This window comes from Schistocerca americana, chromosome 7 (assembly GCF_021461395.2).
Source record: "Schistocerca americana isolate TAMUIC-IGC-003095 chromosome 7, iqSchAmer2.1, whole genome shotgun sequence".
Classification (NCBI taxonomy): Eukaryota; Metazoa; Arthropoda; class Insecta; order Orthoptera; family Acrididae; genus Schistocerca; species Schistocerca americana.
Window position 1 is genome coordinate 12,142,009 of NC_060125.1, and position 144,179 is coordinate 12,286,187.

The 144,179-nt window shown below is 39.9% G+C and overlaps 1 pseudogene; it reads right to left on the reverse strand.

Annotated features, from left to right (window-relative positions):
* Positions 1–26,351: 26,351 nt before the first annotated feature.
* On the reverse strand, positions 26,352–90,813 carry LOC124622220 (annotated as a pseudogene).
* Positions 90,814–144,179: the final 53,366 nt, after the last annotated feature.

Genomic DNA, 144,179 nt, shown 5'->3' on the forward strand with positions numbered 1-144,179 from the left:
TATTGCAGAATGAAACAATGTGTTCTGTTGTAACAAGTGACAACAGCACTGATGTCATGACAAACAGACACCAGTTGTTTAGCATATTATCACAAAAGGTCAACCACATCCAGAGGAGGTACAACATTTTCCCAAGAGCATAGTAAAACAACTAAATTAGTGGTAAGTATGGTCAGTTGGTGGTAAGTATCTTTTCTGCAGTCCAAAAAAGAAATTAATTTTGTGGTAAGTATATTCCCCTTGTATCACGGAAAAATTACTTTGGTAGTAAGCATACTTCCCAGTGGCCTTCAAAACAACATTATTTGGTGGCACGTATATTTGCAACTGCTTCTGAAAGGAACAAGTGACATTTAATGACAATTAAAAGCTACATTTCATAACAGACAGAAAGTTCAGCTGGTGCAGCAAACTAACATCAGGTGCCAGGTGCATACAGAGCTCGTATGATGTGTTCTCAGGAATACAGTAAAGAAATACAGTTGATGGGAAGTACACTTCCCACATCCTATGAAATGGTTAAATCAGGAACTTCTCTCAAAATATATCGAGCGAGGTGGCACAGTGGTGAGCTCACTGGACTCACATTCAGGGCAACTAACAGTTAAAGTCCATGCATTACTCTCCTGTGGCAACCTGTTCATCTCAGAGTAGCCCTTTCAACCTGAGACAATGTAGGTCGAATGAATGACGATACAGCTACAGTAGTTTGGTGCGTGTGGTAAACTTAGCAGTTAAGCTTTACCATGTAGTCATTGCTATGCGTTAGGCTCTCCATCCATATTTATACTAGAGAGCCTTTTTCACGTGCGTCGTCTGGTTTGAATTGATTGCTTATTTTTCTTTGATCTGATAAGTGCCGTTCTCTTTGTTATAGGTGTTTCCGTCACTCTAAGCTCAAAACGCATTATCATACTGTGCCGTGCATTGTTTGTCGCATTCTGATTATGCGTGTTTACGGCCTGTCGCCGCTCGCGGGATGGCTTGCTTTTGCGCACGCTACTGCCGCTTACAATTAAAAAAAAAAAAAAAAAAAGAGAGAGGAATCATCTCATCAGTGAAACAATGGCAAGAGACTGCTATTTGTTGTTACTTACACTGCTGGTTTCTTTGATAATGATCAACAAGAACCATATAATAGACTGCATATGATAGATGTTCCAAACGAAAGTTTAGCAAAAAATTTTCTCCGTTTGAAAATTTTTGCAGACGCCTCTTTAGTGCATTACATTCTGCACAGAAATTAGAGCCATCTTAGGTTTAAAAATCTAGTCAGTTGCCGTGCTTCATTTCTGACTATATCACTATTCAGCATAGGAATAATACGAATATAAGCATGACATGATATATATATTCTTCCGCGTTTGCTGTTGTCTCACTCTAGTTTCATAGTTTATTAGGAAGACAGGATTTAAATGAGATAGCAGGAAACATGTAGGAATACATGGCAAAATGTTTACATTCGAATTATTCTTATGGTGAAGAGAATACTGGATGTGATTCACAATTCATAAAAGTTGCTATTAACAACCATCTCTTGTCACAGGTAGGACAAAAATTCAGAACGTAGACTTGGCCATATTGACAAACATCCCAAACAGTCTTCCAGTCGGATTTTCATAGTACATTGAAAGGCTGCAACATTCGGAGATGAAGAATACGGAATTTGTATTTACTTCGTTGGATAAAGTATGGAAATACAGTGGTTGAACCTTGGGGCAGAGAAAAAAGCTCATCTTCCACCCCCACCCCTGTTTTTTTTTAGTTTGTTTACTGACGCATAGGTTTTGGCGCCAGTATTTATCTTTGTGCCTGCAAAGCATGCCTGTGTAGTGCTACATATATTCGACGGCAGAAGTTAGTTGTGGCGGCACCTACCAACATCTTTCAGAACTTCCGCTTACTTTGCACTTGATTCTAAGCCGCAGGCAGTGTTTTGGATTACAAAAACCGGAAAAAAGTGCAGCTTAGATTCAAGTAAACACAATATGTCTTTTGTGAATCTCGGGAAGCATACTTGCCAACCACTTAGTGGTTTTACAAAGCTTTTGGGAATATATATTACCATCTGTAGATGTACCTGGTATCTTGTGATAGTACACTGTACCAGATGCATAAAAATTGCTACAACAAACAGTTTTTGTTTATTGTCAGATCACTACTATCGTCACTTGTGTAGTTGGAAAAAAAAATTGCCTCATTTTCACAGAGGAAAATACCAGCTCACAAAAGGGCTCTAGGAGAAATACACTACCACTACAGTTTTTGTACTAAACCACAAAAATAAAATTACAAAAATAAATAAATAAACAAACTGATCACATGTCCAATATAACATCAAAAAATTTGACGTTGCAAAGGGATTAAAGCGTTAATGCTTAAAGACTGCCCAGGCATTGTTACTTTACAGTAAGAATGCTTGTCAGCATGGAAAGTTACCACACAATTGGCAAACGCTACAGCGACATCAAATGAACATTCCACAGCCTTTGCAGTAACAAAATGTTAAAAATCAGCACTACAGAGATTGCTCAGAGCCAACAACAACTGATGACTGCTAACTTCAAATTATAGCTGACAGGTAATACCTCGGGAACTTACTGTAACTGCACTGTGACTTTTTTTGCAGATAATGGGGAGAGCTGTGTTGACTCACACGGTACACAACCATCTCGACACATTCAGTGGGGTCTCTAGGTGTCCATTATGTACTACAGTACAAACCCCCGAGGAATGTAGTGCACAAAGAATCGTGGTGTACATGGAAACCGGTGGATGGCAAGCGACAATCTTTTTAAGGAGCACTAGTGAGAAAATTTAGAGAAATGGCTGTTGACGCTGACTGCAGAACAATCTACTGCGACTAACAGGCATATAGACAAGTCATTTTGCCCTCACTCTGTTTGTGGTGCAATAGGAAAGGAAATTACTAGTGGTGATACAGGGTGTCCTCCAGCGGAACTTGGATCAGTGGTATTGTATTCCTTTCACAATAAGTGAAGCATTTCTTTGATACCTGATGATCCTTGTAGAAGGGTGCGGAAATGGCCAGGTACCAATGCATGTCTCAAGTGTGAAGACCCACAGATTCAGCACATAGTTGAGTCAGTCTGGTTTTGGTCTGGTGTCACCTATGGATATCAAATTCCTCTAACAACTAGTAAGTATAATTTGAGAGCTGTGCAGTATCAGAACTGAATCCTCCAACCTACTGTCTTGCCAACATAATGTCAAAATTTCAGCAATGGGTCTCTCGACTAATAGTGCACTATGGCATAGGTCCTGTTCTTAGCATGCATTTATTGTAATTTCCTGCTTAATGCAAAGTCCTAAGCAATTGGAAAAAAGCACGGTAATTCCTGTATATAAGAAGAGTAAAAAAATGGACCCACAACATTACAATCCAATATCCTTAACAATGGTTTGCTGCAGAATTCTTGAATGTATTTTCACTTTGATTTCCATGAGACAGAAAAGCTTCTGTTCACAAATCAGCACAGATTTAGAAATCATCGTTCGTGTGAAACTCGACTTGCTCCTTTCTCACAAGATATCCTGCAAATCAGCGATGAAGGGAACAGGCAGATTCCACATTGCTGTTTCCAGAAAGTGTTTGCCACAGTGCGCCACTGCAGACTGTTGATGAAGGTCTGAAATTACAGATTAGGTTTCAAGATATGTGAATGGCTCGAGATGACTTCTTGTGTAGTAGAAGCCAGAATGTCGTCCTTGATGGTGAGTGTTCATCAGAGGCAGGGGTATTGGGGTTATTCTCAGGAGTGCCCCGGGGAGGTATGATAGGATCACTCTCATTCTCTATACAGGATGTTACAAAAAGGTACGGCCAAACTTTCAGGAAACATTCCTCACACACAAATAAAGAAAATACGTTATGTGGACATGTGTCCGGAAATGCTTAATTTCCATGTTAGAGCTCATTTTAGTTTCGTCAGTATGTACTGTACTTCCTCGATTCACCGCCAGTTGGCCCAATTGAAGGAAGGTAATGTTGACTTCGGTGCTTGTGTTGACATGCGACTCATTGCTCTACAGCAACAGCATCAAGCACATCAATACGTAGCATCAACAGGTTAGTGTTTGTCAGGAACGTGGTTTTGCAGTCAGTGCAATGTTTACAAATGCAGAGTTGGCAGATGCCCATTTGATGTATGGATTAGCACTGGGCAATAGCCATGGCGCGGTACGTTTGTATCGAGACAAATTTCCAGAACGAAGGTGTCCCGACAGGAAGACGTTCGAAGAAATTGATCGGCATCTTATGGAGCACGGAACACTCCAGCCTATGACTAAGCAACTGGGAAAGACCTAGAATGACGAGGACACCTGCAATGGACGAGGCAATTCTTCGTGCAGTTGACGATAACCCTAATGTCAGTGTCAGAGAAGTTACTGCTGTACAAGATAACATTGACCACGTCACTGTATGGAGAGTGCTACGGGAGAACCAGTTGTTTCCATACCATGTACAGCGTGTGCAGGCACTATCAGCAGCTGATTGGCCTCCACGGGTACACTTGTGCAAATGGTTCTCCAACATTGTGTCAATCCTCATTTCAGTGCAAATGTTCTCTTTATGGATGAGGTTTCATTCCAACGTGATCAAATTGTAAATTTTCACATTCAACTTGAGTGGGCTGACGAGAATCTGCACGCAATTGTGCAATCACGTCATCGACACATATTTTCTGTGAACGTTTGGGCAGGCATTGTTGGTGATGTCTTGATTGGGCCCCATGTTCTTCCACCTACACTCTATGGAGCATGTTATCATGATTTCATACCTGTGCTGCTAGAACATGTGCCTTTACAAGTACAACACAACATGTGGTTCATGCACGATGGAGCTCCTGCAGATTTCAGTCGAAGTGTTCGTACGCTTCTCAACAACAGATTCAGTGACCGATGGATTGGTAGAGGGCGACCAATAGCATGACCTCCACACACTCCCAACCTCAACCCTCTTGACTTTCATTTATGGGGGCATTTGAATACTCTTGTCTACGCATCCCCGGTACCAAATGTAGAGACTCTTCATGCTCATATTGTGGACGGCTGTGATACAATACGCCATTCTCCAGGGCTGCATCAGCGCATCAGGGATTCCATGCGACAGAGGGTGGATGCATGTATCCTCACTAATGGAAGACATTTTGAACATTTCCTGTAACAAAGTGTTTGAAGTCATGCTGGTACATTCTGTTGCTGTGTGTTTCCATTCCATGATTAATGTGATTTGAAGAAAAGTAATAAAATAAGCTCTAACATGGAAAGTAAGCGTTTTCGGACACATGACCACATAACATATTTTCTTTCTTTGTGTGTGAGGAATGTTTCCTGAAAGTTTGGCTGTACCTTTTTGTAATATTCTGTTTAGACTGGTGGTCCAAAACATTATAACCTGCTTAATAGCTTGTTTGTCCATCTTTGGGACAAAATACATCACTGATTCTGCATATCAGGAATCAGACAGCTTGTTGTTAGGTTTGAGGAGGTATGAAACATTAGATGTCTACACACAGGTCTTGTAATTCACGTAAATAACATATCACTGATTTGCATACGTGGTAATGATGCTTGATAGCGATCCAGATGGGTTCTTTAGGTTTACATCAGGCAAATTTGGCCACCAAGACATCAACATGACGTCACTATAATGCTTTTCAAACCTCTGTAGCATGATTCTGGCTCTGAGACACAGACATTTACACTGCTGAAAGATTACATCGCTGTCGGGGAAGACATCAAGCATGAAGGGACATAGGTGATTCACAGCTGTCAGCATGTCTTCGATTACTACATGCAAGTGCAGGAGAATGTCTCCCAAGCATAATGCTGCTCCCACCAGCCAGCATCCGTGGTGTGCTGCACATTTGGAGCTGCCATTCACCTCAATGATGGTTTTTGTGGAGACACCTACCAACCTAGTGTAGCAAAAATGGGATTCACCCAAAGAGCCAACATTTCCATTGATTGATGGTTTAATCCGAATGGTCCTGTGCCCACTGCAATCACAACTGATGATGTTGTTGGGTAGACATGTGAACATGTAGGAGTGGTCTGCTGCGGAGCTCCGTGTTCCAGAATTTACAATGAACAGTGTGCTATGGAACACTTGTGCGTGCACCAGCATTGTGCTACAAATCACCATCTATCCACATTGCAGCCAGACATGCCTCCAAACCCCAAGTACTGTGAAGAGTCATGTATGTCTAACCATTTAGCACCTAGTGATAGATAGCTCATGAACATTTGACCAGCACTGCCGCTTTTGAGATGTGTGTCACAGGCTCAGCATAATAATAATCTGCCATTTATCAAAATCACTTATCTCAACTGATTTCCCCATTTGCAGCCCATATCTTCCCTAAAGTGAGCCCCCATCTGCGTCTGCTCTATTTACATATTTTTGTTACTGCATCACATGCCCCCAATGCCACCAGGCAGCATCCAACTCGCAGTGGGCAGTGGTCATAATGTTTTGGCTAATAAGTGTACATTAAGGATCTGACAGCCAACGTGGCCAGCACTATGAGGCTGTTTGCTGATGACGCTATTGTGTATGAGCAAATGTCGCCATTGAGTGACTATAGGAGAATATAAGATGACTTGGACAAAATTTGTGATTGGTGAGATGAATGGAAGCTTACTGTAAATATAAAAAAATGTAGGTTAATGCAGATGAGAAGGAAAAAAAAATCCCATGATGTTTGAATACAGCATCAGTAGTATGCTGCTTGACAGTCATGTCAATTAAATACCTAGGCATAATGTTCCAAAGAAGTAAAACATGAAACAAGCAAAATTGGTTGTAGGGAAGGCAAATGGACAAATTGGTTTATTGCAAGAATTTTAGGAAAGTGTAGCTTATCTCTAAAGGACACAACACTAGTGTGACCCATTCTTTAGCATTGCTTGAGTGTTTGGAATCTGCACGACATTGGATTAAAGGAAGACATTGAACCAATTCAGAGATTTGTCACCAGTAAGTTTGACCAGCACATAAGTATTATAGAGATGCTTCATGAACTCAAATAGCAACCCCTGGAGGGAAGATGATATTCTTTTCACAAAACACTATTAAACTATTTAGGTACCTCGCACTTGAAGCTGACTTTAGGTCAATCCTACAGCGACCAATTTACAATTCATGTAAAGGCCACAAAGACAAGAGAAATTAGGGCTTGTACAGAGGTATATAGACTATCATTTTTCCTAGCACTATTTGTCAGTGGAACAGGGCAAGAAATTACTAAGGTGGCTTGTGGGGTATGTACGTAATTTTAATCAGCATGATAGATACATTTTTGTACATGTTTACTTTCAAGGAACTTTGTTGTGCTGTTCTTTTTTAATAAAAACAAATACAAAGCTCGTGTGGGGTATGTACGTAATTTTAATCAGCATGATGGATACATTTTTGTACATGTTTACTTTCAAGGAACTTTGTTGTGCTGTTCTTTTTTAATAAAAACAAATACGAAGCTCGTGCTTATTCACTCCATTCCTGGCTGATGAAAGTATCTATTGTAATTATCATCTTTCTCATGTTCCCAGTACCTCGGAAACTCTCTGTCAATTGCATTTCTTTTTATTTGGCATTTATGGTGTGGACATCTTGGAATTCACGAGCATCTATTCTGTTATCAGAAACATTACATTCTCTTCAGACCATTCTGCTGCTCAAAGATCTTGAGTTGAAGACAAAAGTTCACTGATGAAACACCAGAATTTAGCTCTTTCTCTCCTGCTCTCACCAATGCAGAGATGATGGAGACTTCGTTTGACAGTTCATCGAAGGACTGATAATGGGCAGAACACGAGTGAACACCTGTGAATGCTAACCAAATGCAACAGAATGGTGTCTGCTTGTGCTCAGCTACTGTTCAGAGCCACAGAGAATTCTTGTTCATTTGTGTCCGCTCCAGTGAAAAATGAGTTTCAGACCTGCAGTCCAGTCTTTTAAGTTTAGTAGGCAGATGGATCAGTCATGTTTTGGGCCAGTATGGTATATAGATGTCTGACACATATCATTTCTAATGAGGCTATTTGAGGGCTGTGCAATTTGATGACAGGATCCTCGAAACTACTGACCTGTCATATAGTCGACATTTGGATGATCATTGGTTGTGTTTCAAGATGACAATGCACAAGTACACCATGGGATATGAATGATGGAGGAAATCAAAGTCAAAATGAGGGCAGCTCAGTCTGTATTATTGTAAAATATTAGGAGAGAGAGAGTCACGGACATGATATGCGAGTTGAGATGGTAATCACAAAAAGAAATACTTTTTTGCTGTGGCAAGATCTTTTCACAAAATTCCAGTCTCCAACTTCATCCTCCAAATGCAAAAACATTTTAATTTTCATAGCACTCACCTTCATAGGGAAAAATGATCGTTATAATAAAACACAACAAATCAGAGATCACACAAAGCAATTTAAGTGTTACTTTTCCCCACACATTGTTCAAGAGTAGAACGGTAGAGAAACAGTATGAAAGTGGTTTGATAAATCCTCTGTCAGGCACTGATTTGTGAAATGCAGAGTAGTCATATAGATGCAGACATTTCATATCCCATAAGCACGGTGGTTGTGGTGGTCTAGTGGGTAGCGCACTAGACTCCAATCAGGAGGTCCTGGGCTCGATTCCCCATAAAACATAAAAGTGGGGATTTTTCCTTGTTCCAGTGACTGCAGGATCGCCCCAGGTGACACCAACCTGCTATCAGATGACTCCTGGGGATGTTTCCCAGGGGTAAAAGGAAGCTGGGGTGATAGGCCATAACCCTCTCCCTCCTAGTGCCACGGTGAACAAAGGCTGCACCCTACCTGCTGTCAGGACAACAGCCCAGTCACTGCCTGCCATCATAGACCTTACTTTAACTTTTATGTTGTATGCGTCTGAACAATTACTTTAACACAGAACAAATACAGAAATGAACAAGACCAGAATAATTAACATATTCTGTTGGATTTTCTGTTGCGGCTATATCATAAATTAAACAACAACAGAAAGACATCTTCAATCAATTTTCTAAAATTCATGACATAAAAGTATTGTATAAATCATTAAAACTCTACTGTACTCTATCGAAATTGTAATACTCCTGGGTAGACGCCAACGTTAGCATGCAGCTAGAGCCAGTGTTGACATGATTTTTAGGCTGTTGTCCACATCCAACTAGATGAATAGCAGACTGGTATGCACACCCCACATCAGTTACATGATCCTCAAACATTTTGAAAACATTCTCACGCTTTCACACACGATAATATTAGATACATACAGATACAGGGTACATACCTTTCACCCTGGTGTGGGTTGGAAGGTTGGGGGGGAGGGGGGAGGTGGCATGGAAAGGGCATCTGGCCACAATTTACCACTAATACTGCCAAATCCACATTAACATGCTGAGACTGTGATAGCAGGGGATAAAGACTAAGAAAAAGAAAAAGTAAAATGTATCAAAGTTGTGAAGTAAAAGTTTGTGCCCACTGCCAGAAGAAAATTCACTCCAGATTTAATGTTGCAACAGTGCATATGGAGTACATGAAATGATCACATTTACAGATCAATACTGCAAATGCTTCTCAGCTAGCATGTATCGACCCATGCCAAAACACACACATTAGTATGTGGTGTAGCCCTCACTGGTGACAATGCAGGCACTGACTATAGCATTCAGTCGATAGTACAGATGGCAAAAACTGTCCTGAGATAAATTATGTCACACATGCTCAATCTGTTCAGATAGTTATGTAAGAGTTGTTGGTTGACAAGTTGCACGAGTCACTTCTCATCCCATGTTCCCACATGTGCTCGGTTGGAGACAAACTCGTAGAACATGGTGGCCCGGGAAGTCACTGTTCATCTTTCTGAGAACACTGAGTTTCGTGGGCAGTGTGTGGGTCAACACTGTACTGTTGGAACAGTACATTACCTTCCAGTTGCAAGAATGCAAAAATAACAGGTGTAACATCATTCTGTATGTACCAAGTGCAGAAACACCACAGACGAATGAGAGTTGTAGTTTATCGCACCCCAGACCATAAGGCCTGGGGTGGGGCCACTGTATCTTGGACTAATGCACTCTACAAGAGAGTGCTCACCAGATTTATGTCATTTGCTGATACGACCATCACTTGTCTGCGAGCGGAATCTGCTTTCATCACTTACAACCATGGCGTGCCATGCCATCCTCAAAGAGATCCTCTGATGGCACCACTCGAACCATGCATGTCAGTGCTGAGGCACGATTGGAAGACGGGATAGATGTGTGCACGTCCGTAACGCAACTGGCAATAACTGCTTCGCAACAGTTTGTGTTGACACATCTGGGCCTCACAAGACCTTTTATCTGTGCTGTGGTAGCCGTACGATCTGCAACTGCTGCCCTTTCAGTACAACAATCCTAGTGAGCATCTGTGCTGTGTGGATGTCCAGAACCTCGACTATGTGTGTGAGAATGTTCACGTGACTACTGATACTAGCAATGTTGCATAACTGACGCAGCACATCCAACTTGTGTGGCAATTCCCCCGAAAGGACCATCCTGCCACTCGGAAGCCCACAATTTGACCACTTTTTAAACTCACTCGTTGGCTATAAGAATCACAAGTGTGCCTTCCTGGCATGGTTGCCTGCTTGCTTCACATGTCTGCATCACACTGGCTGTGAGCATTTCCTATTAAAGGGTAGACACATATAGCACTCTGATAGCTATGCCATTACACTATCTGTTGGCGGATGACACTGAAACCATTGCCAGTACATCTACTATTCCCAGGTGACATGTGTTGTCATCAGAACAAAATTGACATTGTGTTTCCAGGTGTACAATATAAGCTGTATCAGCAGAAACATGTGACTAAAAAGATGCTAGCCTTACATTATTCTTGCACATTATCATTATCTTTGATGTTAATATGACAAGAAACATGAAAAACGCAATATTGAAAGTGAAGTTCATGGGAGAGATCTATGAACCGTTCAAAGTAAAGACAGGAGTGAGGCATGAGGATGGCCATCACCCACTCTATTTAACTCAGTTTTGGAGAAAATAATCAGGACATGGGACAAAAGAGACAGATGGGTGAAGACTGAACTGTCGCCCTCCAAGTGCCGTGCCAAACAAAGACTGCACTCTACGTGTAGTCAGATCATGTCACACACCACACCATGACTTTCGAAATATATATGCACATGTAGATAAAATGTCTGGCCTTTGCTGATGATATAGCCATCATAACAAATAACAGAAAAGAAGACAAAAAAGCTCTACAAACTCTTTATCAAATCTCAATCAAAACGGGACTACAAATCTCAAATGAAAAAAACTTGTACATTGACACAATGTAAAGAGACAGACACCCACTGGTAACAAAGTATGGGAAGATATCACATGAAGAAAGTTTCCAGTGCATGGAAGAGATTACACAGAAAATAAGACTGAACTCAACATCCAATGAAAAAAGAATCACAAAACTACATAAGGTATTCAGACTTATATGGAACAATTATAACAAAAGAAGTTTTTCCATCAATGCCAAATTAAGACACTGTAGTACAGTAGTTACCACAGGCCTTGTACACCTCAGAACAACAGCCATGAAGGGAAGAACAAAAATCAAAGAGATGGAAAAACAGAAGGAAAGATCTACAGGCCAGTTCAGAGAGAGGGGATCTGGATAAACATATTGACAAAAGAACTGTACAAATACAAACAGAGGATTAAAAACAGCACCAGGTAAAGAAGGACAAGGTTCTAGAGACACATACAAATTATGCACAAAAACAGACTTACCAAGAATATTTTTTATATAGTTATGACTAATAAAGTGAAAACCAACTGGGTATAGGAAACCATGGAGGACCTCAAGAAACAAAACATCTCCACAGAAGACATCACAGACAGGAAAAAATACAGAGTAAAAAACTGGAAAACAGAAATTTCAGCAGATATTGAAAGAGAAGAAAATGGGGAAGAACGGTACAGAAGAGAGGAAGAGGAATCACAATGAATATATGAGAAGTTTTTGAAAGACAAATGAAATAGACAGAAAAAAAGCCTTGAAAATTGATGGTGCTCTCCTTAAGGGGGTATTAATTAACAATAATTCAATATAATAATAATAATAATAATAATAATAATAACAATAACAATAATAAGAAGAACTAAAAGAAAAATATAGACAAAGACTAACAGAAATACTGAAAACAGAATTGACAGCAAGAAACAAGACAAAAGCTATAAATACTTATGCCATACCAATATTGACCTACTCATTTGGAGTAGTGAAATGGAGTAACACAGACCTAGAAGCACTCAATACACTTACACGATCACAATGCCACAAATATAGAATACATCACATACATTCAGCAACAGAAAGATTCACATTAAGCAGAAAGAAAGCAGGAAGGGGATTTACCGACAGAAAAAAACTACATTATGGACAGGTAGACAATTTAAGAAATTTCTTTCTAGAATGAGCAGAAACTAGCAAAATACACAAAGCAATCACTCATATAAATACATCGGCTACACCACTGCAACTTCATAACCACTTCTACAACCCTTTAGATCACATAACATCAACAGATACGAAGAAAGTAAATTGGAAAAAGAAAACACTTCATGGCAAGCACCCGTATCATCTAACACAGCCACACATCGATCAAGACGCATCCAACACATGGCTAAGAAAAGGCAATATATACAGTGAGACAGAAGGATTCATGATTGCAATACAGGATCAAACAATAAACACCAGGTATTACAGCAAGCATATTATTAAAGATCCCAATACCACAACGGATAAATGCAGACTTTGTAAACAACAAATAGAAACAGTAGATCACATCACAAGCAGATGTACAATACTAGCAAATACAGAATACCCCAGAAGACATGACAATGTCGCAAAAATAATACATCAACAGCTTGCCTTACAACATAAACTTTTAAAACAACATGTTCCTACATACAAGTATACACCACAAAATGTACTGGAGAATGATGAATACAAATTATACTGGAACAGAACCATTATAACAGATAAAACAACGCCACATAACAAACCTGACATCATACTCACCAATAAAAAGAAGAAATTAACACAACTAATCGAAATATCCATACCCAATACAACAAATATACAAAAGAAAATAGGAGAAAAAATTGAAAAATACATCCAACTGGCTGAGGAAGTCAAAGACATGTGGCATCAGGATAAAGTTGACATTATACCAATTATACTATCAACTACAGGAGTCATACCACACAATATCCACCAGTACATCAATGCAATACAGCTACATCCAAACATATATATACAACTACAGAAATCAGTAATTATTGATACATGTTCAATTACCCGAAAGTTCCTAAATGCAATATAACACATACCATACAGTTGAAAGGAAGTGACGCTTTATCAAGGTCCACGTCACTTTCCATTTTTAACCAGACTTAACGTCTGAGGAAGTAAAGAATAACAATAATAATAACGACACTGTCTCTGTCTCAAGAAATTGATCTTCGAAGATCAGCTGAAGTTATCTCCCATGTCTTACTCTGCCTCTGTCCATGTGAATAACAGTAAAATTTAGGCTTATTTGGGAAAACAGCATCAAAGAAATTGTTTATTACAAATGGAACAACAGTATTATAGATTGCACATGACAAAGATTTATTGTCACAAATTGATGTTATCACCACTCTTGATAAATCCTGTTAATACAGTCCAATAAAAAATAACAACACCCGATAAATCTCTGTACACACGCCACATTACCACAAGTGAAAACTACATGGAGTGAAAACAGAGGGAGATACTACGACGCAAAATTGTTTCCATCTTATGACCTTCTTGTTGTTGCTGTGGTAGTCTGAAGATTGGTTTGCTGCAGCTCTCAATACTAATCTATCCTGTGCAAGCCTCATCACCTCCACCTCTACATATCTATTACAACACCCACCCATTTAAACCTGCTAGTTGTCGTGAAGTCTTGATCTATTTCTACAGTTTTTATACCCCTTCCCTTCCAACACACACACACACACACACACACACACACACACACACACACACTAGCCACCAAGGAAGAGCCTACAGCTTTGATTCAACCCCCTCCCCCCCCCCCCCCCCCCGGTCGTACCCTCATACCTCCCTAACTATGCTTTGTTCGATACTCCATCTTCCACAATCGCAACGAATTCCTCCATCCTCCATGAGATATATACATCCTAAGCACCAATCCTGTAAAACTGTTGTCAACCTTTCTGCCACAACTCTTAGCCCTGCAGACGTCTTGGTACTTTCTAAAGGCCTCACCGTTAGCCCAAAACCTAAATTCAAGTGTGCTGGACTTGTAAAGGACCTTCTTTCCTTACCTAATCTCTGCAGCTGAAATTTCTTCAATGTGCGTTACGGAGGTATGAGGGTATGACTGGAAGAGGCGGGGGGGGGGGGGGGGGTTGAATCAAAGCTGTAGGCTCTTCCTTGGTGGCTAGTGTGTGTGTGTTGGAAGGGAAGGGGTATAAAAACTGTTGAAATAGATCAAGACTATGCTCCAGACTGAATGCGGAAAGGCATAATCAGTCTTAAATGATGATGATGATGCATCCCACTAATAACAGCCAACAAAAACCTCACATAGAACCTTGCTTAAAACAGTTCCAGCCTCCCTCCCACCCTGAACCTCCCATTCCAGCCAGTCATCTCTTGGTTATCTTTCAGGAATTCATCACTTCTAACCCGGCCTTACTTTCCTTTCCTAAATCCCCCCTAGTGAGACCAACATCACTCCTATCTAACACACAGCTACCCATATCCTTAAAATCAATCCGTGCCTTATCATCTTTCCTACAGATAAAAGCTTCATCACAGTGTTCATGAATCATAGTGACTATGTGGCTGAGAGTCTTCACCAACTTTCTAACACCTCTGCATACAAACCTTACAACCATGATCACATCCGTGAATTCCAACAAGACTCCAGCAGCTCTCCAAGACCTTAAGTCCATCCCATAACCTGACTCCTGGATCTATCTCCCTCCTCACACCACTCCTTCCTTTTTACCTATTCGCCAACCCAACTACACAGGTCTCTCCACTTGCCCAACTGTGGCTGGGTACAATCCTCCCACTGAACATCACATGCAAACCATTGTCTGTAACCTCCCATCCTACAGTGAAGACAATGCTTACTTCCTTCACCGCCTTTCTGCAGTTCCTGTTTTGCTACCACATGACTCCTTGCTGGTTACTATGGATGCAACATCATTTTACAACATCCCCCATGCCCATGGCCTCACTTTCCAAACATCCTCCTGATACCAAACCCACCACCTCTTTCCAAATCCCCTTCCCCAAACACATCCTGACTCACAATTATTTCACTTTGAAAGACCAAGTCACAGGGTGAAATGCCTAAAGCTCGCACCACAAGTATGAAGTGCTATTGATTTGCGGCTTTGACTGAATGGATTGGTAGACAGGGACTCATTACTGTTACCCAATCAACAGATTGTAAAAATCCTTTCTTGCGCAGATGTACACTTTTTAAATGAAACTGTGCTTACTGACATTAACAAACTAAAAATATGGTAAATCAGAATGTCAGTGGGGTTTGTTGCAGGATTCTAGTACAGGTTGTCAATGAGATACAGTATTTTTAAAAGTTTCCACACCAATACTAGTTTGTGCCACTCAATCTGGGTAGTTGCTAGGTATGATGTTGTTTGCTTACAGTGTGTTTGTGTGTGTGTGTGGGTAGTTGCTAGGTATGATGTTGTTTGCTTACAGTGTGTTTGTGTGTGTGGGTAGTTGCTAGGCAACCTCTTCAACCAGTTATGTGGAAGTCATAGCCTAACTCTTAGCAACATAACAGATGAAACAAGTAGTTGATCCACATGTTACCTCTTGCACAATCGCATGTGGAAATGGCATTAATCGGGCAAGTGTCCTATGCATTCTCCATTGATATAGGTGTATCCCTTTCTATAAAGAGCTGCATGGAATTGATCAAGAGAATTGTGTTAACTTCCATACATGGGAATTAAGACAGGATACTCCAGCTGTATCATGTATCTTGTTTAGCGGTGAAGGAAATTTTAACAATCGTGGCCTGGTAAAGTGCTGAAATAAGCACAATTGGTCTGTTAACAATTGTCTTTGGCTGTGGCAGGTGGAATCTCAGCATCCTTGGAGTGTAAACGTGTGGTGTGAGGCAGTGAACCATCAGCTCATAGGCCCGTTTTTCTTAGAAAGAACACTGAATGCGCACAAGTATCACAGCCTCCTAACAAATCATCTTCCACGGATGCTAGAAGAGATTCCTCTGCAGACTAGGAGCAACTTGTGGTACCAATACGATGGCTGTACAACTCACAGTGCACGAAGTACAACATGGCTTCACAAACTGTTTACAAATCATTAGATTGGATGCAGAGGACCTGTATCTCGGTTGATCCATTCGCCAAATTTCATGCCTGGAGACTTTTTTTCTATGGGGAAAGCTGAAAGACTGTCTACAAGGGCATACCAACTACATCTGATGATATGCAATGATGTATTACTGCAGCCTGTCAGATTGTCCCTGCTGAAATACTGGTATGTGTGCAGCAGTCTTTCCATACCAGAATGGGAGCATATACTGGTGCTGCCAGTGGTCATTTTGAACACAGCCTGTGATGATCAATTGTCTCATTACTGGTCACAATCCACATAACTAGTGTATGGACTTGGACTGTTCTTTGGTGTGTGCTACCGCAGCTAATGTACAAGTGTTGGTGTGGGAACTTTACAGCTAATGTACAAGTGTTGGCGTGGGACCTTTTCAAAATATGATATCTCATGAATGGCTCACACTAGACTCCTGCAACAAACACCGCTGATAGACTAATTTACCCTACTTTTAGTTAATACCGATAGGCATAGTTTCATTTAAAAAAGTTTATGTTTGCACAAAAAATGCACTTTCTAATATCACTACAACCTGTTGGTTGGTTACTAGCATAAGCCCCCAACTACCAATCCATTCTGTGAAAACCACACATCAATAGCACTTTCCATTTCTGCAATGTTTGTGGTGCAGGTTTTAAGTGATTATCCCTGTATAAACAAATCTGTAGTACTGCCATGGGTACTCGCATGGTGCCATCCTATACCAGCTTTTATATTGGCCATCAGGAGAAGTCCTTCCTATCCTGTCAACACCTAAAACCCATTGTCTGATTCAGAGTAATTGAGACATTTTCATGATCTGGACTCATGGTATAGACTGCTTCTTCCATAACCTAAAAACCTACTCCCAAATCATCTTAACCTGATTATTCTCAACTCAATGCGCCATATCACTAGACATCGATATCCATAAATACATGTCAAGTGGACCAACCACCAACAGTACCTCCCTCCACTTTGACAGCCGTCACCCATTCCATGTCAAAAAGGCTCTTCCATGCAGCCTTGTCACACGTGGACTCACTATCCCCAGTGGAAAGCAGGAGTTGTCTAAATATGGCAATAGCACTACCAGAGCCACAGTATCCTATCCGTCTCATTCATAAATAGATCTCCCGTGCCATCTCCTCATTTCACACCTGTAACCCTGCTAACCAGACAATGGTCAGCACTCATCTAATCACCCAGGCCTTGAAAAGCTCAACCACATCCTTCACTGGAGCTTTGGCTATCTCAGATGGGGTATACTGTACTCAAGATACTACCCTATTCCTGCAAAGTAATGTTCCACTGCCCACACAATCTAGAGAACATCCTTGTCCACCCCTAATCCTGTGAGTGACCCAGGTGCAAGACCTGTCCCACAGATCCACCCACCACCTCCTACAGCAGTCCAGTCGCAGGAATCTCCCACCATATAAAAGGCACGATCATGTGCAAAAGCAACCTGTTAAAAATCAGCTATGCTGCAATTACCATACAATTTTCCATGTAGGGATGACAAGTAACCAACTGTTCACTCGCAGTAATGTCCAGCACCAAACTGTGGCAAACCACAGACTTGACATTGCAGTTGCCAAGAGGCTGTACACCACTTCAACAACTGCTTCACTAGACATACCATTTGGATATTCCCTTCCAGTGCAAGTTTCTCTGACCTACGCAGGTGGAAATTGTCTCTCCAGCACATCTAGTGCCATCCACCTGACCTAAACCTCTGCTAATTTGTTTCCCACTGTATCACTTCACCTTTTCCCTTCTCTCTTCTGTACCCACCAATCTTTTCCCATTCAGACAATGTACTGTCTTCTCCAATCACTCTGCCCCCCCCTCCCCCCCCCCCCCAACCCCCCCACCCCACCCCGTGCAGCTACTGCGGGTGTGTACATTTGGGTGTTTGTGTGGTTTCCAAACTAAACCATGTGCATTTTAGATATGTTAGATCCATATACTTTACCTGAAACTAATTCTCTGAGGTACTGAGACTACTGCTTCCTGGCTCTATTTTCAGCTAACACAGAAGTATTGTCTACAAACAAAAGTGTATGGGACAGGATATTTACCAGTGAATCATTCACACGGGACACCAAAAAGACTGTTGTGTGGCATGTAGACAACCCCCGAGATGGTCCACCAAGGCAGTGTGACTGCAGGAGCATACAGCAAAAACTCTACACAAAAGATGGTCCAGCACTTCTCAGAGCTTACAGTCAAAAATTATCAGGCAAGGTGTCCATATTATGCAAATTAACGTAGGATTAACAAGTGACAAATGCAGTTACCAAAGCAAATTAGATGATGAGCATGCCATCAGTATTATAGCTCTATAGGAAATGCATTTAGGTGATAATTCAGAAGCTACATGCAAGATTACGCAATATAAAGCAATATCAATACTCCTCTCAATTGTTAGGTGCTACCACAATAAATGAAAAAAGAAACAGCTCTTGGATTATGCTGGCTTAAGCTGTCAGAAAATTAGTGATGTAGAAGTAATTAGAATAAAACTCAAAGGCCTGGTTATTACATCAGTCCACAAATCACCTAACGGAAAGTGTCTGACACTAGTCTTACACACAGCAACTAGACAGCACGTATATGTTTAAGATTTTAATTCCAAAACACAACCCGGAGATACATAAATAGAGACAAACATAGAGAACCATTGTTCGAATGGATCAACACACAAGAAATTATCTAAGTTTGATGCCAAGGAATTTAAAACGTTTTGGGCAGGCAGATGGAAACTGATACAAAACCTTACCCATCCATCTTTTCCACTGATGAGAACAAATTACCACTGAATCACTCAATAGTGGGTACTGAAACATTTTTCAAGGAGTGTACATTGGCTCACAAAAGTTATCATTGGTGCTGAAATATCAGTTACAAAATACATTGATAAACCCACATGGAAATTTGAAAAAGCTAACTCGATACAATACACCCAGGAAGTGGCGTCGAGTATGCAAGCAGTAGTAAATCGTGCCGTAGAAAATCGTATTACATTTAGTTTAAAGTGCATAGTCTGCCAAAACAGTATTCATAGCGGTATTTGTTTGTGCTCTTTTTCACATATATGGATCCATCTATCGTGTATGAACAACAGAAAAGTGATAAATCCGAATTGTGTATGTGGCTTTGTTAAGTGCAGTGGTCGAAAAAGTGCAGTCAAGATGTATAATGCTGGTACTGAAGAACTCATCTCTGATGTGCTGAAAGAAGAACTTGCAATAGCTAAAAAATATATGAATGACATCGAATCGTTAATTAATTCTTTGAATGTCGATTTTAATCCTTTTGTGAAAAATGTACAAAGTGAAAACTACAACACTCTCAAAGAAACCGTTACTGAAATTCAAAGTGCTCCAATATCTGCTATAGTTACGAAAAACTCGTTTGCGCCCATTGCACAAGAGAAACACCGACAAATGAAATTATTGAGAGAAGACGAGACAAAACCAAAAGTTTATATCTTTGCAGACAGCCATGGATGAGATTTAGCCACTATTCTTACGAATATGCAATCTAAATTTTCCGTTACTGCCACAGTAAAACCCGGGGCTCCTTTCCAGCAAATAATTAAAGATTTAAGCCCTCAACCAAACGATGTTTGTGTAATTATTGCTGGAGCTAACGATGTTTATAAAAATGAGTCGAAAAATGCAATCACAGCATTGCGAAATGCACTGGAAAGAATCTCGCCAAGAAAAACAATCATCGTTAGCATCCCATATAGACATGACCTAATAAACAGTTCATGTGTAAATAATGAAATCAAATTCACAAACAAAATGTTTCAAAAGGTATGCAAAGCATTCAAGGACGTGAAGTTTTTGGACAGTAATTCCGAAGAGAGAAACCATTTTACTCGGCATGGAATGCACAGGAACTGGCTAGGAAAACGTGTACTCGCTAAAGCATTATTAGCAGAAACATTCAAACTATTTGAAAACACCACTCCTCCAATCATTCTAAAAGCACCTGTGTCCATTGAAACTGTACCATTGGAAGAAACACATACAGTGTCGTCAAAATACTCCTTCAAACCTAATGGAACAGCTGAAGGGAAGACTTCATATGCAGCAGCACCTGTATGTGAATCAACACAAACAGGTCCTTTATACAAAAGCAAGACAGCACCAGCAGTTACAACTCAAGTGGGAAACGTTAGTCCACCGCCAACTTGTGAAGCAGCAGCATTTAAGGAGGAAGAACAGTCATCAATAGCAGAAACAGCAACACCAACCCCCACAGGATCAAGTGTATAAGCCGACAGTGTAGAAACCTCACCAACAGGAGATCCACCCTCTATGGCAAAAAGGATCACAGTAGTGACTGCAGCTGCTCCACATAGGATGTGCCTGAGATCAAGAAAGTCCTCAGCTGCAAATGGGGATTTTTTATGGTACTGGGGCAGAAGGGGGAAGGTTCCAATCAGAATGTAAGTAATGTAGTTAATAACAACAAATGTGGGTGTTACCAGCACAACAGCTCCCTCTTCCCTGCAGAAAACTGTTCCTGTAATACTGGTATGTCAAAAGTAATAAAACTCAGTCCTAGCAATGGTAACACCACAACTAATCATGTAATTAAAAATGAGCTCAAAATTTTTCACCAAAATATTCAAAGCCTGCTCTGTAAGTTAGACCAATTTATTGTAAATATTGATGAACCAACAGGCGCAAATTGTGCTCATATTTTCTGTCTGACAGAACACCATATCACTTTTGGCATTGAAATGCTCAATATACCAAATTATGGTTTAGCTACCTCATTTTGTAGAAAGCATATGTGCAAAGGTGGGGCAGTTATTTATGTGAAAAACAGCCTGTCCTTTGATACAATAAATGTAGAGAAATATTGTGTAGAGAAAGACTTTGAGGCATGTGTCACAGAAATAGTAGAAGGTAACAAGAAACTGGTAATCGTAGCAGTATACAGGGCTCCATCTGGTAATTTTAAAGTATTCATGAAACAATTAGATTCTGTGCTATTGTATCTCACAAGAAAAAATAGGGACATTATAGTGACTGGAGATTTTAATATAGATTTCCTAGGAAGCTCATCTTCTAAGACAGAGTTTGCAAACTTAATGCATACCTACAACCTTGTCTCCACTGTCAGTTTTCCCACAAGAACTACTGCCACTTCCAGCACTCTAATAGACAATATCTTTGTAGATATGAGTAAAACTAATCACATCAAAGTTGAAAAAGTCATAAATGGACTCTCTGATCATGATGGGCAAATACTCACAATTGACAACTTTAATACAAATCAGAACAAAGCTAGTGCACAGTGGAAAACCATTAGAAACATGAATGAGGAAAATATCCAAAAATTCAAATTATGCATTCGGGAGACTGACTGGAGGTATGTTTATCTTGCAAATGATGTTAATACAAAATATAATTTATTTACTGATGAATTATCAGATATATTTGAAAATGTCTTTCCAAAAAAGGTCTGTAGACTACAGAACAGGCAATCAAGCAAAAAACCATGGCTGACCAAGGGCATAAAAATATCATGCCAGAGAAAAAGGGAACTGTATATAATATCTAGACAATCCAATAATCCCCTGCAGATGAAATATTATAGGACATACTGCAAAATCTTAACTAAAGTCATTAAAAAATCTAAAAGTATGTGCATGCAATCTAAAATTAACTGTTCAAACAATAAAATCAGAACGATTTGGAATGTAATAAAGAGGGAAACAGGTACTTCACCATCTGACAATGAAAAATCTGCTGTCCTAAAAATTAACGATTTGGAAATAACTGATAGTAAACAGATAGCAGACACATTTAACAACCACTTTCTAAGTGTCACCTCTCAAATAGGTTCAGTGGTGACCTAAGAGAAGCTTTAGATATTCTGAAACTTAACCTCCCACAATGTTTTAATGATATAAATGTAACACCCATAACTGTTAATGAAATAAAAAAAATAATTCACTCATTGAAAAGTAAAGGATCTTCAGGTATAGATAACATCTCTAATAAACTGTTGAAAGCCTGCAGTAATGATGTAAGTGTAGTACTTGCTCACATTTGCAACATGTCTCTTTATGAGGGAGTTGTTCCAGAGAGAATGAAATATGCCACTGTGAGACCTCTTTTCAAGTCTGGCGATGCTACAGATGTAAAAAATTATCGTCCTGTCTCTCTCTTAACAACATTCTCAAAGGTTCTTGAAAAGGCAGTGTATAACAGGATTGTGGCACATCTTGATAAACTTAATATTATTAACCACAGACAGTTTGGTTTTCAAAAAGGGGTTTCCACAGAGTGTGCCATATATTCACTCACAAATGATGTCTTGGAGCCTATTAATAGTAAGAAGTCACCAGTTAGTGTCTTCTGTGATATTTCCAAGGCCTTTGATTGTGTAAACCACAAGATACTCTTGGAGAAGGTCTATCATTACGGAATCAAAGGGCCTATAGGTAACTGGCTAAAATCATATCTTCAAGACAGGAAACAAAAGGTGGTTCTACATGGCTGCAACAAAGGATCTCCTAATCTAGTGGATTCTGAATGGGGCAAAATTCAGCATGGAGTTCCCCAGGGATCTGTCCTTGGACCCTTGCTGTTTTTAATATATGTTAATGATTTACCCCTGTCCATTAGTAAAAATTGTGAATTCACAATGTTTGCTGATGATACAAGCATTGTCGTTGATGGTCAGTCTACTGCTGATATGGAGACTGATGTTAATGATATACTCAGAGAAGTTACAGCTTGGTTTTCAATTAATTCTCTTTCAGTTAATATTAAAAAAACTAATTTTATACAGTTCCACACAAAAATAAAACTCTAGAAAGTATAGTAATTGCTCATGACAACCAGGAACTAGAACAGGTGCAATCCACTAAATTCCTGGGGGTTCACATTGACAGTAGGCTCAACTGGGAACAGCATGTGTCCCTTACTCTAAAAAGGCTTTCATCAGCAACTTTTGCTCTAAGAATAATTACTCATTTTGGGGACATCAACATTTTAAAATCGTCTTACTTTGGGTACTTTCACTCATTAATGAGTTACGGAATAATATTCTGGGGTAATTCACCAGCCTCAAAAAAAATCTTAAATGCTCAGAAGAGAGCAGTCAGAATCATGTGTGGGGTTCCTCCACGAACCTCATGTAGAAAACTTTTTATACAGTTAGGTATTCTGACCACAACATGTCAGTACATATACTCTCTGATGAATGTAGTTAATAAAGACTATGCTCAGTATGAAACAAATTGTTCATACTATAACTACAATACTAGAGGTAAAGATGATCTACATGTTGAACTAAAAAATTTAACACTTGTACAGAAGGGAGTAAAGTATGCGGCTATAAAGACTTTTAATGCATTGCCTAATTATATTAAATGTACAATAGAAAATGAAACGCTGTTCAAAGGTATGTTAAAAAAATACCTGCTCGACCATCCACTGTACTCGTTAGATGAATTCTTTTCCAGAAGTAATGCCCTCCCTTAATAATAGATGTATTTAGTCTCTTAGTTATTAGATGGATGATACAATATTATGTTAATGTTATAGTGTTAATGTTATAGTTATAATGTTATGTTGAGAATTGCTATACTAGTTTAATGACAGCTTGTAATATCTATATCATTGAATTATATTACTATTCTGTAGCACTAATTGTATTTGTACAATTGTATTGACACGTTCCACATCCAGGCGAATCACTCGCATGTACGGATCTATGGAATACGCATATCAAATAAAAAATAAAAACAACCCGCACTGGACACCTCAAAAGGCAGAACATTGGGAATTATTGTAGATGTAGCTAAATGGAATATCTGAAGGGAGGTAACAAAATAATGTGTACTAGGATGGGACAAACCTGCCCAAGTCCTCTACAAAGGATACCAAGGGTCTAAATAATGTTTTGATAACATTTTGTATTCAAAAATATTTGTGTGTATAAATTGTTCATGTTGATGTAAATTTGACAATTTAAGAAATGGTCATGCTTAGGAACAATGTAAGAAATAGGTGTTATGTAAAAGCCAGTGTGCTTTTGTTTGAAACGAAAATAGCTGTGGGGAGTGGAAAAGGTGCGAAAGGCGAATTGGCGTGCTACCTTGAGCAAGTGTGGGAAGTAAGTCACACAGTCTGTAGGCAGCAGTGATTGAGGTAACTCCTTTGTGGAGCAGAAGCTTTGCCTGCAAATTTTCATAAAAATGCCTTGGTTGAAGACTGCAAACAGCTTACAGCATAGCTGCGAGTTGTTGAGCTACTGTATGTAAAACTGAATGAAGCCAAGAAGAGAAATTGAGCCCATACAGCAAGAAACTTGCAGGCCATAGTGTGGGTAGTGTAGCCGTCATAACTGTTCGCCAAACCCAAGCCTATAGCCACCAGATAAGATTTTTTTCTATTTTTACCTTTGTACAGCATGAACCATTAATTTAAACTGTGATTTAATAATCATTCTTGAAATTTACGGAAACTGGCTCACCCTGTCATTTCATCCTAATCATACATCTGTATAGGGTTCCTTCCTGGTGTTTGATTGATCCGAGTGTCCTGTTTTACAGACTTATGAAGTGCCAAGTTAATATAAAGAGGAACCATTTAAATTGCTTTAGTGTAAATAATAAAAATGTTTTCTTAACTATTGCAAAGTGTTATAGTTTGCTTACATAAAATTCAATCAGAGTGAAGTGCCAAGAGGGGACTGATGACCATAGATGTTAAGTCCCATAGTGCTCAGAGCCATTTTGAAGTGCCAAGTTAATATAAAGAGGCACCATTTAAATTGCTTTAGTGTAAATAATAAAAATGTTTTCTTAACTATTGCAAAGTGTTATAGTTTGCTTACATAAAATTCAATCAGAGTGAAGCCAAGTTACTAGAACCTGTTAGATGGCTATACAGAATTAGTTCAAAGAATAATAGCTTTTGAAAGTAAATTCCACCAAGAAAGAGGTTTTCTTTAAGTGAAATGTTCAGTTAAAAAGTGTGTGCTTTAGTGTCTAAGTATTTAAGTTTCTTGATTATGGAAAGTGCTTTTCTAAAGGTTGTTCCCCCCATCCCCGGCTAATTTTTTTTACCTTCCTTGAAGTTATCTACTGGGCTTTTTCTTTTTTTAAATCATAATGTATAAAGATGTAGCCCAAAATTGTTTAAGTGGGGTAATTTATTCGAAGAGCCAAACTAAACAGTAGCAAGAAAGTAGGCAAAATTCACATTTCTGCTTCTCCAATACTTCACTATTTCATTGCCAGGATAGGTTGGTGACCATTAAGTACATGTTTTAAACCACTAAATGAACTTGGAAATGAGTTGTCCTAGCTTCAGTATATTATTATTCATACTGTGTTTCTATCTAGCCACTGGGTAAGATCTTAGGAAAAGAAGTGAATAGTCCAATTTACTTATCCATTAGATGCAACACACGGTAAATCCTGTAAGAAGGATAACTCTATTGATTATCTTTTCCTATAAACAGGACTATCCGTCCACAGTGTATTTTATTTGGAAACTAAACTAAATTTTAGTAAGAGGGTTATACGTGGCAACATAGGGACAGGGTTTCTGTTATTTACATAAAAGCATACTAATATCATAATGGTAGTGTTACAAGGTCCTATTAATGTGTGGTCATCACATTTGTTAAATGTCTCACCACATTCCTATTGAAACTATTTACTCTTCTTGTAAATAACACCTATGACAAATTTATACAAATGTCCACTAAGACTTTGCTCGTCAACTTTCATTTAGGTAACAGCGATCTTTTAGATGTATTTAAATCAGTACTGTTAAGAAATACTGACTAGCTTTATTTTCAAGAATCTCAAGTTTAAGTTATACATACTGTTATCCTCCAATAAGAATCATTGGCCGATTCTTCATCTTTGACAGGTTCAGCATGCCTGCAATGCAAAACATTACCTTTTGTATTAACACATGAAATCCAATTTTTAAATTTAATAAATGCTTATACAAACATAAAGTTTCTTCAAAAAATGTATTTCTGACAACTTCCTGTCACAGATAATTTTCACTGAATGTTTCAACCCAGTTATATTGCTGATGAGAAGCAAATGTTGATCTTTTCCCTCTCTTCCTTCACCATCTCCTGTTTTGTTCACCTTGACATATTTCTACCAAAAAGACTACCCCAATGGATCCACTGCTTATATTTAACACACAGTAAATTCAGTGCAAATATTTCCTTAACACAGGATGTGCATTGACGAGCTTGAATTAATCAGAAAAATATAAACAGATACTAACCATTCCACAGCTCTTACAAAATACTTGCATTAAGTAATCATCAAAGCTACTTTTTGTACAGCAAGAGGACTAACAGTCAAAATGGTGCTACATGCTACAGGCAGTGCAATACAATTTATTTTACTCATTGCTACAGCAATAAATGTACTTATAAAAATATTCAGACTTAGACTATAATCAAATACAGAGAGAGAAAATATTCTAACTAAAGAGATATAGCAGCCATAGGCAGAAACAAATAAAAAAAAGTGATACTAATCTTAGCTTTGAGGACCAAAAGTTTCTTCATCTGGAAAATGTAAAAAGAGAAATGAGACTGTTCAAGAAATAAGGATGAAAATTTAGGATCTTGAGTCATGGAAGATGGATGGTTAAATGAATGAAAAAACTAGACTGGACATGATGAAATTCAGATGCGAAAGAGCAGCAGATGATGTAATTTTAAATGCTGAGAAATAAGATCTCTTCAAGAGGAGCCACCAAAAGGTCAAATAAGTGAAGAACAAGCTGAAAATACCGGTAAATGGGCTAAAATGGTGGCAAATAGATAAACGAAACAGAAAGATAGTGCTGAAGAACAGGCAACCAAACAACAACAACAACAACAACAATAACAATAACAGCACATTGTAGCAATATATAATAGCAGTCCCACAACATCTGGAGGAAGATTTTCCACTAACAGAACAATAAATTCATGAAGCCATCAAATCATTCCAAAACTTCAAAGCAACAAATGAAGACTCCACTACAGCAAAATTATTGAAATAGTCAGAACACACAAATGATCTACAACTGCTGTTTGAGAACATTTGGAAAGCTGAAGAGATTATTGAAAGCATTAATCCACAGCTATGAAAAAAAGGGGACACACAAAATGTCAACAATTGCAGAGATGCCTGACTTCTGCCAGTGGTATACAAAATATTATCAAAAATTCTCTGGACAGAGTTGTAGAAACTTTAGACAAATAACTGGGAGAATCTCAAGGAGCTCTAGAAAGGGAAGACCCTGCACAGAACAGATGTTTATTAGAAAATTGATAATTCTCCACAGACTGTTAATCACCAAACCAATAATAGTATCACGTATTGGTTTCAAGAAAACATTTGATTTGGTAGGCAGAGAAATTATGGGTAAAATCATCAAAGAATTTTGTGTTAAAGCAAACATAATCCTCAAAACACTAGCAAATAGGGTGACTGAAGCTAAATTTATGGGAGAAGTATCTCAACCATTTGAAATAAAAACTGGTGTTAGACAAGGGGACAGTTTATCACCTTTACTGTAACACTACATTCTAGAAAAAATAGAAAGTTATTGGAATTTGGAGAAAAAAAATCACAAAATTGAACCAATAGTTTTAGGACGAAAAACAAATGGAATTAAGGTAAACTGCCTGGCTTCTGCAGATGATTCTGATATACTTTCAAAAAATCTGACAGACAGTTATTAAAAGAAATCTTTTGGAAGAAATAGCAAAGAGAGCTGGTCCCAAAATTTCAGACGAAAAAACAACATTGATGACAATTTCAAACAATGCATCAACATTCTTAGAAAAACAAAAATGTAAAATAGCATTAGTAAGTAAATTTAAATATATTGGACAAACTGTACAACAAAATGGACTAGAAGAATTAACAGTAGATGCAAGAGTCAGCAAACTGGAGAGAGCAAATCGTTTGACAAAGGATATTTACAACAAGAAATGTACAACTAAAAAAAACAAATTTAAACACTATCCCACAGTGGTATGACCAGGATGTTTACATGGATGAGGATGCCTAATGATGAACTATAAGCTGGACAGAACAGAGGTTCCACAAAGGAGCATTATTAGAAAATAATGGTTGCAATACAAGCTACAGATGGCTGGAAAATGAGAAGTAATGAGGAGATATACAAAAATTTTGAGAAAATATCAGAAGTAATGGCTAAAAGAAGATTAATCTTATTTTAGAGACCTCTACTGAATGAGTAGTTCTGGAAGAAGGAATCAATGATAGCATGGATTACAGAAATAAGAAAGAAACAACATCAAACAATCAGAAATAATAGAAAGAAACCTTTTTACAGATAACATACTGAATGTAAAAGGATCATCACCTCTCCAAGATCAAAATTAATTTCATCCCTCTCAATAAGACTGTGAAAACCGGAAATAAATTTCATAAATATGATACTGCGAAGCTCAAAATCAATCAAAACGTAATGGAACAATGCCACCAGTAACTGACAGTTGAATCCCATAAATGGGCAGACATTGCCTCCATGATCCAACAAGCAGCTAATACTACAATCCTGACAGCTAAAAAGAGGAATCATACATGGTGGAATGAGGTTTGTGGTGAGGTGGTGGCCCAAACAGCAAGTGCATGGAAATAGTGGAACTCTACCAGGAGACCTGATGATTTTGATGTATTCCATGAAGTTCAAAAATATGCAGCCAGAACTCTACTGCATGAGAAACAGCAGTTAGAACAGATCGATCAGCGTTTCCAGATAAACAATGTCAGAGATTTCTATCAGACGTTCAAATCGAATTTGAAAGGATACCAAGCCCCTAGTTTTTGTTTTAGAGACGAAAATGGAAAGCTCAGTGTTGTGTACATAGTTCCGCATATTCAGCGCGTACACAAATTTCCCACTAGAGTGCGCCCCGCTAAGCACAACAGCGCAGGCGCAGCACTCGTCCATCTCCCCACTACGAGATGGTGCTGCCATAGAGACGGACCAAATTCTGCTTCCGCCGATCCGCGTATTAATATGTAACGCAGCCAATGAGATTGCTGCTAACATAGAACACTTTCTCCTCGCGCATCACACTCACGCAGTGATACATGAACGTGCGAGGTATTATAACGGGTGTAAAGACCTTCGATCAGTCAGTCTGCATTTGTCTGCACCAGTCTGCATTAGTCTGTACCAGTCTGCATTAGTCTGTACCAGTCTGTACGAGTTCTACAATTGTCTGTGCCAGTCCATAGTCAAGATCCAGTCTGCGCCTAATAAGATTACCATATTCCTGTACATAGCCATGAAGATAAATGTATAGACACTTTTGTCAAGTATCCGAGATATATGTAAGAATAAGATTAACGTACCAATACCAAAGGAACTTCAGATTGTCAATTGTAAATAGCATCCAGAACCAAGTTAAATAATTTTTATATTTGTTATTATTTTAATAAATGTGTGTGAAAATTAATCAAGTTCTATTTAAAGTTGGTCACCATCAATCTGCTACTCTAAGTGTGCAAGTGGCATTTCTATCGTCTGACCTAATGGCAGAAGATAAACATGCCATGATAAGACCACGAGACATATTGCTGACACTCGCTTACTTCGTTAGAGCAACAAGTCAAATAATCTGATGGTGTGTGTACTGAAGGTCTTACAGTACGCACACCACACTCGGCCTGACCAACAAAGAGAACTGCAAGATAATGTCTCGTTACTTTGAAAACCTACTTAATTGTGATGAACCGAAAGAAAGATTCCCTGTATGTGCCCCAATCCACAAACTACCCCTCATCTCCATCTGGTAAAGAGGAGACCAAAGAGATCATCAACAACTTTAAGAATAATAAGGCAGCTGGAGAGGATTCAATAGTGGTGGAACTACTGAAGCTGGCAAATAATGAAACTCTAGATATACTAGTCCAACTTTTTGAGGAGATCTGGAGAGCTGGGATGATACCAACTGAATGGCAGTCAGCTTTAATCCATCGTATACACAAAAAAGGTGATAAATAGAATGTCAATAACTATAAGGGTACCTCATTAGTATCTGTTCCATATAAGATTCTCTCCAAAGTGATACAGAATAGAATAGAAGATCATTGTAACCAACTGGTTGGGGACTATCAAGCTGGTTTCCGAAAGGGCGATTCTTGCGCAGAACAGATCTTTAACCTGAAGAGCATGATCAGGTACAAAAAAAATTGGAAAAATAACTATGTGGTCATATTTGTTGATTTTCAGAAAGTATATGACTCCATCGACTGACAGGCAGTAATGAATATTTTGGAAAAGAAAGCTGATCAAACAAACTCTTACTAACACAGTGTCAAAAATTAAATTTATGGGTGAGGTATCTGAACCTTTTCAATTGTGTCTTGGAAAAGGTCATTCAAGAGTGGAGAAAGTTATTAGCCCAAGGAGAAACAAATGAAGAGTGGTTCAGACTTGGTCCTAAGAACAAAGGGGTGTGCATTGGCTGCTTAGATTTTGCGGCTGACCTAGCCATTTTTGCTAACAACATAGAGTCAGCAGTCAACAAGATAAATAGGCTGTCAGAAATTGCTGAAAAAAGTTAGACTCCAGATCTCTATTCAAAAGACAAAACATATGACGAACATCTGTGATGGACCTGAATGGATGATAACCAACCTGGGAAAAAATTGGATGAGTTAAGAATTTCAGGTATCTTGGTGAAGTCATCCACCTGGAGAATGGATTAAAAGAAGAAGCAATTGTCGGGATGAGGGAGTTAGACCAAGCATACCAACTGACAAAGAATACTTATAACAAAAAGTCTATGAGTATATGGGCCAAGTTCCAACATTATAATACAGTTGTAAAACCTGAGGGCTTATAAGCATCCAAATCTTTGACCACGAATAGACAAGGTAAGCTGAGCGGCTGGAAAAGCGTGAGTGTAGGATATTAAGGAAAATCCTAAGGTAATAGATGGGTCGATGGACAATGGCGAATGAGAGCAAATGAGGACTCGTGCAGCAAGACAGAACCTATCACAGCATCCATTACGAAGAAATGATTGTTATTTTATGGTATCTCATGAAAATGGACGGTGATCGACTAACAAAAAGAATATGGAGTTTCATCCCATCTAAGAAAACGAGGCCGAGATGGTTCAAAAAATGTGAAAAAGATCTTAAGCAGATTGGTATCTCAGAGAGAAATTCCTGAAAGGAACAAATTTAGAAGATTGGTGACCAACTACCAAGGTTTTAACATGGCATCAACATCCGAAAGACAGTGAGGACCATTATCTGAAGAGCATAAAAAGGCACTTCTTGCAGGGGCTCAGAAGATACTGGCAGGAAGTCAAAGCTGGAGCAAGAACAAGACCTGGACACTAGAGTGAAGTCGGTTGTTACCACGCAGTCCGTAGAGACTCACCTCAATAAAAAAAATAAGTAAATAAAAATAAAAGGCTTTCAATGCAGAAGAAATAGGGGATTGAGAACAACACGAATAGAATAAAGGGGGAAAAACATGAGGAGGAGATGGACGAGTACTGGAAAAACAGGAGACGACAAGGGAAGAAGAAGAAGTGAAGTTATTACATGATGAGAGATGGTGATTGGATTTGATTTGATTCAGTTTTCATTACATACACCGAAAAAATGAGATGATTCTCGAGGGTGTGGAACATGTCAGAATGTATAACACAAAACATTTTAATATAATGAATACTACCCTGATCATTTGTCATGAGATTGTCAAAATAGGTGAATACAATACAATAAACTGGAAAAGCTAATATTTACAGAATTAATACGCTGTCAGAATGAAACATTGTTATGCACTATTAATAAATTTATCATACACAAAATACCTAATTTTGACTGTTGCAACCAAGTGCTGTCAAAACTTAAATCTAACATATTTTTACTTAAGCTGGCCTTTCAGTCTCTGTTAGGATATTCATCTATAGAGTAGAAGGCATTGCCTATCAAAAAGTCATTCAAACTCTGTTTAAACTGTGCTTTATCTGAAACCAAGTTTTTAATGGTTGCTGGTAATTTATTGAAAATGTGTGTTCCTGAATATTGGACCCCCTTTTGGACCAACATAAGTGATTTTAGGTCTTTATGTAGATTTTTCTTATTCCTAGTATTGATAATATGTATTGAGCTACTTGTTGGAAATATAGATATATAACTTGCAACAAATTTCATTAAGGAGTAAGTATACTGAGAAGCAATGGTTGGAATTCAAAGTTCCTCGAATAGGTTCTACACGATGTTCTTCAAAGACTGGTCCCAGATACTCCATTGCACCATTCACCGAACCTGATAACCCCGAGCCGTCAGTAACAAAAATTAAGTCTTGCTTAAGAGATTTACAACACTACATGCACTTGTTACCAAAGTCTCATTTACTTTTAGAGCTATCTGTTCCACTTCCTTTTTGGCCCCACTTCTCTCTGTCTTCACTATATCTGAAACAGTTCTTATTTTGTTGCCCGATACAATTATCATTTTCTCTTAATAAAGCTACTTCGATTTCTGGATTACTTGATTCAATATTTTGCAGTATTCTTTGTAATGCATTACAATTCTAATATCAGAAACGTTCCTAGATAGTAGATACAGTCTCCTTTTTGCCCCACATGATATCTTTATTCCTTGTATAATCCATGGTTTATCTTTTGACTTCTGTGTGATCTGAGTTACCTTTAGGGGAAAACAATTTTCAAAAGAGGAGGTAACTTTATTAATAAATGCTTTGCATTTTCCATTTGAGTCAGGTAAACATCTCTCCAGTTCATGTCTTTGAGCAATTTCCTGAATTCCTCAATTTCTGGCTTATTTATTATCCTCCTGTACTCAGATTTAATATTTTTTTATCCTGACAAGTTTCAACATTTAACACAAGATGCTGCACGTCGTGATCAGATAGTCCATTTACTATTGGTTTTGTGATATGATGTTTTTCCCCTAGATTTGTTCATAAAGATATTATCAATAGCAGTCTCAGAGCATTTACATATCCTAGCTGCAAAGTTCACAATAGGAACTAAATTGAATGATAGTGTTAAAAACACCAGCAACCACTATTTCCCCTTCTTTTGTTTTTTACACAAGCTATTCCTTTCGCTTTGTGAAATGAAGCACTGCCTAGTTCCAAAACACAGGACTACTATGACAAGGTGAAATGTTCTCAGAGTGCTACATGTATGATAGTAAATGTAATCAGCACTATAGTTGTTTTCTGAGTAGTTATGCTGTGTGTGTTTCATTCAATCAGATGAAATGGAATAAAATCATCAATTTATTTATTTGGGCTCTTTATCACCAAGATACATTCAATGTTGGTTGAGGTTTATCTTTTGAATTCACTCCAGTGTAGATTGTCAAAATTTTATCAGTTGTCAATGTACTTGTAACACAGTTTCCGAATTTACTGCCATCCAGGATAGTATCGCACTCAAATTATTCTCAGAGACTGAGAGATGGCTGAAACCGAGAGCAGAAAGCTCTGACATATTTAGTGATTAATGGAATATATATCAGAAAGGCAGGTTAGACACTGTAGGAGAGGGAGTGTCCATTGTCTCTATTGAGGTCAAAGCTGATTGTGACAGTGAAGTTATCTGGTTGCGTATAACAAGTCTAGGTGAAATCACGTTAATTAATGGATAATCAGCCACCCAGTTCTGCTATGACAGTTTTGGAGCCATTCACAGAAAGTCTACAGACAGTAGCACATAAATACCTAGATCATGCAATACTAGTTGGAGGTGAATTTAGCCTACTGAGTATAGATGGTAGCCTATGGCTTCATTGCAGGGGGTGCAGTCAATCTTGTGAAGCACTTTTGAATGTGGTTTTCGAAAATTGTCTTGAGCACCTAGTTTGCCATGCCACATGCAATGGAAATATCTTAGACCTTGTAGTTACAAACAGGCCAGATATCATCAATGACTTCAGCATAGAGATGGGGATTAATAATCATGATAACATAATAACAACTAAGGTTACAAAAATTAATAAATCAGTCAAGAAGGCTAGGAAAATGTTCATGCCAGAAAGAGCAGATAAGCAGATGTTAGCATCTTACTTAGACAGAACTGACATCACTTAGTTCCATTAAGATGGACGTAGAGAGATTATGGTCAAAGCTTAAACAGATCGTGAATTGCACTCTCAACAAGTCTGTACCTAGTAAACGAATTAAGGATGCAAAAGAGCCACTGCGGTTTAACAATGAAATTTGGAAAATACTGAGGAAGGAAAAGCTACTGCACTCTTGGTTCAAAAGAGAATGCCAAATGGCAACAAGGAAAGGTTACTACCACTGTCATACCTCAGCAAAAGATCTGGCTGAGAAGCAGGGGAATTTATTGTCCTATGTAAAATCACTAAGTGAGTCAAAGAATTCCATCAAGTCACTTGACCAGTCTGGTGTGGCAGTAGGAGATAAATGTTTTAAATTTTGCATTTAAGAAATCATTCATGCAAGAGAATCATATAAACATACCGTCATTTGACAATAGCACAAAGACACCTAACAACAATCACCACAAGAGGCCAGCACTAGCACAAGTTGTTCACATGATATTCGTTGGACTGTTGCCTGTAAACCCGTCCCATGTCAGTGCTCTTGGAAGAGAGCTGTGGCAGTGACACGGCTCTGTTGTTGTTCCTGTGCAGTGATCTGCAAAGACGCGACGGTACGGGACGGGGGGTTGGGTCGAGATTCAAGCAGTGATTAAATACTTCATAAAGAAAGGTATGAAAGTGAAGGACATTCATGCCGATTTCCAGAAAACACCAGGGGACTCTGCTCCTTTGTCTTCAACTGTTGCCAAGTGGATAAATGAATTTCAATTTGGTCAGGAGAGCTTAGATGATGATCATCCATGAATAGGTCAGCCAAAACGTGTCACTACTCTAGAAATCATTGCAAAAGTCCGCATAATGATCAAGGAGGATCACCAATTTAGAGTGCATGAAATTGCTCACGCTTGCCAGATGTCATCTGAAAGGTATTCACAAGATGGGTGCCGCGACTCTTGACGCTGTGTCAAAAACGCATGAGAATGGACATATCACAACAATGTTTGGCCTGTTTTAGGAGAAACAAACAAGATCTTTTGTGCTGGTTTGTGACCACGAGGAAACTTTGGTTTACTACTATACCCCAGAGACAAAGCAACAATCAAGGCAGTGGAAACATGCTGAATCTCCGCCGCCAAACTCCTTCAGCGGGGAAGGACATGGCGTCAGTGTTCTGGGATGCGCCACCAAATTCCTTCAGCGGGGAAGAGCATGGCATCAGTGTTCTGGGATGAGAAGGGGATTCTGTTTGTACATTATCTCCCCACTGGGCAAACAATTACTGGAGAATACTATGCTAACCTTCTGGACAAATTGCAACAAATGATATGCGAAAAAGGCCAGGTTTAATAAGGAAGAAAGTCGTCTAGCATCAAGCAAATGCACGCTCGCATGCATGTACCATCGCCATGGTAAAATTACACAAACTAAGGTATGAATTGTTGCCACACGTGCCTCTTCCCTAAACTTAAAATTTTTCTTTGTGGATGAAGATTCACTTAAATGAAGAATTGATAGCCTGAGTTGACAACTATTTTATAGGCCTGGAGGAAAATCATTGTCGAGATGGGATCGAGGTATTGGAACACTGTTGGACCAAGTGAATTAATCTACAAGCAGGGTACATTGAAAAACAAAAAAGTTTCAGTGACATAAGTACATTTTTTCTATTCTGTTTCAAGAACTTTTCAAACCACCCTCGTAAGCATCCCCGACGCCTGAAATAATTAAAAACAAATAAGTCGCCAGTTGCAGATGGAATCTCAATTTGGTTTTACAAAGAGTGCTATATGGCACTGGACCCTTACTTAGCTTGTATTTATTGTGAATCTCTCACCCAGCAGAAAGACCTAGCAACTGGGGAAAAAAATACAGAGGCGTCTCCTGTATATACGAAGGGCGAAAGAACAGACCCGCGAAATTACAGACCAATACCCGTAACATCAGTTTGCTGCAGAATTCTTGAACATATTCTGGGTTTGAATCTAATCAGTTTCATAGAAACCAATAAGTTTATGTCCACAAATCAGTACAAAGCATCGCTCATGGGCAACTCAGCATGCCCTTTTGTCATACGACGTCTGTTCAAAAAATTCCAAAACTTTGTCCATAAAATTTTCTATGCTTATCTTTTAATTACTATGGATTGTCTCCTTCGAAATACTCTCCTCCACAATTGATACACTGCTCCCAATATCATTTCCACTTCCAGGAGCAGTCTTGACACACATCTTGCTGGGTCGCATAAAGTGCCGTCTGCGAATTTTCTTTTATCTCATCTACCATAGCAAAACTTCATCCTTTTCAACTTTGGAAATAAAAAGAAGTCTGCAGGGGTCATACTATTCTCGCAAGGAACATCTCATTCTCATTTGTGAGATCCAAAAGTTTTTTTGGTCTTGACTCATGAGCCGTGGAATGAACTTGGCGGCAACACAATGCATTCCAAGATGCTGTGTCATTTCATAACATGATCCAATTGAAATGTTACATTCTTCTACAATCTCTCAGACAGTGTATCTTCGACTGCCACACACAATTTCTTTGACGTTCCTGACACAAGCGTCATCAGGGGACATCTAAGAGCGTCCTGAACAAGGATTATTTTTGACTTTTGTAAAGCCATTTTAAAACGTGTGAATAATACATAACACCAAGTATGGCTTAAGCACTCATCGCTATAGGCTCCCTGCATCATTTGGTGTGTCTGTGTAAAGGTTTTCTTGAGTTTCACGCAAAATTTAATGCAGATGCATTGCTCCTCTAACTTTGCCATCACAAAATTCACAAACCCAGATTCCATATTTCTTGATTTCCGAGAAGCATTTGACATAGTGCCTCACTGCAGACTTTTAACAAAGGTACAAGCACATGGAATAGGTTCCCAGACATGTGAGTGGCTCAAAGACTTCTGAAGTAATAGAACCCACTACATTATCCCGACGGTGAGTGTCCATCAGTGACTAGGGTATCATTAGGATCATTCCAGGGATGTGTGATAGGAGCGCTATTACTCATATTTTCTATGTGCATAACTGATCTGATGGACAAAGTGGACAGTAATCTGTGGTTGTTTGCTGATGATGTTGTGGTGTATGGAAGGTGTCATCGTTGAGTGATTTAGGAGGATAAAAGATGACTTGGGCAAAGTTCCCAGTTGGTGTGATAAATGACAGCTAACCCTAAATGTAGAAAAATATAAGTTACTGCAGATGAGTTGGAAAAACTAATCCATAATGCCAGAATCCAGCATTAGTAGTGTCATGAATGAAGTCACATTGTTTCAATATCTGGACATAACGTTGCAATGTGATATGAAATGGAACAAACTTGTGAGGGTCATGGTAGGGAGGGCGAATAATCATCTTTCGTTTGTTGGGTGGATTTTACTACAGTGTGGCTCAGCTGTGATGGACATCAGATATAGGATGCTAGTGTCTGGGATCCACAAGGGGTCGAATTAAAGCAGACATTGGGGTAATTCAGAGGCAGGATACTAGATTTGTTAACAGTAGGTCGAAACAACAACATACAAGTATTATGGAGATGTTTCTGGAACTCAAATGGGAATCCCTGGAGGGATTTTGAGGAACACTGTGCTGACTGCAGAACAATTCTGATTGCACCAACATACATTATGCGTAAGGACCACGAAGATAAGAGACGACAAATTAGGACTCATAGAGAGGCATATAGACATTCACTTTTTCCTCAATCGATTGGCAGATGGAACGGAAAAGGAACTGACTACAGTTGAAATAAAATTACTTGATAGTTGGCACTTCAAACGCCAATAAGAGTAGTCAGCGTCACACTTGAACTGTCTGCTGTTGCCAAACTCCACCAAAATTGGCCAGTCACTTCCAATTCCTGGTTCAGCATTCTTTCTTGATGTATTTGTATCCCGAATTACGAGCCCGACACTTTTATTATGTATTTCATGACACGCGATAGCTACACCAAAAACAACACACATTAACAATGCTAATGAAAGACACACATTTCATTCATAGCACTAACCAAACACTACCGAATAACTCAGCACAAGGTGTAATTCAGTATCATACATATAGTTATCATATTCACAGAGATCATCTTACATTAGATAAGCTTTTCACTACATTGTGTGAAACTGAAATTTTTAAGGTTGCAGTTCATAGTTGCAACTGGGTCACTACATTCACATATATAAATACTTCATGCAGTGCTGTGGCATAGCACAATGGTTGGCAGATTAATCTAATGTGTAGCATGTCGTAGGTTTGAATCTCATCAATGTAGCAAAATTTTTATTTCTAAATCTAACCAAAAGAGTGTGATTATTATTTTCATTCAATTAATTGGTTTAAATGTATTTTTTTATTTTTAATACTTTGCTGCATCATTTTTCATCATTGTTTTGACTGTTCTATTTGGTCTTATTTTTCTTCCTGTCACTATTTCTTCATTTGGAATCTGCCTCAGTCATCTATAATCCACGAACAAGTGCCCACATGGACTGTTCACTGGTTTCTAACATGGCAGCATGTGCAGCTAGAGTAAGGATAGTTACAGGTAACAAATGAAACGGAGAAATTTTAATTTGCTTTCAGCCCTGAAATTGAGTTTTTGTTGTCTTGAGTTTACCCTTAAGCGTTAGCTTTAATCGCCATGAACAAAGCGATCATGATATTAGTACTGCTGCAGACTGTTGACCACAATTTTCTCAGCTGGGTTAGGACACAAGTTTACAGTCAGGGATACAAAACGGGTCGTCTTCCCCAGTTCAGTCACTGGTCACTTTAAATCAATAGTCGACAGAGTATCCAACATTTCTGACATACCTTGCACCAGCCACTAGAAAAATTGCTCTGTGTTAAACGTTTAACATAATTTGTGAAGTGAGCCGCTTGTTTGTTGTCACCTGTAACCAAACGGTAGCTGGTAGCCAATGTGGCAACATTGTTGCGGCAAGTGATTGATGTCAACTATCAAGTAATTTTATTCAGACTATTGTAGTGAGACAGGGTACCTTCTGCCATGCACCATATGGTGGCTAGTGGAGTATGTATGTAGATGTGGAATCAGTCTTTCCTTCTCATCCCATCTGGAAAGTCTCCCCTGATCTGCAGTTCTGGGTAACTTTCTCAAAATCTACAATTTTTCCTAGACCTATCCTTCACCCCTCTTCCTTCCACTTCAACCCTTCTGCCTGAAGAATGAGCTACTGGCTCTGAAAGCTTGCCTAATTATAATCTTCTTTTATGTGTGTGTTCTGCCGCCACTTAGCAAGTAGATTGTTTATCTATCCAATTCAATTATCATGTAACCAAAAGCTGCATTTAACACACCAAGTCTCTTTTACCAATCACTTTTAATATGTCCTACAGAATGTACTGGCTATCCTGTCCTTTTTTGAGATTACTGTTTTGTTGTACTTTTCTACAGGCATCGTCTTACTTATTAGGAGTCAGTTCCTTCATGTTGTTGTTGTTGTGGTCTTCAGTCCTGAGACTGGTTTGATGCAGCTCTCCATGCTACTCTATCCTGTGCAAGCTTCTTCATCTCCCAGTACCTACTGCAACCTACATCCTTCTGAATCTGCTTAGTGTATTCATCTCTTGGTCTCCCTCTACGATTTTTACCCTCCACGCTGCCCTCCAATGCTAAATTTGTGATCCCTTGATGCCTCAAAACATGTCCTACCAACCGATCTCTTCTTCTAGTCAAGTTGTAGAGCTGCATGTACTCGGGAAAAATTACGGCTGTAGTTTCCCCTTGCTTTCAGCCGTTCGCAGTACCAGCACAGCAAGGCCGTTTTGGTTAATGTTACAAGGCCAGATCAGTCAATCATCCAGACTGTTGCCCCTGCAACTACTGAAAAGGCTGCTGCCCCTCTTCAGGAACCACATGTTTGTCTGGCCTCTCAACAGATACCCCTCCGTTGTGGTTGCACCTACGGTACGGCCATCTGTCTCGCTGAGGCACGCAAGCCTCCCCACCAATGGCAAGGTCCATGGTTCATGGGGGGAGTTCCTTCATAGTCAACAGTTAAGGAATGGGTGGCTGAATTCATATGTAGCATATGTCTCTGTAAGATGACTCATGAACAACTTCCTAGAATTACAATCAAATATGAAAATGCTGAGAAAGAACACAGTGTGATATTGCAAGATCAGTAATTAAAAAGATGTGCAAAACATTTGATGCCGTGGCCATACCAGAAAGTGAGTGGCATGTCTGTTGAAGCCTGACTACAACCTAATGTGAAAAACAATTTGGGACAATCTGACACACAACTGATTCTATGCACCAATCTGTTCCCGTGGATGAAATGAAACAGCAGTTGCACAAAAATAGCCAAGGTGACTTAATCGGAGAGAAAGAGTGGTCATTGTTTTCTAGGATGCAAAAGGGATTTCTATTTTAGATTAGCTTGCAAGACTGAAACAATACCTCACAAATACAATGCAAGTATTCTGACTCAACTGGATGAAAAAATATGGAGCCAAGACCCAGGGGGAAAAAAAAAGTTTATTGTCAGTGAAATGCATATGGTCACAAAGGCACTTTCACAATAGGAAAACTGGGAGTTTCAAGTGTGAAGTCTTCAAATATCTATTCCATTCTCCAATTTTTTCACATTCTGACTTTAGCTTCTTCTTCTTTTCTTTTTGTATGAATGATTCACTTAAGACTACATGCGTCACAGCTCAAAACCGTTTTGTGAGTCAACAACTGGATATGTTTTCACTGGTCTGTCTCTTGTAACTCCGTTGGACATGGAGGTAGCAAATGAGGATGTAGGATGTCCATGACATACTGCTGTGCTGTCAGAGTGACCTGAAGTCATATCCGATGCTGCCCCACACGCCCTCTCCCTATGTCGTTGTCATACTCACTGACAACTGTCATCGCGGGTCTTGCAGAATGTCTCACTGCTGGTCACATGACAGGTGCAGGTGTGAAAGGGTTACTATGTGCTCGGCGTACATTACAGCAATTCTCCCATGGGCTCGTCAGACACGGTAAACCGGAAGCTTGCTGACAAGCACACCACCCTTACATTCCCAAGCAGTCCAACATGGGGCCACTACCACATCTGAATGACTCACAAATCTGCATATTGCATAATTCAATCAGCCTGGCAAATGGAGACACCCAATTAGGCCCCTTCAAATTTTGTTGCGTGCTGATAATGCTGACTCACAGAAGTACAGGGCATCTGTGTCCTTCACAGGGATCACTCAACATCTTACACTCTTCACATCTCTTATAGCTCCTACCATTCTTGGTAACAATCCGAGACACAAACAAAGCTAATGCAATCTGGTGGCCTTTGTATCCATTTCAGAGAGTTGCGACTCTCATAATTTACCACTGGTATGCACACTCGTGAAACTACGTTGCTTCAGGGAGCTTCCCTTTTTTTTCTTCAAGCTGTTTAGTTCTTTGAATCCATTTTTCTTGTAGCTCAGAATAATTATTTTATTGTGTAGCAAACTTACAGACTAGCATTCTGGTCTGAGCTGTCGGAGTTGGCGGTCATGTGTGTGTGAGGTGTGCTTGCTTGTGTGAATGAATGGTGTGTATTTCTATTTCTTTTTCTGATGAAGGTTGTGGCCAAAAGCTTATGTGTAAGTGTCTTAACTGTGCCTGTCTGCATTTTAACGTGCCATCTTTATGGTAATTAGCACTCTATCTTTTCCTACACTGCTGATATTCCAACCTGTAGTTTCCATTGTTTGAACTTACGGTCTACTGTTTTATGTTGCAGTGCACTTCTCCAAGTGTAATACACAAATGTTGCCTTAGGAAAGAGTCACAATAACATCCATGTCTACCGTTTGCTATTTTTTACGAAATAGCACATCACACTCGAAATTTAACTTAGCCAATGAAATAAGTTTGAAGATTTATTGCGTGTAAGAGACACGAGGGCCCACTGTGTGGGAAATGTGGGAAGTTCTGTGCAGAGATGGAGTTATCCACAGACGCAGTAAGTCTTGGGAGCTATACGGGTGTTTAAACATCGACACCTGCTGGGATGAGGGGCCACTTACTCTTGAGGTGGCGCTGTGCCAGCAACGAGCTCGACCCATTGATTAGCACCACAGATGACAATGAGCAACCAGCTGCTTCTCTGTGCAGAGATATAAAATTTATCGATTTTGGACATCTTTTGACAATCTGTCACATGGAGAACAATGTTTACTCTGGCAATTTTAACACTAATCTACTGTTCTGCAACATATTAATGTGAAATGTTGTCTATGATGTTGAAGCGTGTAAGTTAAACTGATATCTGAGAATTTGTTGTTTTTGTGGCACTATCTGGAAAATGACCTCTCTTGCAGCTCCAAGCATAAATGTCAAGTGAAGAAGAATAATTAGCACAGCACACTGGAACCGAGTAGGGATCCGGTTTACTGCTCGGCCACTAAATTAGCATATTGTGAGTACACCAGAATAGACGCTGTACACACTTGCATATACTACATACACAAGTACAAGCATCGATCAAGCTACTGTGAAACTGCACTCTGTGTGACTCATCACTACATCAGAATACTGTAAATGTGGTGATTCCAATTTCTTAAGGTCTCTTCCTGTTTGTTTTCATCAGTAGGATCTTATTTTTCAAGTATGTGGGAATCCAATGAGCTGCCTGTTTGGATACATTCTTTCTGTATGTCCCACAAGTTGGATTCCTTGGAGACACATTGTAACAAGAGCTTTTAGGAATTTGCCTGGAGATTTCACACTGGGTTCTGTGTGATGTATCCCATCCTTTATTCTTGGACCTAAGATTTTTACTACAATTTTACATTCTTCTAATTCAGTTTGCTGTTTTCATGTCTTGTGTTGGACAAAGAGTCTCTCTCATGCATAAAGAAATTCTAATTTGATCACTGTTGTACAATGTTAGATTTTAGAGTTCCAGGAAAAATACTTTTAGTTAACTGAGAGACAGTTTGTACTTTCTGAAGTCTGGATTCTATGGCCTTCTTTTCATTATGATGTTCAGTGGTCTTTTTCACCAAATTATTTAAACTATTTAACACCGAATACTATGTCATTGCCTATATAAGTTCACCCAGTGCCATTTTGGTATCAGCCAAGAATTTTTTCTCCAGGTGAAATTAGTAGTCCAATTTTCCTAGCTTGCTCCCTTAATATTTCAAATTGCTTTAGCATATCAGTGATGTTTTTGTCAATTAGTATTATGTCATCGGTATAGGTTACACAATATAATTCTATCTTTAAGTTTACGTTCTAGTCAGTGTAATAGTGCACCTGCTCTTCTCCATTGTCTTACAATTTTCTTAGGGGCATAGTTGAATAGCAATGTGATATGCCATCCCATTTTCATATTCTTATGTCTGTCTTAAATTACACTGCTTGAAAAAAAGTGAGACACTCAGAAGGTGGGGAGAAAACAAATTGAAACATAGCTAATTTAGAGGGTATGTGATGTTATTTCAGTGATAACAAAACAGAGTCAAATTTACACAGAACTTATCAGTTTGAGCCCACTTATCAATACAGCAATGCACCCTGTCTGGCCTGGACAGTGCGGGAGGATGTCGTATAGCTGCTGTATACCCTCCTGAGAAAGGTGATCCACAACTGTTGTAACTGGACATTGCAATCATGGATACAGGCAGTGGGATGGAGTTGACGTCCATGTTGGTCCCATAATGTTATATCGGGGACAGATATGGGGATTTTGCTGGCCACAGGAGTATATCAACATCACACAGACAATTTAAAGAGACACACACTACATGTGGACAAGCACCGGCCTGTTGAAAAATAGCACCACAATACTATTACACACTGCTGTACCATCAGAGTTCCCACGGCCATTACAAGCCGTGACCTGAAGTCATACCCAATGGCTCCCCACACCATGGGACTCCTTTGTGACCCACCCCCCCCAAAATGTGGAAGAATGGGACCTCTCCCCATCTCCCCGGGTCACTGTCAAACTTCTCCACGATAGTCATTTGGAGCAGTGCAGGACTGGGACTCATCAGTGAACATAATGTGACGCCATTCATTAGCAGTCCATACTTCTTGATCATGGCACCACTTCACATGCAGTCATTTGCTTGGGTGTTAATGGCAGCCTATGCGCAGGACGGCAATTCCATAGTCTGGCTGCTCCTAGCTGTATGACACAGCATGTTGCAAGGAGACTATTACAGTGAACTCCTGTTTATCTGAAATGATCAGGACGGTGGTCAGTTCCGATAACGAAAATTCCAGATAAATCAAAGTCCCCCTGTTTTCACATGTGAACACTCCAAATTGCGTCAATATTGCGAAATACGATCGTAAAACGTGCGTAGGGTATGTAAAACATTACTGATATGGTTGCAAATAACCCTACACTTTTTTACTGAAAAAATTGTGTTGACATGTTAAAAAGGCACCAAACTATGATTGAAAACTCAAAGTTTTTAAATGCTGTATAACAAAGCTCGTTTATTTTGCATTCTTACAGAAAAAATCTCCCTTATTTGGCAGCAGGAAAAAACAGGAGTTTTAATTTTATTACCTACTCTTTTGAATAAAAAATAAACTACTGAACAAAATTATGAAACAAATCTAGAGATTACTCAAAGGAACGAAAAGTCTGTCCAGAGGAACTTTCAAGAAAAGTAAAAAAAAAAAAAAAATTTTTAAGTTATGGACATAGAAGTTCTAGGATGCTTCATTAGAGTTTATTTTTTGGTAACGAAGTCACGAATGTCTTTTTTTCTTTTTTTTTTTTTTGCTTGAGAAACTATTGCTGCAACAATACATCTCCAACGTTGAAATCAAACTATTTCAGGATAAATCGTCTCCTCCTGTTGGCTGATGTACTCCAGGGCAGTTTGGATCACTTCGTAACAGAATGTGTGAGGAATATTTTTCTTTGATTCATCATCAGAAACATAGTCTTCTAACGCTTTATGATCGGTTACAATTTGGACGATTTCATCCTCAGTCACATGAAAAAATGCCATTTTCCATCCACTCTTCAATGTCTTCGAAGTGTGTGTCTTTACAACCAGCTTCTCCAGTAAATTCACCAAAATTATGTCAGCTTGAGTTTCGGTGTTGTCTCCTCCTTCCCACCACTTAGGTTGCCTTACGATCTAAGAGTTTTTTCCAAGACCTAACAAGAGGAACTGGAGGAATTAGATTCCAAGCTTCAGCAATCAATGAATGACACTTAAAACATCAATTTTTTTAAGAGCTTCCACAAAATCATCTGCAGCATCAATCACACCTATTAAGTATTCCAGCATCTTGTGTCTGTAATGTTTTTCCATCACCTCAAGAATACCTTGGTCCATCGGTTGACATAGAGATGTGACATTTTGTGGAAGAAATACAACTTTGATATCCCCATCTTGCAGATCACCTGGGTGAGAAGGAGCATTGTCCACAAGAAGTAGCGCTTTTCAAGGAAGTCCTTTTCCTTCCATGTAATTTACTACAGCTGAAACAAACTCTGCCTGGAACCACTCTCTGAAGATGGCACGGCACTGTTCATACATGCCTTAAGACTGATTCGTGTACCTCAGTGGGAAAGCTGGTTGGTTGGTGTCTAAATGCTCTTGGTGTTTTGGATTTGCCAATTAAAGTAAGACACAGTTTATGATTGCCAGTGGCATTACTGCAAGCGAGGACAGTAAATCTTTCTTTGATTTTTTTGTATCTGGAAGCCATTTCTTCTTCTTTAGAGGCAAGGGTTTTCGTTGGCAGCATTTTGTAATTCAACCCAGTTTCATCACATTTGTAAAGTTGATTGTCAGTATAACCTCCTTTGTCAATGATTGTGTGCAGTTTCTTCTTAAAATCAGCATAGCAGCTTCATCCCCAGATAATGATTTGGCACTGATGGCAATTTCATGGATGCCATGCTGCTTCTTGAAATGATCCTGCCAGCCATTACTTCCGAGGAATTCTTGCTTCTTTCCTTCTATCAGCTCATTAGCTCATTTTGACAAATTAGAGGACCTGAAACTGACACACCTTTGGCTCTTATTTATTCGTGCCACAAAAATAATGCCTCTTCTAACTGAGGATGTGCACCTTTTCTCATTGTTTTTCAAGATTTCACTGCGCTGCCCAATGCTTGGATGGAACAAAAATTTTTCAATTCCTGATCGATTTGTCTTCCGATCAGTAATTGTACTCCTACTCTGCAGCAACTTTTGTGGGTGGCTCACCAGCATCAATTCTCTGCAAAGTGTGATGATCTTTTTCCAACAAGATCACATTCATTTTATGTTACGTGCCCGTAGTCACGTTCAGTGTTCTTTTTACAGACACTCGACTGAGTCCTTTATGGTTTTTGGCCCCTTTTATCTCTGGACACTTTAAGGCACATAGTGGGAGCACAAAACCTCAAATCAGAAACACACAAATGCACAACTTGACAACACTCGAGATGCACTAGACAAACTTTTGATTTTTGAAACCAGGCTGTGGCAGCCATCAAATGAAAGCATTCGATACATCTATGCCATTTCCTCTGTTCTACCCAAGCCCACGTGGCAACACAACAGGGTGTTGTACGTTCACTGTTAAACACTCAGCTTTGATGTACCGACAACAAGTGGAAAGTGTTAGGTGGCGCACTCTAATTGTCAGTTTCGACAGGCCTACGTTGTGCTCCATAGAACAATACTGTATGTACTGTACTTCCAAGGAGTTCCAATAGATGGCAGTGGCATGAAACCATGCAATACGAATAAGAAACGCACTAGAGCTTCAACCAACACACGCACGAATTGACGATACTTGGACTTTTGACACGCACCAGTGCACTGATTAGCAGTAGATTGCCAAAAAACACCAGCAAATGCTTGGCTCCAGGTGCACGCAAATTGAAACTTGTCAAGTGTCAATCTAGCTAGCCAAAAGTGTAGCTGCACGAGAGTTTACTGTACTTGTTCTCAGATGGCAGTCACAGACGTGAACAGGTTACAATGTACTCAGTACACTACACAGTGATGCTCTCTTGTAGTGGTCTCATGTAGTCAACTGGAACATTGATGATGAGTAAGCCCTTACTTTCCAACATCAGGCCACTGTCAGATCCAAATACTCCAAAAATACAGATGTTGCAAGGTTTAACCAGGGGACCAAATGGACATCCACAATGAGGTTTCTTTCAAACTCTCATCAGATAATGCTGTCTCACACCAATATGCAGCACCTTCATATCCTCCAGAGTGATGATTCAACATCTGACGCTATTCACATCCCTTATATACCACACGATGCTTGCTAAACAGCAATAAAAAAAAAGAACACTAATGAATAATGAAGGAAAAGACAGACTGTTACTTACCATAAAGAAGATACCTTAGGCTGCAGATGGGAAGAATTAAAAGACACTTACATAAAGCTTTCAGCCACAGCCTTCATCAGTAAGTAGTAATCTGTCTTTTCCAACATTGTTGATATTCCTACTGGAGTTTCCATTGCTTCAAGGACACTGATGCTTTTCTGTGAGTGTTTGCTTTATGATGTTTTCTGCATTTTAGCTTTTTTTTAAAAAAAGAAAAAAAAAGAAAGAAAGAAAGAAAAAAAAAAAAAAGATTTGTTGCTGGAAAACTTCTGAAGTCCAATAAAGGAGTTACAACAGCCATATATGGTTATCTGGTGGACCTTGCAGAACCAAATTCTAGGGCTGAAATATACTGTTGACCAATGGGCATTAATCAGAATGAATACTAAATAAAAAATTAAATCCAAGTTTACACAAAAAACACAGGTTCTATCACTGTTGCTTTTCATTCTATTTTGCTCTTATGTTTGCTATGACTTGTTAAGCAGAAATTTTCTTTCTATCTACAGAGTTACATTTGCTGTAATGTATCTTACCTCCATGTTGTTTCTTCTTTCTTCTCACTGCTGCCCCAATCATGGCAAGCAAGTCATCCTCACTGCATTTGCTTCGTATTGCATCTCTGAAACAACAGTTAAAACACCCGTTAAACAGTACCAGGCAATTACCACACAGTGAAATGTTGGTACACTAAAACGGAAGAAAAACTTTGCAGAAATCTTCAACAGTAATCTTGTAGTCTGCAGTAGGCAACAGCAGGATAACAAACCCACTGGACAAGAATGGGAAAGTCATGATAGAAGTTACTTTCATTTTTATAAATAAACAGGTATCTTACACAAATGCTCAAGAGTATACATAGGATCTCGGGCTGAAGAGGTGGAGCAGAAACTGACATTAGTTTTGTTGAAGAGGGAGTACTGGAACACAGCACAATTTCTTGCAAAATGAAGCCAAATTTATTGATAAACTCTTAATTAATTGCCAAGCTCACTAATGTGACCATTTTATAACAGGTACTTACTGCTTGGAGTATATGTGACTTTTCAGGCTTGCCTAATAGATCTGTTGCAAAAACACTTTGGGTTTCCCACCAGATAACATTATGCAAGTCCCTCCCTCAATATTTCAGTGACACAACATTTTGGCATCTTCAGGTGGTGGTGATTTCCACCATCACTGCTGCAAGATGCAACTGGCAATTTCCACGTGACAGCTTTGAAATTTATCATGTGGATGACTATGACCATCATATTTAGAATTCAGAGGATTTCATAGAATACCTGAAGATGCTTAAACTAGAACTTTCAGATCTTTTAGTTAGCTCAAATGTTATATCATTACTTACAAAAGTGCCCCTGCAGCCCTCATTAGAGGTTATTAGCAGCAAGTTTGAGAAAGAAATTGTGATGCTGTTTAAACATGTGCATACCTCATCCAATTTCTTATGTAACACCAACTACTTTAATCAAGTGGACAGTGTTCCCATGGGAGATCCTCTATTTCCCTTAGTAAATATCCAACATTCCTCCTTCTGGCAGAATGCTGAAGAGACATTTGTGGTGTGGCCCACATAATACAGACACTACCTATGTCCCTGCAGCATTTGCACTCGCTCCATCTGAATATTCAGTTCACTGTGGAAGTACAAAAAGATAGCAGCTTACCATTCCTGGATGTCACGGTTAGAAGAAAAGCTGACATAGCACTGGGGCTTAGTCTCTACTGCAAACTGATACACGCAGAGTTATATTTGAGGTCCAAAAGTTGCCGTCACCCTGCACAATGTGGTAGTGTCTTACACTCCCTGGCACATAGAGCACACGTGATTTCAGATACCGACAGTCTGCCTGGTGAACTGTAACACCTAAGAACAGTGTTCCAGCAGAATGTTTATTCTTGTAAACAGATTTGCAATGTGTTCTGAGCAAAGCAAGTTCAGTGTAGGGATGTAAATGAAGATACTTAGACAAGCACTGCAAATGGCTTTCTTGCCATATTTCAGTGGCATGTTTTCAAAATTAAAAGAATCGCTAAGAGAAACAGAATCAAGTGTATTTTTCGTCTACCAGCAAAACTAAGGAATTGTTTGTGTTCAGTTAAAGACAATCTTGACCTTAGAAAACACAGATCATATATAAGATCTGATGCCATTATGGGAAACCTTATATAGGGCAGACACCTCACATTGTGCAAGAACACTGTGTTCAACAGCGCTGACAAAAATGCCACCCAGTAAATTAATGGTAGTAGAGCACTGCCTGAATACAGGGCACCACACGTTTCCCAAGAGGACTGAAATTTTATCCTCAGCATCATCACTCTAGGACTGTGTTTTTAAGAATGAGGCATGTATCCATACGGTGGGCAATCTTACCAACAGGAATATGGAATTTTGACTAAGCACTGCCCAGAATCCAGCACTGACTGCCATGAAATTAAAACAGTAGAAACCAGATCCTCCGATGTATGACCTGATGCAGTACCTTGCAGAGAGTTAATTCAGCTCTTAACCACACGAGTGTCCAGAAGTGCAGTCATTGCCCACAACACATAAGCAGAAGGCTACTATGAATGGCATTTACATCCAACTGGGAGTGCCTGTCCACACATTCGTACTCCTGCTTCTAGCCTGACAAATTTCAATTCTGCTGTGCGAATATCACCAGCCACATCTTGCAGCAGTGATGACAGGACCCACCACTACCTGAAGATGACGAACAGTTGTGTTGGTGAAATATTGTGAGGCTTGGACAAAGTTATTCAGTGGCAAATCTGAGAAGATTTGTATACATTATTTTTCTGTGACGCAGGTAATGTGCAGCAAAATGTGATAACTTTCTGCATTTTCCTTTTTGTACATTTCAAAATACCCCAAAAATTGGTGAGAAACACTGAACATATGACATAACCAGATGACACACCCCACAGCATGTGCAGCAGTCGGGGTTGAGTGTAAATGAATTATTGAGCAGTGCAATACATTCATTTGAGCAAACAGAGCAAATTTCGAAAACATTTTGTAAATATGATCTGTTGTAAATGTAGATGTTAAAAATTATTGTCCCTGCTGTAATCAAGCAAAAGCAGTTCTGATTTTGTGTTTATTGCTTCTGTCCCTTCTCTTGTTAGTAAAGAAAACATAGGTCATTTAATGGCGAAGATGCTATTCTGAAGTTTATACTCATCTACTTGTTATGCAATATGGTAGGTTTTCATTGTACTGTACTTTGCAAGAAATCAAGGAAACTGCAAGACTGGTAAATAAAATAATAAACTTCTATATATAAAAATAAAGATGAGGTGACTTACCGAACGAAAGCGCTGGCAGGTCGATAGACACACAAACAAACACAAACATACACACAAAATTCAAGCTTTCGCAACAAACTGTTGCCTCATCAGGAAAGAGGGAAGGAGAGGGGAAGACGAAAGGAAGTGGGTTTTAAGGGAGAGGGTAAGGAGTCATTCCAATCCCGGGAGTGGAAAGACTTACCTTAAGGGGAAAAAAGGACAGGTATACACTCGCACACACGCACATATCCATCCACACATAAAGACACAAGCAGACATATATATATCTGCTTGTGTCTGCATGTGTGGATGGATATGTGCGTGTGTGCGAGTGTATACCTGTCCTTTTTCCCCCTAAGGTAAGTCTTTCCGCTCCCGGGATTGGAATTTTACTATCATTACTTTTTTTTTTTTTTTTTTTTTTTTTTTTTTTTTTTTTTTTTTTTTTTTTTTTTTTACTTGTACCACACATATTCCACACGGTTCATGCTCACTCCTTCAATGATACTGCCCATCCTTCTCTAGTGTGTGAGTTGTCCATGCTTTCCTGCGTGTTTGTTGGTTTAAACACCCTTGTTTCAAAAGAGAGTGACAGCTTAGATACAGTCTTGTCAACATTTTGTATTTTTATTTAGCAATTATTGTTTGAGCCTTATAGGTGAATGTCACAAGATATTGTCAACCACTGCATTCACTAGATGGGAATGGGGTTCATGGGGTTCATTTTTTAAGTTGCTGTTATCTTTTTCATCCTATCTTGGACTAGCTTTTCCATACTCCCACTCTATTTTACGTAGCCAAACAGTTATCTGCCCTTGCAAACTTGCTCCTTTACTACCAAGTCAACTAATACTGGGCAGCATAACAGAAGTTCCAATATCCAGTCTTTCACCACAGTTCACCTACACACACTTTTCACTCACTGATTTTCTTTTTTCAATGTCATAAATATTTTGCTTTCACAGGCTGCTGTGCTTTGAACATAAAATTGTAGGAACATCTGCCTCACATGTCTTTTTTTTTTTTTTTAATTAAAGAATATGTTCCTTGCTTATTCCTATTTGCTTCTGATACATTTCCATTCTCACTTTTATTTTGTTTTGATCCATTTCTTTTTTCTTTGATAGACAAGTCAAACAACAATGGCAATATGTTGCAGCCCCCTGTGTTTCACCCTACTTACTATGAACTTACTTTTCTTAGCTTCCAATTTTATTAGTCATTTGGTTTTTAAGATACTTAAATTAATTGTTTGACCCTGTATTTTTATATCTTATTTTACCTTCGGTTGATAAAGGATTTCTGGTATGCTCACAAAGAGAGAGCTGATTCTTCCCACACCTCACCCCCCTTACCATGTCCTGAAACAAACTTATCGCCAAGTCTTAGTCTAGTCATCAATTTAAAAGTGTCAGTTGTTGGTCCCATTGTCTAATAATTTGTACATTTATACACATGAAGTTCCAATTTTTATTTGGAACATATAGACTCTGATAATCATGAATCACAGTTCAAATGGCTCTGGGCACTATGGGACTTAACATCTGAGCCAAGGCAGGATTCAAACCTGCGACCGTAGCAGTCGCGCAGTTCTGGACTGAAGCACCTAGAACCGCTCGGCAACGGTGGCTGGCGAATCATAGTTACCATCACATGGACAGAAATACTATGTTAACTTTAATACAACACAGGGACATAGCCAAAAATGTCTTTACATAATTTCCAGTTCTGATTACTTTCCTTTAATTTAATCTCACAAATAGGTTAGTGTAACATGATGTTGACAGAGGCAAATTATATATACTCACAAATTATTTAGCTAGAGGTATCTGGTTTGTATGTCTGGGAGGGAGGAGGGTGCAAGCTGAAAACTTCAAGAAAAGATTACTCATTTCATACCTGCTGGATTTAACTGCAGTTTATCTCTTCCATATACCAACCACATACCTAATGTGCATGGCAAACAGTTTGAAAGTATTATTCTATACTCAGCATTTGGAACTATCAGTTCCTTCATGAGAGAGGAAAGAGGGATAAGTTTCTGAAGGTCTGAAAGGTCACTCGGACTCCACAACTAATGTGAGGACAAGAGGAACAAATGTGTCTATAAGAAGTTTTGGAATTTCACCTCCTGAAGGTAAAATACTGATCAGTCTGTCAGTCTTCTAGTAATTTTATGGTTTCCTCGCATGAATTTTCACTTGGACATGATTATTCTATGTTTCATCACTCACCTGAGAGATATCTCTGAATACCCAAAGAGTCACACCTCCAAATTGCCATCAGCTGTTATCTGTAAACGGTTGCACGTGCCACAGAAGTGTTCACTCATTGAGGTAATAAATCCCACACGTCCCTTGAAGCCCGGGACATGGTATGCCTGCAAAAAGAAATTGTAAGAAAATAGCTACTGCTGTTGTGTAAATACTATAAATGTGTTGCTCACCAAGTGGAGGAAGGAGAAAATGTGCATTAAGGGGAGTTTGAACGGCCTATCCTGACAATGTTAAATTTGGTGACTTAACTTCCCCGTATTTCAGGAACAACTGTAGCCATTGACAAGAAACTTTTACAGGACATTAAACTATATGTTCTGAGTCTTACAATAATTGCATTTCAGCCACTGCTTTTGGAAATGCAATTTTTTAATTACACAGTTAAAATTTTGTGTACTTTTTTGTATGTTATTCTAAATAATTTTATTTATGCATAATATTATGTTCTTCTTTTAGTTCAGAAGACTCAGAATACGTATGTTATTACTCCCTGAAAATTTTAATTCGCTACTCGAAGTAGTTTCTGAGATTTAGGGAAAAATGCAAGAGAAAATCTAAATTTTCAAGAAGAGTTTTTAAAGTTTTAATAGACTGTAACCCAATATATGCTTAACATTTTATTTTTAGTCACTCAGAAGCACCCTGCACCATACTGTATATCATCCTCTTGACCTTTTTTAAGTTTTTTCTTGTTTTCTTCTTTCTGGACTCCGTAGTGGCCAACTGTGCTGCATACAGTGCTTTACCATTGCAAACCTTGTCCATCCATTCAAATTCTCTGATGCAGTTTGCTCCAGAATTAATTCCCATATGTTGTAGCACTTTCACGCTACCAATGTTGCCATCATTAAAAGCAATAACAGCATGACTCACCCCCACTTTAGTGTCTTCATTACAAGAAAAACATTTTTTGGTCTACATCTACATCTACATCCATACTCCTCAAGCCACCTGACGGTGTAGGCTACCTTGAGTACCTCTATTAGTTCTCCCTTCTATTCCAGTCTCGTATTGTTCGTGGAAAGAAGGATTGTTGGTATGCCTATGTGTGGGCTCTAATCTCTCTCATTTTATCCTCATCGTCTCTTCGCGAGATATACGTAGGAGGGAGCAATATACTGCTTGACTCCTCGGTGAAGGTATGTTCTCGAAACTTCAACAAAAGCCCGTACAGAGCTACTGAGCGTCTCTCCCGCAGAGTCTTCCACTGGAGTTTATCTAACATCTCCGTAATGCTTTCATGATTACTAAATGATCCTATAACGAAGCATGCTGCTCTCTGTTGGATCTTCTCTATCTCTTCTATCAACCCTATCTGGTACGGATCCCACACTGCTGAGCAGTATTCAAACAGTGGGCGAACAAGTGTACTGTAACCTAATTCCTTTGTTTTCGGATTGCATTTCCTTAGGATTCTTCCAATGAATCTCAGTCTGGCATCTGATTTACCGACGATCAACTTTATATGATCATTCCATTTTAAATCACTCCTAATGCGTACTCCCAGATAATTTATGGAATTAACTGCTTCCAATTGCTGACCTGTTATATTGTAGCTAAATGATATGGGATCTTTCTTTCTATGTATTCGCAGCACATTACTCTTGTCTACATTGAGATTCAATTGCCATTCCCTGCACCATGCATCAATTCGCTGCAGATCATCCTGCATTTCAGTACAATTTACCATTGTTGCAACCTCTTGATATACCACAGTATCATCCGCAAAAAGCCTCAGTGAACTTCCAATTTCATTCACAATGTCATTTATGTATATTGTGAATAGCAACAGTCCTACGACACTCCCCTGCAGTACACCTGAAATTACTCTTACTTCGGAAGACTTCTCTCCATTGAGAATGACATGCTGCATTCTGTTATCTAGCAACTCTTCAATCCAATCACATAATTGGTCTGACAGTCCATATGCTCTTAAATTGTTCATTAAACGATTGTGGGGAACTGTATCGAACGCCTTGCGGAAGTCAAGAAACACAGCATCTACCTGGGAACCCGTGTCTAAGGCCCTCTGAGTCTCGTGGACGAATAGCGCGAGCTGGGTTTCACACGATCGTCTTTTTCGAAACCCATGCTGATTCCTACAGAGTAGATTTCTAGTTTACAGAAAAGTCATAATACTCGAACATAATACATGTTCTAAAATTCTACAACTGATCGACGTTAGAGATATAGGTCTATAGTTCTGCACATATGTTCGACGTCCCTTCTTGAAAACGGGGATGACCTGTGCCCTTTTCCAATTCTTTGGAACGCTACGATCTTGTAGAGACCTAAGGTACACTGCTGCAATAATGGGGGCAAGTTCCTTCGCATACTCTGTGTAATATTGAACTGGTATCCCATCAGGTCCAGCGGCCTTTCCTCTTTTGAGTGATTTTAATTGTTTCTCTATCCCTCTGTCATCTATTTCAATATCTACCATTTTGTCATCTGTGCGACAATCTAGAGAAGGAACTACAGTGCAGTCTTCCTCTGTGAAACAGCTTTGGAAAAAGACATTTAGTATTTCGGCCTTTAGTCCATCATCCTCAATTTCAGTACCTTTTTGGTCACAGAGTGTCTGGACATTTTGTTCTGATTCACCTACCGCTTTGACATAGAAGCAAAATTTCTTAGGATTTTCTGCCAAGTCAGTACATAGAACTTTACTTTCGAATTCATTTAACGCCTCTCGCATGGCCCTCCTCACATTACATTTCGCTTTGCGTAATTTTTGTTTGTCTGCAAGGTGTTGGCTATGTTTATGTTTGCTGTGAAGTTCCCTTTGCTTCCGCAGCAGTTTTCTAACTCGGTTGTTGTACCACGCTGGCTCTTTTCCATCTCTTACGATCTTGCTTGGCACATACTCATCTGACGCATATTGTACGATGGTTTTGAACTTTGTCCACTGATCCTCAACACTATCTGTACTTAAAACAAATCTTTTGTGTTGAGCCGTCAGGTACTCTGAAATCTGATTTTTGTCACTTTTGCTAACCAGAAAAATCTTCGTACCTTTTTTAATATTTCTATTTACGGCTGAAATCATCGATGCAGTAACCGCTTTATGATCACTGATTCCCTGTTCTGCGTTAACTGTTTCAAATAGTTCAGGTCTGTTTGTCACTAGAAGGTCTAATATGTTATCGCCACGAGTCGGTTCTCTGTTTAACTGCTCAAGGTAGTTTTCAGATAAAGCTCTTAAAAAATTTCACTGGATTCTTTGTCCCCGCCACCCGTTATGAAAGTTTGAGTCTCCCAGTCTATATCCGGCAAATTAAAATCTCCACCCAGAACTATAACATGGTGGGCAAATCTACTCGAAATATTTTCCAAATTATCCTTCAGGTGCTCAGCCACAACAGCTGCTGAGCCAGGGGGCCTATAGAGACATCCCATTACCATGTCTGAGCCTGCTTTAACCGTGACCTTCACCCAAATTATTTCACATTTCGGATCTCCGTCAATTTCCTTCGATACTATTGCACTTCTTATTGCTTTAAACATGCCTCCCCCTTCACTGTCCAGCCTGTCTCTGCGGTATACACTCCAATCTGAGTTTAGAATTTCATTACTGTTTACATCTGGTTTCAGCCAACTTTCTGTCCCTAGTACTATGTGGGCATTGTGACCGCTTATTAATGAGAGCAGTTCTGGGACCTTTCTATAGACGCTCCTGCAGTTTACTATTAGCACATTAATATTGTTATTCCCTGTTGCATTTTGTCTACTCCTACCTTGCCGCATCTCAGGAGGTGTCTTGTCGGGCCTAGGGAGGGAATTCTCTAACCTAAAAAACCCACATGTGCACTCCACATATACTCCGCTACCCTTGTAGCCACTTCCTGCATGTAGTGCCTGCGTGACCTATTCAGGGGGACCCTACATTTCTCCACCCGATAGCGGAGGTCGAGAAATTTGCACCCCAGATCTCCGCAGAATCGTCTGAGTCCCTGGTTTAAGCCTTCCACTCGGCTCCCAACCAGAGGATCACTATCGGTTCTGGGAACGATACTACAAATAGCTAGCTCAGATTCCACCCCGCGAGGCTTTCCGCCTTCACCAACTCCGCTAACCGCCTGAACGAACTGAGGATGACCTCTGAACCCAGACGGCAGGAGTCATTGGTGCCGACATGAGCAACAATTTGCAGTCGGGTGCACCCAGTGCTCTCTATCACTGCCGGCGCGGTCTCCTCCACATCTCGGATGAGACCCCCGGCAAGCAGACAGAGTGAACACTGACCTTCTTCCCCGACCTTTCCGCTATTTCCCTAAGCGGCTCCATCACCCACCTAACGTTGGAGCTCCCAATAACTAATAAACCCCTCCCCCCATGTGCCTGCTCGGACCTTGCTGAAGGAGTGGCCACATGTCCACTCACAGGCAGAACGGGCGATGCCACACGGCCAGCCTCCACACTGACCCTCCACCTCGTGCGCCGCGAACGCCGCTGAACCCGCCACTCCCCTTGGGAAGAGGGTGGCACAACCGCGCCCGGTATCCGCAAAGATGTGTCGACAGCAGGGTCAGTGGGTGAAGCATGTAACACCTGGGGTGTACCATGCAACGCACAAGACTCACCACTGCCTGAAGACGGCTAACCGCGGCCATCAACACGTTCAGCTGTTTGCGAACAGTGGCCAGCTCCTCCTGTGTCCGTACACAGCAGTCTCACATCCTATCCATCTTAAGAAATCAATTTACTGTAGAGAGTTAATCAACTTATAACTAGACTGCTAATTCACTAAAGGCGGCTGATAGTTGACTAAACTGTGGTTACTAGACACTTCCTGTAGAAAACAATGAAAATAGCACTACCTGTCTCTGGACTGTATTGAAAACAAACACTAGCACTACTGGCATTATGGCTGACTAAACGGACTTTCTCTGACTGTATTCAAAACAAACACAAAATCTATGGAACACTATTAGTAGCACTCGACAATTAAAGCTTCCTAAAAGCAAAAACACACGGAAGAAGAAGTTACAAGTAAGAAAAATAGAGTTAATACTTAAATCAGCATAGCTCGCTGCACAGCAGACGTGACGCAGACGGCAGTTACGACGACACTGATGCTATAAGATTATTGAACGACTCATTGGGATTTTGAGTCTGACAATGCAGACACTTCTTCAATAATTCAGGATTGCCAGGTCTCTGTAAACAGGTTTTATGATATCCACAACTGCTGCTGGGATATAATGTTTATGGCTGTATGACCTGTTTGAGTACTGGGCATTGCGGTAATTGCACCATGAACCAGATCCAGGAGGGCATGACCAACACATTCCAGTTCTGTGATAAGCTTCTCACCATAAGGCTGAGTGGCTACTACACTGTTATATGCATTTGAGTCTGCACAACCAAAGAACTTAGTGTAACACACTCCCCTTTAGTTTACAGATCGATTATAAATTTCAACAGCTGCACAGGCCTCCGTACGACTAGTTGTCCTTCATAATTTCTGTCACAGATATGCCCTTCTTCATTCCCTGATTTATACTTATAAGAATGTTTGGTTAAAATCTGGAAATCTATTAGCTTTCCAGTATCCACCACTGGTCACTGTAGCAACAGAATTCTTAGAACTTCAGCTGCGCTTCTACCAAGTGCCCCAAAAGCTACTGATATGTCAATCATACCATCGTTTATTTCAGCAGCTTCATTTGCAGCACCCTTAATTGACTCACATGCAGTGGATTTCACAGCAGCTCCAATAAATCCTGCATACTTGTCCATTTTACAAAGTGGGCGTGGCATATACATCACGACACACATTGTTTCTGCTGCAGTGTGTCCTTTGCCAATAGCTCTCAATCCATAAAACCACCTAACATTTATTTCAAAATAATTATCTTTACACTTATCAGAACTCCAAAATGAATGAGTATATTTACAACTGGCAGAACTAATGATAAGTTTCCTGGCTAGTCCATTTGATACCTCAATGTCTTCATGTAAACTAACTGGCCCACCACATACATACAGCACACACATTCACATAACACCCCTGTTACGATGTGTAGATGTATCAGAATATAACCTAACCTACCATTTACATGAGTTTTGTTTTGAGATAACTGTGTTATCACTATGTTTTATTTTAATCTTCGAAGCACTAATGGGTGATTCTCTAGATACTCATGAGTTTGCGAGTATTTCATTGTCTGTAACTTCACACACCACATGCTGAACACAATGTTTCTCTTTATTCAAAAATTTATTACCATGAAACCCACATTTCTTAAAAACACTTCATTTTGGAGTCATACTTTTTGAGAGATTTACCAGTCTATTCGTCACTATTCCTCAGAAAAATGTTAGCACTTCGATATACAAAGCATGTTTATACTATGAAAAGATACGATACTATTTTTGACAGTGCTACCAATACAAACACATAATTTAACCTTTATAACACAGCAATCCACAGCTTTCTACAGGGTGGTCCATTGATAGTGACCGGGCCAAATATCTCACATAATAAGCATCAAATGAAAAAACTACAAAGAACGAAATTCGTCTAGCTTGAAGGGAGAAACCAGATGGCGCTATGGTTGGCCTGGTAGATGGCACTGCCATGGGTCAAACTCATATCAACTGCATTTTTTTAAAATAGGAACCCCCATTTTTTATTACATATTCATGTAGTACGTAAAGAAATATGAATGTTTTAGCTGGACCACTTTTTTCGCTTTGTGATAGATGGGGCTGTAATAGTCAAAAATGGTTCAAATGGCTCTGAGCACTATGGGACTTAACTTCTGAGGTCATCAGTCCCTTAGAACTTAGAACTACTTAAATCTAACTAACCTAAGGACATCACACACATCCATGCCCGAGGCAGGATCGAACCTGCGACCGTAGCGGTCGCGCGTTTCCAGACTGTAGCGCCTAGCACTGCTCTGCCACTCCAGCCAGCTGCTGTAATAGTCACAAACATATAAGTATGTGGTATCACATAACATTCCGCCAGTGCGGACGGTATTTGCTTCGTGATACATTACCTGTGTTAAAATGGACCGTTTACCAATTGCGGAAAAGGTCGATATCGTGTTGATGTATGGCTATTGTGATCAAAATGCCCAAGGGGCGTGTGCTATGTATGCTGCTTGGTATCCTGGACGATATCATTGAAGTGTCCAGACCATTCGCCGGATAGTTACATTATTTAAGGAAACAGGAAGTGTCCAGCCACATGTGAAACATCAACCACGACCTGCAACAAATGATGATGCCCTAGTAGGTGTTTTAGCTGCTGGGGCAGCTAATCCACACATCAGTAGCAGACAAAAAGCGTGAGAATTGGGAATCTCAAAAACGTCGGTGTTTAGAATGCTACATCAACATCGATTGCACCCGTACCATATTTCTATGCACCAGGAATTGCATGGCGATGACTTTAAACGTCATGTACAGTTCTGCCACTGGGCACAAGAGAAATTACAGGACGATGAAAGATTTTTTGCATGCATTCTATTTAGCGATGAGGCATCATTCACCAACAGCGGTAACCTAAACCGCCATAATATGCACTATTGGGCAACGGAAAATCTATGATGGCAGCAACAAGTGGAACAGCAGCGACCTAGGCAGGTTAATGTATGGTGTGGCATTAAGGGAGGAAGGATAATTGGCCCCCATTTTATCGATGGCAATCTAAATGGTGCAATGTATGCTGATTTCCTGCATAATGTTCAACCAATGTTACTACTACATGTTTCACTGCATGACAGAATGGCGATGTACTTCCAACATGATGGATGTCCGGCAAATAGTTTGCGTGCGGTTGAAGCAGTATTGAATAGCATATTTCATGACAGGTGGATTGGTTGTCAAAGCACCATACCATGGCCCGCACGTTCACCGGATCCGACGTCCCCGGATTTCTTTCTGTGGGGAAAGTTGAAGGATATTTGCTATCGTGATCCACCGACAATGCCTGACAACATGCGTCAGTGCATTGTCAATGCATGTGCGAACATTACGGAAGGCGAACTACTCACTGTTGAGAGGAATGTCGTTACACGTATTGCCAAAGGCATTGAGGTTGACAGACATCATTTTGAGCATTTATTGCATTAATGTCGTATTCACAGGTAATCACGCCGTAACAGCATGCGTTCTCAGAAATGATAAGTTCACAAAGGTACATGTATCACATATGGAACAACCAAAATAAAATGTTCAAATGTACCTATGTTCTGTATTTTAATTTAAAAAACCTTCCTGTTACCAACTGTTCGTCTAAAATTATGAGACATATGTTTGTGACTATTACAGCGCCATCTATCACAAAGCGAAAAAAGTGGTCCAACTAAAACATTCACATTTCTTTACGTATTACATGAATATGCAATAAAAAATGGGGTTCCTATTTAAAAAAACACAGTTGATATCAGTTTGAGCTATGGCAGCGCCTTATAGCAGGCCAACCATTGCGCCAGCTGGTTTCCCCCTTCGAGCTAGACAAATTTCGTTCTTTGTAGTTTTTTCGTTTGACACTTATTTCGTGAGATATATGGCCCGGTCACGATCAATGGACTACTCTGTATATAAAAAATTACCGATTTTATTAGGTCTTGAAGTAATGCGTGTAAAAATTTTAACATTTTCAACTAGTGTAGATTATATTTTAGAAAATAAAATATAATACTTCCCACGCAAGTTTATAAGTAATATACATATCATTTTATTTGGAAAATTGCAAATTTTATAATCAGGTAAAAACCCGAAAAAGTGAAAAAGAATGTTTTCCCCTTCTAACTCCCCTTAAAGTTATGGAAATGTGCAAGCTTTCGGAGCCAGTGGCTTCTTCTTCTGGCAGAAACAATAAGGGGACGGAAAAGGGAAGAAAGAAAAGGATTGTCAAGGTTTAGGAAATGGGGAGAGTTGTAGAAAAGCTGCAGAGAAACCCAGGCCAGGACAGACTTACTGAATGGGATGAGAAATATGTAACTAAACCAGTCCATCTCTCATACCACCAGCAGATGTGAAGTATTATTGTGATTGGTAGTAAGTCATAAACATTAAATTATTTTCAATGTATGTTCATATGTAATACTGGACGTACCTTTGAGGTATCATTGGGCCCATTGGGCAGAGGATCAAAATTAGGCCACTGCTTTCTAATTATTTGGACCATTTCACTAAATGAGACCATCTTCCCATCATTCCATTTGTTGCCGCTGAAAGGCATGTACTCGATAAATCTTACATCAACATTTTTCTCTTTTGTTAACTCCACAAAACTGCACACTTCATCTTCATTAAAACCTCGCATTACAACACAATTTATCTGTGGAAGAAAGACACCATTAAAAACTTGGTATCAGATAAAGCATGGTTTAAACAGAGTTTGAAAGACTTTTTGATAGGTAACTCATCCTACTCAATAGATGAATATCTTAACAGTGGCTGTTAGGCCAGCTTAAATAAGAATGTCTGTTAGATTTCAGTTCTGAGAGCACTTTGTCATAACAGTCAAGATTATGTACTTTTTGTTTGATAAATTTATTAATAGTGCATAACAATGTTTCAGTCTGACAGCGTATCAATTCTGAAAATATTAGCTGTTCCAGTTTGTATTGTATTCACCTAGTTTGACAATCTCCTGACAAATGATCAGGGTATTCAAATGTTTTATATTTTTTATGTTATACTTTCTGGCATGTTACTCACCCATGAGAATCATCTCATGTTTTGGGTCTTGGAACAAAAGCTGAATCTAATCTAATCTAACCTACAAAATAATGGTTCTACAAGTCTGTTGTTATATTTGTATACCTCACTGATTCTGTTAAATTAATCTTTTTCTCTCTTTTTAGAGAATGTCTGAATTTATCTTAGCATGCCAAGCTGTTAACCTTCTTAACAATTTATGAAAATTAAACTACATACATCTCCAATCTTTTTCCCCACTCCAACGCACAAATCTTTTGCTGAAAGTGTTATTTTAACAATTACATGAAACTGTGCTGCCATTTGTGAAACAAAGTTGAAAGTGTTCTCAAGATAAAAGGTCTTCAGAAAAGGAGCATTTAGTATCTGTGCAGGTGGTAATACTGACAGCCATCATATAAACAAGCCCAAATGGTAGAACATCCCGCTTTACACATACACGCAATGGCAGAAAAAAGGAAAAGAGCACACCTTTCATTCAAGCATTGAATATATAAACTGATGAGACAAAACACTATGACCTCCTGTTTGATAATGTGTTTGTCCACTGTTGGAACACAATACAGCAGTGATTTTGTGTGGGACAAGTTCAACAAATTTCAGGTATGTTCCCAGCATTATGTGAGGTATGTTCCCAGCATTATGCAGCACTGCATGTCTAAGCACAGGTCATGTAATTCCCATAAATTGGAGATCAGTGGTTTCTGGGTGCAGAACTGGTATCTGATAGCATCGCAGATGTATTCCATCAGATTCAGAAGGGGTGAATTTGATTCTGGCCTCGTGACACTGAAAGTCATATTGTTGAAACATGTCACCTTCATTAGGGACAGGGTGCGGACAGTGCACAATAATGTTCACACAGAACAAAGCTGTTATGGAGCCTTCAGTTACTACCACAGGACCCATAGAAGACCAGGTGAATGTCCTCCATAGCATAATATTGCTCCCACTGGCCTAAGTCTGTAGCAAAGTGCACCTTTCAAGCACCAATTCACTCTGTTGACAGTGTATGTGCACAAAACCGTCAAGTAGGTGTAATGCGAAACTCGAATGATTCAACCAGATGACACATTTCTATTGATTCACTGCCCAATCTCAATGCTCCTGAGCCACAGAAATTGTAATTCAACTGTGTTGTCAACATGGGAACATACAGGGGTTTTCTGCAGCAGAGCCCTATGTTTAACAATGTGCAATGAATGGTGTGCTCTGAAATACTCGTGCTTCCACCAGCACTGTGTCATCAGACATGCCACAGAAATTAACTTCCTCAGCCGAATGTCATCTTTTTCAAAGGAACCATCCCAGCATTTGTCTTAAATCATTTAGGGAAATCAAGGAAAACCCAAATTTTGATGGCCCGATGGGATTCGGGTCCGTTGTCCTCTGGAAGTCAAGTCCACTGTCTGACCACTGTGGTGGCATGACCTAGTCTTAATTAAGCCAGAAAATCCTGGGAAATGCTGACATACTTATTGATTTAAGATATAACAATTTAAAACAATCCTCTCATGAATTTCACTACAATTTTCCGCTCTTTTGAAAAAAAATTTCTTTCGACTGTTTTGATGTTGTTTAGTATGTTTAAATAATGATGGCAGTCTCTATAAAAGGACAGTTTGACTTTTAAGTTTAGTTATACTGTTTTAAACTACATCCTTCATCTATTTGTCCACCCAGAAGTGCTATAGGATATAACTTGAAGACTATGGTGAGGTGGTGGGGGACAGTCATGTGTTGAGAAGGAGGTGCTGCCAGAAATGAAGTGTGTGAGGTGACGTTATTGACACTGCATACAGGGAGAATAAAAATACTCTATTCCATATTCATTTACAATCTACGTCTGGCCCCCATATGGTTTTACTTTTCTCCAATAAGAAAAAAGAAATTGTCAGTAACTGTCTTTATAAGGTCTTAAAAGGAAACAAACAATAGAAATCTAGGCTGGAGTAATGACCATATTATAAAAAAGATACATTGCTATTCACTGTATACAGGAGATGTTAGGTCACAGACAAGCACAACAAAAAGACTACTAAACACGTAAGTTTTCCATCAGAAAGACTTCTTCCAAAGTGGACAAAAAACACACACACACACACACACACACACACACACACACACACACACACACACACCAACCGTTGTTTCTCCCATGATGCACAGTTGCTCCCAGTCTGGCCCTAGCAGCCGGAGACAGTGGTCATGTATGTGTGATCTGCATTTGCGCGCATGTGTGTGCGTGTGCGTGTGTGTGTGTGTGTGTGTGTGTGTGTGTGTGTGTGTGTGTGTGAGGGAAGGGGGGGGGGGGGTTTGCACCAAAAGCTTACGTGTTTAATAATAGGTGGTGTTCCTTTCCCCCCACCCCCCCACCCCCCCACCCCCCTGCCAGCAACACATTTACACTATACAGTGAGTGCCAATCTATCCTTTTCATAATACTGTCATTACCACCTTGCCAAGAGGCATATTGTGGAGTAATCCAAAGGGCTCTACTAATTTGTACAAGAGGAAGGAGAGCACAATCTCAATGTAAGTTTTTAGAAAACTGGTATGTGCATTACTTCTGCAAACCTTTCAGAAAGGATACGGTATGCACTTCATTCAGCAAGATGAGTAATAAACAATATTAGCAATACTGCATCAAACTTGTTCACTTTCATCTTTGGATTAAACATTCGATTTCAGAGAGTACAGAATTTGGCAGAATCAAATTTTGGGGATATGTGGAACTGGGACAATGGCATATTTTTTACCCATTCAACAAACTAAGCACTGCTGATTGCTACTTTTATTGTGTCTGCTGCTGCAATGCATATATGAAACTATAAGTGCAGCATCTATGATGGAATAAAATGTTATACAAATGAAACATACAGGTACAGTGAAATAGAGTAGTATGGCTCATCATTTCGGTCTCACAGATTAGCAGGTGTTGACTTGAAATATAATACTTAAGAAGTTGAATCCAAAGGAGAGGATGTACCGTATTTACTCAAATCTAAGCCGCACTTTTTTTCTGGTTTTTGTAATCCAAAAAACCGCATGCGGCTTGGAATCGAGTGCAAAGCAAGTGGAAGTTCTGAAAAATGTCAGTAGGTGCTGAAACAACTAATTTCTGCCATCGAATATATGTAGCGCTACACAGGCATGCTTCATAGGCACAAAGATAAATACTGGCGGAAAAACCTCTGCGTCAGTAAATAAATTAAAAAAAAAAAGGTGGAAGACAATTTTCATACATTATCCAACGAAGTAAATACAAATTCCGTATTGTTCATCTTCGAATGTAGCAGAACTTCAATGTATTACGAAAATCCGACCGGCAAGACTGTTTGGGATGTTTGTCAATATGGCCAACTCAATGTTCCGAATTTTTTCCTACCTGTGAGAAGAGACGGTTGCTAATAGGAACCTGATGAAATGTGAATCACATGCAGTATTCTCTTCATCATAAGAGTAATACGAATATAAACATTTTGCCACGTATTCTTTCGTGTTTGCTGCTATCTTATTTAAATCCTGTCTGCCTAATAAACTACAAAACTAGAGTGAGACAACAGCAAACGCGGAAGAATATACGTATCGTGTCATGTTTATATTCATATTATTCTTATGCCTAATAGTGATACAGTCAGAAATGAAGCACGGCAACTGACTAGATTTTTATATCCAAGATGACTCTAATTTCTGTGCAGAATTTGATGTACTAAAGAAGCGGCCGCAAAGATTTTCAAATGGAGAAAAATTTTCACCTAACTCTCGTTCAGAACATGTTCTATCATACGCAGTCTATTATTTGGTTCTTGTTGATCATTATCAAAGAAAGCAGCAGTGTAAGGAACAACAAATAGTAGTCTCTTGCCATTGTTTCGCTAATGAGATGATTTCTCTCTCTTCTTTTTTTTTTTTTTTTTTTTTTTTTTTTTTTTTTTTTTTTTTTTTTTAATTGTAGGCAGCGGTAGCGTGTACAAAAGCAAGCCATGCCACGAGTGACGACAGGCCGCAAACACGCACTATCAGAATGCGACAAACAATGCATGACACAGTACAGTAATGCATTTTCAGCTTAGAGTGACATAAACGCCTATAACAAGGAAAACGGCACTTATCAGATCAAAGCAAAATAAGCAATTGATTCAAACCAGATGAAGCACATGAAAAAGGAAGGGTACCAGTATAAATACGGATGGAGCGCCTGACGCATAGCAAAGGCTACCTGGTAAAGCTTAACTGCTAAGCTTACGACTCGAACCAAACTACTGTAGCTGTATCGTCATTCATTCGACCTAAATTGTGTCTCATATTACAACGGACCAACTTTGTTTCGATTTGGAGGTGCGGCCTAAAACTTTTCTCTCCCCTTGAACTTCGAGTCTCAAATTTCAGGTGTGGCTTAGATTCGGGAATTTTTTTTTTTTTCTTTCCTTTATTTCGAGTCTCATTTTTCAGGTTTGAGTGCGGCTTAGATTTGGGTAAATACGGTAGGTGGTATTTCAACTAATTCTGACTATGAAATAAAACAAAGTACAGCAGGGAGCTCTGACGAATCAAAGAGCAGCGATGAAGATTCTGATGAATAGTAAAGTATGAGTTAAGAAATAAGATGCTACTGAGATCATAAATTTTTGTTGTGTTGATGAATCTGTTAACAAACATATTCAAAAATGCACTGAAACATTGGCACATGTAGTGTTGGGAGGTGATAAACTGTCATTACTGTTAGAGGAGCTACGTATTTCTTGCTGTTCTACTCCTAAATGACACTGTATCTGAAGGTATAGAATGAATCTTCACTGGCTAGAGAAATGGGTAACACAATTTTACAAGTCTCTGCTGTCATGTAATCTCTTCAGGGAAATCATGACTGTACTAAGATTCAGTTTGTGGTTGACAAGGTCAGAGTCATTAAGAAATGCAAGGCAGCTACCATGTCAGTCCTAGAAGAGAGAGACGTAGCAAACTGTCAAAGCATGTACAGTCCCGGTCCATATGTTTGTGGTGATGTACTAACCAAGTAATACTGTGTGTCAGGCAGCGCATTACTCAAGAACCATCATGGAAAAAGGTGGAGTGGTAATTTATGTAAAAAACAACATATTTTACAATGCATTAGATTTAAAGAGCCATTGTATAGAGCAACAAATTGAAGTATGTGGTGTTGAGATTACTGTAAATGACTTCACGGCTGTAGTGTTAGCACTGTATAGATCTCCCTCAGGGAATTTGAATGTATTTCTTAAGCACTTAGATTCTTTATTATCCATACTGTACTCAAAGTCCAAGAACTTGATAATTACTGGTGACTTTAATGTTGATTTCCTAAATGAGAGCAATAGTAAAGCTGATTTAGTACATTTAATGGAGTCTTATAATCTGATGACAATAGTAGATTTCCCAACTAGGGTTGCTGTTAACAGTAAAAGTCTGATAGATAATATATTTATAGGTAAGTCTACATGGAATGAGATCATTGTACATCCAATCCTTGGCCTTTCTGATCATGGTGGTCAATTGCTTAGGCTCAATTACATCAGTGTGTGCAACAGTTCCGAGCATTCTTGGAAATCTTTTAGGATAATAAATGAACAGGGCCTTAAAAAATTCAGTGATAGCCTAAAAGAGATAGACTGGAGCCGAGTTGATAGGGAAACAGATGTAAACAAAAAGTACAATTCATTTTTAAATGAATTCATGTCTGTATTTGAGTCCATCTTTCCCAAAAAAAAGTAGTTAGAAATAGTCATATAGGCAATGCCAAGAAGTCTTGGATCACTACAGGGATAACAACATCTTGTAGAACAAAAAGGATGTTATACAGTTCTCTCAGGACTTGTAATGATCCAAAGAAATGACAACACTACAAACTTTACTGTAGCATTCTCAAGAAGGTTATAAATAAATCTAAAAGTATGTGCATAAAATCAGAAATTGAAAGCTCAGAAAATAAAATTAAAACTATAAGGAATGTAATAAAGAGGTAAACTGGCAGGACAACAGGGAACATGTCTCAGGTAGAGATTAAAACAGGGGACAGTATCATAAAGAAACCTGAGTTGGTTGCAGAAATATTTAATAACCACTTTTTGAGAGCAGCAGAGAAGACAAGCTGTAATGGTTCTATGGAAGAATCATTGTCCCTCCTACAGAAAGCTATTAGCAACAGAATCCCACAGTTATCCTTATCTCCATTTACTGTAAGCGAAGTCATAAGAGTAATTAGATCATTAAAAAACAAAAATTCTGCTGGTGTGGACAATATTTCTAGTAAAATACTGAAACACTGTTATAAATTTGTTAGTCCCACCTTATGCAACATATACAATGCATCCCTACAAGATGGGATTGTCCCTGACAGACTTAAGTTGGCTGTAGTGATTCCTCTCTTTAAAAAAGGGGATAAAAGCATTGTTACAAACTATCGCCCAATATCCCTATTAACTACCTTCTCGAAAATTCTAGAAAAACTCATGCACAGGAGGATTGTAGACCATCTCAAATTCCATAGTATCTTAAGCAAAAATCAGTTTGGTTTTCGTGCCGGTCTTTGTACTGAACAGGCAATATTCTCTTTCAGCAACCAAGTTTTGGAAGCCATTAACAAAAAAATGTCTCCAGTGGGTATTTTTTGCGATCTTACGAAAGCCTTTGACTGTGTAAACCACCAAATTCTTTGGAAAAAGGCAGAATACTATGGTTTAGGTGGTACTGTTGGCTTGTGGCTACAATCATATCTACAGGATCAGAAGCAGACTGTAATGCTAAATGGCTCTTCTGGAGAACCTGCCTCGTCTGAATGGGGCATGATAACGTGTGGTGTGCCTCAAGGCTCCGTTTTGGGCCCACTGATTTTCCTCATCTTTATTAATGATCTTCCTCTTTGTTCTGAGACAAACAGCTAATTTACCCTGTTTGCCGATGATACCACAATTCTAATTGACGATTTGACTGATCATGATCTTGAAAAAACTACAACTACTGTTTTTAATGACATCTTAAATTGTTTCTCCTCAAATGGTCTCTCACTCAATGCAGATAAAACTCATTATATGAGGTTCCATACATCACAAAGTAATCCCAATGAAATTGACATAAAATGTAGAGATCAACCAATACAGAAAGTTGAAGAAACAAAATTCCTGGGTGCTTACATAGACAGTAAATGTAATTGGTCAGTTCACATTCTTCATCTATGTAAAAAACTTAGCTCGGCAACATTTTCACTACCGGTAATTTCTTCAGTGGCTGAAGTTGACACTATTAAGGTTGCCTACTTTGGCTACTTCCACTCATTGATGTCATATGCTATCATATTCTGGGGGAACCAACCACTTGCAAAACAAGTTTTCACCATCCAAAAAAAAAGCAATCAGAATAACGTGTGGGGTTAATCAAAGACACTCTTGCAGGCACTTGTTTCGGAAGATAGGTATCCTAACAACTGCCTCACAGTATATTTTTTCCTTGCTGACCTTTGTGTGCAAAAATTATTCCATCTACCAAGACAACAGTAAATTCCATGGTTATAACACCAGAAACAAAAACAATCTACATTTAGAAATGAAACATCTCACTCTGGTACAAAAAGGAGTTTACTACTCCAGCATTAAGCTGTTCAATGCTCTACCACTACATATCAAATGTGTTCATACAGAACTGCCAAAATTTAAACGAGTTCTCAAAGATTACCTGACAGAGAAATCTTATTATACTGTGGATGAATACCTGAAAGAAAATGTATACCATCACTAAACTTATTGCGTCTAGAAGTAGTTCAATTGATTTTATTGTGCATTTGGGAATTAGCTCACTTTTTGTAACAACAGATTGGCTATACATGTATTTACTCTTGTAGGCCTAATATCTGATTTAACTTTGTGCTCTTGCCTTTAACCTTCATTTGAAACTCCTTTTTCTGTCAAATGGTTGTTATGTTATCTAGCTGATATTGTATCTGTTACTTTATTTATAGTATGTCTTACTTAAACTATGTACAATTTGCCATTGAATTGCCCTTGTATAGTTTAAATTGAAACCTGTACAATTTGACACGTTCCATATCCTTGTGATTGACTCACTAACTGGATCTATGGAACAAGAAATAAATAAATAAATAAATAAATACTGAAGTGTGATCCAAGTCGCACAAATATGGCTTTAATAATAACCTCCGAACAATGTGCCTCTAAGGACTCAACAAGACACAGAACACTGATGTGCACATTACAAACTAGAATCACACAGAGAGTCAGTCAGCACTGTTCCACACTAATATATGTGCGAGTCACCAGCAGATGGCACGGCAGGGACCGCACGGCACGCTTGGCTCCCAGAGACGGCCTCCAGCAGCCAGCCTGCAATGATCAGTCGGTGACCAATTTAAAGACGCATGTACGGCAACACCACTCTCGGTGCACTCACACTGACATGTACTAGTAGCACGATACAGCAGTGATGAGTAGTAGTACCCCTCCTGTCTTGTGCGCCATTTATCTGGCTCTACAATTTACTTTCCTAGACCCACACAAATGCCTGATCCTCCTAATTCAATTTGCTCTGCAGACTATTTAAAACTTTTAAAGAAAAAGGAGCCACAATTGCACTTTGTGTGCCAGTTACTTTCCAATACATTGGCACCAGCTGATCTTATTTAAGAATACTCAACTTTCGTAGCCATACTTACAGCACATCCTTTGCTTCCTGGCCTAAATCCAAGTTAACTCCCAGCCCCCCCCCACACACACACCCCTCTCTCCCCCCTCGCAAATCAGCTAGTTGTGTGCTGTTATCTCACGTCACACCCTAGTCTATGAGTGCCCAGCTGTCTGTCACCTGACCCCTCTACCTGCACCCCTAGCTAGCCCACAGATGGCTCCCCACTCTCCCACGAGCCACTAAATGCTTCCCTCCAAACCCCTCCCATCTCTCTCCATCTCTCACATTGCCTCAACCCACCCCATCCTACCCCACTCTAAAGCCCCACCTCACTCCAGAACACTCACCATGGGCCAGTAAAGAGCTGGCAGTTGAGCGACCACAGCATAAGGAGACATGCATGCGCATGTGAGAGAGAGAGTGTGTGTGTGTGTGTGTGTGTGTGTGTGTGTGTGTGTGTGGGCGAGCGCACATGTTTTCCCTACAGCTAGAAAAAGAAAGTGCATTCTGGAAGCTCGCCAAGTAACGTACCTTTTAGTTTGGAAGGTAGAAGACGAGGTACTGGTGGAAGTAAAGCTGTGAGGATGGGTCGTGAGTCGTGCAAGGATAGCTCAGCACTTGCCCACGAAAGGCAAAGGTCCCAAGTTTGACTCTTGGTCCGGCACACAGTTTTAATCTGCCAGGAAGTTTCATATCAGTGCACACTCCACTGCACGGTGAAAATCTCATTCTACATACCTTTTGTTCGTGTGCCTATCGATGAGACAGTGCTTCTGCCTTTTGGTGAGCCATCTCCTTTATTCCTAAATAATTCGTAATTTTCAACAGAAACTTTCTGTACCTTATTGTTGCATCCTACATTACAATATGCAATTTCCACAATATGTGGTCATCTGTGAATATAATGGGGGTAACAACTGTAGGAGACCAAAAACTGACTGCAGTAAGCAAGTTCAAGTTATTGTACGCTGCAGTAGTTACCCAGAGGTGAAGAGGGTCACAGAGGATAAGCTAGCATGGGCAACTCCATGAAACCAATCTTCAGATGGAAGATCACAACAATAAAAACATTTGATTCAGCATACAACAGGCTCCAAACAGCATACACAACCTGTATGCTCAGAAACACAGAAAATCATATTGGTTCCATCAGCAGGAAACTTCAGCCCGTAATTGTTATGGAACACTGCGGCGATTTTGTTCATTAATAAAACCCAAAACTGGGGAGTAATAAGAGAGTATTGTTGTAACTTCTTATCAACCGGGTTACCAAAATACATATTAAGAAGACTGGTAAAGTGTTATTTTGAAGGGGTCACTCCAAAGCCCCACGAAAGTATTTGAGCAATGTATAAAATTAGAGAATCAGTGCACAATATTGAAAGCCTATCTACATTATCTATATCTGCATGACTAGTCTGTAATTCACAATTAATTGCTGGCAGAGGGTTCAGAGAACCACCCTCAACCTATTTATCTACCATTCCACTCCCCTACAGCATTTGAGGAAAACCAAACACTTCAATATTTCCGTACAAGCTCTGATTTCTCTTATTTTATTACAATGATCATTTCTCCCTATGTAAGAGGGCTCTAACAAAATATTTTCACATTCGGAGGAGAAAATTGATGATTGAAATTTTAAGAACCTGCTCCAGCAAAATGCTTTTGCTTTAATGACTGCCACCCCAATTCACATGCGATATCTGTGGCATGCACTTTCCTGTTTCCCAATAATACAAAATGAGCTGCCCTTCTTTGAACTTTTAAATGATGTCCTTTGTCAGTCCTATCTGGTAAGGATCTCACACCATGCAGAATACTCCAAAAGAGGACAGACAAGTATAGTTGTAGATAGTCTCTTTAGTAATCCTAACCTTCTAAATGTTTTACTATTAAATCACAGTCTTTTGTTTGCTTTCCCACCGCGTTATCTATGTGGGCATTCCAATTTAAGTTATTTGTAAATGTAATTCCTAAGTATTCAATAGACTTCACAGCCTTTAGATCTGCGTGAATTATCATGTAACCAAAATTTAGTAGATACCTTCTACTACTCATGCGGATGACAACAATTTTTATTATTTAAGGTCAGTTACCACTTTTTGCATCATATGGATAGGTAGCCTAAATCATTTTGCAGTTCGTTTTGATCATCTGATCACTTTACAAGACAGTAAATGATATGCAAGACTGTAAATGATATCATCATCTAAGAGGACTGCTCAGATTCTCTCTTAAATTGTTAATGTAGATCGGCAACAGCAGGTGGTCTATAACACTTCCTTGAGGAATGTCAGATATCACTTTTGTTTTACTTGACGATTTTCCATCAATTACTATGAACTGTGACCTTTCTGACAGGAAACCACACATCCAGTTGCACAACTGAGACAATACACCATAGGCACACAAGATGATTAGAAAATACTTGTGAGGAACTGTTTCAAAAAGTCTTCTGGAAATCTACAAATATGGAATCAATTTGAGAGCCCCAGTCGACAGCACTTATTACTTTGTGTGACTAAAGAGCTAGCTGTGTTTTAAAAGGTCAATATTTCTGAATCTATCTTGGCTATTTATCAATGAATCATTATCTTTGAGATAATTCATAATATTCAAACACAATATATGTTCCAAAATCCTAATGCAAATCAACATTAGTGATATGAGTCTGTTATTTAGTAGATTACTCCTCTTTTCTTTCTTGAGCATTGGTGTGACCTGAGCAACTTTTCAGTCTCTAGGTATGGATCTTTATCAAATGAGTGGCTATATGTTGTTGTTGTGGTCTTCAGTCCTGAGACTGGTTTGATGCAGCTCTCCATGCTACTCTATCCAGTGCAAGCTTCTTCATGTCCCAGTACCTACTGCAACCTACATCCTTCTGAATCTGCTTAGTGTATTCATCTCTTGGTCTCCCCCTACTATTTTTACCCTCCACGCTGCCCTCCAATACTAAATTGGTGATCCCTTGATACCTCAGAACATGTCCTACCAACCGATCCCTTCTTCTGGTCAAGTTGTGCCACAAACTTCTTTTCTCCCCAATCCTATTCAATACTTCCTCATTAGTTATGTGATCTACCCATCTAATCTTTAGCATTCTTCTGTAGCACCACATTTTGAAAGCTTCTATTCTCTTCTTGTCCAAACTATTTACCATCCATGTTTCACTTCCATACATGGCTACACTCCATACAAATACTTTCAGAAATGACTTCCTGACACTTACATCTATGCTCGATGTTAACAAATTTCTCTTCTTCAGAAACGCTTTCCTTGCCATTGCCAGTCTACATTTTATATCCTCTCTACTTCGACCAACATCAGTTATTTTGCTCCCCAAATAGCAAAACTCCTTTACTACTTTAAGTGTCTCATTTCCTAACCTAATTCCCTCAGCATCACCTTACTTCATTCGACTACATTCCATTACACTCGTTTTGCTTTTGTTGATGTTCATCTTATATCCTCCCTTCAAGACACCATCCATTCCGTTCATCTGCTCTTCCAAGTCCTTTGCTGTCTCTGACAGAATTACAATGTCATCGGCGAACCTCAACATTTTTATTTCTTCTCCATGGATTTTAATACCTACTCCGAATTTTTCTTTTATTTCTTTTACTGCTTGCTCAATATACAGATTGAATATCATCGGGGAGAGGCTATAACCCTGTCTTACTCCCTTCCCAACCACTGCTTCCCTTTCATGTCCCTCGACTCTTATAACTGCCATTTGGTTTCTGTACAAATTGTAAATAGCCTTTCGCTCCCTGTATTTTACCCCTGCCACCTTTAGAATTTGAAAGAGAGTATTCCAGTCAACATTGTTAAAAGATTTCCCTAAGTCTACAAATGCTAGAAACGTAGGTTTGCCTTTCCTTAATCTTTCTTCCAAGATAAGTCGTAAGGTCAGTAATGCCTCACATGTTCCAGTATTTCTACGGAATCCAAACTGATCTTCCCTGAGGTCGGCTTCTACTAGTTTTTCCATTCGTCTGTAAAGAATTCGTGTTAGTATTTTGCAGCTGTGGCTTATTAAACTGATTGTTCGGTAATTTTCACATCTGTCAACACCTGCTTTCTTTGGGATTGGAATTATTATATTCTTCTTGAAGTCTGATGGTATTTCGCCTGTTTCATACATCTTGCTCACCAGATGGTAGAGTTTTGTCTGGACTGGCTCTCCCAAGGCCGTCAGTAGTTCCAATGGAATGTTGTCTACTCCAGGGGCCTTGTTTCGACTCAGGTCTTTCAGTGCTCTGTCAAACTCTTCACGCAGTATTGTATCTCCCATTTCATCTTCATCTACATCCTCTTCCATTTCCATAATATTGTCCTCAAGTGTATCGCCCTTGTATAGACCCTCTATATACTCCTTCCACCTTTCTGCTTTCCCTTCTTTGCTTAGAACTGGGTTTCCATCTGAGCTCTTGATGTTCATGCAAGTGGTTCTCTTATCTCCAAAGGTCTCTCTAATTTTCCTGTAGGCAGTACCTATCTTACCCCTAGTGAGATAAGCCTCTACATCCCTACATTTGTCCTCTAGCCCTCCCTGCTTAGCCATTTTGCACTTCCTGTCGATCTCATTTTTGAGACATTTGTATTCCTTTTTGCCTGCTTCATTTACTGCATTTTTATATTTTCTCCTTTCATCAATTAAATTCAATATTTCTTCTGTTACCCAAGGATTTCTACTAGCCCTCGTCTTTTTACGTACTTGATCCTCTGCTGCCTTCACTACTTCATCCATCAAAGTTACCCATTATTCTTCTACTGCATTTCTTTCCCCCATTCCTGTCAATTGTTCCCTTATGCTCTCCCTGAAACTCTGTACAACCTATGATTCTTTCAGTTTATCCAGGTCCCATCTCCTTAAATTCCCACCTTTTTGCAGTTTCTTCAGTTTTAATCTACAGGTCATAACCAATAGATTGTGGTCAGAGTCCACATCTGCCCCTGGAAATGTCTTACAATTTAAAACCTGGTTCCTAAATCTCTGTCTTACCATTATATAATCTATCTGATACCTTTTAGAATCTCCAGGGCTATATATGATTTCTAATGGAGCTATTGTATCAGCATTCTCTGAAAGAAACATAACTGCTTTATGACACTGAGGAGAGCTACTACTAAGTTACTCACAGTTGCAGTTGTTCTTGATTTGAATACTGCAATAATAACTTTGTTGTCTTTGGTGAAGAAATTTCAGAAATCCGTGTTTAGTAACCCTGCTTTAGTAGCACTGTCATCAGTAATATTACCACAGCTATTGCGCAGTGAAGGTATTGGTTGTGTCTTGCCATTGGTGTACTACACATGCAACCAGAACCTCTTTGGATTTTCTTCCAGATTTCAAAACGAAGTTTCACTATGGGAACTATTAAACACATCTTGCACTGAAACCCACCCTAAGTTTCGAGCTTCAGTAAAACATCGCTAATCTTGGAGATTTTGCATTCTTTTAAATTTTGACATGCTTTTTTTCATTGCTTCTGCAGCTGAGTTTTGACATATTTTGTGCACCACCCTTTTAATTTATTTGGTATCCTTTCAATTTATTTGGTATATATCTCTTAATTGATGTCGATACTATTTCTCTGAATTTAAGCCATGTCTGGTCTACACTTACAAAGTCAGGCTTGAAGGAGTAGAGACTAAGTAGAGACCATCTCCTTGGAAGGCATCAAGTTAATTTTTATATGCTTTCTCATTAAATGCCCTATTGTGTAGGGCTGAAAATTAATAGGGATAAGGTAAACAGAATGTGCAAAGTAAGTGGAAATTACTCGTCTCTTCCCCGATTACAGTGCAATAGAAGATAATACAAGATGTTGACAGATTGCCATATCTCGGTAGCTTTGTATGTAATAATGAGGTCACAGATGCAGAAATCACCAGCAGAACTGGAAAATCAGTCCATATGGCAATTAGGTCTGTAATATGCCAACAAAGCTTTGACTGCACTCCTTTATCGTTTATATGTGTGAGACTTGGAAAATGTCAGTAAAATCAGCACACAGTCTCCATGTTTTTCACCAACAATGCTAGAGATGAATTCTGAAGATGTTAACCCAACCAAGTTACAAACGATGAAGTGCTGAGAATAAGAGGTCTACACAGCCTGCACAAAATTATTGTTGAAAGAAGACTGAGGATTGCAGGTTATGTTCTACGCATGTAAGGTGGAAGAATCCCAAAATCAACACTGTTGTTGAAATCAATGGACAGATACAGATGTACAGGAAGACCTTTTAACACCTGGAACTTTTGCAATGAATCTTCAATCCATGGACACAAACTTGGAGGAAGGTGAGAACTTGGCAGCTGATCAAGTGAACTAGTGGAAACCAGTTCCTTGTATGGTACACAGCAAATCTGAGTAAGTTAGTAAGTAAGTAAGTAAGTAAAGTACAACTGGGGATTTTGCAAAACTGTTGGATGATTGATATTATTGTCTAGATTTGACACTCTTGGACTTCTACCTTTTCCTTGATGTGTATTCTTCAAATCGTGAGTTTTACGAGAAAGCTGATAGATACTTACCAATCAACCTTCCCTGACACGAACTGACATTGTCTCTTTATAAATTCTACTGTGCTAACAATTATCTACTGAGAATCCTCGACTAGGTCTCCGCAGCTCAAATGAGCCAGTTTCTTTTAAATTTCTGTCTTTGGCTATAATTGTCTTCCAAGTATGGTGACACAACATCCTGTCATGAAACTTTTGCCTTTACACTTGTTTACTTTTCTGGACACTGCCTTTTTCTGCACTGTGCACTAAATACACTATGTGAGTAATGTCCAATCTCCAACAACCAATCGTGAACTGTAAACAGCTGTAAACTCTACCAGGGCACATAACAAACAATTAACATTTGTGTTTTAGTGTTCTAAGCTGTGAGGTCATCAGCGGACAAATAATTTAGTACCTATTCCTGGACAGCCAGAGTGGCCGTGTGGTTCTAGGCGCTACAGTCTGGAACCGAATGACCGCTACATTCGCAGGTTCGAATCCTGCCTCGGGCATGGATGTGTGTGATGTCCTTAGGTTAGTTAGGTTTAATTAGTTCTAAGTTCTAGGCGACTGATGACCTCAGAAGTTAAGTCGCATAGTGCTCAGAGCCATTTGAACCTATTCCTGACGTGCTGTTGTTTGGAACAACAACTGACATGATCCAAAATATTACTTTCTTTTATTATAGCTTCACTTTTATTTTGTCTAATGATTACTAATTTCAGTATCAAATTCCATCATAAAGCCACTATATGATCAGAAAGCATAGTGTATCGTTAAAATATTGTTTAATAAACAGATTACCATTATATCATCATTCCTTAAAGTAATGTCCAAAGTGGAAGGACAGATGATTAATTTTGAGTATATACTAAAGTCAGAGTACTGAACCGGATATGAAAGAAGGAAAACCAGAAGGGCAGTGAGATACGGGTGCCTTCTATCACCTTACTTCCTTAATATGTTCATCTAGGAAGTAATAACAACAACAAAGAAAAGATGACCAGAATCAAAAGGTAATTTCTGGAATACGCCATGGAAATGTGATAGGACCATTACATTTACAATGTATATAAATGATCCAGTAGAAAGTGTCAGAGGCTCCTTAATATTGTTCACAGGTACTACACTTGTCCATCAGAAAGTAGCAATAACAGAAGACAGTATCAATTTGCACAATGACCTGCAGAGGATTGGTGAATGATGTAGGCTCTGGCAGTTGACCCTGCACATAAATAAATGTAACATATCACACACACACACACACACACACACACACACACACACACACACAGGAAAAGAAATCCAATACTGTACAACTACACTATTAATGACAAATTGCTGGAAACAGAATCTACCATAAAATATCTAGAAGTAACTATCCAGAGCAACCTTAAAGTGGAATGACCACATAAAACAGCAATAGAAAAGCAGATGCCAGACTAAGATTCACAGGAAGAATCTTAAGTGAATGTAAATTACCCCTGTGTCCTTACCCAGTAAGACTGACAGAAGAGAGAAAGAAGATCCAATGAAATGCGGAGTGTTTTGTCACAGGATCATTTAGTCGCTGTGAGATCATTACAGAGATGCTCAGCAACTCCAGTGGTAGATGCCATAAGAGAGCAGTTGTGCATCACGGAAAGATTTACTACCCAAATTTCGAGAGAGTAGTTTCCGAGAAGAGTCTGACAACATAATAGTTTCTCTCATATACAATTCACGAAATGATCACGAGAAGAAAATTTGAGAAGTTAGAGATAATACAGAAGTGTACTGACAGTCATTCTTCCCAAGCACTGTTCACAAGTGGAACAAGGCAGAGGGGATCAGTTGGTGGCATGAGACGTACCCCCTGCCACACACAGTTAGGTGGTTTTTGGAGCATGATGTCGATATGGAAACTTAATTGCATGCATATACACTGCAGATTGATGACATCACAATAGTAAATCAGAGTAGGAACTAAATAAAATGTTTCAGGCCTTAAATCAAGAAGTGGTAAAACTAAAGCTAAAAATGAATACAAAGAAGACAAAAGTTATGGCTACAGACAAGAAAGGAGGAGGAGGTAGGACTGACACAAGAACAGGCAATGAGCAACTCAAGAAAGGAACTGAAATTCAATATCTCAGTAGCATTTTGCAAGAAAACAATCAATATTTCAAGGCATTCAAGAAAAGAATAGCACAGGTGAAGAGTTCCTTCCAAAATAAGAAGAAGCTGCAACTGAATAAACATATCAGCTTCCACATTAAGAAAATATTTGTAAAGACCTTTGTGTGGAGTGTTCTGACACACAGATGCAAAATCTGTACATTAGAAAAGCCAAAGGAAGCTCGCCTCAGACCTGCTGAAATGTGGTTCTGGAGGAGAAGTACAAGAACTATCTGCATTGACAGAAAAATTAAAGGAAATAGGAGAGAAGAAAGAACCACTGAAAGTTATAGGCCAGGGCAAAGCAAAATACACTGGACACTTAACTGGAGACGATAATCTTTTAAAAAACATTTCTGAAGGCAAGATCGTAGGTAAGAAAACAAGGGGATGACTGAGAACATCCTACTTAAACAATATGATCAATGAATGGGATTTTCTTCACACGTGGAGATGAAGACAACTGCTGAAGAGAGGAAGCTGCGGCTGCAGAGACAAGGTTTAACCTTTTGGAAGAGTAAGGACAAACTAATACAAAATATGAGTCTGCATGGTAGCTACATATGGAATAAATGACAACTTCTTGTGTGCAGTCATCAAGTCACTTACCTCAGTAGGTGTCTTATCTACTAAAAGTAAAGGTCACTGTTGTGCTTTCAATAGATGTGAACTGCACCCTGAAAATGGTATGTCTAGTTTGCAGTTGTACAGAAGCTTTTTATTTTGCAAAATGGTTCAAATGGCTCTAAGCACTATGGGACTTAACATCTGAGGTCATCAGTCCCCCAGACTTAGAACTACTTAAACCTAACTAACCTAAGGACATCCCTGCCTGAGGCAGGATTCGAACCCGCGACCATAGCAGCAGCACGGTTCTGGACTGAAGTGCCTAGAACCGCTCGGCCACAGTGGTCAGCTTTTATTTTGCACAGAAATGTTAGATAATAAGATGAACTGATGCTGGCACTTGCTACTGAAACCAGTAGTACTTAGACACAACAAAAATGTGACTACAGAATTAAGAATAATTTTTCCAAACAATCGAGTATTTTTACCAAAACAACACCACAATAGTGGAAACTTATTTTAAACTAAAGACACAAAAGAAAAAAAGAGAAACTGTAAAGATCTTGAGTCTCATAAGACTCTCTTGGGAGGAAAATATAAGATTTTTAATTGGTAAACTTGCAAGGCATCCTTTTTATGTTGTATAAACTACGAAACTGTTAGCATCGTCAGCTAAAATTTACTTCTTCTGTCTTAATATACCTTCCTTCACTTACAGCTGCAGTGTGGAGACAGCGGTGAGGGTGGGAGCGGGGATGGGGGCGAGGGTGTGGGCATACTGCTTTAAAATGGTGATTCTTGTATTGATATTCTTAACAACAGATTTATATATTTTGTTTATGAAAGTCTGCATGCGATGACAGCTGCACTAGTAATACCTTCACAGGGTCGTATTCAAGTTGCAAGGCTAGATTTATGCCAACCATGACACGCTCCCAGCCTTTCCTCCTCGTGATCTGGTTGTAGCGTTGGGACTGCAGGGTGTCTAAGCTGATGTTCAGACCGTCAAGCCCTGCCCTCTGCAAGGCAACCAGCTGTCTTGTCAACATGAGGCCATCGGTTGTCATTAAGACACTTTCGAGATCTTTTATTTCCTTCAAGGCACCCATGAAACAGCAAATTATTGTAAAGAAACTGAAACAAATAATTTGTAACATTGCTGCTGCATATGAAACAAAACTCCAGTTGATAAATTGAAAATACAAATTCCTCAAAAGTTAACTGTACATTTGCCCTAATACAAAGAGATAAGAAGGGTTAATAAACTGAATTGAAGAATGCAAGTTAAGATGGCAATGAAAAAATAATTAAAGGCATAAGATCACCTACTGCAACAGGGAAATGGGAATCAATATGAACCATTACCCAGCTACTGTCAACTGATTCCATGTCTCCATGCACACTGTATAAACCACTGTGGGTTTGTCCGACAAAGTACATTGTTGTACCACACATTATGGTTTTTCCCCATTCAATGCTCATGTGGAGTGTGGGAAGAATGATTCTTTAAATGGTTCTGTGCATGCTGTAATTAATCTTGCCTTCATGGTCCCTATAGGAGTGATACATATGCGGTTATTGTATAATCCCTAAATACCTCACTTAATACAGGTTCCTGAAATTTCATAAATTAGGTTTTGTCATATATTTGGCGTCTATCTTCACTTGTCTGGCATTTCCAATTTTTAGTAGCTTCTTGATGCTCTCCCATGCATCAAATAAATCTATGATCAATCATGCTACACTATTTTGTATACATTCAATGTCTGCCATTAGCCTTATTTGTTATGGGTCATACTTAAGCAATATTCTAGAATGGGCCACACAAGTATTTTGTAAGCAATGTCCTCTATAGACTGATTGCATTTTCCAGTATCTTACCAATGAATTGAAGTCTGCATTCTGCTTTGCCTACAAGTGAGTCTATGTCACCATTTCATTTCATCCAGATATTTGTATGAGTTGACCAATTAAAACTGTGATTATTTGATAATGTAGTCATACAATACTGTCTTTTTTTTGTTTTGTGATGTGCTCCAATTTACATTTCTGAAAACTTAAACTCAGTTGCCTATCTTTGGACCAAATTGAAATGTTATGATCTGACTCAAATTTGTGCAGATTTTTTTCAGGCAATAATTCATTATAGACAACTCTATCATCCAGGAAAAGTATGAGGTTCCTTATAATATCGTCTTCCAGAACATTAAGGTACAACATAAATGCAATGGTATAAATTACTATAACTGTATAAATAAGTTTATAAGTGTGTAAAATACATTGAACTATTTGTTACAACAAAATATTGTACCGGTATACTCAGCAAGATGTTAAATCAGCAGATAGCTACATTTTATGTTCAACATTTTGTGTACAGCATATATGCTGGAAAGGATTTATACCCAAATTAAATAAATCTGAAGAAATGGTAGTGTGTGTCTGGAAAAAAAATCCGTAAAAACTTATACAGTCCAATTTGCTATTATGTCACTGTTACTGAAATATAATACAAAGTAACTGAATTCGATGAACATTCTCAGAGTGCAATATGCCTCAGAGAGAAATGCACAGTAATGTCAACATTATTTTTTAGGCTATGTTTGTGAAAATGGATGAAAGCAAACCACACATTTTGTTCTCAATCTGCGGAAGCATTATGCACTGTGAAACACTGTACTGCTGTTATACATAAAAGCTGTCTCATTGCCAACATCTTTCCCCTGCTGGCTGTTCTACACTTCTCATAACTAATTCAACACGTTGTAAGATATTTTATGCTGTATGACACCACAGTCCAATCTGGTTAGGATAGCATAAAAATAATATATGAATTTCAGTATTGAAACTGGAAAAGCAGAACAGCTCTCATCACACTGGATATCAAATCGAGGTTGGATTACAGCCATGGGTACATCATTTCATGCTACTCAACTGAATGTCATATGTCAGAGTTCTTCAACTGTAGTGGCTGGCGACTGGTGGCTGGCGGCTGGTGGCATACCCATCTCTTGGCATCCTGTGAACAGATGTTCTCCACAGGTGACAGATTTGAAGAAAATGCTGGATACGGCAACAGTGGAACACTCTCTGTATCGAGGTAGCTCAGTACAGCTCAGGTGATGTGTAGTCTTGCATTATCTTGTTAAAAGATAACATCAAAGAAAGACTTGTAAGGGATAGAACAATTTATCAGCTTCCTGAACATCCTTCCAACAGCGAGGAAAACAAAATAAACAAGAAAGAAGAACAAAAATACAACGCTGCTGACATTCCTAATTTAAACTAGAGGTATGTGATGCTGTAAATATGATTCCCAATTACCAAATTGTGAATACGCCCGATTTAAAAATTTATCACCATAATGTGCAATCCCTGCGTAATAAGATCGATGAAATTAACGTTCTATTAACACATGAACTTAATGATATCTCAGTGTTATGCATTTCTGAGCACTGGCTTAACCCAGAATTAATCCAGAATACTAAAATAAACAAATTTGTCTTGGGTGCTTACTACTGCAGGAAAAACAGCAAACAGTGTGGGGTAGCAATTTACACAAAGGATAATGTAGATTTTATTACACTACCTGACTTAACTAGGGCAAATGTCGAAAAGGATTATGAAATTGCAGCTATAAAAATTACTCAGTTCAACCTGGTTATTGCTACAGTTTACTGATCACCGTCTGGGAATTTTGAACTTTTCTTAAACAAAATGGAGTCATTGCTAAATAAAGTAAATAAAATGGATTGTGAATTTATAATCTGTGGTGACTTCAATATTGACTTCCTCACGAATAGTGGAAATAGGGAGACCATTTTGAACCTTGCAACGTCCTTCAATTTAAAGGCTGAAGTAAAAGCAGCTACCCGAGTATCAGAAACTTGTCAAACAGCTCTTGATCAGTTTCTAGTAAATAAGAGTTTACACAACACCTCACTAAAAATTTTCAATGCAGGTTTTAGTGATCATCTTGCTCAAATATTAAGCATAAAAGTACAAGGCAGTATTATTAACAACATGTCTTTTAGAACAGCATATCGAAGCTATAATCAGCATAATGTGAACTACTTCAACAACTTATTACACAAAGAAAAATGGCTAGGAGTGTACAAAATGAATGATATAAATGAAAAATTCGACACTTTCATTGATACATTAACCCATTTCTTTGAACTTGCATTCCCACTGAAAACATTAACCATACGGGGAAACTCTAGAACAAACAGCTGGATCACAAAGGGAATAAGGGTTTCATGCCAGAAGAGAAGACTACTTCATGAAATATGTAACTCGAAAAATTCCTCACCTGTAGTACGCGCATACTATAAAAAATACTCCAAAATATTAAGAAAAGTAATAAAAGCAGCAAAAATAATGCATAATGATGAAATCATTTATAATTCAGCTAATAAATCAAAGGCTATGTGGAGTGTTATAAAAAAAGAATGTGGAGAATACAGACAACCTTGGAAAAATATAACACTATCACATAAAAATAAAAAAGTAACAAACCCCTTAGAAGTAGCTAACACATTTAACAACTTTTTCACAGGTGTTGCTGAAAATATGTTACAATCAAACTTTAAGAGCATCCAGGCAAATGAATATAAAATAAGTACATGTAGAGGATCAATGTACATCGGTTCTGTTTCACAAGATGAAGTAGCTAAAGCAATAAAAGGAATAAAAAATTCCAAATCGGCAGGTATTGATGGTATACCTGCAACAGTGTTAAAGGAGAGCGCATCAAACCTAACTGAAGTACTCACACATTTATGCGACTGCTCACTTCAGGCAGGCACTTTCCCTGATGTGTTAAAAACATCAAAAGTTATTCCTGTATATAAAAAAGGGGATAAAGACAATGTAAATAACTACAGACCCATCACAATTTCCTCCTGCATCTCTAAAGTACTGGAAAAAGTTATGTATGAGAAACTTATGAAATTTATAAATAAAAACAGCATCCTATGTAATGAACAACATGGATTCAGAAATAAGAGGTCAACGACAACTGCTGTCTATGAGTGCATCAATTTCATCCTAAAACTGATGGACAAAAAACAGGAAACAATAGGAGTCTTTATTGACTTGTCAAAAGCTTTTGACATGGTGGACCATAAAATTCCGCTATCAAAGCTAGAAAGATATGGTATTCGAGGTCTGTCCAACAAGTGGATCAGTTCCTGCCTGACAAATCGTATGCAGGCAGTGTGCGTCAAGCACACAAATATTGAACTAAAAACTGTATCTAATCACTTATCTGACTATAAACAAATAAAATGTGGTGTACCCCAAGGATCTGTATTGGGACCCCTTCTGTTTCTTCTGTACATAAATGATCTAAGCTTAAATATTGATGCACACAAATGAATCATATTTGCAGATGACACCACGATTCTACTAAAAGGAGACGACGATGAACAGTTACAGCAGACAGTAAACACAGTCACAAAACAACTTAGCAGCTGGGCACAGAGTAATCGGCTTGTAATAAACAGTAAGAAAACTGTTGCTCTAAAATTCCACAATGTTCCTAACAAGGACATGTTTATCCCATCAGTCTCTATCAATGACGAACCAGTTGGTAACAGTACTGAAACCAAATTCTTAGGACTTTGGCTGCAGAGTAACATCAGATGGAACAAGCATATTGAATGTCTCAATGCAGAACTGACCAAAACACGTTATCTTCTTTGTTCATTAAAATCATGCTGTAGTGAGAAAACAGTATTGAATGCATATCATGCGTACTTTCATTCTCGTCTTAGATATGGGGTCACCTTCTGGGGAAACTCTAAAATAGCTAATAGCACTTTTAAACTACAAAAAAAGGGCCATTAGAATCTTGTTTGGGTGCAAGCCTAGAGACTCTTGTAAACCCCTGTTTAAGAAATCTGGTATTCTCCCATTACCGTGTGTATACATTATGGAAACCCTTTTGTTCTTTAAATTAAATGTAATAGGCAAGGACCAGAGGCTAAAAAAAACTGTGATATACATGAGCACTTTACCAGACAAAACAGGAACTTACATATGACTCAAATCAGCATAGCACTGTGCCAAAAAGGTACTTTTCACATGGGAGTTAAGCTTTATAACAAACTTCCTGAAAACATAAAAGCTATCACTGAGGTCAATACATTTGGAAAATCTCTAAAGTCATATTTACAGCATCACTGCTTTTATTCCATTGAAGAATATTTAAATTTATGAAATGTGTTATATAAATACTTGTGTGTAAAGTGTATTATTGTAAGCTTAAATATGTATGCTTTGAAATTACTTTCAGCCTGTATATTTATAACTTGACTTGTCCAATGTCTTATGCATAAGCTGCTATGTAGACAACAGGACCAATAAAATACAATCTACAATCACGGAGCCCTTGAAAATAGGGCACAGCGATAGGCCTTAACAAAACACAAATGCAATGACTGCTGTCCAAATTACTGGATATGTGAACCAGAAGTTGTGACATGTATCCAGTTGCACCCCATACCATCACATCACATGCTGGACCCGCATGAGAATGACAGGTACAATCTGGCCAGGTCTGTTGGCATCAGAGCCTCCAAACACAAGTACATCAATTGTGACGATGTTGCAGAACCGAGACTCGTCTGACACGATGACACAGTGCCATTCCTGTGTCTGGCATTGTTGTCAGTTGCACCGCTGTCAGTTCACCTCTCTCTAGAGCTGCATTAAGGGCTTGACAGTCTGTGCTGCTCCAGATGCCATCACATTGTCTGTGTGGATATCTGTCTCACTGTATACAAGCCCACTTCCTGACTAAATGTACACAACTTCACTGCAGGATCACGTACGCATGAGCGAACACTTGTCTGCCCTCTCAGGTGCTAGTTGGGTGGCACTACTGAGGCCCTGCAAGGCATTTAGCATGGCCCTCCTGAACCTACCAATTCTATGTTGGCACAAAATGAGATTCTGAGCAATGCAAGCAGCAATATAGTGAAACAATAAACCAGAGTCTCAGCAGACCATGAGCCTGCCACTGCCAAATCTGGAATGCTGATAAACATTTCTCCTTCTTCCATTATGCTTAACACGGTCATCGTGTAAACAACCAACACTGAAATAGAATTTCTGAATGAGAAACCTGCTCTATAAGCTTTTCTTGCATACAGAATATGCATGGGAGTGCTGAAAAGTAATGCCTCTGAATTTTTTATTCTGTTCTCAATATCGGTCGAGGTATGACACATCACGCATATTACTTGGTCAACTTTCCCACTTCACTGACTTGTGGCACACCTCCCTTCCGCAAACAGATGGTGTCGCAATAGGCAGCCCACTCTGACCAGAGATTGTGAATATGTTTATGGTGCGCTTCGAAGAAGAGGCCCTGATGTCATCCAAATGGAAATCCATCTTCTTCTTCTTCTTCTGTTATGTGGATAACACACTTGTCATCTGGCCTCATGGAAGAGACAAACTTCTTGACTTCTTTGTACATCTGAACTCCACACGCCACAAAATCAAATTCACTATGGAGACCAAAGAAGAGGGAAGACTACCATAGCTGGACATCATAGTCAGGAGAATAATGGACAGCACCCTGTGCCACAGCGTGTATCTGACTCTATAAAACACATAAACTCAGTTCTCCCTATGGCACTGTGAATAATTTCAATAACAAAAAGTGAGATGAATGTTGCAGCTTACAATTAATTTCCACTTTGGCTTTGTATTCAAGATCAGTCTTACCTGAGAGTGCAACATTACATCTTTAGTTAATTTAATTATATGTTCATTAGATTTTGGTTATAAGGCACGTTTTGCTGCCTAATGTTTCATCTCCAAATACTGGAAACAATCCATGGAGGAGAAGGTATTGACGCAGTGCTTAAACCAAACAGAAGACCACAACTGCAGCCATACTCAAGCAAATTGCTATGCAGTAGTTTCAGTGAATTTGATAATGATGTGGCTGCTTTCATAGTGGCCCAGTCATATTGTGGGGTACGGAATGCCAGTGACAGGGCTGGAATTGTAGGTGACAGATGGGTTTTTGGCAAAGCCTTGTATCAATACCTACTTAATTATTGAGCTGAAAAACTGTAAAAAACATTCATGCAGTAAAATCACACAAAAAAATTTCCTATTTCTGCAGGTATTGTGCCTTCTGTTACTTTTTCATTACAAAAACATATTGATTCAAGTTTATAAAGTCACAACTATGTCACTGTGATTTGTGTAACACACATTCTGGAGCATGTTCCAGGAATGTCATGAAACAGACAGCTTAAAATAATTACTCTAGCTCATCTTTCAAGACTTGCATGCCAACAACAACACCATCTATCCAATCTCTTTTTATTTCACTTTCATGAAAAGATTTCTCCACAAAGGATATCATCTGCCATGTAGGTAGTGCAAGAGGAAATTCCACACTAACATTTGGGTAATCAAGTGGATTCTGTGTCTTGTCAGAACCAAGTACAATCAACCCAATTTCATCTTTACCACTGGTAAATATCTGGAAACATATTAAATGGTAAAAATAAGTTTTGTTTATAACAAGTTGTATACCAATAAAACATCACACACAGATAATCTTTATAAAATTATTTAATTGGATAGATAAAAAATCTACTCACCAAGCAGTGGCAGAACACACACATAAAAGACTGTTGTGATAGGCAAGCGTTTGGAGCCAGTGACTCCTTCTTCAGGCTGAAGGGTTGCAGGGGAAGCAAGAAGGATGAAGGAAAAGGACTGAAGAGGTCTAAGAAAAGGGGTAGATTTTGGGAAAGTCACCCAGAACCATGGGTCATGGGTGACTTACCGTACAGGATGAGAAGGAAAGACTAATTGTTGGGGACTACATCGGGCAAGATTCGGAAACCTGAGAGCTTAAAGGTGGAAGACAGGGTAATATGCAAGACAGAGATTACTACTAAAACTGTATATGGTTAATAAGAGTGAGAAGGTAAGTGTATTGTATGCAACAGTTGTGGGAGGGGGCAGTGAAAATAGACGGGAAAGACAATGAAAGATGTAGAAAGCTAAAACGGAGTGAAGCAAAGAGTAATTACAGTGAAGAAAAGCTGAGACAGGAGAAATTAACGTAAATTAAGGCGAGGTGGGTGGTGAGAACCAAGGACACGTTGTAGTGCTAGTTCCCACCTGCGGAGTTCTGAGAAACTGGTGTCTGGTGGAAGAATCCAGGTGGCATGTGTGGTGAAACAAGTGCCGAGGTCACGTATGCCATGTTGTAGAGCATGCTCTGCAACAGGATATTGTGAGTTTCCAGTATATACACTATGCCTATGCCCACTTATCCTAACTGATAATTTGGTGGTAGTCATGCAGATGTAGAAAGCTGAACAGTTTTTACATAATAGCTGGTATATGACATGTGTCGTTTCTATTTTTCGCCTAATCCGAAGTTCTGGGTGACTTTTCCAAAATCTACACCTTTTCCTGGAACTCTCCAGGCCTTTTCCTTTACCCTTCTTCCTTCCCCTTCAACGCTTCTGTCTGGAGGAGCCACTGGCTCCGAAAGCTTGCCAATCACAAATAATTTATTGTTTTTGTTGTTATAGTTACTCTTTATAACCTACTTAAAATACATCACGTACCCTCCTCTCCACAATTCTTCGAACACATAGTTTTGCCTTTTGCAAAAAATCACTGCGTTTCTGTATAACATACTTGGAGTCAAAGTGTCCAACATCTATTACAATTATAAACAGAAGAAAGAAAGTCATTGTATTTATTGGCAGTATTATGCAATCAAATATTTTGAAAGAGTTCCAGTGGTATAAATTTACAAAATCTTACAAATAAATATATACGTTTATTCTTTAAATCAATTCTTAGCAATAACATAATAGTATAAATTGCAGAATCAATATAGCCAATTTTAATGTAATGACTGCAATACAAATACAATATAACAGCGATAAGTTATAACAAATGAGAGAGAGAGAGAGAGAGAGAGAGAGAGAGAGAGAGAGAGAGAGAGAGAGAAAGAGAGGCATTTAGACAATGTTTCATTACAGTGTGAAACTTATTAGAATTAAAATGAAGCCATAGTGAATTATTACATTCCAAAACTAGTAATTATTGTGTTCTTTCACCCCAAAATAATACATTCATTAGGCAATGTATACTTTTAATTTCAGAAATTTTTACAGCTCTGAACTTCACTGCTTCGATGAATTTATTACATGTGTCAATGAATGAGGGTTGATAACACTGATTTAGTCATTCAATTGTTCGTCATGTGATATTCGCAATGTTCTTAATAACTTCTTATGTAAAGTTCTATCATCAAAAAGATAATCTACGTAAGTTTTAAAAGTCGCGAATCTTTAAACAACAACTTGAAAATGGGTATATCAGTATTTTGTATACATTCTAGCATTGCTAGATTTACTTTCAAATTTTAAAGTATATGAGTAGATTGAGCGACTTTCCATCCAGAAAATTTGCTGTTGGCAAGACCACACTACAAAGAAAAATGGTCTTTCCGGAGTCAAATGCTAAAAAATTCATAAATACCAGCATTATAAGTGATACAAACAGGTATTAAGCACCGGGCATAAATATCATTCTGCTTGACGAGAAAAAAAGTAGGTAGATGAAAGAGTAAATTGGGTGCAAGGATTGAACATAAACTAACCCAAATTGCACAAAAAAAAAAACATGAGGGTCACTGCTCAAGAATTGAGAACTGCCCCCCCCCCCCCCCTTTCTTTTACAGGCTTGTTTCACATTTCAGATGAGACCATGTCCCCCATATGTGAAGAAAATAGCCAATATGTAAAGAGAATTACAGATAAAGAGTTTTCTAGAATGAGATTTTCACTCTGCAGCATAGTGTGCACTGATATGAAACTTCCTGGCAGATTAAAACTGTGTGCTTGACCAAGACTCAAACTTGGTGATCGTAGCCCCAGACCTGTGTTGCCGTTTTGGGAGGTAGATCTCATATCTGGAAAGAGGAGATGACAGTTAGGGTACTATGGGTGAGCAGCTGCCATCAATTTTTGATGGTGCAGAACCCAAAATAGTGGAACTGCTCCCTAGTCCAAAGGCACCTGTTACCAGTCTTACCCCACAATAGTGTATCGAATCCAGACGTAATGTCGAAGCTGATAAAAAGTCATATGAGAGATTCCTGTAATCTAGGTGTGACTGCACCAATGCTGCATACAGCCATATCAAAGTAGAGTGGACCACACCGCTGAGGCATAGAAGAGCATTCAGGTGCGACCTACATGTCTGCTTTAGTTGGCAAAGACGGGGAAGCCATGTCAACTAGGCATCAAAGACCAGTCCTAAAAAACACAATGACAGAAATGCATAACGTAGGTAATGGCAGCCAAAAAATGGATGCTATGAGTCAAAGCCCAGGATTGTGCTTGGTGTATTGCTCCCTGCATTCTGCCTCCAGCAATAGCCGTCGCGGACGAACAAAAATGATGGGGACAAAATATGTCATGCAGCTGCCGCCAGATCATTGATAGCCACAACAAGGAGAGTGACACTCAAAACAGAACCTTGTGCAAGCCCCTTCTCCTGCAGGGGGGGGATGCTACAGGAGGCACCAACCTGTACCCAAAAAGTGTGACATGGAAGAAAGTTCTGGATAAAAATCAGGAGTGGGCCATGGAGGCCCCACTCCTTTAAGGTGGCAAGGACGTTATGGCACCATGTGGTATCATAAGATATACACGCAGATCAATGAAAACTGCAACAAGGAACTGATGCTGAGCAAAAGCTGTTCAGATAGCACACTTCAAGTGGATTAAATTATCTTCAGTAGAGCGCCCTTGGCGAAAAGCACCCTGGATCGAAGCCAAAAGATCCGGGGATTCAAGGACACAATACAGCCTTCAACTAACCATATGTTCAAGTAACTTGCAGGACACTGAGTAAACAATCTGGACGACAGCTGTCCGTTTGAAGAGGCAATTTATGTGATTTCAAAATTGGAATAACGGCATTTTCTCGCTACTGGGAAGAGAATTCTGCATTGCCCCAGGGATGGTTAAAGAAAGGCCAGGTACACTGACGGAAAAATTTGCAACACCAAAAAATAATTAATGTAGAGTAATGAAATACCAGGAATATATTTGTTGAGGCAACGTATGTAAAGTGATTAACGTTGCAGGATCAATGGGAGTGTGAGACAAGCCACTGCAAATGTAAATGCAAATGCTGGTACGCTATTGTACACGTGTCATGTGTCAGTTTGTGGGATGGAGTTCCATGCCTGTTGCACTTGGTTGGCCAATATAAGGACAGTTAATGATGTTTGTGGATGGGTTGAAGCTGTCATCAGATGATGTCCAATACGTGCTCGATGGGAGGTAGAGCTGGTTATCGAGCAAGCCAAGGCAATATGTTGACACACTATAGCATGTTGGCTTACAACAGCAGTATGTGAGCAAGTGTTATCCTGTAGGAAAACACCTCCTGGAATGCTGTTTGTGAATGGCAGCACAACAGGTCAAATAACCAGACGGACATACAAACTTCCAGTCAGCGTTCGTGGGATTCATACAGACAGTTTTGTCAGTGGAAAAGCGAAAGCCATTGTTGATGCTCCACGAGTAAAGACAATCAAGACATTGCTGAAGATGCCACTAAGTGAGACAGGTTCATAGAGAATTGCAATAGAAGGCAAAATCGTCAAAAAAAAAGAGAGCCGGAGATGCCCAGTGGGAGACAGGCCATTATAGGGTTTATGGTGATAGCAAAGAGAATGACACTCAGAATGGAACCCTGAGACACACCATTTTCCTGGATAAAGGTGTCCGACAAGGCAGACCCTTCATGCACCTCGAAAACTCGGTCTTTTAAAAATGTCTGAAGGAAACAGGGTAGGTGGCCACGGAAGCCCCACATGTGAAGAGTATGGACGTTACTAGCTCTCTAGCAGGTGTCATAGGCCTTCTCCAAATCGAAAAACACAGCGACAATCTGGGATTTCTGCAGAAAACCATTCATGACATGGGTGGGCAAAATAATGAGATGGTCCACTGCAGAATGCCGTGTTGAAAGCCACACTGTGCATTCATAAAAAGTTGTGAGACTCGAGCCACCATATCATCCGGGCATGAATCATATGTCCCATCACCTTGAGAACACACTGGTAAGAGAGATGGAGTGGTAGCTAGAAGGAAGAGTGTGTGTGTGTGTGTGTGTGTGTGTGTGTCAGAAAGAGAGAGAGAGAGAGAGAGAGCTAATTTCGGCAAGAGCTAGATTTCCATCAATAAACTGAGTTGAAGCTGCTGTTGTGGTCTTCATCCAACTACTGCTTTGGTGCAACTCACCAGCCTATTCCTGCCTTTGTAAGCCTCTTCATCTCTGCATAGTATTTCAACCTAAATCCACTTAGAATGGTGAACCACCATTCAGAGAATAACTTTTTAACAACACAGTTTGACTTCTGTAAAGGCTTCTATACTGAGAATCCAACATAATATCTCACAAATTCAATTCCAGTAGAATTAAATAGTGGAAATTATCCCCTCTGTCATCTTGCCAAAGCCTTTGACTGTTTAGATTAAAAAATTCTGTGAGGGGGAGCAAAAAAAGTATGGCATTAAAAGTCTTCCCCTTGCATGGATTGAGTTGTACTTTAACTACAGAAAATGGAAGGTCACATTAACAAATGATAAGACAGGAATAAGATTAAACTCAAAAAGGGAGAACATAAAATATGGTGTGGCACACAGTGTTTGCTGCCAAGTCCACAAAAATGATTTACTTGGGGCACTGGAGGGCTTTGGAAAAACTCTAATGTTTTGCAGTGTCACAAACTTATTGATACAAGATCTAAACTCATCCATACCAGAAACATCCAGGAGAATAACAGAACAGGCTTGTACTGATCAACAGATACCAGCTTAATGCCTAAAAACTTGTATTGTGCAGTTCTAAAGAAATAAAAGCAACTTACAGATACGAATATCAAAAGTAGGGATAAATGGGCAATTAGGCTATCGTGTTCTAAGTTCCTGGGAATGCAGATACCAATCACGTGTGAGACCAGCATGTGGGTCAGTTAACCGAGAAGCTCAGTTCCGCCCATTTTGTGCTTAGAAATCTCTTACTGTATCAAACTGGACAAAGGATTGCTAACACACTTTCACTCAGTTTACTCATATGGCTTAATCTTCTGAGGTACTTCAGCTAAGCGGAAAAAAATTATTTATTCTACATCTTGAAAAAGCTTCTTCAGGGACCCATGGATTCTCACACTTACATGCCTATAGAAGTTATATTCCCTAATGGTATATGTGATTAATAACAAGATTTAGTTTAAGATGAACTCAGCAATTCAGAACTGCAATACTAGAAGCAAAAATAATTTCCATATATAAAAACCTAAAATCAGGTTTGCCACAAGTTTCTCCAAGTGAAATTCCCTGATATTTCTCTGATTCCACAGACACGTTTTAGAATTTTTCCCCGACAAATTTTGAGGTCTCAAGGGGAGGTAAAGACATAAGTCGACAAAAGAATGTAAGGGCTTTGTATTTCTCCCCCATTTTGTTTTAGGGCGCAAAAACAACTAGGGTCATATGTGTCCATGCCAAAACTGTGAAACACAAAGATGAAGAGAGGAGTTAAAAATGATTACATGTCAACGTTTAATGACGGAAGATAGGACAGCTAGAAACAGGGACGTGGAGAAAGGTCTATGAAGTACGCAATAGTGAAATGGAGGCCCAGAACTAAAAATTAAATGGCCTTCACTATATTGCTACAACTGATAAAAAGTAAAACAGAGTCGACAGCCCACGCATTGTTCACTAAAATGGCCAATAACTCAGATGGCAAACCCAAAAGGGAATGTAAACTCTAAAAAAAAAAAAGGGCATCCCCTCAGGAAACGGCAGACAGTTAAAAGTTGGGTGCAATGTGCACAAAGTAGTAGGGGAGCACCACTTAACATATGGTGATGGCTAAAAAGGCAGTGCCCAATATGCAACCTAGTTAAAATGACCTCCTCGCCACAGGAGGACTGAGAGGAGGTTGTCCAAGCCACTGGGAGAGGCTTAATAACCAAGAGCTTATTCCTATGAATGGAGGACCAGTGCCGATGCCAAAGTGACACCACCTCTTGACAGAAAGTAACAAGAGATCATCAGAGGGAATGCAAGAATTATTGGGCTGAAGTACGAGGAATGCAGCTTTGGCAGCAGTGTCAGCAACCTCTTGGACCGATATGACCTGGAACACACATAAACATCACAGTGGCTCCATAAAAAGTGAGCAAGTGGAAGCTTTCCTGGAACCGGTGCACTAAGGGATGGACAGTCTACACTGCACAGAGGCTTTGAAGGGTGCCAAGAGAGTGTGAGCAGTGACACAGTGAAAAGAGTATGTCAGCAGATGTACTCGATGATCTGATACAGGGTGAAGAGCTCTGCTGTAGATACTGAGCAATGTGCCGGACATCAGTACCAAAAAATGTTGGTTGACGTTGAAGGCACACCCGACACCATGGTCAGTCCAAGAGCCATCAGTGTACACAAAGATACTACTGCAAAATTCCATGCATAGGTCGTGAAACTGAAGGCAATAGACCGAGCCTGGTGCAGTGTCTTTAGAAAGTGAATGAAGGTCAAGGTGAAGATGGGCTGCCGCACGAAGCCAAGATGGTGAAGGGTTCACACCCATCGAAAAAGCTGCAGGGAGCATGAAGTTGGAGGACCAAGATAGTTTTGTATAAAGCAGGAGCCTCAGGAATTTTGTAGTTTCAATGAATGGAAGAGCAACAGGCCCAAGATGTAAAAATGGTGGGAGAAACCAGCTGTGCTGCCAGAAATTCATACAAATGTTTTTGTCAGTAGAAAAACTTAAGCCACTGTCCATGCTCCATAAGTAAAGACGATCAAGACATTGCTGAAGTCACCACTCAATGAGACAGGTTCATGAAGAGCAACAGTAGATAGCAAAATTATCAACAAAAAGAGAGCCGGAGATGCCCGGCAGGAGACAGGCCATTGTAGGGTTAATGGCGACAGCAAAGACGACGACACTCAGGACAGAACCCTGAGGTACACCATTTTCCTGGATAAAGGTGTCCGAGGAGGCAGACCCCATACGTACATCGAAAACTCGTCTTTTAAAAATTCCTCAAGGAGATGGCGCAGTTGGCCACATGTGTAGAGAGTACAAACGATACCAGTCCTCCAACAAATGTCGTAGGCTTTCTCCAAATTGAGAAACAAAGCCAGTCTGGGATTTCCACAGAAAACCATTCATGACATGGGTAAACAAAGTGGGTGATAGCCAGAAGGAAGTTGTTTGTCCTTACCGGGCTTAGGTGTGGGTATGACAGTGCCTTCACAACAGTGGCTGGAAAACATGCCCTCTGCCCAGGTCCGGTTGTATGTATTAAGCAAAAAGTGCTTGCCCACAAGAGAAAGGTGCTGCAACACTTGAAAGTTAACAGTGTCTGGTCCAGGGCGGAGGATTGAGATGAAGTGAGAGCGTGGTCTAGCATCCTCATAGTAAAGGCAGCACAGTAACACTCAGGATTCTGAGAAGAGATGTTATTGCCCGAGTCTTCTCTGCTCATCTCCTATAGAGGTAGGCAGGATGATAGTGGGAGAAGCTCAAAATTTCTGCAAAATGGCGATCCAAGGTGTTGGAGATAGCAATAGGGTACACGATGATATTGTCTGCTACTGTCAGGGTGAAAATTGGGGAATGGATCTTGCTCCCAGAGAACCGTCGGAGGTTGGTGCACACGATGGAAGAGGGGGGTGAAACTGTTAAAAGAACTAGTGAATGAAGTTCAGCTGCCTGTTTGGTTATCCCAAAGAATGCGAATTACATCACAGCAGGCTTCAGTCCACCAAAGGACTGGGACACAGCATGGTAAAGAGGAAGTGTGAGGAATGGAATGTTCTGCGACGGTAAGGATAATGTTTGTAAGAAATTCCACCTGGTCATGACAACTGAGGAAATCGTGTTCGTTGAAGGTCGCCAGGGAGGAGTAAAGTCTCCAGTCAGCCTTAGTCAGCTGCCATTTCGATGTGCACGGAGGTGGGGTAGGAGTTAGCAAATGGATAGCACACAGGAAATGGTCGCTCGAGTAGGTGTCAGAAAGAACGGACCGTTCAAGATGATGTGCAGCACAGGCAGTGAAGAAGGAAAGGTCCAAATGGGAATAGGTGTGTGACGAGTCTGAAAGCAACATGGGTGCTTCTGTGCTAAAGAAGAAAAGGTTAAGTTGATTAAGAATGGCAGCGAAGAGGGCACCTCTCAGATAGGTTCTGGAAGAGCCCCAAATGGGATGGTGTGCATTAAAGTCCCCAAGCAGCAGAAATCAGCAAGGAAGCTGTCCAATAAGCTGGAGGAAGTCGAACCTGGTGACATCGAATGACGGAGGGATGTAAATGGTAGAAAGGGAAAAGCTCAAGTGAGGAAGGAATAGACAAACTGCAACAGCTTGATGACAGGTAGTCAGGAAGATGGATGGGTTGACTATGAATGTCATCCCATAAGAGCAGCATGACTCCCCCATGAGACAGAATGCCAACCTCGAGCGGAAGGTCAAAACAGACCAGGAAGAAATGTGAAAGCTCAAAGCAGTCGTGAGGATGAATTTTGTTTCCTGAAGGCAGAGTACAAGTAGAAGCTGCAATTCTAAAAGCAGTCATAAATCCTCTTTGTTGGATCAAAGGCTGCAAAAGTTCCATTGGAGGACAGTCACGATGAGGACAATAGGAAGGGGTGTCACCTCGGCAGCTGCCGAGTGCCAGTCTGCGAAAACTCACTGCTACAGGGCACAGAGGCAAGAGGATCCTGCTCCATGTGGTCCTACAGAAGTGTCGGCTTTCTTCTGCTGTCGACATGAGGAATCCAGGGCACAAGAAAGGTTGGTGGGGCACACTGGCGAAATGGTGGCCGGCCAGGAGAAGGTATCACATGGCGACACCGTCAAAGAGGATCTTTGGGTCAGCGAAACAGAAGACCATTTGCCTTTGTTGGACTTTTTCGAGCCTTTCCAGTTGGCAGAGGGAGACTCATGTGTTGATTGGCTGGAGGGATGTAGCAAGTCTTCAAGGGAGTCTTCCTTCTGTCCTTTCCGGCCTGCCGGTTGTGTAGCTGGTGAGTTGCACAAATACTCTGAGAATCAACGCTAATGAGGATAGTAGCAACTCACGGTAAAGATGATTGCTGAGCCACATCCAGGCATGTAAAAAAGACAATAACATTCTCACAACTAAACTTCCGCCATACCCTTTGTCAGAAAACAAGAGCACACAGATATTCAGACAGTCACCCAGACACAACTCATGTATACGTGATCACCACCTCTGGCTGCTGCGTCAACAATCTCTGAGAATCAGATTCAAATAACCACTCCTCCTGCCTCCCTGTCTCTTGTCGATAGCTGCTAGGCTAGTGGCAAGAAGTGGTGGTGGTACTGATTGCAATTCGAGGGGAGTGGTATAAAGGGGAGAAGCAGTAAGAATAAGGGAGTACGGAAGTTACGCACGTACTCAGCTGCACCCAGCCAGTGATGACACATGACATCTCAGTAAACAAACCATTTCATCTACTGAGACAAAAACAAGATTTTTCCAGTGCTCTTTTCAAAATTCCCTGATACATTTGAAATTCCCTGATTTCCAGGACATGTGGCAACCCTGGAAATACACATGATTGATGTGCCATAATAATATTTATTTCATATTAATAACCATCTAAGCTGTATTATTACACATTTATTGTGTTATGACCAGATTTGTTCACTAAACATATTCAGGTGGCCTACATGTGTAAAGTCATGAGACAAATGGGCAATTTGAAGATGTTCAATCAGTGAAACCAACTGCAACATGATAAATATGTAATAACACATATAATCATTAATATTGGTCTCAGCTGTGGTGCTCAGCATGATCAAAGTCATTTATTTTACAGTTTGTTATGAATCAGATTTTGGCTTTTTTGGACATCATCAGAAATTGTCTGAGGATGACACAGAATGCCAAAAGCTGGTTTATAACTGACTATAAAACAAATACTATTGTGGAAAATCAATGATGTGAATTTAAGCATTAATATATCTATGTTCCCTCAAGTACCAATGGCATATTTCCATGTAGACTGTGCACCTCTCCGTACGGTTCAGATTACAGCTTTATATTCTGCTAGAAAAGTGTAACAGTATGACAAGAGACGGACAGGCAAACAAAAATACCCAAATCCTTAAAAATGAAGTAAAAAAATACCCCATGAGACAAGGTGTCCATAATTTATAAGAATACCTGGGCTCCAGAACGTAAATTCTGCATACTAATACTATTATATAGATCCTGACTTTACCCATATATAGAGAGCTGACAGTAGTCTGCGTCCCATTACATGAATGTTTTGTTTGAAGTATTATATAAAAATAGCAGCTAAATAGTATAGGACGAGCAGTGGATATTTTCAAAATCGCTGTTTTACCCCTGACATAACAAATCTACAAGTAATTTCATAATTATCAATTTGAGCAGAGTAGCACTAGCCATAATTTGTTGTTAGCATATTTTACAGACATAGGCAGCAGGGGATTACCAAAAGTTCTTGTTCTCTTATTTGCTTTAACCCGTGGCATCTTCAAGATGGTGACACTCCTATTTCAAGCGTTTTCAATATGGAGACCACGACATCTATCACTACACCCATGAACAAACATAAACAGGCCCTAACAAGTGGAATATTTAACACCAGAAATAAAGTGAAACTAATGGGGGAACCGCTCGAAGTAGGGGTCTTGGGCAGTGTCAATCACCACACACAACAATAAGGATGATGACACCATTCCAAAATAAATATCAAACCAAAAATTATGCACACAAAATCCTCAACAAACCCTCAACAATCATCCCACCCCAAAACTGCGAATAACAGCTATTGGTATCATACATTTTGCCTGAACTAAACAGCTCCAATGAAGACAGTGATACTAGAAACCCACACATACACTGAAACTTTCACTTGGTCTATACGGCTCAAACATAGCCAGAGATACCATGAAACCAGACACAAAAACCTGGTACTGCAAATTTCACTTGACCTATATAGCTCAACCAAGGTGCACAATACTACCAACTGCCACAAATCAACAACACCAGACCACACTCCATAAAACCCACCGATATAAGCAAATAAATACCCCCAAAAAATAATACCAAATTAATCAAACATAAATTACCTCAATGAACCGTAAACAAATCCACTACATTACAAAAAGGAAAAAGGTCTTACCAACCACAGTTTCCCCCCCTCCACTCTCTCTCTCTCTCTCTCTCTCTCTCTCTCTCTCTCACACACACACACACACACACACACACACACACCTAAGCACCACTTACCAAACAACTGATGCCCATCCCATACATACATACATACATACACACACACATCAAAAAACGTTTTGCATCCCCTCGGTTCCTGAACCTGTGCAGAAATTTGCAATAGAGATCAACATCGTTTCCGCCCTTTCTATTGATCATGAAAACCACACAGTGCATGTTGTACCACCATACAGCGAGACTCTCAGAGGTGTTGGTCCAGACTGCTGTACACACGGGTACCTCTGATACCCAGTAGCACGTCCTCTTGGATTGATGCATGCCTGTGTTCGTCGTGCCATACTATCCACAAGTTCATCAAGGCACTGTCAGTCCTGATTGTCCCACTCCTCAACGGCGATTCGGCGTACATCCCTCAGAGTGGTTGGCAAGTCACATGCCCATAAACAGCCCTTTTCAATCTATCCCAGGCATGGTCGATAGGGTTCATGTCTGGAGAACATGCTGGCCACTCTAGTCGAGTGATGTAATTATCTTGAAGGAAGTCATTCACAAGATGTGCACAATGGGGATGCGAAATGTCATCCACAAAGACGAATGCCTCGCCAATATGTTGCCAATATGACTGCACTATTGGTCGGAGGATGGCATTCATAAAACTTTGAACATAGCTGCTAAGGTTCAGTGCCCGTGTCAGAATTATATTAGAACAAATAAGCCCTCGGTCACAAATATTAAGTCAAAATTGACCAGGTTTCGATGCTACTATGAGCGTCGTCTTCAGAATTAGCCTGACTGTTCTAAAACATATTAGGTATATAATACATTCATAAAATTAAAGTTTGTACTTCATCTTTTCCAGTCAGTACAAACTTTAATTTTATTAATGTATTATATACATAATATGTTCTAGAACAGTTAGTGTAATTCTGAAGACGACACTCATAGTAGCGTCGAAACCTGGTCAATTTTGACTTAATATTTGTGACCGAGGGCTTATTTGTTCTAATATAAGGATGGTATTCACTTATAGCACAGCTGTCATGGTGCCTACCATGACCACCAACAGTGTGCATCAGCCCCCCATAATCCCACCCAAAACAGCAGGGAACCTCCACCTTGCTTCACTCATTTGACAGTGTGTCTGAGAATCATTCCATGTAGGCTTTCACGGCCGGCGTCTTTATCAGTAAACTCTTCCGGGCTAAGTTGCCGTGGTCGATCTATAGAACTTCTTCTCCCTAAGAAGTTCTATAGATCGACCACGGCAACTTAGCCCGGAAGAGTTTACTGATAAAGTGTGTCTAAGAGTTCAACGTGACCGGGTTGCCTCCAAACACATCTCTGACAATCGTCGGAAGGCATATGTGACACTCATTGGTGCAGAGAACGTGATGCCAATCCTGAGCAGTCCAATTCAGCTTGTTATTGGGTTCATCTGTACCGTGCTGCACGGTGTTGCAGTTGCAAAGATGGACCTCGCCATGGATGTGTGGAGTGAAACTGCACATAATGCAGCCCATTGCACACAGTTTGAGTCGTAATGTGATGCAAGGTGGCTGCACGAAAAGCATTATTCGACACAGCGGCATTGCCGTCAGGATTCCTCAGAGCCATAATCCGTTGGTAGCGTCACCCACTGCAGTAGTAGCCCTCGGGTGGCCTGAGCAAGGTATGTCACCGACAGTTCCTGTCTCTCTGTTTCTCCTCCATGTCCGAACAACATTGCCATGGTTCACTCCACGATGCCTGGACACTACCCTTGTTGAGAGCCCTTCTTGGCACAGTGTAATAATGCAGATGTAATCGAACTGCAGTACTGATCATCTAGGCATTGTTGAACTACAGACAACATGCCCTGGATTCCTCATGTCGACAGCAGAAGAAAGCCGACACTTCTGTAGGACCTCATGTAGCAGGATCCTCTTGCCTCTGTGCCCTGTAGCAGCGAGTTTTCGCAGACTGGCACTCGGCAGCTGCCGAGGTGACACCCCTTCCTATTGTCCTCATCGTGACTGTCCTCCAATGGAACTTTTGCAGCCTTTGATCCAACAAAGAGGATTTATGACTGCTTTTAGAATCGCAGCTTCTATTTGTACTCTGTCTTCAGGAAACAAAATTCATCCTCACGACTGCTTTGAGCTTTCACATTTCTTCCTGGTCTGTTTTGACCTTCCGCTCGAGGTTGGAATTCTGTCTCATGGGGGACTCATGCCGCTCTTATGGGATGACATTCATAGTCAACCCATCCATCTCCCTGACTACCTGTCATCAAGCTGTTGCAGTTTGTCTTTTCCTTCCTCACTTGAGCATTTCCCTTTCTACCATTTACATCCCTCCGTCATTCGATGTCACCAGGTTCGACTTCCTCCAGCTTATTGGACAGCTTCCTCGCCGATTTCTGCTGCTTGGGGACTTTAATGCACACCATCACATTTGGGGCTCTTCCAGAACCTATCCGAGAGGTGCCCTCTTCGCTGCCATTCTTAATCAACTTAACTTTTTCTTCTTTAGCACAGAAGCACCCATGTTGCTTTCAGACTCGTCACACACCTATTCCCATTTGGACCTTTCCTTCTTCACTGCCCGTCCTGCACATAATCTTGAACGGTCCGTTCTTTCTGACACCTACTCGAGCGACCATTTCCTGTGTGCTATCCATTTGCTAACTCCTACCGCACCTCCGTGTACATCGAAATGGCAGCTCACTAAGGCTGACTGAAGACTTTACTCCTCCCTGGTGACCTTCAACGAACACAATTTCCGCAGTTGTCATGACCAGGTGGAATTTCTTACAAACATTATCCTTACCATCGCAGAACATTCCATTCATCACACTTCCTCTTTACCATGCTGTGTCCCAGTCCTTTGGTGGACTGAAGCCAGCTGCAATGCAATTCGCATTCTTCGGGATAACCAAAAAGGCAGCTGAACTTCATTCACTAGTTCTTTTAACAGTTTCACCCCCCTCTTCCATCGTGTGCACCAACCTCCGACGGTTCTCTGGGAGCAAGATCCATTCCCCAATTTTCGACCTGACAGTAGCAGACACTATCATCGTGTACCCTATTGCTATCTCCAACACCTTGGGTCGCCATTTTGCAGAAATTTTGAGCTCCTCCCACTATCGTCCTGCCTACCTCTATTGGAAATGAGCAGAAAAGACTCGAACAATGCCTTTCTCTTCTCAGAATCGTGAGTGTTACTGTGCTGCCTTTACTATGAGGAAGCTAGATCATGCTCTCACTTCATCTCAATCCTCCACCCTGGACCAGACACTGTTAACTTTCAAAAGTTGCAGCACCTTTCTCTTGTGGGCAAACACTTTTTGCTTAATACGTACAACCGGATCTGGGCAGAGGGCATGTTTCCCAGCCACTGTCGTGAAGCCACTGTCATACCCACACCTAAGCCCGGTAAGGACAAACAACTTCCTTCTGGCTATCACCCACTTTGTTTACCCATGTCATGAATGGTTTTCTGTGGAAATCCCAGACTGGCTGTGTCTTTCAATTTGGAGAAAGCCTATGACATGTCCATCCCTTAGTGCACCCGTTCCAGGAAAGCTTCCACTTGCTCACTTTTTATGGAGCCACTGTGATGTTTATGTGGGTTCCAGGTCATATCGGTCCAAGAGGTTGCTGACACTGCTGCCAAAGCTGCATTCCTCATACTTCAGCCCAATAATTCTTGCATTCCCTCTGATGATCTCTTGTTGCTTTCTGTCAGGAGGTGGTGTCACTTTGGCATCGCCACTGGTCCTCCATTCATAGGAATAAACTCTGGGTTATTATGCCTCTCCCAGTGGCTTGGACAACCTCCTCTCAGTCCTCATGCGGCAAGGAGGTCATTTTAACTAGGTTGCATATTGGGCACTGCTTTTTTAGCCATCACCATTTGTTAAGTGGTGCTCCCCTACTACTTTGTGCACATTGCACCCAACTTTTAACTGTCTGCCGTTTCCTGATGGGATGCCCTTTTTTTTTTTACCGTTCACATTCCCGTTTGTGTTTGCCATCTGAGTTATTGGCCATTTTAGTGAACAATCCGTGGGCTGTCGACCGTGTTTTACTTTTTATCAGTTGTAGCAATATAGTGAAGGCCATTTAATTTTTAGTTCTGGGCCTCCATTTCCCTATTGCGTACTTCATAGAGCTTTCTCCACGTCCCTGTTTGTAGCTGTCCTATCTTCTGTCATTAAACGTTGACATGTAATCATTTTTAACTCCTCATTTCATCTCTGTGTTTCACAGTTTTGGCATGGACACATATGACCCTAGTTGTTTTTGCGCCCTAAAACAAAATGGGGGAGAAATACAAAGCCCTTACATTCCTTTGTCGACTTATGTCTTTACCTCCCTTTGAGACCTCAAAATTTGTCGGGGAAAAATTCTAAAACGTGTCTGTCGAATCAGAGAAATATCAGGGAATTTCACTTGGAGAAACTTGTGGCAACCCTGATTTTAGGTATTTTTATATGGAAATTATTTTTGCTTCTAGTATTGCAGTTCTGAATTGCTGAGTTCATCTTAAACTAACTCTTGTTATTAATCACAAATACATTCTTTTGTCGACTTATGTCTTTACCTCCCCTTGAGACCTCAAAATTTGTCGGGAAAAAATTCTAAAACGTGCCTGTGGAATCAGAGAAATATCAGGGAATTTCACTTGGAGAAACTTGTGGCAACCCTGATTTTAGGTTTTTATATATGGAAATTATTTTTGCTTCTAGTATTGCAGTTCTGAATTGCTGAGTTCATCTTAAACTAACTCTTGTTATTAATCACAAATACCATTAGGGAATATAACTTCTATAGGCATGTAAGTGTGAGAATCCATGGGTCCCTGAAGAAGCTTTTTCAAGATGTAGAATAAATATTTTTTTCCGCTTAGCTGAAGTACCTCAGAAGATTATGCCATATGAGTAAACTGAGTGAAAGTGTGTTAGCAATCCTTTGTCCAGTTTGATACAGTAAGAGATTTCTAAGCACAAAATGGGCAGAACTGAGCTTCTCGGTTAACTGACTCACATGCTGGTCTCACATGTGAGTGGTATCTGCATTTCCAGGAACTTAGAACACGGGAGCCTAGTTACCCATTTATCCCTACTTTTGATATTCGTATCTGTAAGTCACTTTTATTTCTTTAGAACTGCACAATACAAGTTTTTAGGCATTAAGCTGGTATCTGTTGATCAGTACAAGCCTGTTCTGTTATTCTCCTGGATGTTTCTGGTATGGATGAGTTTAGATCTTGTATCAATAAGTTTGTGACACTGCAAAACATTAGAGTTTTTCCAAAGCCCTCCAGTGCCCCAAGTAAATCATTTTTGTGGACTTGGCAGCAAACACTGTGTGCCACACCATATTTTATGTTCTCCCTTTTTGAGTTTAATCTTATTCCTGTCTTATCATTTGTTAATGTGACCTTCCATTTTCTGTAGTTAAAGTACAACTCAATCCATGCAAGGGGAAGACTTTTAATGCCATACTTTTTTTGCTCCCCCTCACAGAATTTTTTAATCTAAACAGTCAAAGGCTTTGGCAAGATGACAGAGGGGATAATTTCCACTATTTAATTCTACTGGAATTGAATTTGTGAGATATTATGTTGGATTCTCAGTATAGAAGCCTTTACAGAAGTCAAACTGTGTTGTTAAAAAGTTATTCTCTGAATGGTGGTTCACCATTCTAAGTGGATTTAGGTTGAAATACTATGCAGAGATGAAGAGGCTTACAAAGGCAGGAATAGGCTGGTGAGTTGCACCAAAGCAGTAGTTGGATGAAGACCACAACAGCAGCTTCAACTCAGTTTATTGATGGAAATCTAGCTCTTGCCGAAATTAGCTCTCTCTCTCTCTCTCTCTCTTTCTGACACACACACACACACACACACACACTCTTCCTTCTAGCTACCACTCCATCTCTCTTACCAGTGTGTTCTCAAGGTGATGGGACATATGATTCATGCCCGGATGATATGGTGGCTCGAGTCTCACAACTTTTTATGAATGCACAGTGTGGCTTTCAACACGGCATTCTGCAGTGGACCGTCTCATTATTTTGCCCACCCATGTCATGAATGGTTTTCTGCAGAAATCCCAGATTGTCGCTGTGTTTTTCGATTTGGAAAAGGCCTATGACACCTGCTAGAGAGCTAGTACCCTCCATACTCTTCACATGTGGAGCTTCCGTGGCCACCTACCCTGTTTCCTTCAGACATTTTTAAAAGACCGAGTTTTTGAGGTGCATGAAGGGTCTGCCTTGTCGGACACCTTTATCCAGGAAAATGGTGTGTCTCAGGGTTCCATTCTGAGTGTCATTCTCTTTGCTATCACCATAAACCCTATAATGGCCTGTCTCCCACTGGGCATCTCCGGCTCCCTTTTTTTTGACGATTTTGCCTTCTATTGCAATTCTCTATGAACTTGTCTCACTTAGTGGCATCTTCAGCAATGTCTTGCAGTGGCTTATCTCACACTCACATTGATCCTGCAACATTAATCACTTTACATACGTTGTCTCAACAAATATATTCCTGGTATTTCATTACTCTACATTAATTACTTTTTGGTGTTGCAAATTTTTCCATCAGTGTACCTGGCCTTTCTTTAACCATCCCTGGTGCAATGCAGAATTCTCTTCCCAGTAGCGAGAAAATGCTGTTATTCCAATTTTGAAATCAGATAAATTGCCTCTTCAAACGGACAGCTGTCGTCCAGATTGTTTACTCAGTGTCCTGCAAGTTACTTGAACATATGGTTAGTCGAAGGCTGTATTGTGTCCTTGAATCCCCGGATCTTTTGGCTTCGATCCAGGGTGCTTTTCGCCAAGGGCGCTCTACTGAAGATAATTTAGTCCACTTGAAGTGTGCTATCTGAACAGCTTTTGCTCAGCATCAGTTCCTTGTTGCAGTTTTCATTGATCTGCGTGTATATCTTATGATACCACATGGTGCCATAATGTCCTTGCCACCTTAAAGGAGTGGGGCCTCCATGGCCCACTCCCGATTTTTATCCAGAACTTTCTTCCATGTCACACTTTTTGGGTACAGGTTGGTGCCTCCTGTAGCATCTCCCCCTGCAGGAGAAGGGGCTTGCACAAGGTTCTGTTTTGAGTGTCACTCTCCTTTTTGTGGCTATCAATGATCTGGCGGCAGCTGCATGACATATGGTGTCCCCATCGTTTTTGTTCATCCGTGATGGCTATTGCTGGAGGCAGAATGCAGGGAGCAATACACCAAGCACAATCCTGGGCTTTCACTCATAGCATCCATTTTTTGGCTGCCATTACCTACGTTATGCATTTCTGTCATTGTGTTTTTTAGGACTGGTCTTTGATGCCTAGTTGACATGGCTTCCCCGTCTTTGCCAACTAAAGCAGACATGTAGGTCGCACCTGAATGCTCTTCTATGCCTCAGCGGTGTGGTCCACTCTACTTTGATATGGCTGTATGCAGCATTGGTGCAGTCACACCTAGATTACAGGAATCTCTCATATGACTTTTTATCAGCTTCGACATTACTTCTGGATTCGATACACTATTGTGGGGTAAGACTGGTAATAGGTGCCTTTGGACTAGGCAGCAGTTCCACTATTGTGGGTTCTGCACCATCAAAAATTGATGGCAGCTGCTCGCCCATAGTATCCTAACTGTCATCACCTCTTTCCAGATACAAGATCTACCTCCCAAAACGGCAACACAGGTCTGGGGTTACGATCACCAAGTTTGAGTCTTGGTCCAGCACACAGTTTTAATCTGCCAGGAAGTTTCATATCAGTGCACACTATGCTGCAGAGGGAAAATCTCATTCTAGAAAACTCTTTATCTGTAATTCTCTTTACATATTGGCTATTTTCTTCACATATGGGGGACATGGTCTCATCTGAAAAGTGAAAGTAAGCCTGTAAAAGAAAGGGGGGGGGGGGCAGTTCTCAATTCTTGAGCAGTGACCCTCTTTTTTTTTTTTTTTTTTAACCTTTGCAGTTTATGTTCAATCCTTGCACCCAATTTACTCTTTCACGTACCTACTTTTTTTCTCATCAAGCAGAACGATATTTATGCCCGTTGCTTAATACCTGTTTGTATCACTTACAATGCTGGTATTTATGAATTTTTTAGCATTTGACTCCGGAAAGACCATTTTTCTTTGTAGTGAGGTCTTGCCAACAGTAAATTTTCTGGATGGAAAGTAGCTCAATCTGCTCATATACTTTAAAATTTAAAAGTAAATCTAGCAATGCTAGAATGTATACAAAATACTGATACACCCATTTTCAAGTTGTTGTTTAAAGATTCGCAACATTTAAAACTTATGTAGATTATCTTTTTGATGATAGAACTTTACATAAGAAGTTATTAAGAACATTGCGAATATCACATGACGAACAATTGAATGACTAAAGCAGTGTTATCAACCCTCATTCATTGTCACATGTAATAAATTCATCGAAGCAGTGAAGTTCAGAGCTGTAAAAATTTCTGAAATTAAAAGTATATATTACCTAATGAATGTATTATTTTGGGGTGAAAGAACACAATAATTATTATTTTTGGAATGTAATAATTCACTATGGCTTCATTTTAATTCTAATAAGTTTCACACTGTAATGAAACATTGTCTAAATGCCTCTCTCTCTCTCTCTCTCTCTCTCTCTCTCTCTCTCTCTCTCATTTGTTATAACTTACCACTGTTATATTGTATATGTATTGCAGTCATTACATTAAAATTGGCTATATTGATTCTGCAATTTATACTATTATGTTATTGCTAAGAATTGATTTAAAGAATAAACGTATATATTTATTTGTAAGATTTTGTAAATTTATACCACTGGAACTCTTTCAAAATATTTGATTGCGTAATACTGCCAATAAATACAATGACTTTCTTTCTTCTGTTTATAATTGTAATAGATGTTGGACACTTTGACTCCAAGTATGTTATACAGAAACGCAGTGATTTTTTGCAAAAGGCAAAACTATGTGTTCGAAGAATTGTGGAGAGGAGGGTACGTGATGTACTTTAAGTAGGTTATAATGAGTAACTATAACAACAAAAACAATAAATTATTGATAAAATTATTTAATTGAATAGATAAAAAATCTACTCACCAAGCGGCAGCAGAACATACACATAAAAGACTGTTGTGATTGGCAAGCTTTCGGAGCCAATGGCTCCTCCAGACAGAAGCGTTGAAGGGGAAGGAAGAAGGGTAAAGGAAAAGGCCTGGAGAGTTCCAGGAAAAGGTGTAGATTTTGGAAAAGTCACCCAGAACTGCGGATCAGGCGAAAAATAGAAATGACACATCTCATATACCAGCTATTATGTAAACACTGTTCAGCTTTCTACATCTGCATGACTACCACCAAATTATCAGTTAGGATAAATGGGCATAGGCATAGTGTATATACTGGAAACTCGCAATATCCTGTTGCAGAGCATGCTCTACAACATGGCATACGTGACCTCGGCACTTGTTTCACCACACATGCCACCTGTATTCTTCCGCCAGACACCAGTTTCTCAGAACTCCGCATCTGGGAACTAGCACTACAACGTGTCCTTGATTCTCACCACCCACCTCGCCATAATTTACGTTATTTTTTCCTGTCTCAGCTTTTCTTCACTGTAATTACTCTTTGCTTCACTCAGTTTTAGCTTTTTACATATGTCATTGTCTTTATCGTCTATTTTCACTGCCCCCTCCCACAGCTATTGCATACAATACACTTAGCTTCTCACTCTTATGAACTCATGTACAGTTTTAGAAGTAATCTCTGTCTTGCATATTACCCTGTCTTCCACCTTTAAGCTCTCAGGTTTCCGAATCTTGCCCGATGCAGTCCCTAACAATTAGTCTTTCCTTCTCATCCTGTACGGTAAGTCACCCATGACCCACGGTTCTGGGTAACTTTCTCAAAATCTACCCCTTTTCTTAGACCTCTCCAGTCCTTTTCCTTCACCCTTCTTGCTTCCCCTGCAACCCTTCAGCCAGAAGAAGGAGTCACTGGCTCCAAACGCTTGCCTATCACAACAGTCTTTTATGTGTGTATTCTGCCACTGCTTGATGAGTAGATTTTTTATCTATCCAATTAAATAATTTTATTAAGAGTATCTGTGTGTGATGTTTTTATTGGTATACAACTTGTTATAAACAAAACTTATTTTTACCATTTAATATGTTTCCAGATATTTACCAGTGGTAAAGATGAAATTGGGTTGATTGTACTTGGTTCTGACAAGACACAGAATCCACTTGATTACCCAAATGTTAGTGTGGAATTTCCTCTTGCACTGCCTACATGGCAGATGATATCCTTTGTGGAGAAATCTTTACATGAAAGTAAAATAAAAACAGATTGGATAGATGGTGTTGTTGTTGGCATGCAAGTCTTGAAAGATGAGCTAGAGTAAGTATTTAAAGCTGTCTGTTTCATGACATTCCTGGAACATGTTCTAGAATGTGTGTTACACAAATCACAGTGACATAGTTGTGACTTTATAAACATGAATCAATATGTTTTTGTAATGAAAAAGAAGCAGAAGGCACAATACCTGCAGAAATAGGAAATTTTTTTGTGTGATTTTACTGTATGAATGTTTTTTACAGTTTTTCAGCTCAATAATTAAGGAGGTATTGATACAAGGCTTTGCCAAAAATCCATGTGTCACCTACAATTCCAGCCCTGTCACTGGCATTCCCTACCCCACAATATGACTGGGCCACCATGAAAGCAGCCACATCATTGTCAAATTCACTGAAACTACTGCATAGCAATTTACTTGAGTATGGCTGCTGTTGTGGTCTTCAGTTTGGTTTAAGCACTGCGTCAATACCTTCTCTTCATAGCACTCGGAGGTCACGATCTGCGACAGTTTTTACAAATGGCAAGAGAACTTTTCCTCTAGTTGCTTGTTTTTCAGTGACAGATGCAAATATTTTAGAATGTAGTGCCTTATGTATATCTGTTAGAATAGCCACAAGGTCTGAAAGTTATTTTCAAATGATTGAGCTCTTCTACAGAGTATTGAAATTCACAGATTCTTCCAACCTGGTCCACCAATGTCTTACATACTCCTCTTCCTCCATGGATTGTTTCCAGCATTTGGAGATGAAACATTAGGCACCAAAACGTGCCTTATAACCAAAATCTAATGAACATATAATTAAATTAACCAAAGATGTAATGTTGCACTCTCAGGTAAGACTGATCTTGAATGCAAAGCCACTGAGGAAATTAAATATCCGCTGCAACATTCATCTCACTTTTTGTTATTGAAATTATTCACAGTGCCATAGGGAGAACTGAGTTTATGTGTTTTATAGAGTCAGATACACACTGTGGCACAGGGTGCTGTCCGTTATTCTCCTGACTATGATGTCCAGGAATGGTAGTCTTCCTTCTTCTTTGGTCTCCATAGTGAATTTGATTTTGTGGCGTGTGGAGTTCAGATGTACAAAGAAGTCAAGAAGTTTGTCTCTTCCATGAGGCCAGATGACAAGTGTGTTATCCACATAACAGAAGAAGAAGAAGAAGAAGAAGAAGAAGAAGAAGATGGATTTCCATTTGGATGACATCAGGGCCTCTTCCTCGAAGTGCACCGTAAACATATTCACAATCTCTGGTCAGAGTGGGCTGCCTATTGCGACTCCATCTGTTTGCGGGAGGGGGGTGTGCCACGAGTCAGTGAAGTGGAAAAGCTGACGAAGTAATATGTGTGACGTGCCATACCTCGACCGATATTGAGAACAGAATAAAAAATTCAGAGGCATTACTTTTCAGCACTCCCATGCATATTCTGTATGCAAGAAAAGCATATGGAGCAGGTTTCTCATTCAGAAATTCTATTTCAGTGTTGGTTGTTTACACGAAGACCGTGTTAAGCATAATGGAAGAAGGAGAAATGTTTATCAGCATTCCAGATTTGGCAGTGGCAGGCTCATGGTCTGCTGAGAATCTGGTTTATTGTTTCACTATATTGCCGCTTGCATTGCTCAGAATCTCATTTTGTGCGAACATAGAATTGGTAGGTTCAGGAGGGCCATGCTAAATGCCTTGCAGGGCCTCAGTAGTGCCACCCAACTAGCACCTGAGAGGGCAGACAAGTGTTCGCTCATGCGTACGTGATCCTGCAGTGAAGTTGTGTACATTTAGTCAGGAAGTGGGCTTGTATACAGTGAGACAGATATCCACACAGACAATGTGATGGCATCTGGAGCAGCACAGACTGTCAAGCCCTTAATGCAGCTCTAGAGAGAGGTGAACTGACAGCGGTGCAACTGACAACAATGCCAGGCACAGGAATGGCACTGTGTCATCGTATCGGATGAGTCTCGATTCTGCAACATCGTCACAATTGATGTACATGTGTGTGGAGGCTCTGATGCCAACAGACCTGGCCAGATTGTATCTGTCATTCTCATGTGAGTCCAGCACGTGATGTGATGGTATGGGGTGCAACTGGATTCATGTCACAACCTCTGGTTCACATAGCCAGTAATTTGGACAGCAGCCATTGCATTTGTGTTTTGTTAAGGCCTATCGCTGTGCCCTATTTTCAAGGGCTCCGTGATGTTATCTTTTAACAAGATAATGCAAGACTACACATCACCTGAGCTACCTCGATACAGAGAGTGTTCCACTGTTGCCGTATCCAGCATTTCCTTCAAATCTGTCACCTGTGGAGAACGTCTGTTCACAGGATGCCAAGAGATGGGTATGCCACCAGTCGCCAGCCACTACAGTTGATGAACTCTGACATATGACATACAGTTGAGTAGCATGAAATGATGTACCCATGGCTGTAATCCAACCTCGATTTGATATCCAGTGTGATGAGAGCTGTCCTGCTGTTCCAGTTCCAATACTGAAATTCATATATTATTTTTATGCTATCCTAACCAGATTGGACTGTGGTGTCATACAGCATAAAATATCTTACAATGTGTTGAATCAGTGATGAGAAGTGTAGAACAGCCAGCAGGGGAAAGATGTTGGCAATGAGACAGCTTTTATGTATAACAACAGTACAGTGTTTCACAGTGCATAATGCTTCCGCAGATTGAGAACAAAATGTGTGGTTTGCTTTCATCCATTTTCACAAACATAGCCTTGAAAAATAATGTTGACATTACTGTGCATTTCACTCTGAGGCATATTGCACTCTGAGAATGTTCATCGAATTCAGTTACTTTGTATTATATTTCAGTAACAGTGACATAATAGCAAATTGGACTGTATGAGTTTTTACAGATTTTTTTTCCAGATACACACTACCATTTCTTCAGATTTATTTAATTTGGGTATAAATCCTTTCCAGCATATATGCTGTACACAAAATGTTGAACATAAAATGTAGCTATCTGCTGATTTAACATCTTGCTGAGTATACCGGTACAATATTTTGTTGTAACAAATAGTTCAATGTATTTTACACACTTATAAACTTATTTATACAGTTATAGTAATTTATACCATTACATTAATGTTGTACCTTAATGTTCTGGAAGACGATATTATAAGGAACCTCATACTTTTCCTGGATGATAGAGTTGTCTATAATGAATTATTACCCGAAAAATATCTGCACAAATTTGAGTCAGATCATAACATCCAAAGATATGTAAATTGGAGCACATCACAAAACAAATAAAAGACAGTATTGTATGACTACATTATCAAATAATCACAGTTTTAATTGGTCAACTCATTCAAATATCAGGATGAAATAAAATGGTGACATAGACTCACTTGTAGGCAAAGCAGAATGCAGACTTCAATTCATTGGTAAGATACTGGAAAATGCAATCAGTCTATAGAGGACATTGCTTACAAAATACTTGTGTGGCCCATTCTAGAATATTGCTTAAGTATGACCCATAACAAATAAGGCTAATGGCAGACATTGAATGTATACAAAATAGTGTAGCATGATTGATCATAGATTTATTTGATGCATGGGAGAGCATCAAGAAGCTACTAAAAATTGGAAATGCCAGACAAGTGAAGATAGACGCCAAATATATGACAAAACCTAACTTATGAAATTTAAGGAACCTGTATTAAGTGAGGTATTTAGGGATTATACAATAACCGCATATGTATCACTCCTATAGGGACCATGAAGGCAAGATTAATTACAGCATGCACAGAACCATTTAAAGAATCATTCTTCCCACACTCCACATGAGCATTGAATGGGGAAAAACCATAATGTGTGGTACAACAATGTACTGCGGTAGCACACACTAAAGAACAGTCCAAGTCCATACACTAGTTATGTGGATTGCGACCAGTAATGAGACAATTGACCATCACAGGCTGTGTTCAAAATGAGCACTGGCAGCACCAGTATATGCTCCCATTCTGGTATGGAAAGACTGCTGCACACAAACCAGTATTTCAGCAGGGACAATCCGACAGGCTGCAGTAATATATCATTGCATATCATCAGATGTAGTTGGTATGCCCTTGTAGACAGTCTTTCAGCTTTCCCCATAGAAAAATGTCTGCAGGCATGAAATTTGGCGAATGGATCAACCGAGATACAGGTCCTCTACATCCAATCTAATGATTTGTAAACAGTTTGTGAAGCCATGTTGTACTTCGTGCACTGTGGGTTGTACAGCCATCGTATTGGTACCACAAGTTGCTCCTAGTCTGCAGAGGAATCTCTTCTAGCATCCGTGGAAGATGATTTGTTAGGAGGCTGTGATACTCGTGCACATCCAGTGTTCTTTCTAAGAAAAACGGGCCTATGAGCTGATGGTTCACTGCCCCACACCACACGTTTACACTCCAAGGATGCTGACATTCCACCTGCCACAGCCAAAGAGAATTTTTAACAGACCAATTGTGCTTATTTCAGCACTTTACCACGCCACGATTGTTAATATTTCCTTCACCACTAAACAAGATACATGATACATCTGGAGTATCCTGTCTTAATGGCCATGTATGGAAGTTAACACAATTCTCTTGATCAATTCCATGCATCTCTTTATAGAAAGGGATAAACCTATATCAATGGAGAATGCATAGGACACTTGCCCCATTAATGCCATTTCCACATGCGATTGTGCAAGAGGTAACATGTGGATCAACTACTTGTTTCATCTGTTATGTTGCTAAGAGTTAGGCTATGACTTCCGCATAACTGGTTGAAGAGGTTGATAACATCATACCTAGCAACTACCCAGATTGAGTGGCACAAACTAGTATTGGTGTGGAAACTTTTAAAAATACTGTATCTCATTGACAACTTGTACTAGAATCCTGCAACAAACCCCACTGACATTCTGATTTACCATATTTTTAGTTTGTTAATGTCAGTAAGCACAGTTTCATTTAAAAAGTGTACATCTGCACAAGAAAGGATTTTTACAATCTGTTGATTGGGTAACAATAATGAGTCCCTGACAACCAATCCATTCTGTCAAAGCCGCAAATCAATAGCACTTCATACTTGTGGTGCGAGCTTTAGGCATTTCACCCTGTGACTTGGTCTTCAAAAGTGAAATAATTGTGGGCCAGGATGTGATTGGGTAGGGGGATTAGGAAAGAGGTGGTGGGTTTGGTATCAGGAGGATGTTTGGAAAGTGAGGCCACGGGCATGGGGGATGTTGTAAAATGATGTTGCATCCATAGTAACCAGCAAGGAGTCATGTGGTAGCAAAACAGGAAATGCAGAAAGGCGGTGAAGGAAGTGAGCATTGTCTTCACTGTAGGATGGGAGGTTACAGACAATGGTTTGCATGTGATGTTCAGTGGGAGGCTTGTACCCAGCCACAGTTGGACAAGTGGAGAGACCTGTGTAGTTGGGTTTGTGTAGTTTGGCGAATAGGTAAAAAGGAAGGAGTGGTGTGAGGAGGGAGATAGATCCAGGAGTCAGGTTATGGGATGGACTTAAGGTCTTGGAGAGCTGCTGGAGTCTTGTTGGAATTCAAGGATGTGATCATGGTTGTAAGGTTTGTATGCAGAGGTGTTAGAAAGTTGGTGAAGACTCTCAGCCACATAGTCACTATGATTCATGAACACTGTGATGAAGCTTTTATCTGTAGGGAAGATGATAAGGCACGGATTGATTTTCAGGATATGGGCAGGTGTGTGTTACATAGGAGTGATGTTGGTCTCACTAGGGAGAATTTAGGAAAGGAAAGTAAGGCCGGGTTAGAAGTGACGAATTCCTGAAAGATAACCAAGAGATGACTGGCTGGAATGGGAGGTTCAGGGTGGGAGGGAGGCTGGAACTGTTTTAAGCAAGGTTCTATGTGAGGTTTTTGTTGGCTGTTATTAGTGGGATGCATCATCATCATCATTTAAGACTGATTATGCCTTTCCGCATTCAGTCTGGAGCATAGTCTTGATCTATTTCAACAGTTTTTATACCCCTTCCCTTCCAACACACACACACTAGCCACCAAGGAAGAGCCTACAGCTTTGATTCACCCCCCCCCCCTCTTCCAGTCATACCCTCATACCTCTCTAATGCACATTGAAGAAATTTCAGCTGCAGAGATTAGGTAAGGAAAGAAGGTCCTTTACAAGTCCAGCACACTTGAATTTAGGTTTTGGGCTAAAGGTGGGCCTTTAGAAAGTACCAAGACTTCTGCAGGGCTAAGAGTTGTGGCAGAAAGGTTGACAACAGTTTTACAGGATTGGTGCTTAGGATGTATATATCTCGTGGAGGATGGAGGAATTCGTAGTGATTGTGGAAGATGGAGTAATGAACAAAGCATAGTTAGGGAGGTATGAGGGTATGACTGGGGGGAGGTTGAATCAAAGCTGTAGGCTCTTCCTTGGTGGCTTGTGTGTGTGTGTGTGTGTGTGTGTGTTGGAAGGGAAGGGGTATAAAAACTGTAGAAATAGATCAAGACTTCACGACAACTAGCAGGTTTAAATGGGTGGGTGTTGTAATAGATATGTAGAGGTGGAGGTGATGAGGCTTGCACAGGATAGATTAGTATTGAGAGCTGCAGCAAACCAATCTTCAGACTACCACAGCAATAACAAGAAGGTCATAAGATGGAAACAATTTTGCGTCGTAGTATCTCCCTCTGTTTCCACTCCATGTAGTTTTCACTTGTGGTAATGTGGCGTGTGTACAGAGATTTATCGGGTGTTGTTATTTTTTATTGGACTGTATTAACAGGATTTATCAAGAGTGGTGATAACATCAATTTGTGACAATAAATCTTTGTCATGTGCAATCTATAATACTGTTGTTCCATTTGTAATAAACAATTTCTTTGATGCTGTTTTCCCAAATAAGCCTAAATTTTACTGTTATTCACATGGACAGAGGCAGAGTAAGACATGGGAGATAACTTCAGCTGATCTTTGAAGATCAATTTCTTGAGACAGAGACAGTGTCATTATTATTATTGTTATTCTTTACTTCCTCAGACGTTAAGTCTGGTTAAAAATGGAAAGTGACGTGGACCTTGATAAAGCGTCACTTCCTTTCAACTGTATGGTATGTGTTATATTGCATTTAGGAACTTTCGGGTAATTGAACATGTATCAATAATTACTGATTTCTGTAGTTGTATATATATGTTTGGATGTAGCTGTATTGCATTGATGTACTGGTGGATATTGTGTGGTATGACTCCTGTAGTTGATAGTATAATTGGTATAATGTCAACTTTATCCTGATGCCACATATCCTTGACTTCCTCAGCCAGTTGGATGTATTTTTCAATTTTTCTCCTGTTTTCTTCTGTATATTTGTTGTATTGGATATGGATATTTCGATTAGTTGAGTTAATTTCTTCTTTTTATTGGTGAGTATGATGTCAGGTTTGTTATGTGGTGTTGTTTTATCTGTTATAATGGTTCTGTTCCAGTATAATTTGTATTCATCATTCTCCAGTACATTTTGTGGTGCATACTTGTATGTGGGACTGTGTTGTTTTATAACTTTATGTTGTAAGGCAAGCTGTTGATGTATTATTTTTGCTACAATGTCATGTCTTCTGGGGTATTCTGTATTTGCTAGTATTGTACATCCGCTTGAGATGTGATCTACTGTTTCTATTTGTTGTTTGCAAAGTCTGCATTTATCTGTTGTGGTATTGGGATCTTTAATAATATGCTTGCTGTAATATCTGGTGTTTTTTGTTTGATCCTGTATTGCAATCTCGAATCCTTCCATCTCACTGTATATATTGCCTTTTCTTAGCCATGTGTTGGATGCGTCTTAATCGATGTGTGGCTGTGTTAAATGATACGGGTGCTTGCCATGTAGTGTTTTCTTTTTCCAATTTATTTTCTTCGTGTCTGTTGATGTTATGTGATCTAAGGGGTTGTAGAAGTGGTTATGAAATTGCAATGGTGTAGCCGATGTATTTATATGAGTGATTGCTTTGTGTATTTTGCTAGTTTCTGCTCGTTCTATAAAGAATTTTCTTAAATTGTCTACCTGTCCATAATGCAGGTTTTTTATGTCGATAAATCCCCTTCCTCCTTCCTTTCTGCTTAATGTGAATCTTTCTGTTGCTGAATGTATGTGATGTATTCTATATTTGTGGCATTGTGATCGTGTAAGTGTATTGAGCGCTTCTAGGTCTGTGTTACTCCATTTCACTACTCCAAATGAGTAGGTCAATATTGGTATAGCATAAGTATTTATATCTTTTGTCTTGTTTCTTGCTGTCAATTCTGTTTTTAGTATTTTTGTTAGTCTTTGTCTATATTTTTCTTTTAGTTCTTCTTTAATATTTGTATTATCTATTCCTATTTTTTGTCTGTATCCTAGATATTTATAGGCATCTGTTTTTTCCATCACTTCTATGCAGTCGCTGTGGTTATGCAGTATGTAATCTTCTTGTTTAGTGTGTTTTCCCTTGACTATGCTATTTTTCTTACATTTGTCTGTTCCAAAAGCCATATTTATATCATTGCTGAATACTTCTGTAATCTTTAGTAATTGGTTGAGTTCTTGATTTGTTGCTGCCAGTAGTTTTAGATCATCCATGTATAGCAAATGTGTGATTTTGTGTGGGTATGTTCCAGTAATATTGTATCCACAATTTGTATTATTTAGGATGTTGGATAGTGGGTTCAGGGCAAGGCAGAACCAGATAGGACTTAATGAGTCTCCTTGGTATATTCCACGCTTAATCTGTATTGGCTGTGATGTGATATTATTTGAATTTGTTTGGATATTAAGTGTGGTTTTCCAATTTTCCATTACTATGTTCAGGAACTGTATCAATTTAGGATCTACTTTGTATATTTCCAATATTTGTAGTAACCATGAGTGGGGTACACTATCAAAAGCTTTTTGGTAATCAATGTATGCGTAGTGTAGCGACCTTTGTTTAGTTTTAGCTTGATATGTCACCTCTGCATCTATTATCAGTTGCTCTTTACATCCTCGTGCTCCTTTGCAACAGCCTTTTTGTTCTTCATTTATAATTTTGTTCTGTGTTGTATGTGTCATTAATTTCTGTGTAATGACTGAAGTTAATATTTTGTATATTGTTGGTAGGCATGTTATGGGGCGATATTTTGCTGTGTTTGCTTGATCTTTAGGTTTCAGACAAGTTATTCCACGTGTAAGTGTATCAGGGAATGTGTATGGGTCTGCAATGTAACTGTTAAATAATTTAGTTAGATGTGAATGTGTTGAGGTGAACTTCTTTAGCCAGAAATTTGCTATTTTATCTTTTCCAGGGGCTTTCCAATTGTGAGTAGAATTAATTGCTTGGGTGACTTCATGTTGCAAAATTATCACTTCAGGCATTTGTGGTATCATCTTGTATGTGTCTGTTTCTGCTTGTATCCACCGTGCATGCCTGTTATGTTGTACCGGGTTTGACCATATGTTGCTCCAGAAGTGTTCCATGTCTGTTATGTTTGGTGGATTGTCTATTTTAATGTGTTTGTTATCTATTGTCTGGTAAAATTTCTTTTGGTTTGTGTTGAATGTTTGGTTTTGTTTCCTCCTATTTTCACTTTTTTTGTATCTTCTGAGTCGTTTGGCTAATGCTTGTAATTTCTGCTTCTTTTCGTCTAATTGCTCTGTCGCTTCTTGTTGTGAGATTTTACCCAACCTTTTTCGTTTTCTTTCCGAGATTTCATTTCTTATAAATTGTGTTAGCTGTCCGATGTCTTTTCTCAGTTTTTCTATTTTGATCTGTAGCCTGTGTTGCCATGCTGGTTTTGTGGGTTTCTTGTGTGTGTTGGTTGGTTCTGATCTCTGCCTAGTGTGTATATTTAGTGTAGTGAGTGCTCCTGTATAAACCAGTAGTTGTAACTCTTCCATAGTTGTGTTTTCATCTATTTTGTTGTGTATGATTGTGTTAATAGTTTTTAACGTTGTTTCGACTTGTGGGTTATTTGGCGGTCTTTGCAAGAATGGTCTAATGTCTGTATTTGTGTCTTTGTATTCTATATATGTCAGCTGAAAGTTTTCTTCTATATCTAACATGTGTGTCACTTCATGTTCTATTTGTGCTTGTTCTGGTGGCTGTCTTAAGATTTCGTTTTCCTCTGATTGTTTAATTGATGCGTGTTGTTCTTTGTTTGTTTGCTCTGGGATGTTTGAGTCCATTACTGTATTTTCTTCTTCTTCTTCTGATTGCACATTATTTTGTTCCAGTATTTTTTGTACTTGTTGTTTGATGTTTTCTAAAGTACAACAAATATTATTATTATTATATTGAATTATTGTTAATTAATACCCCCTTTAGGAGAGCAGTAAAGCACCATCAATTTTCAAGGTTTTTTTCTGTCTCTTTCATTTGTCTTTCAAAAACTTCTCATATATTCATTGTGATTCTTCTTCCTCTCTTCTGTACCGTTCTTCCCCGTTTCCTTCTTTCAATATCTGCTGAAATTTCTGTTTTCCAGTTATTTACTCTGTATTTTTTCCTGTCTGTGATGTCTTCTGCGGAGATGTTTAGTTTCTTGAGGTCCTCCATGGTTTCCTATACCCAGTTGGTTTTCACTTTATTAGTCATAACTATATTAAAAATATTCTTGGTAAGTCTGTTTTTGTGCATAATTTGTATGTGTCTCTAGAACTTTGTCCTTCTTTACCTGGTGTTGTTTTTAATCCTCTGTTTGTATTTGTACAGTTCTTTTGTCAATATGTTTATCCAGATCCCCTCTCTCTGAACTGGCCTGTAGATCTTTCCTTCTGTTTTTCCATCTCTTTGATTTTTGTTCTTCCCTTCATGGCTGTTGTTCTGAGGTGTACAAGGCCTGTGGTAACTACTGTACTACAGTGTCTTAATTTGGCATTGATGGAAAAACTTCTTTTGTTATAATTGTTCCATATAAGTCTGAATACCTTATGTAGTTTTGTGATTCTTTTTTCATTGGATGTTGAGTTCAGTCCCATTTTCTGTGTAATCTCTTCCAGGCACTGGAAACTTTCTTCATGTGATATCGTTCCATACTTTGTTACTAGTGGGTGTCTGTCTCTTCACATTGTGTCAATGTACAAGTTTTTTTCATGTAAGATTTGTAGTCCCGTTTTGACTGAGATTTGATAAGTAGTTTGTAGAGCTTTTTTGTCTTCTTTTCTGTTATTTGTTATGATGGCTATATCATCAGCAAAGGCCAGACATTTTATCTACATGTGCATATATATTCCGCAAGCCATGGTGTGGTGTGTGACATGATCTGACTACACGTAGAGTGCAGTCTTTGTTTGGCACGGCACTTGGAGGGCGACGGTTCAGTCTTCACCCATCTGTCTCTTTTGTCCCATGTCCTGATTATTTTCTCCTCATGCCTCACTCCTGTCTTTACTTTGAACGGTTCATAGATCTCTCCCATGAACTTCACTTTCGATATTGCATTTTTCATGTTTCTTGTCATATTAACATCAAAGATAATGATAATGTGCAAGAATAATGTAAGGCTAGCATCTTTTTAGTCACATGTTTCTGCTGATACAGCTTATATTGTACACCTGGCAATACAATGTCAATTTTGTTCTGATGACAACACATGTCACCTGGGAATAGTAGATGTACTGGCAATGGTTTCAGTGTCATCCGCCAACAGATAGTGTAATGGCATAGCTATCAGAGTGCTATATGTGTCTACCCTTTAATATGAAATGCTCACAGCCAGTGTGATGCAGACATGTGAAGCAAGCAGGCAACCATGCCAGGAAGGCACACTTGTGATTCTTATAGCCAACGAGTGAGTTTAAAAAGTGGTCAAATTGTGGGCTTCCGAGTGGCAGGATGGTCCTTTCGGGGGAATTGCCACACAAGTTGGATGTGCTGCGTCAATTATGCAACATTGCTAGTATCAGTAGTCACGTGAACATTCTCACACACGTAGTCGAGGTTCTGGACATCCACACAGCACAGATGCTCACTAGGATTGTTGTACTGAAAGGGCAGCAGTTGCAGATCGTACGGCTACCACAGCACAGATAAAAGGTCTTGTGAGCCCCAGATGTGTCAACACAAACTGTTGCGAAGCAGTTATTGCCAGTTGCGTTACGGACGTGCACACATCTATCCCGTCTTCCAATCGTGCCTCAGCACTGACATGCATGGCTCGAGTGGTGCCATCAGAGGATCTCTTTGAGGATAGCATGGCACGCCATGGTTGTAAGTGATGAAAGCAGATTCTGCTCCCACACAAGTGATGGTCGTATCAGCAAATGACATAAATCTGGTGAGCACTCTCTTGTAGAGTGCATTCGTCCAAGATACAGTGGCCCCACCCCAGGCCTTATGGTCTGGGGTGCGATAAACTACAACTCTCATTCGTCTGTTGTGTTTCTGCACTTGGTACATGCAGAATGATGTTACACCCGTTATTTTTGCATTCTTGCAACTGGAAGGTAATGTACTGTTCCAACAGTACAGTGCTGACCCACACGCTGCCCACGAATCTCAGTGTTCTCCGAAAGATGAGCAGTGACTTCCTGGGCCAGCATGTTCTACGAGTTTGTCTCCAACCGAGCACATGTGGGAACATGGGATGAGAAGTGACTCGTGCAACTTGTCAACCAACAACTCTTACATAACTATGTGAACAGATTGAGCATGTGTGACATAATTTATCTCAGGACAGTATTTGCCATCTGTACTATCGACTGCATGCCACAGTCAGTGCCTGCATTGTCACCAGTGAGGGCTACACCACATACTAATGTGTGTGTTTTAGCACGGGTCGATACATGCTAGCTGAGAAGCATTTGCAGTATTGATCTGTAAATGTGATCATTTCATGTACTCCATATGCACTGTTACAACATTAAATCTGGAGTGAATTTTCTTCTGGCAGTGGGCACAGACTTTTACCTCACAACTTTGATACATTTTACTTTTTCTTAGTCTTTATCCCCTGCTATCACAGTCTCAGCATGTTAATGTGGATTTGGTAGTATTAGTGGTAAATTGTGGCCAGATGCCCTTTCCGTGCCACCTCCCCCCCCCCCCCCCCCCCCCTTCCAACCCACACCAGGATGAAAGTTATGTACCCTGTATCTGTATGTATCTAATATTATCGTGTGTGAAAGTGTGAGAATGTTTTCAAAATGTTTGAGGATCATGTAACTGATGTGGGGTGTGCATACCAGTCTGCTATTCATCTAGTCGGATGTGGACAACAACCTAAAAACTATGTCCACACTGGCTCTAGCTGCATGCTAACGTTGGCATCTACCCAGGAGTATTACAATTTCGATAGAGTACAGTAGAGTTTTAATGATTTATACAATACTTTTATGTCATGAATTTTAGAAAATTGATTGAAGATGTCTTTCTGTTGTTGTTTAATTTATGATATAGCCGCAACAGAAAATCCAACAGAATATGTTAATTATTCTGGTCTTGTTCATTTCCGTATTTGTTCTGTGTTAAAGTAATTGTTCAGATGCATACAACATAGAAGTTAAAGTAAGGTCTATGATGGCAGGCAGTGACTGGGCTGTTGTCCTGACAGCAGGTAGGGTGCAGCCTTTGTTCACCGTGGCACTAGGAGGGAGAGGGTTATGGCCTATCACCCCAGCTTCCTTTTACCCCTGGGAAATATCCCCAGGAGTCATCTGATAACAGGTTGGCGTCACCTGGGGCCACCCTGCAGTCACTGGAACAAGGAAAAATCCCCACCTTTTATGTTTTATTGGGAATTGAGCCCAGGACCCCCTGATTGGAGACTAGTGCGCTACCCACTAGACCACCACAACCACCGTGCTTATGGGATATGAAATGTCTGCATCTATATGACTACTCTGCATTTCACAGCTCAGTGCCTGACAGAGGATTTATCAAACCACTTTCATACTTTTTCTCCACCGTTCCACTCTTGAACAATGTGTGGGGAAAAGGAACACTTTAATTGCTCTGTGTGATCTCTGATTTGTTGTGTTTTATTATAACGATCATATTTCCCTATGAAGGTGAGTGCTATGAAAATGAAAATGTTTTTGCATTTGGAGGATGAAGTTGGAGACTGGAATTTTGTGAAAAGATCTTGCCACAGCAAAAAAGTATTTCTTATTGTGATTACCATCTCAACTTGCATATCATGTCCGTGACTCTCTCTCTCCTAATATTTTACAATAATACAGACTGAGCTGCCCTCATTTTGACTTTGATTTCCTCCATCATTCGTATCCCATGGTGTACTTGTGCATTGTCATCTTGTAACACAACCAACGATCATCCAAACGTCGACTATATGACAGGACAGTAGGTTCGAGGATCCTATCATCACATTGCACAGCCCTCAAATAGCCTCATTCGAAATGATATGTGTCAGACATCTGTATACCATACTGGCCCAAAATATGACCGATCCATCTGCCTGCTAAACTTAAAAGACTGGACTGCAGGTCTGAAACTCATTTTTCACTGGAGCGGACACAAATGAACAAGAATTCTCTGTGGCTCTGAACAGTAGCTGAGCACAAGCAGACACCATTCTGTTGCATTTGGTTAGCATTCACAGGTGTTCACTCGTGTTCTGCCCATTATCAGTCTTTCGATGAACTGTCAAACGAAGTCTCCATTATCTCTGCATTGGTGAGAGCAGGAGAGAAAGAGCTAAATTCTGGTGTTTCATCAGTGAACTTTTGTCTTCAACTCAAGATCTTTGAGCAGCATAATGGTCTGAAGAGAATGTAATGTTTCTGATAACAGAATAGATGCTCGTGAATTCCAAGATGTCTACACCATAAATGCCAAATAAAAAGAAATACAATTGACAGAGAGTTTCCGAGGTACTGGGAACATGAGAAAGATGATAATTGCAATAGACACTTTCATCAGCCAGGAATGGAGTGAATAAGCACGTGCTTCGTATTTGTTTTTATTAAAAAAGAACAGCACAACAAAGTTCCTTGAAAGTAAACATGTACAAAAATGTATCTATCGTGCTGATTAAAATTACGTACATACCCCACAAGCCACCTTAGTAATTTCTTGTCCTGTTCCACTGACAAATAGTGCTAGGAAAAACGACAGTCTATATGCCTCTGTACAAGCCCTAATTTCTCTTGTCTTTGTGGCCTTTAAATGAATTGTAAATTGGTGGCTGTAGGATCGTCCTGCAGTCAGCTTCAAGTACGAGGTACCTAAATAGTTTAATAGTGTTTTGTGAAAAGAATATCATCTTCCCTCCAGGGGTTACTATTTGAGTTCATGAAGCATCTCTATAATACTTATGTGCTGGTCAAACTTACTGGTGATAAATCTCTGAATTGGTTCAATGTCTTCCTTTAATCCTATGTCATGCAGATCCCAAACACTAAAGCAATGCTAAAGAATGGGTCACACTAGTGTTGTGTCCTTTACAGATAAGCTACACTTTCCTAAAATTCTTGCAATAAACCAGTTTGGCCATTTGCCTTCCCTACAACCAAATTTGCTTGTTTCATGTCTTACTGCTTTGCAACATTATGCCTAGGTATTTAATTGACATGACTGTCAAGCAGCATACTACTGATGCTGTATTCAAACATCATGGGATTTTTTTTTCCTTCTCATCTGCATTAACCTACATTTTTTTTATATTTACAGTAAGCTTCCATTCATCTCACCAATCACAAATTTTGTCTAAGTCATCTTATATCCTCCTATAGTCACTCAATGGCGACATTTGCTCATACACAATAGCGTCATCAGCAAACAGCCTCATAGTGCTGGCCACGTTGGCTGTCAGATCCTTAATGTACACTTATTAGCCAAAACATTATGACCACTGCCCACTGCGAGTTGGATGCTGCCTGGTGGCATTGCGGGCATGTGATGCGGTAACAAAAATATGTAAATAGAGCAGACACAGATGGGGGCTCACTTTAGGGAAGATATGGGCTGCAAATGGGAAAATCAGTTGAGATAAGTGATTATGATAAATGGCAGATTATTATTATGCTGAGCCTGTGACACACATCTCAAAAGCAGCAATGCTGGTCAAATGTTCATGTGCTATCTATCACTAGGTGCTAAATGGTTAGACATCCATGACGCTTCACAGTACTTGGGGTTTGAGGGCATGTCTGTCTGCAATGTAGGATAGACGGTGATTTGTAGCAACTCTGCTGAAAGAGCACAATGCTGGTGCACGCACAAGTGTTCCATAGCACACTGTTCATTGTAAATTCTGGAACACGGAGCTCCACAGCAGACCACTCCTACATGTTCACATGTCTACCCAACAACATCATCAGTTGTGATTGCAATGGGCACAGGACCATTCGGATTAAACCATCAATCAATGGAATTGTTGGCTCTTTGCTACACCAGGTTGATAGGTGTCTCCACAAAAACCATCATTGAGGAGAATGGCGGCTCCAAATGTGCAGCACAACACGGATGCCGGCTGGTGGGAGCAGCATTATGCTTGGGAGACATTCTCCTGCACTTGCATGTAGTAATCGAAGACATGCCGACAGCTGTGAATCACCTGTGTCCCTTCATGCTTGATGTCTTCCCCGACAGCGATGTCATCTTTCAGCAGTGTAAATGTCTGTGTCTCAGAGCCAGAATCATGCTACAGAGGTTTGAAAAGCATTATAGTGACGTCACATTGATGTCTTGGTGGCCAAATTTGCATGATGTAAACCTAAAGAACCCATCTGGATCACTATCGAGCGTCATTACCACGTATGCAAATCAGTGAAATGTTATTTACGTGAATTACAAGACCTGTGTGCAGACATCTAATGCTTCATACCTCCTCAAACCTAACAACAAGCCGTCTGATCCCTCATACGCAACATCAGTGATGTATTTTGTCCCAAAGATGGACAAACAAGCTATTAAGCAGGTCATAATGTCTTGGACCACCAGTCTATACAGGATGTTACAAAAAGATACGGCCAAATTTTCAGGAAACATTCCTCACACGCAAAGAAAGAATGTATGTTATGTGGATGTGTCCGAAAACGCTTACTTTCCATGTTAGAGCGTATTTTATTACTTTTCTTCAAATCACATTAATCATGGAATGGAAACACACAGCAACAGAATGTACCAGCATGACTTCAAACACTTTGTTACAGGAAATGTTCAAAATGTCCTCCGTTAGCGAGGATACATGCATCCACCCTCCATCGCATGGAATCCCTGATGCGCTGATGCAGCCCTGGAGAATGGCGTATTGTATCACAGCCGTCCACAATATGAGCACGAAGAGTCTCTACATTTGGTACCGGGGTTGCGTAGACAAGAGCATTCAAATGCCCCCATAAATGAAAGTCAAGAGGGTTGAGGTCGGGAGAGTGTGGAGGCCATGGAATTGGTATGCCTCTACCAATCCATCAGTCACCAAATCTGTTGTTGAGAAGCATACGAACACTTCGACTGAAATGTGCAGGAGCTCCATCGTGCATGAACCACATGTTGTGTTGTACTTGTAAAGGCACATGTTCTAGCTGCACAGGTATGAAATCATGATAACAAGCTCCATAGAGCGTAGGTGGAAGAACATGGGGACCAATCAACACATCACCAACAATGCCTGCCCAAACGTTCACAGAAAATATGTGTCGATAACGTGATTGCACAATTGCGTGCGGATTCTCGTCAGCCCATTCATGTTGACTGTGAAAATTTACAATTTGATCACGTTGGAATGAAGCCTCATCTGTAAAGAGAACATTTGCACTGTAATGAGGATTGACACAATGTTGGAGAACCATTCGCAGAAGTGTACCCGTGGAGGCCAATCAGCTGCTGATAGTGCCTGCACACGCTGTACATGGTACGGAAACAACTGGTTCTCCCGTAGCACTCTCCATACAGTGACGTGGTCTACGTTACCTTGTACAGCAGCAACTTCTCTGATGCTGACATCAGGGTTATCGTCAACTGCACGAAGAATTGCCTCGTCCATTGCAGGTGTCCTCGTCGTTCTAGGTCTTCCCCAGTCGCTTAGTCGTAGGCTGGAATGTTCCGTGCTCCCTAAGATGCCGGTCAATTTCTTCGAACGTCTTGCTGTCGGGACACCTTCGTTCTGTAAATTTGTCTCGATACAAACGTACCACGCCATGGCTATTGCCCCGTGCTAATCCATACATCAAATGGGCATCTGCCAACTCCGCATTTGTAAACATTGCACCGACTGCAAAACCATGTTCCTGACAAACACTAACCTGTTGATGCTGCGTATTGATGTGCTTGATGCTATTACTGTAGAGCAATGAGTCGCATGTCAACACAAGCACCGAAGTAAACATTACCTTCCTTCAATTGGGCCAACTGGCGGTGAATCGAGGAAGTATAGTACATACTGACGAAACTAAAATGAGCTCTAACATGGAAATTAAGCATTTCTGGACACATGTCCACATAACGTATTTTCTTTATTTGTGTGTGAGGAATGTTTCCTGAAAGTTTGGCCGTACCTTTTTGTAACACCCTGTATAGAGAATGAGAGTGGTCCTATCATACTTCCCCGGGGCACTCCTGAGAATAACCCCAATACCCCTGCCTCTGATGAACACTCACCATCAAGGATGACATTCTGGCTTCTACTACACAAGAAGTCATCTCGAGCCATTCACATATCTTGAAACCTAATCTGTAATTTCAGACCTTCATCAACAGTCTGCAGTGGCGCACTGTGGCAAACACTTTCTGGAAATAACAATGTGGAATCTGCCTGTTCCCTTCATCCGTGATTTGCAGGATATCTTGTGAGAAAGGGGCAAGTCAAGTTTCACACGAACGATGATTTCTAAATCTGTGCTGATTTGTGAACAGAAGCTTTTCTGTCTCGTGGAAATCAAAGTGAAAATACATTCAAGAATTCTGCAGCAAACCAATGTTAAGGATATTGGTTTGTAATGTTGTGGGTCCATTTTTTTACTCTTCTTATATACAGGAATTACCATGCTTTTTCCAATTGCTTAGGACTTTGTATTAAGCAGGAAATTACAATAAATGCATGCTAAGAACAGGACCTATGCCATAGTGCACTATTTGTCGAGAGACCCATTGCTGAAATTTTGACATTATGTTGGCTAGACAGTAGGCTGGAGGATTCAGTTCTGATACTGCACAGCTCTCAAATTATACTTACTAGTTATTAGAGGCATTTGATATCCATAGGTGACACCAGACCAAAACCAGGCTGACTCAACTATGTGCTGAATCTGTGGGTCTTCACACTTCAGACATGCATTGGTACCTGGTCATTTCCGCACCCTTCTACAAGGATCATCAGGTATCAAAGAAATGCTTCACTTATTGTGAAAGGAATACAATACCACTGATCCAAGTTCCGCTGGAGGTCACCCTGTATCACCACTAGTAATTTCCTTTCCTGTTGTACCACAAACAGAGTGAGGGCAAAATGACTTGTCTATATGCCTCTGAATGAGCCCTAATCTCACTAAACTTGTCTTCATGGCCCTTACATGGAATGTACATTAGTTGCAGTAGATTGTTCTGCAGTCAGCGTCAACAGCCATTTCTCTAAATTTTCTCACTAGTGCTCCTTAAAAAGAATGTCGCTTTCCATCCATCGGTTTCCATGTACACCACGATTCTTTGTGCACTACATTGCCCGGGGGTTTGTACTGTAGTACATAATGGACACGTAGAGACCCCACTCAATGGGTCGAGATGGTTGTGTACCGTGTGAGTCAACACAGCTCTCCCCATTAGCTGCAAAAAAAGTCACAGTGCAGTTACATTAATTTCCCGAGGTACTACCTGTCAGCTATAATTTGAAGTTAGCAGTCGTCAGTTGTTGTTGGCTCTGAGCAATCTCTGTAGTGCCGATTTTTAACATTTTGTTACTGCAAAGGCTGTGGAATGTTCATATGACGTCGCTGTAGTGTTTGCCAATTGTGTGGTAACTTTCCATGCTGACAAACATTCTTACTGTAAAGTAACGATGCTTGGGCAGTCTTTAAGCGTTAACGCTTTAATCCCTTTGCAAAGTCAAATTTTTTGATGTTATATTGGAGATGTGATCAGTTTGTTTATTTATTTATTTTTGTAATTTTATTTTGTGGTTTAGGACAAAAACTGTAGTGGTAGTGTATTTCTCCTAAAGCCCTTTTGTGAGCTGCTATTTCCCACTGTGAAAATGAGGCAATTTTTTTTCCAACTACACAGGCGACGATAGTAGTGATCAGACAACAAACAAAAACTATTTGTTGTAGCAATTTTTATGCATCTGGTACAGTGTACTATCACAAGATACCAGGTACATCTACAGATGGTAATATATATTCCCAAAAGCTTCGTAAAACCACTAAGTGGTTGGCAAGTATGCTTCCCGAGATTCACAAAAGACATAATTGTGTAATACCGTGTTTACTCGAATCTAAGCTGCACTTTCTTCCGGTTTTTGTAATCCAAAACACCGCCTGTGGCTTAGAATCAAGTGCAAAGTAAGCGGAAGTTCTGAAAAATGTTGGTAGGTGCCGCCACAACTAACTTCTGCCATCGAATATTTGTAGCACTACACAGGCATGCTTTGCAGGCACAAAGATAAATACTGGCGCCAAAACCTCTGCGTCAGTAAACAAATTAAAAAAAAACGGGGGTGGGGGGGTGGAAGACGAGCTTTTTTCTCTGCCCCAAGTTTCGACCACTGCATTTTCATACTTTATCCAATGAAGTAAATACAAATTCCGTATTCTTCATCTCCGAATGTTGCAGCCTTTCAATGTACTACGAAAATCCAACTGGAAGAGTGTTTGGGATGTTTGTCAATATGGCCAAGTCTACGTTCTGAATTTTTGTCCCACCTGTGACAAGAGATGGTTGTTAATAGCAATTTTTATGAATTGTGAATCACATGCAGTATTCTCTTCACCATAAGAATAATTCGAATGTAAACATTTTGCCATGTATTCCTACGTGTTTCCTGCTATCTCATTTAAATCCTGTCTTCCTAATAAACTACAAAACTAGAGAGAGACAACAGCAAACGCGGAAGAATATATATATCATGTCATGTTTATATTCGTATTATTCCTATGCTGAATAGTGATACAGTCGGAAATGAAGCATGGCAACTGACTAGATTTTTAAACCTAAGATGGATCTAATTTCTGTGCAGAATGTAATGCACTAAAGAGGCGTCTGCAAAAATTTTCAAACGGAGAAAATTTTTCGCTAAACTTTCGTTTGGAACATCTATCATATGCAGTCTATTATATGGTTCTTGTTGATCATTATCAAAGAAAGTGGCAGTGTAAGTAACAACAAATAGCAGTCTCTTCCCATTGTTTTGCTGATGAGACGATTCCTCTCTTTTTTTTTTTTTTTAATTGTAAGCGGCGGTAGCGTGCGCAAAAGCAAGCCATCCCGCGAGCGGTGACAGGCTGTAAACACGCATAATCAGAATGCGACAAACAATGCATGGCACAGTATGATAATGCATTTTGAGCTTAGACTGACGGAAACACCTATAACAGAGAGAACGGCACTTATCAGATCAAAGAAAAATAAGCAATCAATTCAAACCAGACGAAGCACGTGAAAAAGGCTCTCTAGTATAAATACGGACAGAGAGCCTGACACATAGCAATGACTACGTGGTAAAGCTTAACTGCTAAGTTTACCACACGCACCAAACTACTGTAGCTGTATCATCATTCATTCGACCTAAATTGTCTCATATTACAATGGACCAACTTTGTTTCGGTTTGGAGATGTGGTCTAAAACGTTTCTCCCCCTTGAATTTCGAGGCACAAATTTCAAGTGCGGCTTAGATTCCAGAAAATTTTTTTTCCTTGATTTCTAGTCTCATTTTTCAGGTGCGGCTTAGATTCGAGTGCGGCTTAGATTCGGGTAAATACAGTAAGTGTACTTCCCAAACCATTTTGAGAAACTATTTTGATGGAAAGCATATTTTCCAAGAGCCATTAAAACACTGTTATTTGGTGGGCTGTATACTTCTCACAGCCCTAAAAGCTATGTTTCATAACAAAAAGAAAGTAAACTGGTGCAGCGGACTATCACTGGATGCCAGGAGCATGCAGAGTGGTTCAATGTATTCCCATAAATGCAGTAAAGAAACACAGCTACTGCTAAGTATATCTCTCATGACCAGTAAAAGCCTTAAGTGATTCTTTGCAGCAGGTCGACAGACTGTACGGCCCACGTGAGTCACACTGTCCCATTAACGAATGGAGACACAGTGCACTCTGCTAAGGTAAATGAGAGTGCAGGTTCGCTTTCACCTACATTACACAGTCAGTTGTACTTAGTGATTTCTGGTAGACAAAAGAATATTGAGAAAGGAGAAATGAAGGAAGATAAGTGTTTAATGTCCCATAAACATTGAGGTCTTTAGTGTCTGAGCACAAACTCTGATTGTTTCAAGGATGGGAAGGCTATTTATTGTGCCCTTTCAGAGAAACCATCTCGGCATTTGCCTATACTGATTTAGAGAAAGCTCAGGAAACCCAAGTCTGGGTGGACTAGATGGAGCTGTAGAGAGCAAAAACTGTAGAGGAAAACAGAGACTGGAATACATCCAGCAGATAATTGAGGCTGTAGGTCGAAAGGGCTACTCTGAGATGAACAGGTTGCCACAGGAGAGTAATGCATGGACTTTAACTGTTAGTCGCCCTGAATGTGAGTCCAGTGAGCTCACCACTGTGCCACCTTGCTCGATATATTGTGAGAGAAGTTCCTGAGCTCTGTATGCACCTGGCACCTGATGTTAGTTTGCTGCACCAGCTGAACTCTCTGTCTGTTATGAAATGTAGCTTTTAATTGTCATTAAATGTCACTTGTTCCTTTCAGAAGCAGTTGCAACTATATGTGCCACCAAATAATGTTGTTTTGAAGGCCACTGGGAAGTATGCTTATTACCAAAGTAATTTTTCCATGATACAAGGGGAATATACTTACCACAAAATTAATTTCTTTTTTGGACAGCGGAAAGGATACTTACCACCAACTGACCATACTTACCACTAATTTAGTTGTTTTACTATGCTCTTGGGAAAATGTTGTACCTCCTCTGGATGTGGTTGACCTTTTGTGATAATATGCTAAACAACTGGTGTCTGTTTGTCATGACATCAGTGCTTTTGTCACTTGTTACAACAGAACACATTGTTTCATTCTGCAATATATGCTATTGTGACTTGTCTCAGCTCGTTTCTTTACGTAGTGTTGAATGAAGTTTCTAGGATTGTAAAATAGATAGTCAAATAAAAACAGAAAATTCCTTTTTTTCACATGTACTAGTAACTCATAACAGCTTACTAAAGACAGTGGGAAATATACTTACCACTATAGTTTTCTGCTCCTAAATCACAAAAATAAAATAATCAAAAATGAAATGTAGTTGACACTTCTAAAATGATACCAAAACAATTAACTTTACAGGGCTGCTGCCCTTTATGCTGTCAATGCCACGTTGGGACCAGTACAGTAGTTTCTGTTCCGTGGAGAACCAACCGTACCTGCACATAGGCTATTACTAAGGTGGAATCACCACTTCAAAAGGCATTCCAAAGCTGCTGCCAGCTTCCCTCTGTGGAATAAACCATCTGCCATTCCTGTCTGCTCCTAGAGAATATGTTGCATGGCTAAATATGGTTTCTGTTAGAAAGTGTTTGTGCGTTGTGTATCTGAGGTGGGACAGGTAGGTAAATTCACATATCCAGGTAAATTATTGGTGGACTGGCTAATAAAACATTTTTTACTTTAATTTTGAATATTTGGGGATTTCCAGATTGCTCCTAATGTCGGCTGGCAGATGTTAAAAGGGTGTTGCACCTGAATATAAAACAGTTTTCTTAACCCTAAGCTTCAATGCATATTCTCTATGGAAATTATTTATATTGTGATTGTTATGGTTGCAAACTTTGCAATTAATGCTAAATTCTCTCTTGTCCATTTGAGCAGCTCAGAGGTCAGCATATCTTGCTGCTATGTGGAGGACCCAGGTCCAATTCGTGGTAATGCCTTTTTCTTTAAAGGGCGAAGCTACTCCACACCCACACTGACATGGTGACCATCACCAAAGTTCTACCATCACCTCCGTTTGCTTCGTTACAATTGAGAAGTGCACAGGATGTGGGGTCATGATGCTGTCCGTAGGATTACCCACTAATACAGGTACTTTGAGGCGATAGAAGTGGTCAAGAAGTGAGCAGAACGTAGCAGTTTTAAGGGCAGAGGGAGAAAAGTGCTGAGGCAAGCACCAAAGGAAAAGAACTTCTGCAATAGTCTGGACAGATAGTAAGAGCAATAGCAGTTTCTTTCTGTCTGCAAGGGTGAGGTTGTCGTTAGTTTTGGGTATCGTGCGATGCTCAATACCACTGTCGCAGCTTAAAACACTCTTTACGAGTGTCAGTCCTATTGAGGAGGGGTACTCCTGGGCTGTGCACCTGAGTGTCTCCTGGGCCACCTGCAGCATCTGTACTTGTAACATGCCAAGGTCATTATACAAGTGGTCAATTGGCCATAAAGAGGTTTGGTTGGATATGTTTATGTTTAGTGTGCAATACTGCTTTCCCGTATTGCCAGTTCGTCAGCTAGATATTTGCAGCTGGCAATGCCATTTAGTTTTGCTGTAATGCAGGGATTCACCAGTGTTTATTTTGTCTGTGAGCTTGTGCTGTCCACAGGTGATTAATTGTCCCTAGATAGATGTGTTTTTCAGCAGTTGTGTTTTCACCCATGGTTGTGGTCGTAGTTTCCCAGGTTAAGAATGAAGTGATTGTCAGAGTGTCTCAAGTTCCTGTACAGTCATGTGGTGAGTTTTTTGAATATCTGTGTGTGAGTCTCAAGGCAGTATTCTCTGTGAAGGTCGACAGTGTGTGTGTGGACTGTGGTGCACTTCGTTCTGTATCACCTGTAGGCAGCACAGGCGGTCAGAGCCACGTAACCCCAGACTGCAGCTGCATGTATCATCATGGGTCTAATCAGTATCATGTACACGGACCTCGATACCCTCCTATTCAGTGTGCTTTACCTGCTGAGCTTAGAGTAACACTGTTTGAGCCTTGCATTTGCTCAGTTGGCCTGTCACTGAAGTGTTTGACTTTCACACTGAAACGTATCGGGCGTGTGTGTAGTGTTATTCGTCTGCAGTCTTAATGTGGGGTCCTGCCCACTCATCTCGTATAGGGTGCCTAAAGGATGCTGCATTCTCAAAATGCTATACAACAATTCAAGCAAACAACATTAATAGTTTTTATTACAAATAAGAAGCTTGACAATGCTTAACCTGGAATTTACAATGGTGTCGCAAGCAATAGGCGACATGCAGTATAAATCAGAGTCCTTTGCTATATACAATGTTCGTGCAAGTTTGACACACAGTTTGTGGATCACTAATAACTGTTATTGTAGCATTCTGCGCTAGGCCTGTCCGTATACTGTCCTAATCCTGTCCAAATACTGAGTGGCCGAGGCTGGCAGGAGCGGCACTTATATTCCCTTGGTCTAGGGGCCTGCTCCCGTCGTGGTGTGGTCCTTGCCAATGGGCTATTGGCTGCCTTCTTTGCTCTTGCGATCTTAATTTTCATTCCAGAGCTTGTGGGTATGCCAGAACACTTAATGTTTGTGCAGTTGTTATGGCTTGTCAATGAACAGAACTGCTTCACACTTGTCAGCATTTGCTTTAACACACTGTCATTCCAGCTAGGCAGTTTTGCTTGCAGTTGCGAATTATGCCTGATGGTTTCCAGTCTTGCACTAGGATGGTAGTGTCATCTGCGTAGATGGTTGCCATTGTGTTTTGTTCAGTTGGAAAGTCATTGACGTAGAGATTAAACAAGAGGGGCCCTTGGATGCTGCCTTGGGGTACTCCCACTTGTATACTGTGTTGTGTTGACTGTTTGCCCTGAACGTCGGTGTTGAAGCTTCTGTGGGTGAGATATGAGTGTGTAAGATGTATGAGCTTGTCGGAGAGACTAGCAGTGCAGAGTTTGCGAATGAGACGATTGTGCTGTAGATGACTGAAGACCGGGAACAGCGCTCCTGTAGCTTTGTTGGTGTTGGGGGTGTGTGTAATATGTTCTACTACGCGGAGGAGTTGTTGTGTTGTGGAGTGGTGATTGCTGAATCCAAATTGCTCCAGTCTCAGCGAGTCATTGGTGTTGCAGTGCATAGTAAGATGTTTGAGAATCATCTTCTCAACAATCTTATTTAGGGAGCTCAGCAGGCTGATGGCTCCGTAATTTTGTGGTAGGGAGTGGTATTTCCCTGGCTTCCTGAACATCAGGACAGGGAAGTGTTGATGTTGTAGAATGGTATTCGTCATATGTGTGAGATGCTCTATAGCTTTATTCATGAACTCCTGGGTGACACGGTTTTGAAAGTGATTGGGACCAGGAGCTTTTCTAGCTGTTTTGTGCTTAATAACCTGTGTAATTTCATGTGTAGCAGTATGTATTGTTACACTGCACTTGGGCTGGGTTACAAGCCATGTAACCTCCTGGTCCATTTCAAGTAGCAGTGCTGGATTGGAAGGAGCCAGATTCAGTGTGAATGATGTTGCTAGTGTTCTGGTCATCAGCTCATGCTTCTCCTCCATGGAGTATGCTGGTCTGTAAGGTATTTGTAAACTTGGTGTGTAGTATTTCTTCTTGGTGGAGTGGACAGCTATTTGCCACACTCCAGGTCATGTGGTGTGCAGCCCTGCGAGTGTATTGTCCCAGTTTGTGGTTTTAAAAGTTTTAATTTAGCCCGTATGATCTCCTGGAGCCTGCTAATATTCTGTTTGTACAGCCAGTATCTCCCGAGATGATCTCTCATTGACATCGGCCCCTGTATTTCTGGGAGCAGGGCCATTGAGCATTCTTGTGGTATAAGTACTGTAATGGTACCTGCTATTGCATCCTGAACTGCGGTGGTAAGGGCTTTGACAGCTTCAACAAGTTTCCTGCTTTGTGTAATTTTGGGAATTTGTGGGATACGACTTTTCAAGCATTTCCTTGAACAATGCCCAATTCACATGCTTGTAGCTCAGTATCCTGTGAGATTCATCATACTGCTGTGTTTCTTCCGAGTAAAGTACTACAGGTGTTTGGTGAGGCCAAATCATGTAACTAAAGGATGTTCTGAAATTCCCGCTTTTTTCCATGCAGTTGCTTCTTGTGATAATCAGAGGCTGATTTTGACTAGTTAGAAATACTGCCAACTCCCCAATGAAATGTTGGTTGTGGTCAGATTTATATGTAGCGTAGCTAGAGTATGGGTTGCTCCAGAGTGGTTAATTTTGTTTTACCTTGTACGGAAGCAACAAAGAGCGTCCAGTGGAGTTAAATACCCTTGGCAGCAGAAATAAGTTTCACATGAAGTACACACAGCCTATCCTGTCTCAAACGCTTGACAGCTACACAGCGAACATTATTCAAATGTAGATGGCAGCTGTACCTTGAAAGTAAGCGTACCTCATGAGTATATCAGCAGTACATCTTCTGACATGCTTGATGTGAATGTGAACATAGAATAATAGTTAAAAACAACTATACAATTGGTCAGCAGAATCACCATTTGAGGTTCCGTAAACGTCCCCATTGGTTGTTTTCATGTCAGGTCTCCAGGTGGAACACATCGTCATCTGGTCACAATACTATGGCTGTGAGCCGTCGCACTATCAGCCGGAACACAAATATCCATCGACCGTGGGTCCACCGCGCGTGCGCGAACACAACTGCCCTCTAGCGACAGGCACAACAGCGCACAGGTGGTGAAAGCTCGTGGGAACAATAGATATAAAAAACTGACAGTTTCTGATGACCGAAACAGGGACCATTGTGTTTCTTAACATCAAACAGAACAAGGTTCTAATTGTTAGTTAAAGGGTACCTCTTATCTCAATTCAGAGTATTGTTAGATAGCGGCATTCCAATGGCTTCTTCCACTACACAGTCCCAATACAGCGACGCAGGGTCAACCACTTGTCTCATCGTACAACATTTCATATTTTTCAGTAAGACAATGTTCAGACACTCAGATTTTTCTGGCTGAATTAAATGTGCGTGCCGATCGTGCTTCACGCAACGATACTGGAGCGTACGAATAGTTCGTCCAATACAGGCTTTCCCGCAACTGCGGGAATTGTGTAGATCCCGGGCTTTCTCGAACCAAAGTTATCCTTCACTAAGCCCAGCAGAGCTGTGGTCTCAGGCGGTGGACGGAAAATACTTTGAATATCAAACTTCTTTAAACTTTTTCCTGTTTCTGAAGATATGCTCCCCGCAAAATGTAGGAATTCCGCAGATTTGCTTGTATCTTCTGTTAGTTCCCGCGAATGTCCAGTCTCCAGTTCTTGCGTCAAACTGTCTGCATCTCAGATAGCGTAAACCCTTTTCACCAATGTAAGTAGGACCTCGTTGCGTTGGTAGGATTGATAACTGCCTGATGGATAAAGATATCTGTTCGTATTCGTGTGCTTCAGATAAACTGTCCTAATGTCCCATCACCCCTCCTGTGGACCAAGACACCTAAAAACGGATGTTCGCCGTCCTCTTTGACTTCCATAATGAACTCAATATTGGGATGCACACAATTAAAATGATACAGAAAACGATCCAGAACATCCCTCCCAAATGGCCATCCCATAAACGTATGGTCGACGTATCTCCATGAACAAGTTGGTTTAAAGAACCATGTTGCAATGTCCTCAATCTTCCACAAATTGGCGACCACGGGGGATAATGGACTCCCAATAGCCACTCAGTTTGTTTAAAACTTTTGTCATTAAGTAAAAAAATACGTCAACATCAACACATGGCGACAAAGCTTGTTGTTTCTTCGTCCAATTTTTCACAAATTAACTGCAAAGAATCCTCAAGAGGAACTTTGGAAAACAGAGACGCAACATCAAAACTAAAGAGCCAATTCTTGGGATTGAGACTCAGAAGTCATATGTTGAATAAAAACCAGAGAATTGGAAATAAGATTATAGCAATTTCCGACAGGGGGACTGAGCATGGACGCTAGATACTTAGCCAACTTATAAGTAGGAGTGCCCAAATTTCTAACAAAAAGCCGAAGAGAAAGTACTTCCTGTCTACCTTAGGCAAACCGTATAATCTCGGCTGGACTGCAGAACCAGGTCGACGTTTTTCCCAGAACTTCATCAGATAATGAAGTCTCTTTTAATGACTGGAAGAGTCTTGAGAGTCTTGGGTTTTATACGGTGAGTTGGATAGTTCTGCAATCTTTGGTATGCCAAGTGTGCAAGAGAGAGATAAATTTTAAGCACATAATTGTCCCGCAAAAGAAGAACCGTTGAACTGGCCTTGTCCGCTGGAGGAATTACGAAATCTTCTCTGAAGGACCGGATTGCGGCTCTTTAAAGCGAGATGTTACCTCGCGGGGGTGGCACCTGACACAGCTGAGACACCTCTTACCTAACCTCATCAGCTAGATGGTCGGGAAACCTGGACACGACTTGTTCAACGGCAGAAATGTATTCCGTAATTGGAACATCACTGGGTGTATGGGTAAAATTGAATTCCTGTTCCAATACTGCAGGCATAGCATCGTTCACTCTTTCGTTGTGAGACTGATCACATGTCGACGGGTGTTATCAGTGTAGACTGCGAAGAAAACCGTTGAATTTTCGAAGATTTCCTACTGACGGCGTTTGCCTACACCCAGTCTGATATTGCCCAGGACGAACTGTCGACCCAATTCCAGGATGCAGCGGAAGCACCGCTGAAACTGCCAAATGCAGATAAAATAAATCTTTGGATATGAAATCGAGTTGTGCGCGTATAAAACTATTGCGCTCCCTTAGTAAGGCAAAACCAGCACGCTTCTTAATGGTGTTGGCCATTCTTGTCTCAATGTAATCAACAATTCTGGCAAATTTAGGTATTAAAACTTCATTCCAGCATCTCAGCCAAAAAGCGAGGTTGCTCAGTAATTTCCCCTTCTTACGAAGTTCATGAAATACCCTTGAAAGTTGAAACGTCCCCTCACCGTAGAGGATCTTCATGTGATTCCGTAATCTCTGCCGGCGTAATAATTGGTTGTATTCATGTCGGGGCTCCAGATTCAAAACATCATCTGATCTGGCTGGAGAGCCGACATGAATACCCATAATCACGTATCAAAGGCCAATGATGCAAACAAAATGGTCTTCGTCTCTTCGGTTTGGAGTGATCATGTGTACATGCGTGAACTCGAGTACACAAGTTATGTGACTAGAAGTGAGACAGGGTCATACAGCGTATAAATTCTCAACCATGCAGTTGAGAAAGATCCAAACACCATTTCAACCTCAATATTCACAATTTTCCATCGTGTTTAGCCTAGGATTATTGTTTGCCCTCAGATAAACCAAAAGTAAAGAAACACATAGTATAGGATGTTATGTTGTCCATACTGCAAATGAAATAAATCTTTGGATATGAAATCCAGTTGTCTGCTGTTAAAGTCTCAGCAAGCCTTAACAGGTAAAGTTCAGACATTTTGTTAAGGTCACGATGTCCAGAAACGAAAGGGCTGTTCTTAAAATTTCGGACAGTTGTCAGACAGGTATACACGGTGCTAAGTCGGAACTGTCCATTACCGCAACTAATTTCCAGCTGTATGAGGGGGCGAAAGAAGCAACACAAGGTACTTTGTTTCAGCAGTGTTCCGAAACGACAGGCAAATGATGTATTTATTATAACGAATGAAACATTGCACAAATAACTGACAGGACACTCAATATTTAGTCTGTCACGAATTACATGCGGGACACATCCAGAAATTAGTGAGAATTCTTAAATGGATGAAGTTTATCGCAGACGCTCATGGTGGGGAGGGAGGGGGGGGGGGGGGGGGGGTTGGTGGCAAGTGCAACTCCTTGCTGTCTGTCCCCTGACGTCCCCCTCCTCCCTCCCCCCCCCCCCCCCCCCCCACTTCTGTAGCCTATGACTAAGTATAAATCTACGAAGTGCGACACACTATGAATTAAATTTCAAAATAGGATATAAAAAAGTTTGCTCAAATGCGATTGCACAGATTAGAAATGGAATTCCTGAAAAACCACCCATGCTTTCTGAAAACCGGGGAAAGTATTTTAACAATATAGCTATGCTACTATCTGGGGAAAATCGAATGCATTTCTCGCAGTTACAGTGGAAAATTTACTCACAGAACATCCAGTAATATGCAGGCAGCACTGTGTGGTGGAAAAATTTCATAATTCACACAGTACTTACATGAAACTAAGTTAATTACTGTCTGCCAGCACTGAATCAGAAAAAAAGATGGTTCAGCACTAATCTTGATAACCACAGAGAATACATGCAACTATCTAAATATGTTCCTGAGCTGTCCAGAATGCTGTGTTCCAATAACAGGTACATGGCTGTCCGGACCTCACTGCTGCTCCGTCCCAACACACGACGACCCGGAAATACTAGCGGTCGCTCTAAAGATAGTACGACAGTCCTCTTATCGATAAGCGCCACTGGTGCCACTCACGGGCAGGCAAGCCAGCAACTTAGTGACGCCAGTAAATCTAATAAGAAACAGGACGGCAGTACCGCAAAGACAAGATGTTAAGCAATAAACGGCACTAACACGAGCCGCGCACGGCTCAATCAGGGTATGGTATAATGCAGGACAATATAATTACATGGTTTTCAGTGTATGTAGTATTGCGATCTTCGATTTGCTTCCTTACTTTATACCACTTTATAAAGTAATAACATAGTCCCGAAACATGTTCTGGTTATTATATCACACATTTAACAATTGACGCGAAACATTGTCAGTACTGATTCATGAACCAGTTGTACGTTGCTTGACAAGCTTAGAATTTAGGACCTTAGCCACAGTCTTCCCACGTGGTATTGCTTCAGTTTATCCTGGTGTACAGCTGTGTATCCAAAGTACTGTCTGTTTTTTTAATTCATCTGTCTTTCGACTGGTTTGGAGTCCTACATCGCTTCCTATCTTCTGCACTACTTTTCATCTCTACAGGGTGTCCCCGAAATGTTGCGACAAAATTCAAGGAGTTGTAGAGGGTGTCTTGAGGAACAAATGGAGGATAGGAGTACGTGTCTAGAAATTTCATCCAACGAAGCTACAGAACGTCGAAGTCATAGAAGCCTATGTCTGCCACTAGGGCACCCTTTCGGCAGCAAATTCACATTGTACACTGACGAAATGTAAGAGGAACGCCTCGCAATGTTATTTCTTATTCAGTGATCGCAACTGATTGCCATGATCGCCATTGGAGAGGATGGAGCTAGCTGCTGCGTAGACAGGCCTTGTCTCCAATGAATGCGATGTTCTGTTGCCTTGGTGGATGACTGTTTCGGACACGGGTTTCCATCTGTAGTTTATTTTTCTCCTGTATTTTAGAGGGTTCCAGGAGAAAAATAAACTGCGGGTGGATACTCGTGTCAGAAACCGCCACCAAC